At 32.5% G+C, this 120,513-nt stretch overlaps 10 protein-coding genes across 20 annotated transcripts; 4 read left to right on the forward strand and 6 right to left on the reverse strand.

Annotated features, from left to right (window-relative positions):
- Positions 1 to 10,855: 10,855 nt before the first annotated feature.
- On the reverse strand, positions 10,856 to 13,733 carry LOC118063018 ((-)-germacrene D synthase-like). The gene is made up of 7 exons (XM_035076933.2): positions 13,528 to 13,733; positions 13,002 to 13,287; positions 12,540 to 12,912; positions 12,215 to 12,433; positions 11,958 to 12,096; positions 11,616 to 11,864; positions 10,856 to 11,524 (listed from the first exon to the last, which is right to left on the reverse strand). The coding sequence occupies exons 1-7, from the start codon at positions 13,651 to 13,653 to the stop codon at positions 11,231 to 11,233; spliced, it is 1,686 nt and encodes a 561-aa protein (XP_034932824.1). The 5' UTR covers positions 13,654 to 13,733; the 3' UTR covers positions 10,856 to 11,230.
- Positions 13,734 to 24,064: 10,331 nt separating this feature from the next.
- LOC118062980 (scarecrow-like protein 21) lies at positions 24,065 to 32,802 on the reverse strand. Its single transcript, XM_073404174.1, has 3 exons — positions 32,566 to 32,802; positions 31,031 to 31,691; positions 24,065 to 25,521 (listed from the first exon to the last, which is right to left on the reverse strand). The coding sequence occupies exons 2-3, from the start codon at positions 31,545 to 31,547 to the stop codon at positions 24,263 to 24,265; spliced, it is 1,776 nt and encodes a 591-aa protein (XP_073260275.1). The 5' UTR covers positions 31,548 to 31,691; positions 32,566 to 32,802; the 3' UTR covers positions 24,065 to 24,262.
- A 17,393-nt stretch (positions 32,803 to 50,195) lies between these two features.
- Positions 50,196 to 55,204, forward strand: LOC118063013 (calcium/calmodulin-regulated receptor-like kinase 1). 4 transcript variants are annotated; one of them, XM_035076926.2, is made up of 8 exons: positions 50,196 to 50,355; positions 51,371 to 51,737; positions 52,205 to 52,358; positions 53,003 to 53,129; positions 53,449 to 53,534; positions 53,660 to 53,731; positions 53,894 to 54,097; positions 54,547 to 55,204. In XM_035076926.2, the coding sequence occupies exons 2-8, from the start codon at positions 51,424 to 51,426 to the stop codon at positions 54,883 to 54,885; spliced, it is 1,296 nt and encodes a 431-aa protein (XP_034932817.1). In that variant the 5' UTR covers positions 50,196 to 50,355; positions 51,371 to 51,423; the 3' UTR covers positions 54,886 to 55,204. The 4 variants fall into 4 exon arrangements, with proteins under 4 accessions (XP_034932817.1, XP_034932818.1, XP_034932819.1 ...); XM_035076927.2 differs by having other exon boundaries at positions 50,342 to 50,479; XM_035076928.2 differs by lacking the exon at positions 50,196 to 50,355 and adding an exon at positions 50,535 to 50,716.
- Positions 55,205 to 57,332: 2,128 nt separating this feature from the next.
- Positions 57,333 to 60,239, forward strand: LOC118063012 (large ribosomal subunit protein uL24c). Its single transcript, XM_035076925.2, has 4 exons — positions 57,333 to 57,525; positions 58,443 to 58,481; positions 59,290 to 59,520; positions 59,850 to 60,239. Exons 1-4 carry the CDS (start codon positions 57,418 to 57,420, stop codon positions 60,054 to 60,056), a joined length of 585 nt encoding a protein of 194 aa, XP_034932816.1. The 5' UTR covers positions 57,333 to 57,417; the 3' UTR covers positions 60,057 to 60,239.
- A 1,239-nt stretch (positions 60,240 to 61,478) lies between these two features.
- LOC118063011 (putative anthocyanidin reductase) lies at positions 61,479 to 72,164 on the forward strand. Of its 3 annotated transcripts, XM_073405761.1 has the most exons (7): positions 61,479 to 61,691; positions 65,352 to 65,558; positions 65,671 to 65,888; positions 65,978 to 66,137; positions 66,430 to 66,640; positions 66,726 to 66,933; positions 72,003 to 72,164. In XM_073405761.1, exons 1-6 carry the CDS (start codon positions 61,556 to 61,558, stop codon positions 66,889 to 66,891), a joined length of 1,098 nt encoding a protein of 365 aa, XP_073261862.1. In that variant the 5' UTR covers positions 61,479 to 61,555; the 3' UTR covers positions 66,892 to 66,933; positions 72,003 to 72,164. The 3 variants fall into 3 exon arrangements, with proteins under 3 accessions (XP_073261862.1, XP_073261860.1, XP_034932814.1); XM_073405759.1 differs by lacking the exon at positions 72,003 to 72,164 and having other exon boundaries at positions 66,726 to 67,047; XM_035076923.2 differs by lacking the exon at positions 72,003 to 72,164 and having other exon boundaries at positions 61,482 to 61,691; positions 65,391 to 65,558; positions 66,726 to 67,047.
- Positions 65,727 to 76,938, reverse strand: LOC118063010 (uncharacterized). Of its 5 annotated transcripts, none has more exons than XM_035076920.2 (4): positions 75,788 to 76,938; positions 74,629 to 75,173; positions 73,416 to 73,477; positions 65,727 to 65,863 (listed from the first exon to the last, which is right to left on the reverse strand). In XM_035076920.2, exons 1-3 carry the CDS (start codon positions 76,476 to 76,478, stop codon positions 73,436 to 73,438), a joined length of 1,278 nt encoding a protein of 425 aa, XP_034932811.1. In that variant the 5' UTR covers positions 76,479 to 76,938; the 3' UTR covers positions 65,727 to 65,863; positions 73,416 to 73,435. The 5 variants fall into 5 exon arrangements, with proteins under 5 accessions (XP_034932811.1, XP_034932806.1, XP_034932812.1 ...); XM_035076915.2 differs by having other exon boundaries at positions 74,560 to 75,173; XM_035076921.2 differs by lacking the exon at positions 65,727 to 65,863 and adding an exon at positions 69,735 to 69,905.
- An 11,373-nt stretch (positions 76,939 to 88,311) lies between these two features.
- On the forward strand, positions 88,312 to 89,542 carry LOC118063009 (histone H2A.6). The gene is made up of 2 exons (XM_035076914.2): positions 88,312 to 88,600; positions 89,091 to 89,542. Exons 1-2 carry the CDS (start codon positions 88,412 to 88,414, stop codon positions 89,304 to 89,306), a joined length of 405 nt encoding a protein of 134 aa, XP_034932805.1. The 5' UTR covers positions 88,312 to 88,411; the 3' UTR covers positions 89,307 to 89,542.
- Positions 89,543 to 96,638: 7,096 nt separating this feature from the next.
- On the reverse strand, positions 96,639 to 101,509 carry LOC118063008 (uncharacterized protein At4g38062). The gene is made up of 2 exons (XM_035076913.2): positions 101,362 to 101,509; positions 96,639 to 100,438 (listed from the first exon to the last, which is right to left on the reverse strand). Exon 2 carries the CDS (start codon positions 100,404 to 100,406, stop codon positions 96,846 to 96,848), a length of 3,561 nt encoding a protein of 1,186 aa, XP_034932804.1. The 5' UTR covers positions 100,407 to 100,438; positions 101,362 to 101,509; the 3' UTR covers positions 96,639 to 96,845.
- A 3,923-nt stretch (positions 101,510 to 105,432) lies between these two features.
- Positions 105,433 to 111,669, reverse strand: LOC118063006 (uncharacterized). Of its 2 annotated transcripts, none has more exons than XM_035076911.2 (11): positions 111,473 to 111,669; positions 111,155 to 111,239; positions 110,655 to 111,042; positions 110,420 to 110,568; positions 109,502 to 109,705; positions 109,246 to 109,413; positions 108,706 to 109,107; positions 107,978 to 108,048; positions 107,327 to 107,687; positions 106,735 to 106,947; positions 105,433 to 106,200 (listed from the first exon to the last, which is right to left on the reverse strand). In XM_035076911.2, exons 2-11 carry the CDS (start codon positions 111,197 to 111,199, stop codon positions 105,874 to 105,876), a joined length of 2,328 nt encoding a protein of 775 aa, XP_034932802.1. In that variant the 5' UTR covers positions 111,200 to 111,239; positions 111,473 to 111,669; the 3' UTR covers positions 105,433 to 105,873. The 2 variants fall into 2 exon arrangements, with proteins under 2 accessions (XP_034932802.1, XP_034932801.1); XM_035076910.2 differs by having other exon boundaries at positions 109,219 to 109,413.
- A 381-nt stretch (positions 111,670 to 112,050) lies between these two features.
- LOC118063005 (formin-like protein 5) lies at positions 112,051 to 118,794 on the reverse strand. The gene is made up of 7 exons (XM_035076909.2): positions 117,985 to 118,794; positions 115,884 to 116,568; positions 115,086 to 115,797; positions 114,794 to 114,993; positions 114,245 to 114,480; positions 112,715 to 113,591; positions 112,051 to 112,554 (listed from the first exon to the last, which is right to left on the reverse strand). Exons 1-6 carry the CDS (start codon positions 118,159 to 118,161, stop codon positions 112,725 to 112,727), a joined length of 2,877 nt encoding a protein of 958 aa, XP_034932800.1. The 5' UTR covers positions 118,162 to 118,794; the 3' UTR covers positions 112,051 to 112,554; positions 112,715 to 112,724.
- Between the last annotated feature and the right edge of the window lie 1,719 nt (positions 118,795 to 120,513).

A 120,513-nucleotide genomic window follows, 5' to 3' on the forward strand; every position in this document is an offset into this window, starting at 1 on the left:
GCTGCCAAGAGCCCTGCCTATTGTCACCGAAGGAGGAGTTTTGGAAGCTGCGGTGATCATGTCTGGAGCCAGCAAATTAGTTGCCTCTACTGTTGGACTGGTTGGGACGCCAGCCACTGTTGAAGCGGCCCCTACTACGGCCAGAATTGCCAAAAGTCTGGCGTTGTGCAACAAGAGCAGAAGATGGAATGCTAGTTGTGGGCAGCAAAGGAGCATATATGGCAGCAGAAGATTTGTGAAGAAATTGGAGATGGCTGTGAAGATCTACATATGATAAAGGTTTAGCCTTGGTAATAAGATTGGTAACTAAGTCTTTAAACTCTCCCCGAAGACCACGAAACACATATAAATTGAAATCTTCAAGTGAAACTGGTCGACCAGCAGCGGCCAATTCATCAAATAAGGCCTTCGTTTTTTGCATAAATTGAGTTACTGATTCATCACCTTGTCGAAGATCCTGAAGAGAGCCGTGAAGTTGCATAATATGAGAGTTGGAGGTGGAAGCGAGAGCTCGCTCAAGAGTGCCCCAAGCTGAACAAGAACTTTGACAGCCAACAACAAGATGCAAAACTTCCATAGATAGGGAGGAAAAAAGAGCACTTAGAATGAGTTGGTCTTGTTGTTTCCAGGTTTGAAAAGTGGATTTACCTGAAGAAAGATACCATCATGGGCAAGAACATGTGTTTATGGACATGTGTTGGAGCCATCAACAAAACCAAAAACTCCTTGGCCTAGGAGATAAGGCAGCATTTGCATACGCCAATATAAATAATTGGTGTTTGTTAATTTGAGGGAGATGACTTGATGAGTGTGAGAAAGGGAGATAATGCTTGCGGCAGTAGAGGCAACAAACGTGGGTTGCAAGAGGAGGCGTTCACCAGCCATGGCAGAGGAGAATCCAGGCGGTGACACAGTAGAGGAAAGCAGAGGAGGCGCTGCAAGAGAAGAGGGTTGCACTGTCGGAGAAGAAGAAAGCTAGACTGCTGGTGCTGCAGAATTTGAAGATGTATGTGGCGGCTGTTCCATTGAAAAAGGGAGGTTGGGAGGCTGTGAGAAAAGTAGGTTTAATTTATTTTAGGGTTTTGTGGCTCTGATACCAAGTTGAGAATAATGGAATGTGTTAGGTTGTGCCTTAGCCAACCTTCCTATTTATATAGAGGCAGCAGAACACTGCAGTAATTGTAATGATTACATCCTATATTAGAATCCTATTCTAATAGATACATGAGTAACTGTAATGATTACAACATCCTATATTAGAATCCTACTCTATAATAAAGACTCGGGTCACAAGACCTTGATAACTCCACAAAAAAAAAAATTAAAACAAATTATGAAACTCAATTCTTAATTAACATAATATTGAAAGATGAAATTAAAAGAAATTCAATTAAAAAAAATAAACATAAAAAACAACCAAAATCAACTTTATTTACCCGGCCAAACTCGCAACACAAGTCATGAAATCGGGATAATCTTATAAAAGTAAATTAAAATAAATTATGAAATTCAATCTCCATTCAATTCAATGTTGAAAAATAATATTGAAGAAAAACATTAATTAAAAAAATACCTAAAACAACCCAAAGTTAATCCAGGTTAACCCCCTACACTTACCCCATAAAAAATAAAATAAAATAAATTATGAAATTCAATTTCATCAAACTTAATATTAAAAAATAAAATAAATAAAATATTGTTCAGTAAACAGTGATTTGTGAAGCAGAAAACAATGAATTCAACTCTTTTTCTTTTAGTTTTTGTTAATAATAATAATAATAATAATAATAATAATAATAATAATTTGAAACTGTTAATAAAAGAGATCTTACGAAACTGAAATTGCAGATGACAGTAATGATCGTAGGAAGGATCTATGTAGTACTGCTCTTCGTTTTCGAAGTTTTTTAAGCTATTGTTTTGATGATCATGCTCATAATAATATGTCATCTGCAATATTCTTTCTTTAGTCCTTTTTTTCTTGATATTTTTTATTGTGGCCCTCCTACTCTTTTCCTGGCCCCCTTTGTTCAGTGAAGGATTTTAAAATTTCCTTTAGTCCAACTTCCATCCAATTTACCCTTTTTTTTTATTTTAGTTTAACATGGATGTTTGGGTCAGCTTGCGCGCACTTCGACTAATCACACGGGTCCTGAAGTTAACGACCATGTAAACCTCCAGTGACCATCATATAAGCAACCACAGGGCTCAAACCTGAGACCATGAAAGGAGCAAATCTCTTAGTCCCAAACTCTTAACATTATCTAGATGGTTAATTTACACTGATTCTTGAATCTTGATAGCATAACACAAAGGGTAAATACCTATCTGGCTATCTGCCATCTCAGTCTATATATCATCAAAGTGATCACATTAATCGCAAGTGTTTGAGTGTGTAGTACTTTTGTGTTTTTCTTTTACATTTCAAGTGTTTTCTTAAAAAAGCTTTGTATTGTGTTAGATTTATATTGAGTTTAGTGTTGTCCAGGGACATGAAGTCTGGAGTAATAAGCTCTCATTTATATTTTGTTTAAATATCTTAAAAAATATCTAAATTTTAATATATTTTATATAAATATCTTATTAATATTCTATATATTTATAGGATATTTATAAAAAATATATACATGGCGTTCCATAAAAATAATGAGAATGCTAGAGAAAAAGAATCGGGTTAACCAGACCAGACGAAGACCGGATTATCTAATGCTAGTGGGCCGGCTAGAGCTGGGGACTTAGGTATCCAATATGACTAAGTAGAGCCTATCCAGAACTTGAACTCGACCCATAATTAATATTACTGCTTAGTTTTGTCATGGATCTATCAGATTTCAATATTTTAACGGGATTGTATCAGAAGGAACTGAAAGGCATCACAAAAAACAAAAGAAATTCACAAATCCTATACGATGAGAGATTATTAAATGAATCTAATTTATTGGTCTCGTCCAAACTAATCATATTATAAGGGTTCATTATAGTGATCCAATGTACCAATCAATCACACAATAACATTCCGGTGCATGAATCTAGTTTCTATAATGATCCACCAGAAGGGAAATAGTAAAAAATAGAGCCATGCATGAGGAAAAATAAAGACTCAACATGTTGGCCCAGATGAAGAACTTGAGCTTCTCACCAATGTATCTGACAGGTTTTCAATACGCACTCGGCTCAAACATGAAGATAGCTTCTAGGTCAGAGACTAGCAATGTTCAAATCAATTATTGTTAACAGTAAATTACACGATCATGTGGCTTGTAAACTATCAGAAAATGGCTGACATGACAGGTCCATCGAGAAAGGGATTTAGTCTGTCGCACCCGACATCGCGGCGGCTCTAAAAATATTATTATCTTGGAAAGAACGGATTTCTGGCATCCTGTTCTTTGATGGGGGATATTATTGTTTAAGGAGTCGCCACCTAGTTTATGGTAACTAGGAACCCTAACTGGTCAACAAAGATTCTATGGTTCGGGACTGGTTACGTAAAAAAGAAGATATTATCACGCCTTAAACGTCCTGCCTAAGGCAAGATGCATTGCTTGTTTCGTCTTAAATTGCTAAATATTTATTAGTTTACGCTATGATGATTTGCTTATAATATTCGTGACTCTGGCGCCAGTGAATATTTAACTACGGGTACTTCCAATTCTGGCATTGGTAAATATCACGTAGCTATAAAAAAAAATTAATTCATATTTTTATATTCCTGACTCTGGCATCAATGAATAAACAAATAAAAATAAATTTAAATTCATATTTTTACCTCGGCCATTTGGTTGCAGTATACTTTAAGATGAGCTATAGGGCATTGAGTTCCCGTATATTTGACAAATTTTGGCACTCTAAACTTTTTGAGAATGACAATGTTGGGCACCAAACATATCTCAGCAGCCTTTATAGGATCACATAGGCGAATTCCCTCCAATGCTCTCAACCTTTGCTCTAGGGCAACTAATTTGTTCATACCATCTTCTTTTACCCTCTTGCCCTTTTGAGATTCCTTCTCTGTAGAATCAATGGTAAACGACATTCTCATGGGGTATGCTGGTTGAAAACACATGGCTTGTTGAAAATTAGATGACAGCCCATTTGTTGCTTTTCCGGATTTATCTCTCAAGGCCTGCTCAAGTAGACTAGTAAACCTTGCGACTTCTTCCTTAAGATTGTCCACCTCTTTTTGATGTTGGGCTTCCAACTGGGCTCTTTCTTCGTTTCCATTTGTCTTTTTCCCGAATGAGTGTTATAGATGGGTTTCAATGGGGAACCTATATTCCAACCTGTTAAATGTAAATCATGCAATTTATGCAAAAATGATGAAGCAATTAAAAAAATGCGTATGAAATGCGGACTTTCCCTACACGGGGTGACAACCTAATATGAAGATCATTATTATTAAGTGCATCAAAGGGTTGGTCATTATCTAGTTTCAAAGGGTCTCTCGCATGCTCAGTGAACGTCCATGAAAGGTCGATATGAGGCTTACAAGTAGTGTGAAGATAGAGGCCCTGAGTAATATCAGTTTGGCATATCAACCATTTCCAAGTAAACAATCAAGCGAGAGTTTGATGGTTTCACGAGTCTTACCCAGGCTAAAGCCATTGGGGTACCGTTACTCCTCCACTTATCCTAGGTTGTAAAGTGCATGCTTTTAACGTGATGCATAACAATATAAACAAAGATGCATGCTAAAGCAATAAATACAGGAAAAATAAACAAATAAACACAAAAAAAAATAGCAATTAACAAACAAAAGGCAAAGCTTAGTCCATTAGTCCCCAGTGGAGTCGTCATTATGTCGCACCCGACATCGCGGCGGCCCTAAAAATATTATTATCTTGGAAACAACGGATTTCTGGCATCCTGTTCTTTGATGGGGGATATTATTGTTTAAGGAGTCATCACCTAGTATTATGGTAACTAGGAACCCTAACTGGTCAACAAAGATTCTATGGTTCGGGACTGGTTACGTAAAAAGGAAGATATTATCACGCCTTAAACGTCCTGCCTAAGGCAGACTGCATTGCTTGTTTCGTCTTAAATTGCTAAATATTTATTAGTTTACGCTATGATGATTTGCTTATAATATTCGTGACTCTGGCGCCAGTGAATATTTAACTACGGGTACTTCCAATTCTGGCATTGGTAAATATCATGTAGCTATAAAAAAAAAAATTAAATTCATATTTTTATATTCCTGACTCTGGCATCAGTGAATAAACAAATAAAATAAATTCATTTTTATGCATGCACAATCTTTTTTATTTTTCTAACTAAATAAAATAAAATACAACGAATAAAAATAATATAAATTTAAACCGGTATTTTTATTTCTGGCTCTAGCGTCAGTGAATAAACCAATAAATTTACATTATTTTTATTCGTGCATACACATTTTTCATTTTTTTTTTATTTGTTTTTACCTTTTTTATTTTTTTATTTTGGGCTAGGCTGGGTCAAGCCCAGCCCACCAAGCCAGTGACCGGCTGGGCTCTGTTGCAGGCATGCGTGACTTACTCACGCATGCTTGCAACAGTAAGAAGGTAATTATATTACCTGCACAGTTACAAAATTCTATATTTGCAAAGCAGGGAGAAGGAAGAACTTACCCGGTAGCTAAAGGAGAAGGAGTGCGGTTGCTGATTGACTAGCCTCTTCTTGCTTTCCCTTCGTCTAGCCTTTTCTTTCTTGTTCTCTAGCTTTCTTTTGATTTTGCTGCTGGTGTGGTTCGTTTTTCAGTTCTCCTTGATTCCCTGTCTCCCTCTTGATTTTCTATTCCTCTGTGCTTGCTGGGAGACAGACGAAGATGATGATATATGAAGATTTGGTGGCTGACAAAAACTTCCCCTCCACCTCTGTTTCTTGGCCTGTTCCCCCTCTCTGTTTTCGTCTTACACTCGTCGTTCCCCTGCTCGTTCGTGCTCTCTGGTTTTCTCATTCAAAATCCCCTGCGTCTTATGCCTCCTTCCTTCTCCTCTTTTTTTCGTCTGTCTTCACCCCCTGCCGTGCATGGCTTTTTTTTTCTCCCCAGTTCCTTGGTTCTCTCCTCTCTTTCCATGAGGTCGCCTTTGCTCAGCTTTATAGAGCCAGCGGCAGCCTCAGTGGTGGTAACGGCTGGCCCCTCCCCTAAATGCCCCGTAACCGACGCCTTCAATGAAGAAAACGTCCGCGTTGGCTGCCAACGGACGAAACGTCTCTGCCTTTAATGGCAGAGCCGTTGCAGAGTATTAGAGACGGTGAACAGTTGTTGCCAAACGACGCCGTTTCCTGGTTCCAAGGGCTATGAGTTTGGTCCATGTAACTCTTATAATTTTACAATTAAATCCCTGGTTAAAATGTAATTGGATCCTTGCATTTCTGCGCCATTTTCAAGCTGGTCCTTGGATTTTAATTTTTGCAATTTAGACCCAATTAAACCCCAAACTTTGCTATTTTTTTAATTAAGTCCCTGATTGGATTAATTAAATTAATTTCAAGCTTAATTAAGTCCAAAAACTTATCAACTCTCCAATTAAACCCTTGATTGGATTAATTAAATTAAATTTCAAGCTTAATTAAGTCTCAAAACTTATCAATTCTCTAATTAAGCCCTTAATTGGATTAATTAGATTAATTTCAAATTTTAATTAAACCCCAAAACTTCCAATCATGTTGCCCTTAACACAAATTTTAATTCATTCTTCATTTATTTTATTCTACTTGTTTTTTTCATCATTATTATTTATTTTTTATCATCATTTTTTATCCTTTTTAGTAAATAAAATAATAATAATAATTAAAATAAAAATGGTCAAAAATTGGGTTATGACATAGTCGACCAAAATTGAAAGTAATAGGTTAGATGCACTAAGCCCAATCCCTTGTGATCATGAGATGTATTTCTTCTTGGTTGTTTTCGCATCAAGAAGATATAATGATAACAAGTGGAAATTAGATAGTAACAGTTGGAAATTGGACAATAACAATAGACTTTCACATGAATATTGTAAATAAGAATATAAAAGAATTGAGTCATACGAACGCTTACACATTGAGATACTAACTCTGAAAATATACATGAGATATGTATGTATGTTATTATGAGGAAATGAACATGCATAAAAAGTAACATATGAGTAATGGATGAATATGAATTCTCTATAATATCGGCTTGAAGGAATCATAACCAAAAAACTTCCTTGTGATTCAGGAGGAGTAACCAAGATTGGATCTTCTATTAGGGGAGGTCGCGAGACAGACGAAGTAGGTGCGTGATTTTCCTTCTATTTGAACTTATATACTTTAAAAAAAATTTGGTGTATGCAATTACAGTAAATGTCGTGTTCAATGTAAATAAAATCTAGTGTAAAAACAAGATTAGCTTCGGCTAATGGCATCCATGATAGGATTGCCAAGATGTGAATTACAAGATTAGCTTCAACTAATGGCATTCGTGATAGGATTGTCGGGAAACAAATTACGAGATTAGACTTTGCAAGGTCACCCAGTGTATGCAAGTAAATAAGATTATTCAACTAAGAATATATAAATGAGTGTTAATTGGGTTTAAAAGATTTACAAGCAAAATATAAGTTCTTTGTTAGAATTCTCATGGATTCGATAGAAAGTTAATACTCCATTCGTATTCATTACATGAGCATACATATATTCTTTATCAACATAATGGTATGTTTATTTATGTAACAGGTCCATCAAACATCCAAGAAGATCATTAGTTTAGGACTCTACTTTATGAAGCTTATGTAAATATTTAACTTAAACAAAAGGGAATCAACGTGTTATGTAGTATACTTTTGTGTAAACCTTGATGTATTTATAAAAGTTCAGCTTAGCATTTAGTATTTTAGTTATCTTGTAATTAACCATTTTGAATCTTTTAGGGACACTTATTATCTTGTAAATATTTTCTTTGCATGTTAGTATTCCTTTTCTTTTAAATGTTATGATATGATGTTTGGACTATGTTCATATTGATCTTACTCGTAAGATATATATATTGTGTGGGATTATGAGGTTTGATATAATGTCTGGAATTATAGGACCTTGTGATGGTGGGTTGATTGAGTAAACTGATAGTAGTCGATAACTTGGGATGTCCTAAATGTAAACGAAACTCTGCCGAATTTTTGAAAAAAAAAATTTACCCTCAAGTAAAGAGGATATGTTGGAATTTTTTTAACATTGATCGAGTCGTACAGTCGGACTGTTATAATGAAACCCAATTCATAATCAATTAAACGTTGAAGGATGAAATTGAAAAAATAATTTTGATTATACAAAAGGGTTTACAACAAAAAAATAGAAATTAAAAGATTGAGGGTCAAAATTAAAATACAAATAAATTTGACCTTTGATTGAAGAGTAAAATTGAAAAGAAAATTAATTTAACAAAAATGACCCAAAAAAATTAAAAGAATGAGGATCAAAATTGAAAAAAGATTTAAATAATTTTATGATTGAAGATTGAAATTGAAAAAAAAATCATTTCAATAAAAGGCCTAAAAAAAAAAAGAATTAAATAAGAATTAAATTAAAAAAATAACATATATTAAATTAGAATTGAAAAATAAAATTAAGAAATAAATAAAACTTCTATAAAAATACTCATGGATGTACCATAATGAAGGTATGAACTAGGGGGTGCAGGCTAGAATCTAGAGATATGGTCGAGGATTCCCCAAAAAGAAAAGTTCACATAAGACTTAGACACCGAGTACAACATTATTTTCGAATCATGTTTCGTATTCGAAGGCAGCAAGTGACCTTGTTGAATAGGATACAAGTTGCTCGCATTGCCGCTGGTTATTTATAAAAACACAAGTTGTTTTTAATTATAAGATAATTAAAAGAGAAAAAGTGATTTTTAAACATGTAACTAAGAGCCCGTAGTATTAAAATATATATAATTTATTTTTCATGCAACATATAAATAATATGCAAAAACTATTTTCTTAAATTATCTAGAATTTCATATAAGAATCAAATGGTAAATTATAAAGATACATCAATCTAATATAGATATTATTTGAGTATCATTTTATTAGTAGTATGATAAACCAAAAACAAATGAAAGCCCAATTTTTAAGTGAAAAGTGAAGTCCAACAACTATTAGCAAGTAAAGAGTAACAGATATTTGTCAACTTGTTGATATTGCAAGGACCAAAATAACTTAGTTAAGTGTCTGTAAAAATATTTTATGTATCCATCTATGTGTCTGGACCTAGTATATAAAATGAGTATTGTACATACCTGACACACTCGTTTTAGAATATAAATTTTTCTTCTAAGAGAAAGCAACCTAAGAGCACTTAAAACTTTTAAGCTTTTTTAGGCAAGCATTGACCAAATAGTTTCCTCCACCAGATTCTGCACTCGTCTTAGAAGGTAAATTTCTCTTCTAAGAAAAAGCAATCTAAGAGCACTTAAAGCCTTTAAACTTTATTAGGCAAGCATTGAACAAATAGTTTTCTCCGCCAAATTTTGTGTGTGCACGCACACACACACATATATAACAAAAAAACTCCTAGATGTAAATTGAAAACCTTATGCACACATCTAATTAAACAACCCAATAATCATTATGTAAAGTAGTGAAAAAAAATTCATCAACAAAAAACCAAGCAAAAAAATGAAGATCAAGATATCTCATATCACAATACGAGTAATTTACATTGTCATGTTTAATAAATTTCTCTATTAAAATAAATTTATAATATAAAAACACATAAAATTTATAACTAAAAACCGACACACACATAAAATTTATTGAACTTATATATATATATATATATATATATATATATATATATAAAAGCAATGCAAGGGTGCAAATAACACAAAATTTATTGAACAATAATTAAAAAAAAAAAATCAAGATTGCACATATAAAAAATCTTATAAAAAAATTAATCTATATAAAATTAAGAAAAAACCACAAATGAATCATACTTACCTCTCTAAAAACTAAACACACTCAATATCATTTAAAAATAATCACAATCTAAATAAAAAAATATTATTTGGAAAAAATATATAAAAATAATGCATTATTTTTTAAAAAAATAAAAAAATATATATATATAAAGAACCAGGTCAGGCACATGTGGACCTGATAAACCTGGCCCAGCACTTGACCAAATGAAGCAACGGCTCGTGCTCGGGTCTGCAACGCTAGGCCCAACTGTAAGCCTTTTTTTAAGAGTTGTAGTCCACCCTAAATACTTCAAAAAAAAATGACGCATCGTCTACTTCAACCCAGAATCCGGTTATTATGATGGCCAAAAAAACATGGTCAATTGTTTTTTGACTCAAAAATCCTATTTCAATCTATTTTTGACCAAAAACACCTAGAAAATGCTCTAAAGACCTTGTTAAACCAATCCATAGCCACCAAAAAGCCAAAAAAAACACTTAAAAACCTGAAATACACCCGAAACAAAATTCTTTCCGAGTTTAGATATGTTATTTTAAGTGTTTTCAAAGTAAAAAAAAAAAAATCTAAATGTAACCCTCATCGTCACATGGAACCTTTTGACACAAAAATCATCCATTTTGATGGATGGAATCTGGCGACTCCCTCTCTCTCCTCCCAATAGAAAAGGACTGAAAACAAGAAAAAGAAAAATGAAGTTAGGTATCAAAATCTATTATCTTGAAATTCAAGGGACTGGTTGTCTTATACCTAAAAAATATGGGGAATTAAAATGAATGTTTCAACAAAATTTTTAACCCATCCTCTATTTTACCAGAGATTTTCACTGTAGTTCCTTAACTTTCAATTCAATCATTCTCCCTTGAAAAATATGTAATTGAGGCTAATTTGAGCTCCAAAATACCAAATCACACAAAATAAAAGTTCAAGGACAAAGTAAAAAATTTCAAAAAAATACAAGGCTCAGAAAAAGAGAGTACAACATAATCTTAGAGGCTGTAGCCTTCTAGCTTCATATATGATGGACCACATCTCATCATTTTCTGCAGACTTCGATTTTTCAGTAGACTTATTAAATGCTTTCTACATTCATGGGATTCCAAAAACTAGAGAGTACTCTTCGTCAATGAATCGCACAGAGCATTATTGGACCCCATGAATTAGCATCACACGATAAAACAGAGAAAAATTTTACTGGACCGCTTGAATCAGCCTCACAGTATTTATTGGTGGTAGAGGATTTTAATCCTATTAGTTCAGCAACATGAAAGGTTTGAGTCTTAATTACTAGCTGATCACATCGTCACAGGATCAATGAGTAGAGCAGAAACAAGATCTTTGAGCGCAGTTCCAGCATTTGTATAGCCATCTTCATCTTTGTACACAACATCAATCACCCGAGCAAGGTTGAGCATCCTTGTCAGAAGAGGCATGGGGACTGCGGTTGGGTGGAGAAACTCTTCATTGACATCCTTCCAAGCATCTGTAACTTGTTTTCGAAATTCATGGACAGTTTCTTGTTCTGTGGTGCCATGCTGTTTCATGTAACATTCAATGCTCGAGGCAACATGCCCTCTCTTTTGTTCGAACTACAGAGGTACGCACGGAGAAAAATTAGCAATAAAATGACAGAAAATGTGTTGAAATTAATTACTCTAGGAGTATAGATACAATCACTACCTTGTGGGACACGATGTCATCCATGAGTCTGCAAATTGTTTCTGAGGCTTTAAGAATCTTAGGTCCCCTAAATAACCAATCGAAGGAGTCCTTGGTTACAACATGTCCCATTCCAACAAAGGATGTAGCTGCTAGCATTGCATAGGCCGAAGTGACCAGTGCAACAGCCATGTATTCCTCCATTGTTGGTGTGTGTTTTTGGTGGAACCATTTAGATTCAAGGTAGTATGCTCGAACTTGATTCTTCATCTGAAAAATCATCAAACGTGTCAACCACTATATTTTAGCTGCATATCCTCAAGAGAACCGATCTTTTATTTTCAATCAGCCTGTGACACTTACTGCTTCTTTTGCATAGTAGACACGGTATGATCTTTCTTCACTGACCATATTTTCCTCAATTTCTGTGTAGACATCTAGAAGTGCCTTGTAGGTCACTTTCATGTACTCTGGCAGCTGATCTACGGCAGTAATTTCCCACCTGTAAATAATTAAGATTGAAAGATTGGATAAAGAAAAAAAAAATTACGGACGGAAAGATAGTTTTAGAAATTTGATACATAATGATGGTAATATTTTAGAATGTGAAGGGACCCGACCTCTCAATTGCATCAGTAAAGAGCTCGAGTTCTTCCGGTGTACCATAGACATCGTAGATGTCATCGATGACGGAAGTCATGGCAATAACTTTGGTCAGCATCCTTCGAGCCAACAAATACTCTGGCTCAAAGTACACTCCTAATATCCAAAAGTAGCACTCTATAACCCTGTCTCTTGCAAACGGCAGCTTCTTAGCAAAATCTAACTCTTTCCACCACCTAATTAATCAGCATTAATAAAAGAAAACTCTCAGTTGAATTTCAATATAACAAAAGCTAAAACACAGTGTTGTATCTTGGAATAATCTTAATTGCTTCAGCTTACTTTGCAATTTCACTTAGTTCCTTCTGGTGTTGCTTTTGCAAAATGTTGAAGTCTAATTTAGCGAAGTTCAGTAAAACTTCACTACATGAAGGATCTTCTTGGTAGATAGAGAAATAATGCCTTGCCTCTAGCCTTGGTATGCCCTTGCGAATAGGCTGCTTTAAAGCATGATTTATTTTTGCTCTCAGCGGAGAGCTTGAATGGGTGGCCAAGAACTCTAGGTGGGAAGTAGTGAACGCAAGTGCTTCTTCCAACATCTCATCTCCATGCACCCGGAGATGTGTAGCTTCATAGAAGCTTAAAATTCCTCGAGTGTCATTGGCAAGGGAATCATTGAAGGTCCCTTGGCTGTTCTTGAACTTGCCGAACACATCTGCATTGGGACAGAAAACATTACTTGAATGTAGAGACTAATTTTGTGAAGATCATATGAGAAACAAGCAAGAGAAGAAAAGTCCATACCACATGAGATTTTATAGCCTTGTTGTCTAAGCAGTCGAAATTTGAGAGAAATGGCGTATAGGTCATTATGATGATGATCATCATCATCTCCATTATCGAAGTCGCAATGGGACCTGTACATTTCTCTTAGTATTTCATCAATCTCAATCTCAAAATGGTAAGAGATGCCTAAGCGTTGGATCGCATCAATGAAGTCCAGTGTTTGTGAAGGCCTATTGATATTGGCCATCAGCTCCCTTTTCACTTCTTCCTTCAGTTTTTTATGCTCGGCTTTGTCACTCGTTTCCTAATATCAGCAAAAGGAATAACTTTTCTTGAAGGATTTTTATGTAAAAAACTTAAGCTACAAAACAGAAATTCGTGTTTGATTAGATGGGACGGTGATTTCAGTTGTCACAATCAGTTAGTGCAATGGCCATGAATGACGACCACATGGGAAAAATAATTGAGGCCTTCTCACTTAAAAATGTTAGAAAGGACAATATCCGCACGCAATCAAGCACACGAGTAAGATAATTATTCTTACCATGGAATCGGTTGCGTACGAGAGAAAATGGTCACCCCAAATGCTAGGAGAAAAACTTGCAGAACGGCGACTAGCATTGGGCTCTGCAGTGGCAGTAGAGAAAATTGCAGAACCTTCAACAGACATTTTCCTAGTATGGTTTGGGAATTAGTGGGTTTATGAGGTTCGATCGTTTGTGTTTTGAAGGGTATACTGTGATTCGAGAGCTCTTCTGCTCGACTATTTATAGGATAAGGCACCTTATAAGCTTTACACAGTGCAATTATTCAAAAGGGACGAGACACATACTGAAACACACATGTTGAATTGAAATAAACTCGTGTAACAAGTGTTGGATTGGGGAATTGAGTCAATTTTCCTCATAAACTACATTTTTTCTTGTTAAATAGCCCAATATATTTGACTTATCATTATGCAAACAGAGATAGAGATAACACACTTATTTGTGAAAAAACAAAAAAAACGAAAGAAACTCTATAAACATGTTCTTTTAAGGAAGAATTGACAAGAATAAATCATGTGACATGAGAAAAACATTATTGCAAGAAAGCAAATCATGAATAAAATATAAAAAGAGATCGCAGCTCGCATAAGACTGCATTTTTGTCACTAAGCTACAGTGGAATAGTCATAACAAAAAGACGACATCTTAAGCAATTGCTCATTCAAGTATTCATTTTGTGGTAAAGGATTTCAATCCTCCTAGTTCAGCAACATATGGAAGATTTAAGTCTTAATTATTTTAGGTTTAATATTCCTAGTTTTAAGTTGGGTAGTGAGACTATTCATTGTCACTATTTTGGGTTTAATATTCCTTTTAACTATAAATTTAAACATACCGGTTCAGATAAAGATTTAATATGTAGGCATTATAGGTATATTTTATTTGTAAAATACAAACATTTGAGTTTCCTAGCTATCATAAACCTAAGTGGTGGCTCTATTTTTATCTTTACTTTTAATCCACCAAAATATCCCCTACGAAACGTATTCGCAACACGTTCCATATCAATATCCTTTACTTGTGAAAGACTCAATCTCTAGTCAACACCAAATTCTAGATATGGTGGCTCATCATAATAATCAAGATATATATATATATATATATAAAAGGTCTTGTAAATACCCATATTACCTAGAAAAATGATAATATAAGTATTGTTATTCATTTTATTTACTATGGTGTAAGGACAATATTTCTTATGGTATAGTTTAATGGACAACCCTATTAGAACTCTCTTTTTGCATAGAAACACATCACCCTATCTCCTTCCTTGAATACTTTAGAAAGGTGGTGTCTATTTGTAACCTCTTAATATTAGGTGTTAGTTTTTAGCAACTTCTATCTAACATCTTCTAGTGTATACGTAAATTCTACTTGTGCATGTGCAGAATCCCACTACTTTGGCTTGTCATTGTATATGCTTTGAATCAAGTTGCCTAATATAGAATTCAATGACTTTGTTTTCTATTTATGTATAGATGTGTTATGCTATTGAATTGTAAAGATGAATAACAGATCCTCCATAATGTTTGCAAGAAATTGCTAAGAAACTTGTTGTCCTGATTAAAAGTGATATATAGTCCATTCAAATGAACCACTTCTTAAAAGAAAGTTTGAGCAATTATAAAAGTATCATTAATCTTAATCTTCTTGCAAGAGATAAAATGTGCCATCTTTGAAAACTTGTCAATTACAATAAATATAGAATCCATGATGAGGAGTGGAGGCCATCTAGGGTACTATTAGGGCTTAAAAGGCAGCACAAGAAACCCAATCACATAAGCTAGATTGTTTGAAGCAAACAATGGTAAAAATATCAAATAGCCTGGAACATTTAGTTCACGTAATGGGAGACTCAAATAGGAATCATAATAAGGAGAGGGGTGTGCTTAAAAGACTTACCTCGAGATGAACTAACCATAAATCCATTCCTGCAAACAAATATAGGCATCATGTTTATATAGACAATGGTGTTTATGATAAGCAAAGCACTAAAGACTTAACTTTCTGACAACAATTTTTTATATGTATTCCTGAATTAAGTTAGATTCCTTTATTTGATTAGATTTTTTTAAAGAAAAGATTTATTAACTGATTGTAGAATTGGAAGCTTATTTTTATTTGAATATGGTTCCTTTTATAAAAAAAAAAAATCTTATATACGAACCTTTTTTATGATGATATAAGCATCTCTAAATGCAAAAGCCATTTAGAAGAATTAAATTGTTGATATGGCTTTTTGAATAGTGTAAATATGACTTTTTTTTCTTATATGTACTTTAATGAATATTTGAAAAAAAGATGAGCAATTACAAAAGCAATTCATCTTCTTGTAAGGAATAAAATGTATCATCTTAGAGAACCTATCAACTATAATAAATATAGAGTCCACTCTCATTTATGCATGAGATAAATCAAAGATAAAATTCATAAACAAGTCCTTCCATATATTTTCATGAATAGACAGAGGCATATATAAACTTGTATATTTTGCTCCAATTTTATCTTGGATTGTTGGCTTAAGACCCCCTCAAAAATCTTGCCACTTGTTAGTTTTTCATTTCCTGAAGTTGGTTACTTTCTGCAAGCCTTTGAAACTTAATGTACTTGTTGATGGATTTATTTCCTTATGAATAGTCTTGATACTCTTTAAACAAGTATTGCTTATAATTAGGAGGAAGGAACCTTTCATGCATCATCTTCATCTATTTATGTATGTCTATGATGTAATATGTTATCTCTTATTTTTTGAATTGTGTTTCTATTTAACTCTTCCATCAAGATGAAGCTCTATACATGTCTATGTCTAGTTTCATTATCTTTTATTTTGTGATACCTAAATGTTCCTTAACTCTTTCACATTTAAAGTCATTCTACTTTTAATTTTATTTCTCCTTAACAAAATGAGAAGCAATTAGCCACCATTTTAGTCATAAAAGAATCAATTCGAAGAGAAAAGAAGTTTATTGATCAAAAGTTTTAAAAAACAAATACTACTTCAATCCATAATGAATTGTATTGTAATAGAAAAAATATTAAATTGGCTACAATGATTATCTCATGCCTTTTAATTTCTTTCAATAGGGGAAGAAAAAAACAATCCAAACATCAGTCTAATCCTTGAAAAAACAGGGGAGGGTAGTAGCACCTTTAGGTTTTGAATAACATTACATTTTAGTCCATACACTTTTAAAATGTATGATTTTATTTTTAATGTAAAACAAATTTAATTAATTAAGTGACTTCTTATAAAAGAAAAATTAATTAATTAAGTGATTTCTTATAAAAGAAAAATTATTTATTGGTCCTTGGTTTTTAAGAATGAAATTTATGTGTGTTTATAAGGTAAAATCATTTAAATTATTGGACAAATCAATATATGTTTTTATATGATTAAGCACTTATAGTAATAGAAAAATCAATGGGATCGTAAAAAATAAGTTTTTTTAAATAAAATAATTTTTTATTAAAATATTTAACGCATATGAAAAATATTTATTGTAACTGAAAAAAACCATTTCTTTTGTTAAAATTATATGCGCATGTGGTTTAATTACAATAAAATTGATCAACATGTAGATAAATTGTAGCTATATATGAGCCATATATAAAAAATATCATATTATTAACCTTACCTTCCCAAAGATTTTGATTAGTGTCACGGGGGTGCGAGCCGACGCGACGTCTTCTAGCGATGGCGGAGGCTCCTATCGTGCCTCCTATGTGAGGTGTTGTGTGTTATGAAGGGGTTTTGGATTTAATCATAAAATTATGATTAATGTTTAGGAGTTGCCACCTAGTATTATGATCACTAGGAACCTATGGTATGCGAAAGTCTGAGTAAGGGACTAGTTGTGCAAGGGGAAGACGCATCACCCCCAGTGCACCATACCTAAGGTAAGTTGCATTGTTGTTTGATTGTTTTTTTCTAAGTCAGGTTTCTATTCATTGGTCTTTTCTAAGGTTCAAGGCAAATTTCTCTTCATGAGAGAGTTTTTACCTTATCAGGTTAAATCATAACCGTTCTAAAGTCTAAATTTTAGCACCATATTTTTACACCTTGTATCTTTAATACCTGAGAGTGTACTTTATAGTATAATTTTACATCCTACAAACATTAAAGTCTACATCTAGATCCTAAAAAAAAAGATTGGAAAAAGATTTTTGACAAGTTGGCCAAACCCTGATGGATGATCATAAACTGATTATGATATCCATCTTTGGATTTTTTAAAACATGAAAAAAAATGTAATTTTTGTTTTTTTATGAAAAATATGCTCGGAAATATTTTAGGATTTGACCGTATACATGAAAATAATTTTTTTTAAGGGAAAATTAATTTAAACGTGTTTGATATCTTTTTGAAAATGTTTTGAATTTTTTTTTGATATATTTCGGAGAAAACCGAGTATTTTAATATCGGATTTGTATTTTATAGTGTAAATATACAACTCGATATTAAGCAAAATAGATAGAAAAATACTTGAGAAAACCATAATTTTTTTAAAATGATTTTTGAAATTGTTTGGATTTTTTTTGTTTTTTTTTTTCAAAAAACAAAATGGGGGTCGGGCCGGGCCAGACCCAGCCACTTGGGCTGGGCCATAACTGGCCCGGCCCAAACCAGGGGCTAATTAATTAGTTGTTGCATGCAACAGCCACAACGAGGAAGAAAGTGGAAAAACAGGGAGGAGGAAGTTGCCTGGCGTGGGGGTCTCGGACACAATGAGGTGGTTCGGCCGATGGCTCGGGAGGTGCCGGCTGAGGTGATGGTGGCCGGAGTCGGCTGTGGGAGGAAGAAGAAAAAAGTTGCAGAAGAGAGAAATGTTAGAATGAGAAGAGGAAGAGAGTCGCGGTGGCTGCTTAGTGGCCGGTTGGCTTCCTATGATGGAGCTGGTGTTCGTGATGGTGTATAGGCTGGGTTGGTTGGTATTCTCGCCGGAGAAGGCAGCTGTGGAAGAGGTGGAGAGAGCTGCAAAAGGCTTACGAGGAAAGAAGGAAAATAGAAACAGGGGGAAGGCTGGTTTCTTGCAATTTTTGGACTCGATTTTCTCTTCTCTTAGGCCATGAAATCCACCTCTATTTATAGGCGGTGGAAAAGGAAAATCTTTTCTACACTAGGAAAAAAAATTTAACCCTTGATTCAGTTGGGAAGGATCCCAACCGTTAGCTCAAAGTACTGTCAAATCTGTAGAAAAAGGTTGCCTGAGTTGGTTTGTTTAGACCGGCACCGATGGGTTGTCATTCAGACTGAAATATTCAATGGTGTTGTAGAGGAACAGCAGGGGATCACTTTCGTGCAAGCTTTGTCAAATTGGTGGATGTTAGGTGCATAAATGCACATGCAAAGTGGGTAACCGGACCAGCTTTACCCGGGTAAAAGAAGAAGACAATAAACAGTGATCAGACGACACGTCGTCCAGTTCTTTTTTTTTTTAACTCAAAACAACGCCGTTTTGGGTTTGAATTAGGGATTTGACTTGATTTTCAATTTAGTCCTCTAGCTTTCAAATTCTTTCAATTGAACCCCTAATTGACCCTAAACTTTTGATTTATTACAATTAGGCCCCTGTGCAACTTCAACTTCAGCCCCGTATTTACGCGTCTTTTGCAATATGATCTTTGGTCTAGGATTTAGGTAATTTAACCCCTAATTGACCATTAAACTTTCAATTTCTTCAATTTGTCCATCGGTTTATGTCAATTAAGCCCTTAACTTTTGGTGTTTTTTGCAGAATGGTCCTTAGCCGCAAATTTTTTCAATTTAGCCCTTAATTGACCCCAAAACTTCAATGTTCTTGCAATTTAGCCCCAAATTTCAATCAATTAACTTGGTAAAAATTAAATTTAGTCTCTTAAAATTCTAATATTCTCAATTAAGCTCAAATTAGTCTCCCAAACTTAAGTTTTCATCAATTAAGCCTCAAATAAAATTAATTTGACCCATTTAAAGTATAATTAAGTCCTTGCACTCAATTAAATCTTTCAATTGGACCCAAATTAATTCTGAAATGTAATTAAAATTCAATTTGGCCCATGATTAAATCAAATTGGCCAATTAAAATTTTAATTATGTTATTGGACTTAATTTTTATGCAAATTCGTCCAATAATCATTTAATTTGACCTTGAATTTCCATTTTTTCTCTCTATTTTTGGACATAATGGGATATAATTAGGCTTTGAATTTCCTTTAAAAATTACAGCTTGATTTTTTTCTATTTTTATAGCTCTCCTTGATCTGCTTTCTCCACATTGCTAGCCTTTATTTTATTTTTTGATATTTATTTAGCAAACAAAAAATTGATTTTTAGGGAATAACTCAAAATTGCGTTATGACAATCAGTATCCCTCAATGTCATTCTACTTCATGATTTTATAGCTTTAGCAAATTAATAAGAAGATATAAACCAAGATCATTTGTTCAAGCTATTGTTTTGATGATCATGCTCATATGTCATCTGCAATGTTCTTTCTTTAGTCCTTTTTTTCTTGATATTTTTTATTGTGTGGCCCTCCAACTTTTTTCCTGGCCCCTTTGTTCAGTAAAAGATTTTAAAATTTCCTTCCCATTCAATTTACGTTGATTCTTGAATCTAGATAACGTGACAAAAAGGGTAGACGCGTGTCTGCCATATATCAATCTATATGTCAAGAATTAACAGTAAATTGGATGAAAATTTAATGTATTGGTCACATTAAAAAAAAAAAAATATATATATATATATAGTTCTTGAATAGGTAACACTAGTTACATGACCCGCGCGATGCCGCGGGTCAATTTTGTTTTGCATAAAAAATATCAAAAAAAAATCTAATATATAAAACTGTTAGGTCTTTTTGCAAACCTATACCCAAGAATCTTGGGTTTGGCTGCAACGTCTGACCCAAGAGTAATATTTATAATATTAATAATAACATTAAACTTGCATGACCCAAGTTTAAGTGGGTCTGGCTGCAATACCAGACCCAATAGTCTTGGATGTGGATCTGGCTGCAAGGTCATGTAATTAAAGTATGATAATTAAATAGATTAATTAAAAAGAAAAAAACAAAGAAAAAAAAAACAACATGAAGAAAAAAACTAATGAAGAAAAAGAAAAAAAAATATGAATTAACTATGTTAACCTTTCAAACCAGGTTTACTCGTCAAACCTTGGATTCGTGACGTGAAAGTTTGATAACTAAATAGAAAAAAAAAAAAAAAAAAAAAAAAAAAAAAAAAAAAAACTTGACGGGTTATCATATAATTAACTGGGCTAACCGTCAAACCCGAGATCCATGTCATGAAAGTTTGATAACTAAATAGAAAAAAAAAATAAACATTAACAAACTAAATTAAAAGAAAAAAAATTAAAAAGGAAAAAAAAACAAACAAACAAAAAAGCATAAGCATTTTCATTGTGGACTGCACTGTGCAGTCCACAGTCAAAGGCATAAAAACAGCAAAAAAAAAAACTAAAGGCATCAGTTGATAACTAAATAGAAAAAAATTTAATATTGATGAACTAAATTAAATAAAAAAATATTAAATAAAAAGAAAAAAAAACTAATGAAGAAAAAGAAAAACAATCTAAATTAACTGGGTTAACCCGTCAAACCTGAGATCCGTGTTATGAAAGTTTGATAACTAAATAGAAAAAAAAAATTAATATCAACAAACTAAATAAAAAAAATAATTAAAAAAAAAGGCATCAGCCTTTTCACCATGGACTGCACTGTGGAGTCCACAGTGAAAGGCATAAAAAAAAAACCAAAAAAAAAAAAAAGTATCAGCCTTTTCACTGTGTACTGCATACAATATTAAAAAATGAAATCGGAAGAACAAAACTAATGAGGAAAAAGGAAAAAAATCTGAATCAACTGGATTAACCCGTCAAATCAGGTTAACCCGTCAACCTGGGATTCGGGTTATGAAAGTGTGATAACTAAATAGAAAAAGATTTAATATTAATGAAATAAATAAATAAAAGATTAATTAAAAAGGAAAAAGCAAAGAGAAAAAAAACCTACAAGAAGAAAAAAACTAATGAAGAAAAAGAAAAAAAAATCTGAATCAACTGGGTTAACCCGTCAAACATAGGATTCGTGTCATGCAAGTTTGATAATTAAACAGAAAAAATTTAATATTAAGAAACTAAATTTAAAAAATAATTAATTAAAAAAGAAAAAGAAAAGAAAAAGACAAAAAAAACTAAAGGCATAGGTTTTTTAATTGTGGACTGCAGTGTGCAGTCCACAGTAAAAGGCTTAAAAAGGAAAAGAGAGAGAGAGAAAACAAAGACACACGCCACGGGTTAATTTTTTTTTCTTGCATAAAAAAATAAAAAAGGTTAGATCTAAGAGTATTAGATCTTTCTGAAAAGATATGCCTAAAAGCCTTTGGTCTAGTTGTAACGCTTGACCCAAGAGTAATATTAATAATAATATTAAACTTACATGACTCAAGTTTAAGTGAGTCTGGCTGCAACACCGAACCCAAGAGCCTTGGATGTGGGTCTGACTGCAAGGTCGTATCATAAAAGTATGATAATTAAATAGATTAATTAAAAAGAAAAAAAAACTAACATGAAGGAAAAAAAACTAATGAAGAAAAAGAAAAAAAAATCTAAATTAATTGGGTTAACCCTTCAAATCAGGTAAACCCATCAAACCTGAGATTCGCGTCATGAAAGTTTAATAACTAAATAGAAAAAAAATTGACGGGTTAACCTAGAATTAATCGGGTTAACTCGTCAAGCCCGGGATACGTGTCATGAAAGTCTGATAATTAAATAGAAAGAAATTTAACATTAACAAAATAAACTAAATGAAAAAAATAATTAAAAAGAAAAAAAAAACAAAAAAAAATATTTCGGGTTAACTCATGAAATCAGGTTAGCCCGTCAAACCCGAGATCTGTGTCATGAAAGTCTGATAACTAAATAAAAAAATTAACATTAACAAAGTAAATTAAACAAAAAAAAATTCATTAAAAGAAAAAACATAGAGAAAAAAAAAAGCAAAAAAAAAAACCATAAAAGCATAAAAAACATAAAAAATAAAAAATAAAAAAAAATCAGCATTTCACTGTGGACTGCACAATAAAACATTGAACAGTTTTAATATATGTTATAATGTCTATATATCACATTAAGAAAATATAAAAAGTAAAAGGGATGAAATAAATAATTAATCCTTTTTTTTTTCTTTTTTCTTGATCCATGTACATTACTTGAATTTTCATAAATGTGATCACTCGGGAGTGGTAACTTTTGTTTTATATATATATATATTTTAAAAATATTTTTTTGTATAAAAAAAACATTGTACTATGTTAGACTTATATTGAGTTTGGTATTCTACAGACATGCAATCTACAGAGAGAAGAGTTCTTCTGTATGCTTTGTTTATATAGATTTGTTTAAAAGAAATATCTTAAAAATATTTAAATTTTAATATATATATATATATATATATATATATATATATATATATATATATATAGAGAGAGAGAGAGAGAGAGAGAGAGAGAGAGAGAGAGAGAGAGATTTATAGAAATTTGGATGTTGTATAAAACACCATAAAAATAATGAAAATATCAAAGAAAGAGGATGGAGTTCACCAATGAAGGCCGGGTTGTCAAATGTTGGTGGGCCCGGCTAGATTGGACACGGGTATCTAATATGGACCAAGTAGAGCCTATCCAGAACCCGAACTCTATCCAAAATTAATATTACTGCTTGGGTTTGTCATGAATCTATAGATTTCAATATTTTACCGGGACTGTATCAGAAGGAACTGAACGGCATCACAGAAAACAAAAAAAAATTAACAAATCCTATCCGATGAGAGATTATTAAATGAATCTAACTTATCGGCCTTGTTCGAACTAATCATATTATAAGGGTTCATTATAGTGATCCAATGTACCAATCAATCATACAAAAACATTCCGGTGCATGAATCTAGTCTCTATGATAATCCACCAGAAGGGACATAGTAAAAAATAGAACCATGCATGAGGAAAAACAAAGACTCAACATGTTGGCCCAGATGAAGAACTTGAGCTTCTCACCAATGTATCTGACAGGTTTGCAATACGCACTCGACTCAAACATGAAGATAGCTTCTAGGTCAGAGACCAGCTATGTTCAAATCAATTATTGTTAACAGTAAATTACATGATCATGTGGCTTGTAAACTGGCAGAAAATGGCTGACATGACAGGTCCATCGAGAAAGGGATTTAGTCGACCAAAATTGAAAGTAATAGGTTAGATGCACTAAGCCCAATCCCTTGTGATCATGAGATGTATTTCTTCTTGGTTGTTTTCGCATCATGAAGATATAATGATAACAAGTTGCCAGATATAAAACTGAGATTGACCAGCCTGTATGCAAACAAAATCACCAGATTCATGTCCATTTCACCTCGGATTTGTAAAGTATTGCCTGAGACTGAGAGCTCTAAGATGCATGAATCACAGTTGTTAACAAAAAGAGGGAAACAGGCCCCATCCTCAACAAGAACATTGGGTATAGTGTCAGCTCTATATAGGAAGAGATTGTTATTAAATTTTGAAGTATGCAATAGAATTACATTGACTATGACATACAAATATTACAAAACCTTTCTGCTGATGACCTTACAGTTTAAACACTCTCCTAGAAAGGGGCACGCACCATTCCCACCTATGAAAAGTACATGTAATACAACTATATAGTACATCCAACCTTTATCTCCTCCTATATTAATGCCAGGCAGAAGCAGAGATCAAATTCCTATCTTTCCATCCCAACAGCATAGCTCCATCCTTTTCCACCAATGTATAGTGCTCTGAGTAAGTCCTCAGCAAGGTCTTTATCACAGAGTTCACATATGTGCTCAAAGGGTATTGCTGGAAACCTGCCATCATGAATCTAGACTTCCACTTGCGAAAGAGCTCATGGCGCTCCACCCTCTCCTTCCCCTCACAAGCAATGACATTTACCATATCCCTGGCTAGACAATGCTGCTCCACACTAATACGCTCCTTTCGATCCCTTGCCAGCGTCACATCAATGGATTCAAACATTGCCAAGTAATAGTTTAGAGTTTCTACAAACCGAGTGACGAAAGGGGTTGTGTTTGTATTTGATTCTTGCTCCACCAAAGTGACTACCTTGGGATTGAATGATTTGATCATACGAAGCAGCCCATCTCTTGGGTTGTTCACATCAACACTTTCATCAGGGGTGTGGTGGAGCTGCAAGGGAAAGTTTACAGCTAGAGCCTCTCCAGGCCTAACGTCAAGCATTTCCTTTGTCACGTCTGGAGCAAAAAATGGTACCCCATGAAACTCTACAGGGATATTAAATTTCTCAGAAATTGCACTCAACCGTCTCGCAACTGCCTCTAATCCATCCCCACGGGCATATTTAGAAACAGGATCATCAATACCTGTAATACGCACATGTGGAGCACCACTTGGTCTGGCTGCAAGAGCTTGAAGGAGAGTCATCCACTGTGTTCCCTGAGCAATTTGGAAGTCTATTATATGGATGCGGTCCTCATTTTTGCATGCTTCAGCAATGGCTCCATTGGCTGCCATGTAACCAAACTTCAGGTATGGACAGATTTCGTACAAGATGTGCATGTAAGACAGCAAGTCCTTGCCTTCAGGCTCCCTGCACTTAAGGGTACGATAAATATTAGCGCCTGATGACTCCTTCCTTGCTACCAATCCCTCTATCAAGTATGCACCAAGACGCTGGATTGGTTCTCCACTGATTGACACCACACTTCTGGCCTTCTCAGTCAACTTATCAAAAGCACTCACGTTGTTTTCGGCAAGAGCTTTAGCGCATGTAATCAACAGCTGCTTCAGATCCCCAGGTGGAATGCCATGCAAAGGTGCTTCTTCCATTGACTTTTGGCGTTTCTCGACATGAGCAGCTTCACCCAACTGCCTCTGCTTTGAAACAAAAGATGTCTGATTCTGAATAACATGAGTGTTGGGATATTTCCGAACTCAAACACACATCATTTACGTGGTTCGGCAACTTGCCTACTCCACGGAGCTACTGGTTTGTATTAATGAAGCTTACAAACAATACAAACAAGAAAAACAAGGAGGAGGAGAAAATCTTCTCAACTCAACTCAACTCTCCCTAGCTCTCTCTGTGTTTCTCTCTGTGTTTCTCTCTATAATTCTTGTGTTCAACAGGCTCAAATTAGTAGCCATTAGCAGCCTCTTCTTATAGCTAAAGTGGGAGACAATTCTCTCCACTTTAGTCAATTATAGGCAACTACTTTTGCCCCACCATTTGCAGCCATCTTTGACGCCATCATTGCAGCCATCTTTGGCGCCATTAGCAAGCCATGTGTCCATACACAACAATCTCCCACTTGGACACAAATGGCTTGATATCCATCTTTTAGTCTTGGAGGCCAACTGAAGTTTTACACAACTTCAGTTTATCAAGTGTAACTCCTTTGGTTAGCATGTCAGCTGGATTCTTGCTTCCACAGACCTTTTCTAGCATTAGTTGCTCGTCGTCCAGCAGTTGTCGGATGAAGTGATATTTGATCTGAATATGCTTCGTCCTGGAGTGAAATGCTGGATTCTTGGCAAGGAAGATTGCACTCTGACTGTCGCTATACAAAGTACCTTTTCCATTCAACTTGCCCAATTCTTTCAAGAAACTCTGCAACCATACTATCTCTTTTGCAGATTCTGAGACTGCAACATATTCAGCTTCTGTTGTTGAAAGAGCGACGATCTTTTGCAAGGTAGAACTCCAGGAAACAGCAGTGCCTCCTAGAGTGAATACATATCCTGTAGTGCTCTTTCTGCTATCAATATCTCCTGCTAGATCAGCATCTACAAAACCTTCAAGTTTCAAACCACCAGCTGTGAAACTGAGACAAGTTTCCGATGAACCTTTTAAGTACCTCATGATCCATTTCACTGCCTCCCAATGCTGCTTTCCAGGATTGCTCATATATCGGCTTACAACTCCCACTGCATGGGCAATGTCTGGTCTGGTACAGACCATAGCATACATCAAAGAGCCGATAGCTGAGGCGTATGGAATCTTATCCATGTATCCACTTTCTAGCTCAGTTTTTGGTGACTGATCTTTGCTGAGCTTGAAATGATTCCCAAGTGGTGTACTTACTGGTTTAGCATTATCCATACTAAACCTGCTGAGAACCTTCTTGACATACTCTGTTTGTGAGAGCTTTAGTATGCCTTTGTCTTTATCTCTGATGATTCTCATGCCAAGTATTTGTTTAGCAGCTCCCAGATCCTTCATTTCAAACTGTTTCGACAACTGCTGCTTCAGCTTATCAATCTCCTCAATGCTGGATCCTGCAATCAACATATCATCTACATATAATAGTAGAATGATGTAGGAGTTGTCAAAATGTTTGACATAGCAACAATGATCAGCTTGGCATCTTGTATACCCGGAACTGCACATGAAGTTGTCAAACTTCTTGTACCACTGTCTTGGAGCTTGCTTCAAACCGTATAGGCTTTTCTGTAGCTTGCAGACTTGATTCTCCTTTCCTTGCATTGCAAACCCCTCTGGCTGTTGCATGTAAATATCTTCCTCCAAGTCACCATGAAGGAATGCTGTTTTTTACATCTAACTGTTCCAGATGTAAATTTTCTGCAGCTACTATCCCCAGAACAACTCTGATTGTTGTGAGCTTCACAACTGGAGAAAAAATCTCAGAGTAGTCAATGCCTTTCTTCTGTTGAAACCCTTTGACAACAAGTCTTGCCTTGAACCGTTTGCTTCCATCATGCTCAGTCTTCACTCTATAGACCCACTTATTTTGCAAGGCCTTCTTTCCTTCAGGTAATGTTGTTAGCTCCCAAGTCTTGTTCTTCAGCAACGAACTCATCTCCTCCTTCATGGCTAACTCCCACTTGCTTGAGTTTCCATCTTCTAAGGATTCTTCATAAGATAACGGTTCACCACCATCTGTCAGCAAAATATAATTCAGTAAAAGTGTGAACCGTTGCGGGGGCTTTATCGTCCTTGAAGACCTGCGAACAGCTGGTTCAAGTTGCTCAGCATCTTCTTGTGTGGAAGTGGGCACAGATGTGCTTGAATCTTCTTGTAAAGACTCTTGATTGTTGTTCTCCTTAGTAACATCGGGAAGTCCTTCTAATCTTATGAATTCAGATCTTAGTGGACTTGTATCTGAATCAGCCATCTCTGTTTCTTCACTTGATCTGTCTTTGTACATAACTTTCTCATTGAAGATCACATTCCTGCTTCTAATAATCTTTCTGTTCTGATCATCCCAGAACCGAAATCCAAATTCTTCATCTCCATAGCCAATGAAGAAACATTTCTTGGATTTGGCATCTAACTTGTTGCGAGCATCAGAATCTATGTGAACATAGGAAACACACCCAAAGACCTTCAAATGAGAGAGTTGTACCTCTTTTCCTCTCCATACTTCCTCGGGCAGTCTGAATTCCAAAGGAACTGATGGTCCACGGTTGATCAAGTAAACTGCGGTATGAACTGCATCAGCCCAGAATGTTTGAGGTAACCCAGAATGCAACCTCATGCTTCTAGCTCGTTCATTGATGGTCCTGTTCATCCGTTCAGCAACGCCATTCTGTTGCGGTGTGCCTGGAACAGTCTTTTCCATTCTGATACCATTGACAACACAATACTCCTTGAAACCTCCATCAATGTATTCTCCTCCATTATCAGATCTCAAGCATTTCAACTTTAGACCTGATTCAGTCTCAACCATAACCTTCCATTTCTTGAATGTTTCAAACACATCAGATTTATTTTTCAGAAAGTAAACCCATACCTTCCTGCTGAAATCATCAATAAAAGTCACATAATATCGAGAACCTCCAAGAGATGCTACTGGAGACGGTCCCTATAAATCTGTGTGTACCAGTTCTAGCTTTCTTGGTCGTAAAGTTCTGCCAACCTTCAAGAAACTGACCTTCTTCTGTTTTCCAAGAACACAGCTTTCACAAATGTCTAGATCGACATTTTTTAACTCTGGCAGCTTTCCATTCGACTGAAGTATCTTCATCCCCTTTTGACTCATATGGCCAAGTCTACAATGCCATAGCTGTGTTTGATTTTCTGCTTCAGTTGAGGCAATGATGTCTGCATATCTTGTGGTCATATATAGGGTGCCGGTTTTCTTTCCACGAGCTAAAACCATTGCTCCCTTTGATACTTTCCACATTCCTCCAGCAAAAAGTATTGAATGACCACTATCATCAAGTTGTCCAACAGAGATCAACTTTTTCTTCAATTCAGGAACATGCCTTACATTCTGCAAGGTCCATATAGATCCATTCATAGTCTTGATTTGCACATCTCCTATACCCACAATCTTCAGTGGTGTTCCATCGGCCAGGTAGACTACACCATGATCTCCTCCAACATAATTTTGCAGCATTTCATTGTGTGGCGTACAGTGGAATGAAGCACCAGAATCAAGAATCCACTCATCAATTTGACTTTGCACAGCAAGAATTAAAGCATCTTGCACCTCATCTGTGGTAGCGTTTGCAGAGTCAGCTTCAGGTTTCTTCGGTTTTGTGCAATTCCTACTGAAATGACCAGGTTTGCCACAATTCCAACATTCAACCTGCTTTCTGGATCCAAACTTGCTCTTACTTCTGTATCTGGATTTTGATCTGCCTCTGGATGAGCCTCTATCGTGTCTCCTCCCTCGAGTGTTGATGTTGAGAGCTGATCCTGAGCTTGAACTTTCACCCGAGTCTTTCCTTCGCACTTCTTCAGCCAAAATCAAGTCTCGAATGTCATCATACTTCAGTTTGGATTTTCCAGCTGAATTGCTCACGGCTGTCCTCATGCCCTCCCAACTGCTTGGAAGTGAAGCTAGCAAGATGAGTGCACGAATCTCATCATCAAACTCAATTTCAACAGATGACAATTGATTTGTGATGGTATTAAAGTTGTTGAGGTGTTGTGTCACAGAAGTGTTTTCAACCATCTTCAAGTTGAACAACTTTTTCATCAGGTGCACTTTATTATTTGCTGATGGCTTCTCATACATCCCAGATAAGGCTTCCATCAATTTTGCAGTGGATTTTTCTTTCGTAACATTGTGAGCAACTCTTCTTGATAACGATAGCCGGATAATGCCCAGAACTTGTCTATCAAGAAGTTGCCATTCTTCTGCTTCCATCTTTTCTGGTTTGCTTCCCAATAAGGGAAGATGAAGTTTCTTCCCATATAAATAATCCTCAATTTGCATTTTCCAGTATCCAAAATCTGTTCCGTCAAATTTTTCAATTCCAGCAGCCTTTATTTCATCTGCCATTTTTACAAATTCTTCGATTCGAATTTCCCAAATCTGACCTTACCGATGTGTCCGGAACGGCCAAAAACCTTGGAAATGACACTGAGATCACCCCAATCGGACTTCGGATGGCTCAGATTTTAGCAATCAAAGTTTTGGATTAACGGACGGTTCAGATGCAGCCGCGTGTCAGCCAGAGTACCGCCTGCGTCACACCAGATAAAAACTCAGATGGATTCTGATGAAGACACGTGTCAGCAGATTACAGTATGCGTCGCACCGGATCAAAACTCAGTAACGGTGCCGATTAAGCCACGTGTCCGTAGATTAGGGCCTGAGGAGCACTGGATCAGAACTCAGTAGCGGTCCTGATTAAGCCACGTGTCAACAGATTAGGGCCTGAGGAGCACTGGATCAAAACTCTTCAACGGTGATGATGTATCCACGTGTCAGACGATTAGCGTCTGAGATGCACCGGATCAAAACCCAGATGGATGACGTGGCAGGTGACGTGGCAGGTGACGTGGTCGCTGACCGGCTGACTTTGCTGACGTGGCGGGTCAGACCCGATCCGTTTTGCAGAGAAACGGGTGAAGAAGGAGCGTGTCGCGCGTGAGGCGCGTTGATGCGCGTGGACAGTCTGTGCGGTTGCGCGTGTGGACGCGTGTGGGCATGTACGACGTCGGTTCTTCGCCGGAGTTTCACCAGTGGATTCTTCCGGTTGTCCTCTACACGGTGGTATGTTCAAAAACACGTTTTGAGAACTTTGATTTTTGAGTTTGGATCAAACACCCTCTTTTTCAAGAACAAGCTCTGATACCAGTTGTTGGGATATTTCCGAACTCAAACACACATCATTTACGTGGTTCGGCAACTTGCCTACTCCACGGAGCTACTGGTTTGTATTAATGAAGCTTACAAACAATACAAACAAGAAAAACAAGGAGGAGGAGAAAATCTTCTCAACTCAACTCAACTCTCCCTAGCTCTCTCTGTGTTTCTCTCTGTGTTTCTCTCTATAATTCTTGTGTTCAACAGGCTCAAATTAGTAGCCATTAGCAGCCTCTTCTTATAGCTAAAGTGGGAGACAATTCTCTCCACTTTAGTCAATTATAGGCAACTACTTTTGCCCCACCATTTGCAGCCATCTTTGACGCCATCATTGCAGCCATCTTTGGCGCCATTAGCAAGCCATGTGTCCATACACAACAATGAGAACCCTGGCGCCAGGCCGTATGTTTCTGATCTGATGTCTGTGGCCTGCTACTTTCCCCCAGAGAAGCATTTGACGTGTTCAGATCTTCATCATCATCTGGCCCCATAAGAGCAGTCTCCAATTCCTGCAACGCGTGTTTCATGTTCTGGCTAGAACTTGCATCTTCCAACGACGAAGTGCCACCAGAAAAGAGCTGTAGACTTTCTAGTCTACAGTCCACAGAAGGGCTTGGCCTATTAAAATAACTGTTGGATTCAAGTGAAGAGTTACGAGAAGGACTAACACCTGAGAGATTATCTGTGGAACTGTAGCACTCCTGACTGTCACTTAATGTAGCAGTGTATGTATCACAATCAAATTGAGTATAGAAGGGTGAGCTGGGTGAATTTCCTCTATCAAATTTCAATGAGCCAAACAACCTATTAGGTATAGAAGGAACAGACGGATAAGAAGATGAGTAGGGTAGGCCCGCACCAGTGACACCGTATCCAAAATACTGTTGCGATTCCATACCTACACGTTTAGCATCAGTTGTTCTACTAGCAAGACAGAAAGTGATTGGCTAGGCTCTGTTGTAAACAATTAAAGGCAGCTTTACAACCCTCTTCCTAGAACCCAAACTTGTTTATCTTAGGTAAAACAAATATGTATCAGCCTGGCAAAAACAAAAGGAACAAAAAATGAACATCCAAGTCAGTCTTATTTCAGTTACAAGACAACTCCATGTTAATCAAAACTATAAATTAAGGTACAAGAAAACATCAGAGAGAGATCATGACAAAAATCTTCAAGGAAAATCCAGACACTATCAATATTGAAGCAAAAGGCAATAAAACAAAAGGATTTCATTATCAACATCCATAATCTAACTCAGGCATTTCTATCGACGTCCAGTCCCTTATTTCCTAGATGTAGATAGAAGACATTCAAACTTTCTTGCTGAACTCTGTACTCTTGCAGAATCAATCAGTAACCAAATACAGGGTTGTCACCAATTTCTTTGCCATCGTCAAGACCATATTGGAAAGTGAAATACTTTTCAAATTACCAAAGACTTAATAAATCCACAAAAACTACAATATATTAAATTTTCAGTTACCAAATACGCACCAGGAACTATAAATTTGCTTCTAAAATCTGCTTTGTATCAACTCAATCAATCTAAATCTAAACATGTAATAAAAACAAGGAACTAATTCAACAAAAAAGTAAGAAATCTTCTCTAAGAAAGGCAAGAGAAACTATAATTTGCTTTAAAAAAAAAAAAAAAAAAACAAAGAACTTAACAGGAAATTAACCTCTGTGACTCCTTATTGGACCAAAAAAAAAATAGAAAAGAGCATCAAGTATAATTAACAAATTATTTAAACAATCGTAGATCATTCAAAGAAACAGAGTCCAAGCTATAAGCAACTATAGAATAAACAACACTACAAGGCTTCAAAGAAAACCCTTCACTTATCACACAAAAACGAAACAGAAAAGACATAAAACAGAATCAAATATTAAAAAAAGAGAGGTTAACTTACCGGGAAAACAAAACCAAAAATCTTCGAAGTTCCAATCTTGAAAAACCAGTATAATACTCGAAAACAAAACTGTATCGAAGAAATGAAACAATGAAGAAACTAACTTTCTGGGAAAGAAAAGAATCAAAGAATTTGTGTTTGATTTTTTTCTGATTTTCTATTTGACTTTGTTTTCTTTGATGGGTTTTCAAGTTTGGTTTGGTTTTTTACAGGAGTACCAAAGAACAAGAAGCCAATCTTCAGTACTATATATAGAGGGGAGGAGGAGGGGGAGGAAACGGGGTTTTATACGGAATTTAACGGCGCCGAGTGGTGCTAAGTCCGCTGATAGGTTTACAATTTGAAGGTGGGGTCGTTGATTGACGGAGTGAGAGATTGTTAACGGTTAATCTCGCCGACCATTCGTTACACTTACGTCGAACATTCTTTGTTTTTTATTACATGACCTCTGCATTCTTGACTGCGCTGACCCAACCACGCGATGACTGAAAACGTGGGAATCATTGTTCTAGCCCAGCCAACAAGTCATTTGACACATATTTGATATTTTTATAAAAATATTTTTTAATTAATATTTTTTTATGATAATGATATAAAAAACATTCAAATGATATTTTTAGATATTTTTTATATCATTATCATAAAAAAATTAAAAATAATTAATTTAATATTTATTTAGGCAAAATATAATTTATAAAACACTATAAAAACAAAGATTCAATTGTATTATAGGATAGGATAATTAATCTTGGGTTTGTTTGAAAGTGTAGTTATAATTACTTTTCAAAATGTTTTTCATACTGAAATGCATTAAAATAATATATTTTTATTTTTAAAAAAATTATTTTTAAAATCAATATATTAAAACAATTCAAAATATATAAAAAAATTAATTTTTTTAAAAACATGGGTTTAACAACGTTTCAAAACACTATCAACAATAGCTAATGTTACTTCTTGCCAAGCCTTGAAGTATTTTCTTAACTTGTCTATAAGTTTATTTAAAGGGTATTATTTAATTAATTATATGTAGAAAAGATTTGGAGTTTGATAATTTAGTTCATATACATGATATATAGCACGCATAATTAAGATTTAATTAGGGTTCAATAATTATGTCTGCCTTTTCATTTGAATGTAAAAATGCATGTGCTGTTTTTGTAATCAAACAATTAATTATGCGTTATTTCTGAGTCATTAACATCATTGGTATGAAGTACTTACCAGCGTTCCTAATTTGGTGTACATTATGAAAATGGATTAAGTCCCACGTTAGTTAATTTATCCTCAGTAATTAAGGAGAAATACATATACTAAGACTATATATTTAGCCCCTAATTATTCAGTTTCTTTGTATTATCTGTGAATAGCTTTTGAGATTATTGCCTATTAAACGACAATTTTATGAGTTTAATTGAAAGTTTTTATTGATTTTTTATGGATTAAAATGTCAATACTAATTACTCGTCAACTATTGCAATGAGAAAATTGAATAATAAATAATTTTTTAATACAATTAGTTAAAGGATAAATTACAAGTTATTTCTTTGATATAAAATGATGATTTGATTCATACTTTGTATATTTTAAATTTGTTAGCTATAGATAGGTTAGAAGTAAATAATAGTTACAAGTTAAATAATTTTTTAATACAATTAGTTAAAGGATAAATTACAAGTTATTTCTTAGATATAAAATGATGATTTGATTCATACGTCGTATATTTTAAATTTGTTAGCTATAGATAGGTTAGAAGTAATTAATAGTGGGATTAAAAAATTTAGAGATAATGTACCTTTTTGGATAGGTTCAAAGAAAAAAAAAAGGAAATGTTTGAGAAAACTAACTTTTTATTAAATTTTATCTTCATAAAGTATACAAAAGTGAGAGCATGTGAAGGACTTTAAATTTATCTATGTCTAATCAATTAAATGTTGCCTCTATTAGCTCATTGGCTGAACTTGTTAGCTATGTGATATAAGAACAAAAACTTTATATCTTATGGTCAGTGTTTTTAAATTTGACTCGGTGATTGATCCAGTCTAAGATCAAAGTCATGGGTTTTTACCAGATTATCGGGTTTTAATCGGGTCAGCCTGATCAACTCTATTTTTTTATAAATTAAAATAACATTGTTTTGATAAATAAAAAATAAAAAAAAATAATCAATGAGTTTCAACCAGATTTTTTATCGGGTCAACCAGGTTTTTAACTATTCTTATTTTTTTATATAAATATAGTCTGATTTTAATTCTAGATCGACCCGTCTAACTAGACTGAGTTTTAAAATAATGCTTATAACTGAATTGGATCATTATTTTAATAGGAAGGTTTTGCAAATAAAGAATTACTTTGATATCTTGTCATGGTGGAAGGTTGAAGCCAGCAAATATCCAATCTTTCAATTCATTACTAGAGATTTATTGGCTGTACTTGAATCTACTATTGTTATAGGGTCTCTTTTTAGCACTAGAAGTAGAATGGTGAGTCTGGATTATAGGAGACTCCATTCAAAAAACATAGAAGCATTGATGAGTGTTCAAAATTAGTTGTGGATAGCTGAAAATAAAGACAACATAATAAATATTTATGTTTTTCTTTGTTTATACATATTTTAACAATTTATTGAATCAAGATCTTGACTTTTATTGTATATGTATTGTTTTTAGATGGGATGATATTAAATTCGGATAATTACTACATCACCATGTTAGGAAGTATGAAACTTATATAATAAAAAAGAATAAAAAAAACATATGAGTCATTTTTATGACTTTAGGGAAGAAAAATTGTGCACCATTTGTCTTTGACTTGCTTGCTATGCATATTCAAGAAAAAGAGAGTTGGCGTTGACAATCATGATCGTTGAATCTCAAAATTAGATAATAAATAGGCTAGTTAGACACATTATTTCAAGTCGTGTTCATGTGAGGCGATGATTTTAAGAGAGAAATGAATGATGAGGATGTAAAATTTACTAAAAGACGAGTGTGTTTGGTATGAGTTTAAGAAAATAATTAGTAGTAACAAGTGGTATTAAAATAAAATAAGAACTTTAATTAATATTATAAAAATATAAATAATGTGAATTTGTGGGTCTCGGCTCAAAAGTTACGTGTAAGAAGAAAACAAGATATAATTTCCAACATAATGATTCAATTTTTAAATTAAATAATGTTGAATTATAGAATATGAATTTACTCAATTACTAAGTAGTAGTCTCCACTAGTTTACATATTAAAAAATCAAATCAATGGAAAATGCTGATAAAATACTATTTACTATAATAGTGTATTATCTATTTTTTTTAACTTGTTTTTATTTAATATTTTAATTTTATTTTTCAATGTTATGTTTATTAGACTGAATGAAAACTTAGGTTAATCCAAGTATATTGTGTTTTTTTTTTAAATCAGTTTTTTTTTTAATCTTTCAATACTAGATTGATTGAGAATTAAGTTATATAATTTTTTTTTAAAAAAAAAATTGAGTTATCTTGATCTCATGAATCAAGTCGTGAGTTTAATAGTTAACTCAAGTTGACTCAAGTTATTATTTTTTGTAATTGATTTTTTTTTCAATTCTATAATTCAACATTAAGTTTATTAGAAATTAAACTTTATAATTTATTTTGATTTTTTTAGGGGTTGTCATGATCTTATAAATCAGTATACGAATAGATAAGTTAGATCTGGTTAACTAAAATCGACATAATATATTATTATTTCAGTGTTTATAAAAATATCTCACCTTAACTATTTATTTTAAATTAAGCTATATTTTTATTATTTATCTAGATTATTTTTGAAATGTCAAAAACATTAAGTTATATTATATTAATTATTATATAATTTTTTTCTACTAAAAAAATTTAATAACGTATAGATTTCTTTTACGTAAAAAAAGAGTTTAATACAACCGGCACTGCGGGCTAATCTTCGAGTACAAAACTACAAGTGTTTTGGTTGACTCTTCTCGAGTAGAATTCACGCGAAGAAGATACGAGAGTGGGTCTTACGTCAAACACGGGAAGAAAGACCGGTGGGGCCCAAACGTGTTCCGACGACGACGTGACAAGTGCGTGACCATTTATATTATATATTAGCTAGCCGTGTTAATTCAGCCAGCGAAAAATGTTTCGACAGGCCACGTCATCAGTGACACTGAAGAAGATCCCACGCTGTAATAACCATTCTATCTCTTTGACTGATTTGACCTCCTTGACACGCGTTCACAGTACCCGTACAAGACCAGCTAGCAAAAGTGAAAATGGGTTCAAATCCCAGAAAACAAAAGGTACATAATTGTTTTTTAAAAAAAGAAGGAAAAGACATCACCCATGTCTCAAGAGATTAATCAACATAAGATAATGTATTTTTAATGTATAGTTTGCTGGGAGATTTCATGGTAGCTGGGATATTTATAATATAAAAGAGATATATTTTTTTTAATTAGAGAAAAATATTGATTCTATTTAATAATTTTATATTGAAAATACTACAACTTAAGCATTATAAAATTTTTATAATAGTCATGTTTACAAAATTCAATTAGAACCATCCAAACTCTTTCAGATGAACATCCTATTTTTTTCAGCTTGATTTTTTTTTAAAAAAAAAACCTCTAAATTTGTCAGTCAAGATTTCCATGTCAATCATGTATCATTTCTAATTTAACAAAAACACAGGGAACGTGTAAGGAAAAAAAACAACGCTAATGTTTTTCATTATTAGACATTCATATCGAGTCCGTTTGTCTACGCGGCTGCGGCTGTGTTTTATTTAAAACGCAATTCGTAGCCGTTTGGTAATTAAGAAAAGTGATTTACTGTGCATAGGACCCACATGAATTTTGCGTTTGAAACGCTGAAACGAAAAAGCAACGAAAACATGCTTTTCGTTCTCTGCGGCTAATAAAAAATAAGGAACAGTGCAATTAACTTGCACTGTCCGCAGGTTTTTTTTTTTAATGTGTTCATTGTATTATATTTTTAAAAAAAAAAAAAAATAGTTTGCAGAATTAAATTCGTTCGCGACGTGAACAATATTTTTTTTCTCGAAATTTTTTCTTGAAAAACTAGTATAGAGTGAATTAAATTCACTCGCACAGTAATATCAATTTTGTAGTTTTTATCGAATAAATTTTGTACGTAATGAAATTATAAATAGTTTAATATAATAATAAAAATATTTTATATAAAGTATTATTTTTTTCATGATATAATAGGAGTAATTAATTTTACAATATTTAAATTTAAAACCATCAATATTAATATATATTTTTTAAAATTATTTTATAACCTCAATTTGAAAAGCATTTTAAACCAAACACATTAAACTACTTTTTCTTCAACCTCAATTCCAACTACAGTTTTAACCAAACACTCATTTTTCAAATCAACCTGAACTAAAAGTACTTTTTTCAAACCACAACCACAACAGCTACCGCAATACCAAACACACTCATCATGTGTGATTGACAAGAGCAATGAGACGTAATTTTTTTATTTTTCTTGAAAGACGGTGATTGTAGTTATTTTTTAAAATGTTTTTTATTTAAAAATATATTAAAATGATATATTTTTTAAATTTTTTAAAAATTATTTTTAATTTCAGCGCTTCAAAATGATTTGAAAAATTAAAAAAAATATTAACTTGAAAAAAAATTAAATAATTCAAATTATTTTTAAATATTTTTAAAATATAAAAACAAACAATGTGTAAATAAATTTAAAAAAATAAAAAAAGATTTCCATAAACGGCGTTTCCTTATCTGAATTGATTTATATAAAACTCATTAGATAAAAAATGCAATTTTTTTCTCTATTTAATAATTTTTTAATTAATATGAATACTTAAGTCAACTTATATATATCTTAATTAATTTTATAAATTTTAAAATTAACACTTATAATAATTTTAAAATTTATAAAACTCAAGTTTAGTAACTTTTAAAAAGCAATCCTAAATAATATCAACAGTTGAGTTACATCTATAATTAATTAGGCGACAAGTATTTGATGAATGTAATGCATTCTGCTTTTGGCATTATCGAGAGGATAAGGCCAAGAACAGAGTGTGGGCTTAGGAGGATGCATCTGAAAGTAAATGGAATCCAATTCCTTTTCGAGAAGCATTCGCGTCTGCCCATATAAAAATGACCTGTCTGTCTCCCTGGCTTTATGGTAGCCCACAGTATATATATATATATATATATATTTGATCGAATATATCTAATTGAATAAGATAAGTATCCAAATTGATACATGGTGAAAATCTTATTTCTCGTGCTATCCAAGCAGTCTCAAGACAAATTCTCGTTAATTTTAGCCCAAAAAGTCAACCAAAATCCAGTCTCAGCTCTCAATCGTGAGTGAATTAAGCTGCCCAATCGACTTTCATATGGATGACCCTCAATTTGCTTACTTGGAAATACACTTTCAAGTTCTTACGCATGTATATACATATTGTGAGAATGATATGCTAATATTGCCTTAATGCTAAACTGATCTTATCAATAAATATATCAAGTGAAATAATTCTTTTTATTAATATAAATATTCGAATTATCTTGCATGCAATTCAATTATTATATACCAGTCAAACAATATATCTCTTTCATGATCATAAAACAAAACATGATACTCATCTTTTCCTACATTGCTACCACCCATGAAGACGATGGCAACAATTTCAGAAATGATCTGGAATCTCTGGATACATGCCAAATACAATAGCTCAAATAATAAGTCAATGGTTGTACATGGCCAAAAACAAGTTTCATTGAAGTGTTTTAACGATGCTATCATATAATATTTTATAGGGTTTTTTGAACTGCAAGGAATAAGCTGATTTTTAAGGATGAGAAACCATTAGAATGCATAATTTCAACTCATTCTTCACTGTTTGGCACTTTGGTTATAGACCTGGAAGAATAACTTTACATACATCCGGAATGATTTAATTAGAAATCTTGAATGTATTTTATTATAGTCTAATAAGTGAAGTGTTCTTGCTTATATAAGCTTGTTCATACTCCTCTTCTTTGTATCTCCATTATTATTCTTGAATTCCAACTTACCATCATAGAGTGTTTATAAACTGGTTCGATGGTCAACCTGGCCTAAGGTTCAGGTCATCGGTTTTGATTAGGTCACCCAAGTCAACTCTATTTTTTTCATAAATCAAAAGGTGTCATTTTAGTAAAAAAAACAAGATAGTCAACGGGTTGCTACCAGGTTTTTAATCGGGTCAATCAATTTTTTGACTACCTCTATTTTTTCTTAAACCCGACTCGGTTCTAGTACTGGGCCAGCCGGGTTTCAAAACTATGACATCATCTTCATGGTAAACTAGTTCAATCAATAAATATATCAATTATTATAATATATACACACATATTGTGAGAAATGATAAGTTAATTTTTTTTATCAAGATTTTTATAAATAAAAATTATCTTAAATAAAATGAGTTTGGCTAACATGTCAGATCTAAATAACTTGAATTTGACAATCAATTACACTTAAGATAATAATGTTAATTTTATGAATATATTATACTCAAATAATAAGTTAACTTTTTTATCTTTTAAAATAAAAATATATAGAGATTAGAGCTTTTTAAAGTTATTTACTACTCAAAATCATTTAATATATTTTTTATAAATATATGAACTTTATCACCATAAAATCTTTAAATACCTAACTAAAACTGTTTTTACAACAATCAACTTCTACTGCCGCCAAAAAGAGTAACATGAATTAAAAAAGAAGAAACCCAATTCTGAGCTTGAGTGCATAAAGACTTCCAATGAACTGCGATAGATTACCGACGAAGTAATACTGTAAAAGGTCGAGAATTGCGTCATCCATGACATTGACAAAGCTCCAAGAGAGACCAGCTGTAAATGGCTGTACGTGTGAAATAGACCATATGCAAATAAATAAATTTTAAAAATCGGTACACAATTCACGTGATGACATGTGTCATCACTACCAAACACATGGCTAACATATTCCAGGAACCAGTCCTCAAGTAGCATGAGGTAGTTGTTAAGGATTTAAGATTTATATAATAGCTATTGAGTTTGAGTTAGGAACGTTATTTTTTGTAAAATTTTAGGATATTCGAGATTTTATTTATTTATCTGGATTCATAAAATATGTTTTTTTAAGGAGTAGGGTTTTTCAAATAAAAAAAAAAAAAATTATGAGAACCGTCAACATCAACACCTTCACTCCATCGGAGATAGATTGTGAGGCAATTGCGATCCCAAGTGTAACTATTGAGTCGGCAGAAAGAGCTTGAAATCCCCATCGAATGCTACAACAAAAACCAGTAAAAGAGCACATTGAAAATCTCCAAAGGTCGCATCCATCAATGTCTTCTAATCGTCACATGAGAAATGCAGTGGTCGGAGAAACAGAGGGGGAAATAAATGCGTTCCCATTTTCCACTTTTGTCTTGCTGTGTTCTTTTCTGAAAAGAAAAACAGTCTTCTTGTTTAGATTTACAGTTCATTGTAATTTTTATGTTTAGATAAAATATTTAATTCTATTTTTGAGATATTAATAGAATTGAATTAGTAATATATAATGCTATTTTGCTCTTGATTCATAAATCATTTCTTTGTGTTATAATAAAATATTTCTTAGTTCTAATAATTCATGAAAACCATGATTATTAATTCTAATAATTCAGAATATATCACTATATAAAATAATTTTTTTGACAGTTATATAAATAAATTTATGGGTAACCTAGTGAGGAAATCTCATATAGCTAGCCTAATTGTTAAAATCAAATAAGAAAATCTTTAAATATTTTGATAAATGAAGGGTATCTCATCTTTCAAATAAAATGGAAGTGATGGTTAGATTTTATTCTAAAAAGACCAAATCAACTCACACGGTTGCAAGGATTAAAAAATTAATTTTCCTTCAAGGCAGATGCAAGGATGACCACCTTACTTGAAAGTTTTTTTTATTCTATTATTATTATTATTATTATTATTATTAAAATACAAACTTTAAATTTAATTTAAATGATAAAATTAATAATTATAAAAAATACTAAAGTACTCTCAAACAGTTATATTAAATAATGAACTGAGTCTATGACCACGATGAATCACCCATCAATTTTAGTATACTTGTTATGTTGTTAAAATTATTTTTAAAATATTTTTTTAATAATAATCCTAAAATGAATTATTGTAGAAAATTAAATGGTCTCTTCTTGTATTTGCTTTTATACAATTTTTTAAAAAACATAAATTTCATTTAAAATTTAAATTTATATCCTCAAAATATTCTAGATATAAAAATTGATTTAACTATAAATTTTGTGAACACCGAATAAGACATCCACACATGAGCAAAAAGCATGCATTCATGTGAAGCCATTACTCCAACTAATGAGATCCACGGGTTCTCGAAGTGACACGTGACCTTCCTTTGACCAGCCAATGGTAGATACTAGATACTCCTTCGTTGACTCCACCGGTTAATTATGGATTAATTCAAGGGAATATGTGTGTGTGTGTATATATATATGCGCGCGCGCGTGAAACTTATGTTACATTATGTCCAATTAAAAAAAAAATCAACGAAGTGTTAATTTTCTATTTATTTATGTAATTTTACTTGTATTTTGTAAAAGACTTAAATTCTCTAATATTTTGGCTTTATCAGAAAAATCATGTCGCATGATAAAACAAAATAAATATTTTTTTTTATTTGACTTTATGAAAAAAAATCATATCCATGATAAAAACAATAAATTAAAAAAAAAATGGAATTTTGTTGGGACATGAGATAGTCGTAGCCTGGTCACTTAACATAGTATTTTGTTTTGAAATCGAAAAAAATAAAGGCGATATGTGCAACAATTGTAAACTTTTATATAGTCTTATTGCAAAATTAAGTATGCTGGTGTCCATGCATTTTTTTAGTTTTTTATTTTTATAATATTGTAAAATGACTGAATTATATTTAAAAAAAAAAACTATTAAATTGGTGTTCATGGGTTAACTGACACACGCATCATGCTCATCAATATATGAATCATTTTCATGCTATCCAGACAGCATGTGCAACATTGTTTAGCAGTCGAATCTAGAATTCTACAGTGGAGTTAGAATCATCTTTGAATCCCCTCTATTCTTGGACAACGAATCTTTGGTTTGGCATTAATAATCTTTTTTTTTTTTTTATCTATTTTTTTTTATTTTTCCTCTTTAATTTCCATGCTCAACCCTTTAAATTTTCAAAACAACCCTAAAATTATTTTTCTTTTAGATTTGATCTTTATTTATTTTATTTCAAATAATTTATCAAATTGAATTGTTTTTATTGCATCCCCCTTTAATTTTTTAATATGTTATATTTAGTTCTTATTCTTTTGATTGTTATTTATTTTATTTGAGATAATTTTTTAAATTGATTTTTTTTATGATTTCATCCTCCATTTTTTTTCCTATTAAATTTGATCCATATATATTTTTTAATTTTGTAAGTCTTTTTAAATTATTTTTTAAAATTTCATCTTTCAATATTAAAGTAATTAAGGATTGAGTTTCTTAATTTGAATTTGAAAGATTAACCTAGGTTTAAGAGATTCACTCTACTTTACTTGTTTTTTTTTTTTTGTAAGCTCATGTTTTTTAATTTTAAATTTTACCATTTATTTAATTGGAGATTGAGTTCCATTATTTTTTTTTATAGGATTTTTTGAAGATTTTAAAAGTGACCCGGGGTATCCAAAATCTTTTTACTTGTTGTTTTTTTTTATATTAAATTTATCTTTTTTAAAAATATATTATTTTTAATTAGACTAAATTAATTAACTAAATGTAAACATAAAATAATCATTTCATGATATTTTTTAAGTTGGAGTTCACTATCCACGAAAAAAGTAGACACGATTCTCCCTAGATAGTAACCAGGGGCCCAGGGCTGGGGTGGTTTGTCCCAAGGTTATAGTCCTGTGGTCGACCTTGGGTCCACTCGTGTTGAGAAAAGAAAAGCGCCCGTTATTATTAACCTTAGCCCATAATTCATTTTATTTTGGTAGTTTTAAAGCTCAATCAGGAGGCCCAACCTAATTCTCATAGCCCATAAGATAACGGGCCGGTGGTTTTCACTTGTTTAGAGGCTTCGTAGTTGTGGTTTCCATCGGCTTGTAGTAATTGTTATCTTCATTTTTTCTAGTGTTGCAGTCAAGGAGAATGATAGAGAAGGTTATAACGGTCATTCTAAACTTTTCAACAATTAGAAGAGATCTGGGACTGCACGCTCACGTAAAAAAAAAACATGTTAAAGATTCTTAGGTTGAACCTATTTAATTGATGGTTCAACCAATAAAACCAACCTCGGAATTTATTTCTTGGTTTTTATGTTTAAAAATTATTTTATTTTTATTTCATCAAATTAAATTTTTTATATATATTTTTAAATTATTTTGATATATTAATATCAAAAATAGTTTTTTTAAAAAATATCATTCTAATATATTTTTAAATAATTTTTTTTTTTTAAAAAAAAACAACTATAAATATCTTCTAAACACATCAATAACTGTAATTCACCCAAAGCATATATAAGCAACCATAAAAATAAACAATTTTTTTTATATATAAAAAAGAACCCATCAACAAGAACAACTTGATGCCCAAATCAATAATTATCACGTCCTACGGAGATTAAAAAAAAAAACGAGGAGAACAAGTGCACGTGCATGACGTGCTTCCTTCTCGCATATCACATGCCCCTGAGGACCCTGGGGGAAGGCAAGGGAGAATGGTTGCTTAGAACATGGGAGAGCATAAATAATAAGGTGGTAATAATATCTTTGCCTCCAAGTTAACGTGAGCACAATCAATTCTATAAGGATAATCTGCATGATCTCACGTGGAAGAGGAAACTAGCTAGAGGTCCTTTAATGGCGATCCACTCTCATCATCTTTCCCTAAAACTCCATGCCCTTCTAATTTAAAGGAATTCACATGCTTGGCATTTGGCTAAGCAAATAAATGTATATCATGGGTAATTGCCTCCATTCCTCAGCTCTCAATCCTTTGCAAATTTGATATTTCCGGTTATTGAAATTTTTTTTATTATTATTAACGTGGGTGTCCGGATTAGCTTATATATATCTCAACTAATTTTATAAATTTTAAAGTTAACGACCATGTAAACCTCTAATAGCCATCACATTAATAACCATAACACTCAAATCTAAAATCATAAGAAAAATAAACTATTTAATTCCAAACTTTTACCACGTAAGCCTTCATTTTCGATTGATTCATGAATTGAAGCTTTTTTAAATCTCCTCGTAGTATTAATTACCGTACTGTTTCTAGAGTTGAGATTTCAGTGAGTTTATGCCAACTAGAACAAGCTTATAATTAAATGATAAACAACCATTTAAAAAAACCTAATTACATTTTAATATATTTGATGTTTTAAAAGATGACGAAATACCGTTGATGTAATAATGTATTCTGCTCTTGTTTTATGTGTCGGTTGGGTTTTGTCTTATGAATGATTTTTTCCCAGGAGAAATGGGATTTTAGCATTTTATATAGCTATTCCATTGGAGTGCATAGAACAGGAATACACAAGCCAAAAATAATATATTTTCAATTTAACTTCTACTTTATAATTTGCAATAAATATACCTTAATGAATAAAGCATGATTATTTGCTAATCCCCAATCTAATCCTTGAAAATAATGAATATTCACTTACATACTTGGTACAACTTGTCCTATATGATAGAAAAACTGTATTTATTTATTTTTTAAATTAATATAGATATTCAGGTCAACATATATATATTTTAATTAATTTTATAAATTCTACAATTAATAATTATAAATTTTTTTAGCAATTTTAAAAATTTATAAAACTTAAACTAGGAAACAAACTTAAAACTAATACAGATAAAGTTAAACCTAAATTAATTCTCTCTCTATTCTCTCTCTTATAATTAAGTGAGCATTAATGACATTAATTTTGAAGTTGTTTGATACCACAGCAAATTAATTAATCACTACCACTGACAATGAGATGACAATAATTAGGAACTTTCTTGTGTGTAATTAAAGAATATAATTCTGCCTGCTATGTGTAGAATTCAAAGCTTTGGCGTGGTTAACAATCAAGAACTTTATTTATTTTCAAAAGTTTCAACTCGTTTTCCCCTTTTTTGTTTTATTGATTTTTCTTTCTTTTTAACACCAAAAGGCAAAACAATTTCATCGAGCATCGAGCCAAAGGGCGCCAGTAGTTTATCAAGAATGAAGAACGTAGGAAGACCGATCCAAAGTAATGTTCTAAAGTAAAAAATAAAAATAAAAATCATGTTTAAGATTACTGTAACCAAAGAATAAGTGCTTGCTACAGCAACCAGGGCCATGATAAATAAATAAATAAATAATAATTCCCTTCTGTGACTTTCCAGTTGTTACCCTCCATTCTTTAACATTCACTTAAGTCCCCTTTTTGAGCTCATTTGACCGTTTTATTATTAATAATAATAATGAATGAATCTTGATGGGGAAAAAAATTGAATCTGATCTTGCTCTTGTCTAATGGAGCTGGCAATGGTGATCCATTATATTTGCTCGATTTCATTAAAGATCATAAATTATATTTGTAGTTGTTTTTTTTATTTTTAAATATATTAAAATAATATGTTTTTAATTTATTTTTTTATATCAACACATACTTAAAATCACGATAAAAAAATTAATAAACTAAAATGATATAAAAACACGTAAAAAAATAAATTTAAATAAAATAAATTTAAAATTTACCGAAACTCCGACTCCCAAGTTCTTGAAGACACTATTTTTTTTTACACTAATTATTTTTATGTTTCAAAAGTAATTTTTTTTACTTCAAATTAATAATTTTTTTGATGTTTTTAAATTATTTTGATGTACTAATATTAAAAATAATTTTAAAAAAATAAAAAATATATTATTTTAATATTTTTTAAAATAAAAAACACTTTAAAAAAAAAACCACAACCACACACTCAAACAACCATTAAATACTGTTTCGTGTTCTGTTTTCATAATTGGGGCCTGCTTTATTTGAGTCATTCTTTGGAAAAATACGTGTCCTCGTCAAACACGTTAACCTAGTAATTGTATTTTACATGTGAAATTAAACCCACGATGTAAAAAATCCGTTGAATTAGGAAGAAAACTAAATATATATTTTTTTTGACAGAAATATAAGTAATATATTTGTCAGCTCGTACGTAAGAATCCGACGTTGCCATGGAGAATTGAGAAATTATGTTACATTAATTTTATACGAAGAAAAGAAAAAATATTGATGTAACTTGTGGAGCTGCTAGTTATGCCACCCCCTTTTTCTTCATAATGTTAATGCCATTTAATGTATATATTGGTAAGAATACTTATTGCTTATATTAAAAAAATATGTCTTTTTAATTAAAGTCATTCAAGACGTCCATTATTGAGGCGTCTGCAGAATTCACTGCATCATGACGTTGGTCAATCACTTTAATGAATGTTACCATTTACATTATAGTATAATGTGAAGATATCTATCTTGATGTGAAATATCTATATATATTTCCTGTTTGTAAATGTAGTTAGTATTGTGTTTTTTGATGTAAAATATATTAAAATAATTTATTTTATTTTTTAAAATTTATTTTTAATATTAGCATGTCAAAACAATCCAGAAATACAAGTTTTCTGAGCAAACAACACAATACAATAAATCTTGAATATAATTTACTTAAATCCCCGTACCAACACAACAAATAAGTCCTCATGAGCATAATTTTGAAACTTGGCTTGATGGTCGACTCAGCCCGAGACCTAGGTTATGGATTTTTCCTGAGTCTCCTATAATTTTTTATAAATCAAAATAACGTTGTTTTAATAAAAAAAAAAATTAAAAAATAATCAACAAATTATAATAGGGTTTTTGATCGGGTTTTACCGGGTCAATCGACCGGGTCGCACTGAGTTATGACTCTCTTATTTTTTTTATTAAATCCAGCCCGATTTCAGTTTCAAATCAACCATGTCTTGAGTTGGGTCGAGCCGGTTAAAAACATCAGTTTCATTATGTGTCAAATCCTAATTATTAGGATAAAATAGGTTTTGACTTGAGAAGGGATACATAAATGAGGTGTTGAATTGCTTATATATACTTTTAGCTAGGTTTCATCTAAAATATAATTATTATATACTTTTAGTTAGGTTTCATCTAAAATATAATTATTATTATCATGAATTGAAAGGGGAAGACAACTTCTCGATAGAATATCTTGAGCACAACGACAAGGAGCTAGTACTAGAGTCACTTTCATCAAAGCTCGTATATATGCATGTATTTGTGTGTGAGGGTTGATCTTTTCTTCTCACCTTGAATTTAATTGCTTGTTGAATTATGATTTTAACTTTTCTTCCATTAATATATATTAGGTGTGGTGGGTTGACAGTTCCTTGCTACCAAATATATATCCTTTTTCTTCTTGCAGCAACTATATATTATCAACTGCAAGCAACTGTGCAAACCCTAGTTTCTTACCAAAACTTGTGTGGTTTACCAATAGCAAGCAACCATGCAACTTTTCTTAGGGTATTTCTTGTATCATGTACCAAGAAACTCAACGTAATCTATCCAATTTATTATTTCATTTTCGTTTAAATATCCAAAATTAATTTTAAATTTGTTTGGCAGTGTAATTGCGGTTGCTTTTGAAATAACTTTTTATGCTAAAATGTATACCAATGATATTTTTTTTATTATTTTAAAATTATTTTTGACATTAGCACATCAAAATAATTTGAAAACACTAAAAATATTACTTTAAAGTTAATAAAAAAATTAAAAAAAATTTAAATTTTATCAAAAATATTTTTGAAATATAAAAATAAAAAGACCAATACCGTTTAGTTATTATCTTTAAATTAAAAAATAACAAAGATAATACTAAAAACATGTTCTTTATCGTTCATGTTTTGATAAGATATAAATTTATTTTAGATTATCATGTTCATTTTCATCAATCCGATTAAATACATTTAAGATTTATTTTTTATATTCTAAACATTAGTCAAATATAATTTTTTTATTATTATTATTACAAGATACTCCTTTTACATAATGGTTTCGTCATCGATCATGTAATTTGTACTTGTTTATCATGGGTCAACAAATAATACTCTAGTGCGTGTCGTTTCTTGGACAATTAGCAATATTAATCTCCAAATGGGAGGATGATGACACACTAATTTCAAATTGCAAAGCCTCTGATACTTGTCGTTTTAAAGTCTTGAGAACACAGCTGTCATAATCAATGAACCCTATAGGGCCTACGTGTCCAGACCCTCATGTTAATAAATCATGACGCAACAATCCACCCCGACAAAATTAGAAGCATAAATTCCTTACTGGACATTTTCGTAAGGATGCGAAATCCAAGGACACTTTTGGGTGGCCTGCCATTTAAGGTTGGGTTTGGCACAACCACCTTTTATTTTTATTTTTAAATTTTTTTAAAAATATTTTTAATTAAAAAGATATTATTAAATTATTATTTTTATGTGTTTTTAATGGTTTTAATGTGTTGATATCAAAGATAAAAAAATTTTAAAAAATTATTTTAATATATTTTTAAGTGAAAAGTTATTTTAAAAAATAATTTTAAGTGAGTATAATTTTTAAGAATAATTTTGAATTTTATTTTTTTTCATTGCCAATTTTGAGTGAGTATAATTTCTAACATTATACCGCAATTAATTTTTATATTTGAACTACACCTCCACATTTTTTTTTTTCTTTCTTTAAGTTTTCACATTTAAGTGTTTATTTAATATTGAGGTGTAGCTTTTTTTTAATATTTTTTTATTTAAAAATATATTAAAATAAGATTTTTTTTTATATTTTTTTTATTTTAAATATTTGCACATTAAAATGATAAAAAATACTAAAAAACAATATATCAATTTAATTTTTTTTCAAGATAAGTTTATTTTTTAAAAATATCTAAAAACAGAAGTTACCATATTTCTAAACAAGGCCTAAAAGTATTATTGAATAAAGTTTTTATGTGCGGAGATAAAGTTATTTGTTTGTTAGATTATTCTTTTTTTATTTTTACAAACCACCCATGTCTAGAGCATTTATTCAAAATAATTTCTGTTTTATAGCCTCCAACTAGATAGGAATAAAATTTAAATAATTGAATATTAAAATTGTATTTATCTTCCAAAAAAAAAAAAAAAACGAATATATTTTCATTCTAGAGGACACATATCCCTTCTAAAATTCTTACCAAATACAAAAAAAGTTAAAATATGAAAAGACAAAACAGGCTATAATACACTAAGGATGAGGTTAATGAGAATTTAACTTACACAATCTTATCCAAGGTTTGCGAGGGTAGTTTGGTCAGAAGAAGCACATCAACTATTAAAAAAAAAAAACAAATTATTTTCCTGCACTCGAATCCCAAAGGCGCGTTTCTGGGAGACTTTCCTGGGGCATGCCCCAACACCTAGAGAAAGGTGGGCGTAGTGCAAAACGGCAACGCACGCAATTGCTATGTATTTTAAAATTAAAATACCCAAAAAATAACAAAAGAGAAAAACTCCGTCTTTACTCTCTCCCTCTCTCTCCCTCTCTCACACACGCAGTACAATATCAAACAGTGCTTAGACATTTCTCTGTACCGTGTTTCTACTGGAAGCAGATCGTATCTGCCGGCCTGCTGCTCTTTTTCCTTGCATTCTGTAGATTCCCTTCTCTCTCTCTCTCTCTCTCTCTCAATATCATTACAACCTCATTTTTCTCTTTTCACGCAAAAAAAAAAAAACTCTCCAATGGTTTCCTTTTCTCTGCCAAAGAAACAAACAGGTGTTAAACATTTTGAACAAGTCAAAAAATGTTAGGAAAACTTGTTGGCTTTCTATTAAGAATGTGTCTTTTTTTCATTTCTGATCTGGGATTTTGAGTTTTTCTTTCTTTTCAACCAAACAGATTGTAAATGTGTTATGTGTATCCGTTTTTAATGTAGTTGGATTAATATATGACTAGAAAGTTTGTGTAATCAAAAAAAGATATTGAATAGCTTAAAGATGCTGTCTTTTTTGAGTAAGTCTTTGGTGGTAATACAATACAGATTAGACTGAGTTCATTTTTTACGTTTACAAGCATGACTCAAGTTTTTTTTTTTTTTTGTTCTTTTTCTTATTAATGATTCTCGTTACCAAAATCCCATCTCAATTATCTGATTTAAGACCAGAATTTAATGTGTGCTTATTAGCGTTTCTTACTTCTCTTTTTCTTCGAATTCTACCTTTGAATGTTCCTTTTTTGAACTTCTTTTATAAAGTCAGAATGGTGGGTTCTTCTTCTTCTTCTTCTTCTTTTTTTGTTTTTTTTTTTCTCGGCTTTACTTTTTTAGTGAATGATTCTGTGTTAATGAAGGTTAATTAAGGATAAAACTGTGTTACAATGTAGACTTTTCTGTCTGAATGCAAATTTGTTGTTTACTTTGTCCGTTTTAACAGTTCAATACTAATCTGCAGATTGACTTTTATTGCCCTTTAAATAGAATTTTAAATTTGACCATATTGATGATTTTCTAGTATATGAATTTTATGGCCAGATTTATGTCATATTCAAGAATTTGTTAACTACCGATGTATCTATTGAATTTGTGTGTATATTGCTTTGTTTGACTTCTAGTTATAAGATGCAAAGTGGCTTGGTTTTGACATTGACCAAGATTTTCTATTGTTGCAGTTGTATCAATGGATTGGAGGATTCAATAGCGAATAGTGAAATAGAACACAAAAATGAAGGGGGAATCGTCAGGATTGATTATTGGGATTTCGATAGGGGTGGTGATTGGAGTGCTTTTGGCCATTCTTGCTCTGTTTTGTTTTAGGTACCATAGAAAGCTATCGCAGATTGGGAATAGCAGTTCAAGGAGGGCAGCGACTATCCCTATCCGGGCTAATGGTGCAGATGCATGCACTATTATGTCTGACTCGACCATTGGTCCGGATTCACCTTCGAAAGCAGGAAGAAATGGTGTGTCCTTGTGGCTTGAAGGATTTAAGAGGAGTAGCGTGGGTTCAGTTTCTGGGATACCTGTGTATTCTTACAAGTATGTTTTTCACTAATCTATTTCAGTAATGACTTTATCTGTTGATTTTGAATGAAATTGCTTTTTTCTTTATCTGTTGATTTTGAATGAAATTGCTTTTTTCTTTTCATAGGAGTGATGACGCTGATTGCAACTAACTGGCCTGCTTGTAATTATTTTGATTTTAGAGTTTATTATCTGTATCTTGACTTCAGCACATGTAGAAGGTCATTTGATGCATGGAACAATTGATGATGGTGAATGGATAACTGTGCTTTCAAATTTAGAATCTTCAAAATGATCTTCGTTGAAGTTGAACTATTACTGCAAATAGCTGATTTTTGGTGTCTAAGCTAGAAGGAAAAACTGCTAGAGCTTTTTAATTTCAGAATGGGTTTAACACCAGATGATTAATCTCTCTTAGTTTATAATTCTTCTATTTCATTAGTTTCGTGTTTAAAATTTTGTTCCTCGTGTTCTTTTTGAAGGGATCTACAAAAGGCAACCTATAATTTTACAACACTAATTGGACAAGGAGCATTTGGTCCTGTTTATAAAGCTCAAATGACAACTGGTGAGACTGTTGCTGTTAAAGTTCTTGCAACTGATTCAAAGCAAGGGGAGAAGGAATTTCAGACGGAGGTATTGTTGGTTACAATTTCACATTCATACTTGTATTGGTTGTTTACTATAACTACAAGTTGCAAGTGGCATGTGTCTTATACATTGATGCATATGTTTATTATATTAATCCTCACTTAAGATTTGAAAACTGGCACAAACATGTCTTGAACAGAACTGGATCTGGCTTCTGAATCAGTGTCTTTAACTGGTTGTTTAAGGTCTGACTACATTTATTTTCCCATTTGTTTTACTTGTAATGGTATGCCAGTCAACAGATGAGGAAGTTATCAATAAAGTTTTGTAACAAGCGGAAAGAGAAGTTAATAAGATGAACATTAAGGAAAGAGCTGCATGCACAACTGGTGAAAATAAGCTACTCTGCTTTGCACATGAATTGTGGACAGAAGTTTTGGAGTTTGATGAATTCAATACATTGAGCCAATTATATGAATTATGTTCAGTTTAGGAAAAAAGATGTACCCAGATCATAATTAAGAAATTCTTTGCTCTGCTGAACAATTATTCCTGTTCTGTCCCTGGTGCGCAAATGTGCAATGTGTTACTGTTTCATGCAATTAATTCTCTTGTGTTGTAACTGTTGTTTTTGCATTCCATATTGTTCATTGCTTTTAACGTTTTAAATTTGTTTTAAATATATTCAGGTTATGCTATTGGGAAGGCTGCATCACAGAAACCTTGTGAATTTGGTTGGATATTGTGCAGAAAAGGGCCAGCATATGCTTATATATGTCTATATGAGTAAAGGCAGTTTGGCTTCTCATTTATACCGTAAGTTGGCTTCCCTTTTGTGTATGGAAGAATACACACGTACACACTTTCTGGTAACTGTAGTTTGATAGGCAGCTTGTGTGTCAGATTGCAAGTAAATAGTTTCTCTTTGACTGGCCCTCGATTCTCACAGGAATCAGAGTTTGCCTCACTTGTAAACCTCTTGCGTGAAAAAAGCTAGAAATTGAAAATTGTGTCGCTGGGAAAGTTTTAGGTTGTGGCTTTTTTGTAGCTGTCTGTTAATAATGAGCAAGAACCACCATTGATAGATTTTATAATGGAGATTGTGAAAAATAACATGGATTTCTTCTTCATGCAGGAGAAGACATCAAACATTTGAGCTGGGATTTGAGGGTACATATTGCTTTAGATGTAGCAAGGGGCTTGGAGTATCTTCATGATGGGGTAAACTTCCTTTTTTATGTGAGCTAATGTGAGTGCACATGTGCATGCATGTCCTCCATAGTAATCAAACTCCTTTATTATTTTATCCTTAAGAAATTTACTATTTTTTATTTATTATGCTGCAGGCAGTTCCACCTGTAATTCACCGGGACATTAAATCTTCCAACATTCTGTTGGATCACTGCATGAAAGCCAGGGTATATCTATTGTGTATTATAAGAACTTTGATTCATGAGAAGTTACAGTAAATTTTCATTTGATGTCTTCCTTTCATTTACGAAAAAATTAGCTTTTCTTCTTTCAATAAGTGTTAGTTTCTCATGTTAATTTCATACTCCTGTTCATGCTGGTTCAATTAGGTAGCTGATTTTGGGCTTTCAAGAGAAGAGATGGTTGACAGACATGCAGCTAATATAAGAGGAACTTTTGGGTATCTCGATCCTGAATATGTATCTTCAGGAACCTTCACAAAAAAAAGTGATGTCTACAGCTATGGAGTGTTGCTTTTTGAACTTATAGCTGGCAGAAATCCTCAACAAGGTCTTATGGAATATGTTGAACTTGTAAGTCTCTACAACTCTTTCTCAACAGGATGGTTAACTTCAAATGGAACAAACAAATTGTTTGTGAAAATTCAAATGGTTTTTCCATATAATATATCTAGTCTGACATTCATCACTGGATATTGCTGATGTATGCACAAACTATGCCCTCGTGACGGAGACTAAGAATACTTCAATAAAGGCAATGATTGATCAAGTGGATGTTCTACATCATGAACAGTTTTCAATTATCCTCGTATAACCCCCATCAGTGCATTTCAGAACAACTGAAAAGTGTCAACGAATTAAAATGGATGTTCTAAGCTATTCTAAAAATCGGGTCTGCATTGTTGTGGTATGTTCTTGATTGAAAAGAGAGATTATATTAGCTTCTGTTGGTCTAGTGGATATCTGTACGAGTCATTTTTTTTATTCTTAGTTTGAAATTGTTTTTCCAATACGATGAACAGGCAGCAATGAATACTGAGGGGAAAGTTGGGTGGGAGGAAATAGTGGATTCACGTCTGGATGGGAAATATGAAGTTCAAGAACTTAACGAGGTGGCAGCTCTAGCATACAAATGCGTCAACCGTGCCCCGAGAAAACGGCCTTCAATGCGAGACATTGTGCAAGTTCTTTCCAGGATCCTCAAATTGAGGCACAATAAGAAGCATCACAAGAAATCCCTTTCTGCTGCCACAGCAGATGAAGTTTCCATCGATATGGATCAACAAGAAATCAGAACTCCCGTCTCTGATCGCCACCGGAGAGAGGAGTCGGTTGACAGTGCTGACACTTGTGAAGTATAGATGACTGTTTACAAAATCAGTTCATTTGGGACAGTCCTTGGTTTTGGTTCGTGGTTTATACATGCAGTTCAAAAGTAGCTAGGCAAGCAGATTTGTTGCAGTTCTGTTTCGTTTTTTTTTATTTTTATTTTTTGCCTGAGTGGGTTCGAAGTGCAGAGGATCAGTTCAGTTTGTTTATAGTTTTTTTTTTGTTCTTGTTTGTAACATAACTAGGTCCTTTTCTTTCACTTTCACTTTGGTAAAATGACATATCCCTGATTTTGTACATGAATGCTTTGAATCATGAAGGAAAATGGAAGGAAAATTACACATTTTTTTACCTTTTTCCTGCAACTGTATTTTCACTATCTCCCTTCAAATTGTCAATGTCATGTTATGAAATGCACTTAGTGTTACCATATATAATCTTAGGAATTTTTACAATTTAGGACTTTGTCAAATTAGCTATTAAGATTATCTTACCATGTATAAATAAATGCTGAATTGTAGGAATTAATTAGACTTCTTGTATAGCAAAACCTTCTATGTACAGGGCAACAAAGGGAGGAATAAATACACAGCAAAAGAGAGACAGACGACTGATAGCTTTTTTATAAACAGTATATAAAAACTCTCTTGGTATTCTCAATTTCTAGGTATATTAACACTTAGATCATACTCAGCAATAGTAAATTATCCTTAAACAATATACAAAAACACAAAATCCATACAAATATTTAATTGGAAAAAATAACTCTTAAAATGGAAAAAATAAATTTTAAAAGGGATATTTTTTAAAACAAAGTTTTTAAATCTAACTCATTACTCGGCCTAGGATTCAAGTCACAAATTAGATGGGTTAACTTGAATTAGCCTAATCAATCCAAAATGGTATTCTTTTAATATATATTTTTTAAATGTTAAAATAACATTGTTTTGAAAAAAATCCAATCAGGTTTTACTAGATCAACTAGGTTATGAATTAACTCGTCAATTAAACAAAATTAGCTACTATATAACTTTTTTTCAAATCCATCTCGACTAGTGGATCGGGTTTCGTAACACTACTATATAGATGGTCTGCGCTGCGTTGTGTGAGTTAAATTTTTTTTTAAAGTAAAAAAAATAAGTCTAAGTAAAGACAATTCAAGTAAATTCAAATTAACTTTACTAACACGTGACATGAAATATGAAATCAAAATAACTTTAAAAAAAAAAATTGCAAAGCTCAAGGTCTATTAACCGAATGCCAAAGAATGAAAAAAAAAAAATTAAAAAAAATATAACATTAAAGAAGAAAGCTTGAGTCAACTCACTACTTAACTAACCCATGACTTATGAAGATTGAGATTGAGATAAAAAAAAAAAAAAAAAAGAATTTCAAAAGATCCAATAAAAAAAAAAACCAAAGTTAAATAAAAAAAAACATAAAAAAATTGAGCTCATCCGAGTTAAATTTAATTACATGCTCTCAAAATAACCTAATAGAAAAAAAAAAAAAAAAAACAAAGATTAAGGACCAATAATTTAATGCTAAATAATAAAATTAAAAAAAATCAATTTCATAAAAAAAAAAAAAAACACGAGTCAATTTCATCAATTTGTGTGTTGCATGTGTTAATAATTTTTTTTTAATATTTAATTCTTTAAAAATACAAAATAAAACCTTACTAAATCCAATATAAAAGGACTAAAATTCCTTTCGAAACTAACCTTGGATTTTTTTTTTAATTCAAGAATAATTCTATAATTTAAAGATAAAGAAGCCTTTATGTGTATGTTTTTTTTTTCAAGAGTATGATTGTAACTTTAATGTGTTAAAAAAGGTTTATAACCAAAGCTTAACTTTTTTTTTAAAAGATAAAATAGTCATTTTTATTATAATAAAAAAAAAGGTTTCATGACCAATTTATCCCTAATTAATTTTACAATGACCAATGAATGTTATTTAAGAAATGATTTTACCTCAATTATAAATGTCAATAAGTAACCTATTTGTTTTATATTTTAAAAGCACTTTTAAAAAAAATTTAAATTTTATTTTATTATTTTATTTATTTTAAATTAATATTTTTAATGTTTTCAAATCATTTTAATATGCTGATATCAAAAATAATTTTTAAAAATTAAAAAAATATTATTTTAAATATATTTTTAAATAAAAAACATTTTAAAAAATAACCACAAACAAACTCTCAAATACCCTAAATTTTTGTTCAAAGATGTAAGTATTATTTTAATGTTTTATGGCTCTAGCTATAGCTACAGTGTTTTATAGATGACTTTTATTTTATTTTATTTAAAAGTTCAAACCAAACAGAAATAGGAAACTATATATATATATATATATATATATATATATATAAGCAAGTTTACTTTATAGGCCCAAGAAAGCCATAATTTCATTACGAGAACTTAAAACGTCGTCGTTCATTAGACAGGCATCACCTGCACAAAAAACACACACTCTCTTTCATTATCCATTCATTATCAAAAACTCAAAAGGCCATAGTGTGACAAAGAAGTAGCAGAAGAAGAAGAAGCAGAGAAGAAATGGCAGCGATGGCTGCACTTCAAAGCTCAATGGCCACTCTTTCACTTTCCTCCTCCAACTCTTTCTTTGGCCAACGCCTATCACTTCCTTCTCTCTCCCTTCCACAAGTACGCTTTTATCTTCTATATATATCATGCTCTTGAATTTCATAATTTCTTGGTTATTTATATTTTATGCATGAAATCTTAAAGAGATTTTCTTTAGCGCAGAATTTGCTTCTTTGTTTGCTATACTAAAATGGGTTTTGCTTAAAATGGAGTTTAATTGCTCGTTTAGTAGTTGGTTAAGAACTTCATAGCCAAAACCTATCAATTTGTTGTGATTTTTGTCTGAAACTACATTTTTTATTTTATTTTGGAATGTTGATGGTAATTTCCACATGAATTTGGCAAAAGTGAAAAAAAATTGAAGTTATGATTACTGTTTTTGTTTCTCGGTATTGAAATGTTTGGGCTCTTTGTTGATATATAATTATTACTGTATTAGCACAAATTCATGTTCTTTTCCTGTATTAGCAACACTAGGATGTGAGATATTTATAGAAGAAGATGGTGGCCAGTGAAATTTTTGAACTTTTGGTAGCTTGACAATAGGTGCTGGTAAGATTATGAATATTAGCTTTTTGTGTTTTGTGTTTGTCTGTTGATAAGCTGTGTCCTGTTTATATGATTGCAATCTTACAATTAATTTCTACTTCGCTAGAGTGATGATTTCCAATGTTTTACATGTCTGGGGAATAAATGAGGTTGGCAGTCAAGTAAATTTGTAAACTTGGTCTCTGTCACAGCTTCGTTCAATGCATTACATTTATTTGTTTGTATTTGTATAATTAACTCTGCGAGTTCATTTTTTCATACAATAAGATAGCTTCAATGTTGTTTTGTGATGTGCTAACTGCTAGAAATTAGTATTCCTTTCATGTCATCAAACTTGTAGATTGCTGTTTTATTTACTGTAATATACCAAATTTCGATGATACCTGCCACAGTCACTTGATAGATCGTTCTGCTTGGTTTACATTCAGGTCAAGTCACCAGAGAAGCCATGTCTCATTGTTATGAAGGTAAGCGTCGCAAGCCCTCTCATCTTACTTTCCCCTTTCATTCCACTCTCTTTTCACTTACAGTTTGCTTGGGAAAAAATTGTCATAGGAGGGGAGGGGAGGGGATGGAAAAAGTTTTGCCTTGCCTTGGACAAGTAAGAAAGGGACTGGAGGAGAAATAAATTTTCTTCGTTTAGATAGATGAATGAAATTTAATAAATAATAAATATCATTAATACCCTTTTAATTGGAGGTAGAGGATGAAGTGATAAATAAGATTGGAAAGGTTTATTTGTTAAAAGAAATAAGTTTAAAAACCAACCTCCATTCCCCTTCCCCTCCATCAAATTTTGTTCTTCCCAAACAAGATTAAGATGCCATTAACCTCCCTCCCCTCCCTCCATTCACCTCTTTCCCAAACAAACTGTAATGAAATGAGCAAATTTGAAGTATGCATTACAAGAAAAAGAAAATATAAAATCCAGCAAAGAGATATTTGTATGCATACCGTGTGTAACTAATTTAGATAAAATACATTTTTCAGAGTTTACTTGTGTAAACAGCGTGTGTTTCATTGATTTGTCTGCCATTGGCGCTGCCATAGATGGTTATGCTATTGTACTAGGCTAAAGCAAGAGAAAAGCCTTTGACTGTTTTATTGCCTTATACCCAAATTAGTTGCTGCCTCCATGAATTTTGAGCAGTAACTCCACTAATGAGCTCACTGTGGGCAACATAAAGGCTCATGTGTTAACTGTCTTCCCATGAGGATTCTGTATTGTGTTCATGGCAGAAACCAATTTTTGATACGTGCTCTTCCCTCTTACAGCTCAAGCGTTGGGAGCGGAAGGAATGTAAGGAAAACAGCCTTCCTGTTTTACACAAAATGCATGTTAAGGTAGGAGATACAATTCAAGTGATTGCCGGAGATGACAAGGGAAAAATTGGGGAGATTACTAAGATTTTTAGGCACAACAGCACTGTGGTAGTCAAAGAAATAAACCTGAAGACAAAGCATGTGAAGAGCAGAGAAGAGGGTGAACCTGGCCAGATTATAAAGGTTATTTTCAACCCAATTTTTGTTTCATGCATTCATCCATTTTTATTCTAGCAAGTATTTTTACTCCAAGTTATTCTATCATTAGAAGCATGCAACTGACAGAATTACTTGCAGAGAATATCATGTTAGATATCTGCTCGACAAATATTCTTTCAGTAATTGCTTGCCATTACTCATTTCAGATTTGTCTAGTGTGGATAGGTTTGCAGAAAATTCAAGAAATTTCTGCCTTGCTAACTAATGCCTTGTTATCTTTACATTTTAGACTTTATACATGAATATTGTTGTTGCATGCTTTCTTTAATCACAAATGGACTTTTATGTTCCAGATTGAAGCACCTATTCACAGTTCAAATGTTATGCTTTATTCTAAAGAAAAGAACATTGCAAGCCGGGTGGGTCATAAAGTTCTTGATGATGGGAAGAAAGTTCGGTACCTCATAAAAACTGGGGAAATAATTGATAATGCGGAGAACTGGAAGAAAGTGAAAGAAGAGAGTAAGAAAACCGAAGTAGCTGCTACTACTACTTCATAGTTCATAGTAACACAACATATTACTTGGCAATTGATGCCATTTCTGAAACTCTAGATGTATTTCTGCCCTTGTTTTTTTCTTCACTGGTCCAATTATTTTGCCCTGTTCCTTTCTTGATTTCTATATTGCCGACTTTTGTTGTACCATTGGCTGTGTGGAAATGGATGTCAATTCTAGCCTGAACTTGCAAGTATTCTGTATTCTATCTTATTCAGTTCATGGATATAGAGCGTCTGCAACAACATTAATTTCCACTCACTAAAACTCAGTGTAGAGGACGGAATTTACAATTGGCCACACCATATTATGTTCACAGTTCATTCTGATGAATAGGAATGCATCTTCAGGTGCTGATGAAGCTTGTTTTCCCAAGAGTATTTTGCAGATCTTGTTTACTTTCTGTTGTACATAATTTCTAATAATAAGAAATTCTCATATTACTTGTTCAACTTTCTGAGTGTTTTGGAGTTGATACATTTCAGTTTTGGAGGCTCAAGTTATATGTGGCCGAGTCAGACTCTGTGGTCTTATATAAAATTACTTTGTCTTCATCCTTATCCCTGTTTGTCCTTTGAAAATTCAGCGGCAAAGTTCAAACAAGAGCTAGCAAATGAAAGCAGCCCTGGGAAAAGACCTTGGATTATTGACTAGAATTTACAGCCGCCAAAATCCCCAACGTATTTGAAAGTATGATTGCTTGCACAAGTTTATATGATTGATCCTTCGAATCAAAGAGATGTTCCAGACTTGTCAACTGCAGCCATGAAAGCCTTTGATTGAAGGATGATAACTTACCACTTGAACTTGGAGACTTCATTCCCAATCCTGAAATGAAATCTTTGCATTATATTTACCGATACTGAATTATTCAGGTTTAGTAGCTGTTAATTTTTATGTTTTTTAAAAAATAAAAAATATTTATAAAACAAACGCATTCTATATTATCACATTCTATATTATTAAACTAAATATATTTAGGGTGTATTTTAGATTGTGTAGCGACGATGATTTAAAATATTTTTTGTTTAGAAACATATTATAATAAAAATTATTTTATTTAAAAAAAATTATTTTTAACATTAAAATAATGAAAAAATATATAAAAATTTTATTTTAAATAAAAAAATTAAAAATTTTTAAAAATATAATTTAAACACACTAGTTACAATTGAAATGTACGATAGGCAGCATGTGAATCGTAAAAGAGAATCCAAGAATACTTGGCAATCGTTGCATCACACAGACAGCACATTCATTTCCTATCCATGACAAAATAAAAAAATAATAATTTATTTTTTGTTTGGATTCAAGAGTTTACTATGAAAAAAAAGGTGGGATTCCCAAGATAAATGAATAAATAAATAAAGTTGTTTTAATTAAATAATACAAATTGAAGAACTGTACAGTTGTTTTATTGTCTCATTGATATAATAGGACATTACACGCGCCATTCAAAGCAGCCCAGCAAGAGAGGCTAGCCAAGAGTGGAGTCGAGGAAAATGGAGGAAGAGAAGAACACAGAGGGAGCTCTTCCTACATACTGTGTTACAGGTGCCAATGGCTACATAGGGTCTTGGCTGGTGAAGCTTCTTCTTCAGAGAGGCTACATGGTTCATGCCACCCTACGTGATCTCGGTCTGTTTCGTGAACTCCTCCTCCTTTACTTCTTTTATGCTCATGCTGTATATGATCTTCATCATTTATTTGGTTTTTTCCGTTATAGATTGGATCAAATTTTTTTATACAACTTCAAAAATGGAAAGAAAAAAATTTATTATTATGCAGGAAAGGAAAAAAAACAGTGAATCCATAACAATGGAAACAGCAAAACACCTAGGCAAATTAGTTCTTTAGATTTAGACTAGATTGATGTTGGTTTAAATTATATGAGGTTTGTCTTAATATGACACAATTAAATGAACGAGTCCAAAAACAGCCCTAACAATTAATAACAATATTGTTTGATTAGTATAAAATTCAAGATAATATTTTAAAAAAAACATATTAAGATAACAACATATTAAATTGATTCAATTCAACCTGTCAAATTCATAACATGGATAATGAAAATGAAACCATGATAACCTCATAAAAAGATAGCAAATTAAAACAAATTATAAAACTCAATTACAATGTTAAATGATGAAATTGAAAAAAAAAATCAATAAAAAAGATAAAAAAATCAATCAATATTTAACTTGTCAAATCTACAATCTAAGTCGTGAGATTAGGATGATTTAATGAAAAGTAAATTAAAAGATAACTATATCTCTATTATCCAATACTTATAACGATGATCTCTCTAAAAATATTTTTTTCATTAAATTAAAAATGTAATGTCTATTAGTTAGATATGATTAATTAATTAGAAATTGTATATAATGGCACTTTTATAGAATTGTAATTTACAAAATAAAAATATACATGTTTCTAATATTTTTCCACCTTAAAATATAATTGTTAGTGGGATGTGATCCGATAAAAAAGAATTTTCTCGGTGAAGAAAAAGAAAATACTATATATTACATGGTTTGAGATGCCTATCTTCACAAGAATATAGAGTAAATTTCATTGATAATGGAACATTGATTTATTATGCTTATTTTAAAATGAGCCTTTAACAATGTAGATGAGATGAAGGAGGTGGTTGGGTGTGTAATGAAATAATAATAAATGATAAAATTAAAAAATAATCAATTAAAATGATAAAATATCTGAAACAAATTCCATCAATCTTTGTTAATTGCAGTAGTGAGTTGCGCTTTATTATGCATAAAAAACAATCTAAAAAGAATTGATATCAAGTTGAACATTTCTGCAAAAATCACAAATTTATGTAATTACAAGCTAATACAATCTAGCTTTGAAATAAAGCCTCTTCTTTAGCAAAATTCATGCTTGCTTATAAGTAAAGTCAAAACAACAAGTTTCATTTAAAAAATAAATAAAACAACATCGTTTTGGAGTTAATCTAGGCTCACCTGACAAATCCAAATTCTAATAACAATGAATAAAAAGGAGGTAACAATAATTTACCATGCAGATAGAGGATCCATAGTCATTACTAGCTACCTATCTCATGTTCCACTATAGATTGGATTAATGTTTTACACAACTCCAAAAAAAATGTGCATGCATTACTAGTGCTTGCTACAACATTAAAAGAAATTAAGGTTGTGTAACAAATAAATGCATGCATTTTATAAAAATAATAATAATAAAAAAACCAAGAAACATGTGTAAAGAATTATAATTTTGCAAAGCGATGTTTCTTATCTATTTAAGACTCTACTTGATTTCAATGACACATTCTTTTGATGTAATATTGAACTTGCAATATATTTGACTAGCCCCGGTCAATTCAGATTACTTTAATATTCACGACTCGTGTCATGGGCATGTCAGAATACAATAATTATGTTGGATAGCTATTTCTTTTTTTTCCTTATTCCTTCTCGTTTCTTTTTTTATATATATATTCCTTCTCTCTTATTATGAGACTTTCATTGAACTCGAGTTTGATAAATCTGAGGCTAAATTGAAAATTTATTAAAAAAATAAGGATTAAATTTAAAGAAAAAAGCTTGGTCTCGAATACAATCAAAATCAAGACTCAAGTAAAAAATTAATATAGAATCAATGACTAAATTAAAAAAAAAAAAAAAAAAGTTGATAAGGGCATGGTGCATGCACCACATGTGTCAGCGCATCAGAGCTGGGCATTGTGGCAGGGCGTGCAAGCTCCTCCAACTTCATAATACCGCCTTCCTTAATGTTATTGGAATCATCATGGTCTAGGCTTTCTCAAAGATGGTGCGTGTAAACAACACATCCCTTTGTGTCAATAATTTGTCAAAAGAAAAATCCAAAATAGTTTTTGCAAAATAAACATCAATTCAAAGTCATGATGTTTATTATATATAAACATCAATCTATAATCAAGATGTTTTTGATATATAAAAACCTCGATAATAAACACTAAAACAAATTATAAAGTCTATTCTTAAAAAAAAAATGTAAAAGGACAAATAGAAAGAAAAAACTTATTATTACACAGGTAAAAAAATTGAATCCATTACAATGGAAACAATATAACACCTAGGCAAATTAGTTCTTTAGATTTAGACTAGATTGTTGGTGATCAGATCAAATTTTCTTAATATAAAAAAAAATATATTCATGTGTTTCTAATATTTTTTCTAGTTGAAAAAAATCAAATTATATAGGGTTTAACCTAATATGACAGGATTGACTTAACGAGTCTAAAAACAACCGAGACAACCAATAAAAATATTGTTTGATTAGTAAAAATATTCAAGACGACATATTTTAAAGAAGTATTGAGATGACAACACATTAGTTCGACTCGAGTCGACCTGTCAAATTCACAACATGGATCATAAAAGCATGATAACCCCATAAAAATCAAATCAAAATAAATTATAAAACTCAATGAAGAATTTAAAAAAAAAAACAAATAAAAAAAAAGACAAAATGATCTAAGTTAATCAATGTTAACTTGTCAAATCCACAACTTATGTCATAAGACAAAGATGACCTAATAAAAAAAATTTTGAAACAAACTATAAAATTCAATTTACAATCAATTCAATGTTGAAAGATGAGATTGAAAAAAAAATCAATTAAAAATGATAAAAAAAAAATCTGAATCAATCCAGTTTATTCACCAAACCCATAATTTAGGACCTGAGACTAGGATAACCTCATAGTAAGCAAACTAAAAAAACAATTCAGGTTACTCTGTCAAACTTATGACTCAAATTATGAAACTTAAATAACCTTATAAAAAATAAATTATGAAATACAATTCTCAATTAACATATTATTGAAGAATAAAATTGAAAGAAATATAAATCTAAAAAAAAAACACAATAAAACAATTTGAGTCAATTCAAGTTAACCCACAAAATTCATAATCTAAGTCATGAAACTGGAACAACTTAATATAAAGTAAATCAAAATAAATCATGAAAATTAATTCCTAATCAACAAGTGATGAAATTAAAAAAATACCAATTAAAAAAAATAAATCAACCAGTTTAACCCGTAACATGGATCATAAAACTTGATAAAACTCAATCTTTAATAAATTAAATTTATTAAATATTTTTAAATAAATAAAAAACCACCTGTGCAAAGTAAAAACACCACCTTTTATGAGTGTCTCCCACAAAATGCACATTGCATAATTAAGAAAAAAATAAAATCAGATTTCGTGCACCCTGAATTCATCGATTCAAGTTCACGAACATGTTTATTATGCTATTTTACCAGCATCTAATTGGGGGGGGGAAATGGCACCTAAATTTTCAGCTAAGTCGTTGGATCTTTTATCATCGGGGAGGGGTGCTGACCGGTTGAGATTATTCAAAGCTGACCTGCGAGAAGAAGGCAGCTTTGACGAGGCAGTCAGGGGCTGTGATGGTGTATTTCATGTTGCAGCTTCAATGGAATTCCATGTTGCTGGAGACGAAGACAATGGTAATTCCCTCTTTAACTGGAACTGAAGCATATAGAGTTCTTTAATCAGTGTGATTACGTACATGAAAGGGTAGGCTTACTCTTTGTTTCTTCATTCTTCGCAAACTTGAAGAAAACTATGTTCAGCGTAATATCATCGACCCTGCGATTGAAGGAACGCTGAACCTTCTCACATCTTGCTCCCAATCCAATACTGTGAAAAGAGTTGTCTTCACATCCTCCATTAGTACTCTTACTGCTAAAGACACAGCTGGTAAATGGAGACAAGTAGTTGATGAAACTTGCCAGACTCCCATTGATCATGTCTGGAACACAAAACCACCTGGATGGGTAAAGCTTCTAGCTACTTGTTTTCTAAACAACACCAAGAAAAAAGTTGATTCACTTTCCTAGATTGAGAGATATTTTGGTTTTCACAGATTTATGTACTCTCCAAGCGTCTTACGGAGGAAGCAGCATTCAAATATGCAAAGGATAATGGTATCGATCTCATTTCAGTAATAACCACTACTGTTGCTGGTGCGTTCCTAACTTCAAGTGTTCCATCAAGCATTCAAGTACTCCTATCTCCAATAACAGGTAATTAGCTAGCAAAATTCACTTATTGATACCTGGGAATTCAATTCTACCATGCAAGGTCGTAGCCAATCTTACTCGATGCATACAGTAAATAAACGTAGTCTGCATACATCATTCAACAATTCAAAAATTATTTCAGAGAACTTCTTATCAATGACTTCACCAATTCCATGACAATCTTAACACTCGGATCTTCATAGTATTTCAGGCCAAATAATCATTCAAGTAGGTGCCATCCACTTGTAAAACAAATAATCTTCATAGTAACGTATAATTTTTGCTACTTCTACAGGTGACACCAAGTTCTTTTCAATACTATCAGCTGTTAATGCTAGAATGGGTTCAATTGCGTTGGTTCACATTGACGATATATGCGATGCACATATATTTCTAATGGAGCAGACCAGAGCAGAAGGTCGATACATATGCTGTGCCCACAGTTGTGTATTGTCTCAATTGATTAATCATCTAGTAGAAGAGTATCCATGCTCAAACGTCCAGAGGTAAGTTTTTTCTTAGGATGTGTAAAGTTGGATAACAATTCATATAGGATTTTTGCTACTTGAAACATTTTCTTTACATCTTCAGGTTAGCAGAGGAAAAACAAGGTTCAATTTCTCCAGAGATTTCTTCAAAGAAGCTCAGAGACATGGGGTTTAAGTACAAGCATAGCATTAAAGACATGATAAGCGAAACTATCACCTGTTGCCTGGATCAAGGCTTTCTACCGCATGTTAAAAGCAAATGTCATTGATATTGCTTATCACATTTACCATCTCCACAAGACTAATCTCTGGTATAATTCTCACTGAAAATTAAGTGTTGATATTCGTAGCCTATGACTATAGTATTGTAGTTTGTGTAATTTTTAACGCAACCTCTAATCCTATTTGTTTTTGTGTTTCAAAAATATTTTTGAAATTTTTTATATTTTTTGTTTTATATATATATATTGTTTTTAGATCATTTTAAAACGTTGATATAAAAATAATTTTTTAAAAAATAAAAAATATATTATTTTAATATATTCCTGAGTAAAAAACAACCACATGGCTTTGTAACAGTTCTTCGAGACAGGTAGAATTGTCAAACAGAAATAAATGAAGAATGACCACAACTATTGGTCGTTAGATATGTCAATATATTCTCCTTTATTTCATTTCTTTAATAGCTGTCAGTCTTTCCTTTATAGCTGTCAGTATATTCTCTTTTTTTTTTATTCTATTTCTTTCATAGCTGTCACTATATTCATCTTTCTTTGTTTAATTTATGTTATAGTTGTATATCCCTTGATTCTCTCTAAAGATCTCAATTATTGTCTAGGCCTGGTATTAAAAGGATCTTATTATGTTTATTAGATCCTAGAATTAAGTTATTAAAGAAAAGGAGAATATACTGACAGCTATAAAGAAAAGACTGACAGCTATTAAAGAAATGAAATTAAGAAAAGAAGAATATACTGACAGCTATAAAGGAAAGACTGACAGCTACAAGAAAATGTTCAGATCTTTCCAGAGACATGATTTAACTAGAAACAAGAACCAAAAGATCAAGTCCAAGAAAAACAGAATAGAAGAACCAGACAAGGAACTAGACACAAGATGAATTGATTTCAGAATTTACACAAGATGAATTGATTTTAGAGTTTTAGCTTTGATACCATGACAAAATAATACAAGAGAAATTCTGAAATGTTTTTCTGTTTTTTTCACTAAGTGAGTTACAATATATATATATATACATCAAGAAGTATCAAATCCCTTAATTCTAGGATCTAATAAACATAATCAGATCCTTTTAATACTAGGCCTAGACAATAATTAAGATCTATAGAGAGAATCAAGGGATATACAACTATAACAGAAATTAAACAAAGAAAGAAGAATATAGTGATAGCTATGAAAGAAATAGAATAAGAAAAGGAGAATATACTGACAGCTATAAAGGAAAGACTAACAGCTATTAAAGAAATGAAATTAAAAAAAAAAGAATATACTAACAGCTATAAAGGAAAGACTGACATCTATTAAAGAAATGAAATAAAGGAGAATATATTGACATCCCCCCTCAAATTGATGCGGGTAGATCGAACAACATCAATTTGCGACTGAGAAACTTATGTTGTTGGCGTGTCAAGGCTTTGGTAAAGGCATCAGCTATTTGAAGAGCAGTATTGACATGAGGAAGAGTGAAAACACCTCGAGTAAAGGCCTCCCTAATATAATAACAGTCCACCTCTATGTGCTTGGTGCGTTCATGGTAGACCGGATTCGTAACTATTTGAATAGCACTAGTATTATCACCATGAAGTGGAGTAAGAGCAGTTGGGGGAAACCCAAGTTCAGAAATAAGACCACGTAACCACACAATTTCAGAACAAGTGGCAGACATGGCGCGATACTCAGCCTTTGTAGAAGATTTAAAGACACAATCCTGCTTCTTACACTTCCAAAAGATCAAAGCATCTCCAAGAAAAATGCACCAGCCTGTAATAGACTTTCTAGTATCCGGGCAGCCAGCCCAATCCACATCACTATAGGAAGTCAAGGTAAGAGTAGAATGTTTAGGAAAAAACAACCCACGAGTAGAGGACCCAATTAAGTATCTAATAAGACGACGAACTGCAGCAAAATGAAGATGTCGAGGTGCCTGTATAAATTTGCTAACTATATGGATAGCATAGGAGATATCAGGCCTTGTAATGGTTAGGTAGATAAGACTACCAACAAGTTGCCTATATAAAAAAGGATCAGGCAAAAGCTCGTCTTCATCTTTTTGGTATTTCACATTCATCTCCATTGGTGTATCAACAACAGTAGCATCCTTTAAACCAGCTAGCTCAATGAGATCCTGAATATATTTATGTTGATTTAAGAACAAACCATGATCTTTAGAGTGAACTTCCAGCCCCAAAAAATATGTGAGATGTCCAAGATCTTTCATTTGAAATTTACTATGCAACATATGTTGAAGCTTGGTGATCAACCCAATGTCATTACCAGTGAGGATAATATCATCAACATAAACTAAGAGAAATACCATATCAGTGGTGGTCTTGTAAAAGAAAAGTGATGAATCATATTGACTTTGTGTGAAGGAGAAGGTGAGAAGAGTATTGCGAAACTTCTCAAACCAAGCTCTAGGTGCCTGTTTCAACCCATACAAAGAGCGTCTGGGTTTGCAAACTGCATTAGAAGCCTTTGTGGACATACCAGGTGGAAGTGTCATATAAATCTCTTCCTTAAGAATCCCCATGCAAGAAGACATTGGTTACATCCATCTGATATAAAGGCCAAGCTTTAGAGGCTGCGATAGCAAGAAGTGTTCTCACCGTAGTCATCTTAGCAACGGGTGCGAATGTTTCTTCATAGTCGAAGCCATATTGTTGTTTATTGCCAAGAGCAACCAATCGAGCTTTATATCTATCCAAAGATCCATCAGACTTGAGTTTCACAGTATAAACCCACTTGCTACCAATGGGCTTGACATGTGAAGGATAAGAAATAATATCCCAAGTATGATTGGTCGTAAGTGCGTGAAGTTCTGCCTCCATTGTTTGTTTCCAGCACTCATGTGTACTAGCCTGTTTATAACAAGTGGGAATGGAAATAGAAGATAAAGTAGTAGACATAGCCACAAGAGTTGAAAAACCATACCTTTTAGGAGGTTTGTGAGGTCTAGGGCTTCTACGAAGAGGAGGGGGATCATAGGAAATGGGCAGAACATGATCAGATGCTGCAGGAAGATGTGAAGGAACCTCAATGAGACCTGGAGAAGGAGTAAAAGCAAGAGTGTGTCGATGATAAACATAACCAGGTTTAAACCTTTGTACTGGTGTTGGCGATTTAGAAAAAGATGGTAAAACAGATAGAGAAGGAAGTACTGAAAGCTGTTGGGTGCAAAAAAAAGGCTGATTTTAAAAAAATATGACATTCCTAGAGACACGAGTTCAACGTGCATGTGGATCATAACAAAGAAATCCTTTTTGGGTGACAACATAGCCTAAGAAAGCACACTTGACAGATTGGGCAATAAGTTTATTTCTCTCATGTGCAAGAACTTCACACACTTACGGCCAATCATACTTGGGACATTATTTCTTGTCCTTCACATGTCAAGCTCATTGGTAGCAAGTGGGTTTATACTGTGAAACTCAAGTCTGATGGATCTTTGGATAGATATAAAGCTCGATTGGTTGCTCTTGGCAATAAACAACAATATGGCTTCGACTATGAAGAAACATTCGCACCCGTTGCTAAGATGACTACGGTGAGAACACTTCTTGCTATCGCAGCCTCTAAAGCTTGGCCTTTATATCAGATGGATATAACCAATGCCTTCTTGCATGGGGATTCTTAAGGAAGAGATTTATATGACACTTTCACCTGGTATGTCCACAAAGGCTTCTAATGTAGTTTGCAAACCCAGACGCTCTTTGTATGGGTTGAAACAGGCACCTAGAGCCTGGTTTGAGAAGTTTCGCAATACTCTTCTCACCTCCTTCACACAAAGTCAATATGATTCATCACTTTTCTTTTACAAGACCACCACTGATATGGTATTTCTCTTAGTTTATGTTGATGATATTATCCTCACTGGTAATGACATTGGGTTGATCACCAAGCTTCAACATATGTTGCATAGTAAATTTCAAATGAAAGATCTTGGACATCTCACATATTTTTTGGGGCTGGAAGTTCACTCTAGAGATCATGGTTTGTTCGTAAATCAACATAAATATATTCAGGATCTCATTGAGCTAGCTGGTTTAAAGGATGCTACTGCTGTTGATACACCAATGAAGGTGAATGTGAAATACCAAAAAGATGAAGGCGAGCTTTTGCCTGATCCTTTTTTATATAGGCAACTTGTTGGTAGTCTTATCTACCTAACCATTACAAGGCCTGATATCTCCTATGTTGTCCATATAGTGATGCGGATTGGGCTGGCTGCTCGGATACTAGAAAGTCTATTACAGGCTAGTGCATTTTTCTTAGAGATGCTTTGATCTCTTGGAAGTGTAAGAAGCAAGATTGTGTCTCTAAATCTTCTACAGAGGCTGAGTATCGCGCCATGTCTGCCACTTGTTCTGAAATTGTGTGGTTACGTGGTCTTATTTCTGAACTTGGGTTTCCCCCAACTGCTCCTACTCCACTTCATGGTGATAATACTAGTGCTATTCAAATAGCTGCGAATCCGGTCTACCATGAACGCACCAAGCACATAGAGGTGGACTGTCATTATATTAGGGAGGCCTTTACTCGAGGTGTTATCACTCTTCCTCATGTCAATACTGCTCTTTAAATAGCTTATGCCTTTACCTAAGCCTTGACACGCCAACGACATAAGTTTCTCAGTTGCAAATTGATGTTGTTCGATCTACCCGCATCAATTTGAAGGGGGATATCAATATATTCTCTTTTATTTCATTTCTTTAATAGCTGTAAGTCTTTCCTTTATAGCTGTCAGTATATTCTCTTTTTTTTAATTTCATTTTTTTAATAGCTGTCAGTCTTTCCTTTATAGCTGTCAATATATTCTCCTTTTCTTATTCTATTTCTTTCATAACTGTCACTATATTCTTCTTTCTTTGTTTAATTTCTGTTATAGTTGTATATCCCTTGATTCTCTCTAAAAATCTTAATTATTGTCTAGGCCTAGTATTAAAAGGATCTGATTATGTTTATTAGATCCTAGAATTAAGGGATTTGATACTTCTTGATGCATATATATATTGTAACTCACTTAGTGAAAAATACAGAAAAACATTTCAGAATTTCTCTTGTATTATCTTGTCAAGATATTGTTTTCCAAAGCCCTACATTGCTAATTCTGAAAATTCATTGCTATTATAAATGCTGACAGGACGTGAATCCGATTGCCGAAAGAAGCCCTACATAAACTGTTCTAAAGGCACAGATTGCGGGCACCTTAACACCATATCAGCTGGCAGAACAAAACTCTAGTTTGTAATCAAACCAGAGATGCTCCGCAATTGAATGGTAATAAAATGCATGTTATAAAGCAGCCAAGTGAACATTTATTCCGGATCAATGAGCATACACTGATTTAATGCAGTTCAACAACTATAAAATGTTGCAAGAACTACGAGAATATCATAGGAAATAACAAACAGCCAACGTCATGAAAGATAATGGCAACATGGATTAAATCAAAGGGATACAGATCCGTTTAAAACCAGCTTTCTCAACATAACAGCTTTCACTTTCATTGCCTTGCTGTTTGCTACGTCGATCTTGTTACTATGCATTAATCAGCAGGAGTGTGGGACCATGTTTCAGTTGTATCCTATCCATTATAGCCACATTGACCCATGAAAAGCTCAATGAGTTTGCAGAGTTGTTTTGGTCCAATGTTTGGACCATTAAAGCCTGGTATGATTCTTTAGGGGAAGGACATGCATCCTTGTCTACCAAGTGTGCACATGCTAGGGCATGGCCATTTAAATACTTGACAGCAGGAAGCAGAAGATGAGAGGATAAGAGGGACAAAAAAAATATACACAGATATGAACACAGAAGGAATCTGTGTTCAGAAAGACACTTCTATTATTCCATCAGAATCCTTCTTTCAACTTATTCTGGGCTGTCTTTTCATTTTGATTCTTTGTTGTTACAGTGCTATCATACCCTTTATTATTTCTGGATGAGTCTACAAGTGAAACCACTGGTTTGAATGAATGATGAAAAAAAGCCACTAAATTCAAATAAAATGGTTCAAATTGGCATTGGTATTTTGCCGATGCTGCCATTGTTTTCTACAAGAGAATGACCTAATCTGAGGGTGAGTTTAGAATGTCGGCATGGTAAAATGCCCGATGTTAGTACAACTATTAGATTTTAACATAAGAATTAAAAAAAAATCTGCTATAATCAAATCACCAGGTCGATATCGACGTAGTAGCAAGCAACCTCTAATCTGAACATAGCTCAGCAGGTGGAATCCCACCATACGAGGAGTCCAAATCACAGGGGCCACATCAACTGCATTAAATATCTTTAATTTGTGTTCATCTGATCTCAAACTACCCCCCCCCCCCCGCAAATATTTAAGACTGAAAACTGAATCCCATTCATTTTTCTGGAATCATAATTTCAAAGAAGTGCGGCATCGGTTGGGGTACATTTATGAGGTGCATGTGCCAGCATTTATAGCTTAACAGATGTTGCAGCAAGGAAATGCAATGAGTATACCTTATAAATGCAACTGGAAAGTTACCATTTTTAAAATAAGAGAGAAATGGGGCCCTAACCTCACCTTGAACATTAGCTGCTTTTTCACCATGAGGATCTACGAGAAACTCCAGAAGAAAGAGTAACCTGATCAAAGAATTTACAGCACAAATTCAAATTGGGATGTGAATATAAGAGACAAAATAAATCTAGCTGTACAGTAATCATTCTAGATTTTTGTCTGCTGGTTTTGCCAACAAGGACCACATGCAGTTTTTGTACCGAGTAATGCTAGTGGACAACAAAATTTATCATTCTTGTAAGAAAGCACATCTTCACATCACATTTTCTATCCATAAGCTCACTAATTTCTGCTGAGGAAAGATGGGTCCGTGATCCTCCCTGTGAATATATAAAATGGACTCTGAGCATGATTTATTTGATTATTCTTTTACTTTGTTTTCAAGTGAGGCATCGCTTAATAAAACAACATAAACAGCTGGATTTATTTTGTCTAGAGATTTTGATGCGTGTGTGCAAGACTTTGAAGTTTTCAAATATTAATGCGCTAGCATATAAATCAAGGAAAAGTCTGCAACTTCAAGTACATTTCAAATTTACCTGCAAGCTCATAAATTATGTGTAACCTTTTCAGTTGGGGCTACCTGATGTTACAATACAGGATTCAAATGTTCATTGTTTAATTATCAGACAGAATTTTTCCTAAATTCCTGAATTACTTGAAACTTGAAAGTATTCGATCTTAAATTCACCTTCAATGTTAGGATGTGTTTTCAAAGTAACTTGGGTCCTCATTTATACTACTTTATTTCTTAATAAATGTGTCCCAAATCTTGAATCTGTCACTACCTACTAACCAGCAAGTAACTAGAATAAAAACTTTGTTAAATGTTAAAACTCCAATCATGGACAAGGTTGCATAAACATTTTCGTTCATTTTTTCATCAAAACACAAAAACCTAAATGAAGAAGAAGAAATACAGTAGCATGAGATATGCAAATGTGTTGAGGGGCAGATACAACTAAACTAAGAATCACAAAATTTGATATACTGACAAGGGACAGTAACCTTGAAAGAAGAATCATAATTCTTCAGACATAAGATTCAAGAAAAACTCCTCTAAACAAAGGTGTAAAAGGGATTCACATATCTTCATAATATAATGGAAGCATTATCCTCTTTCTTTTCTTCAGGATTTGCAGATTACCACAAAGCAAGGAAGCAGAGCTCTAGGATTGAGCAGATAAAGCTCCTCAATATTTGAATAGAGACCAACCTTCCCTGCCAAAGAATCAAATCCCGTTTGGCTAGATATTTCTTGTATATCCTCCAAAGGCCTATGGACCCTACCAGCAATCACTCTGCATACTATCAAAGCTTTCCTTATACATGGATCATCTTCAAATATTTCAATACACTCAAAAGCTCGTCCACTGGTTGAAGTTGTGAACACACCTACTCCACCTTTAAGCTCCTTCTTGGCTGAAAACCCATTTCGAATAATTCGACAAACACAGCATTTCTCAGACACACATAGACTTGAGGAACCATTTACGCCAAGAGAACATGCAACAGTCGTGCCATAAAACCTCAAAAGCTCATTCCCATCAGCTATGCACCGAGGATGCTTCTTTGGGAGCTTGCTGGCCTTAATTTTCACCATCTCTCTGTATTCTTCAAATCGTGCTAGAGTTTTTTGAATGCTGTGAACCTTCAGCACTCTTTCAATTCGACCACAATGGTTTTCACTCTTTAACCAGCTCGTTCGACATATGATTTCAACTATTTTTCGTGATGAGTCACCTTCCACAAGTTCGGTGACTGTCAAAAGGAGAAATATAATGAGCTGCTGATAAGGAAAGCTGCTCTGAAATCTCAAGAACAGCAAACCACTTAAAATTAATTGACTTGGAATTGTAGAGACCAACATCAAAATGAAATACCAGTTTAAATTGTTTCGTGTACAAGTATATAAAGCTAAAAGTGATCAAAACCAACCAATTACTACGCCTCTCTTCAGGTTCACTAAAATTTGGAGGTTTCAGAAGAGGATCTAGCAGGATAAAAGAAATGGCTTGTTGCGGAGTATCTAATAAATTATAAAATTTAGATTTTGAAATCGAAAGAACAATTTGATTCCGGTTAAGAATCTGTTTCAAATTAACAGCAAAGTAAACGGAAAACTCAATTCAATTGCCGCAAAGCCTGCAGCGTAATCATGTCTTGAAAAAACCTTGACAGGGAGAAGGTTCTCACTCAATCTGAGGTCAGAATAAAATGTGTCGCTGCTACTGTGAGGATATGAGAACAATGAAGGGACAAAAGCAAACCTCAAAGATTTTTTTTTAACTAAAAAATACTCAAAAAGGGATTGAGAAATTATATGGAAGATGTATAGATTAATTAACAAATAATTTCAATTTGGAGTTTCTTACCAGCATGCTTGGAGAGATGATGATTTTCAGCAGCTTCCCATTTGTTAAACTGCTCTCCACATTTATGGCAGGTGAGTGTAGAAAAACCATTAAACTTTGTCTCAAGAGAGACCCTACTGCTTGAATGTCCACCAGCACCAAATATACCAGAACCTCCAAATCCAGGCACTTCTCTGTCTGATAAAAGAAAATGAGACTTTCTTGGAGGAGTAGCTGTGTTCCTAATTGAAGGGTTGAAATAGTGCATTGTAGGATGTCCTCCAGGTCCTGGGGTTCCTTGCCGTAAAGTACCAACAAAAGTTGATCCAACAACGCCGTTACTACCACCACTAACACCATTATGGCTGTTACCATGACTAATAACACCACTATCAACCCCTTCTTGGAACCCGCCAAAACCTGTGATTTTGAGCTCACACCTTGAGTTACTTAAAATAACTTCATGGGTTAATGGGTTAAGAAAGTCACTGCTTCCAATGGATCTTGGACTACAACTTGGTGGCTTCTCCATGTGCCTTTTGCTTCCATGTATGACATCTTTGAGATTTGCTATGGACCTTGAACACCCAGACCTTCCTGCTTTTCTCGTCAAGATTGTACTCATATGCTTTGTCGATTTTGGGTCATGAACCTCTGATGGCTCTGATTTGCAATGTAGAGATCTCTTCAAAGAGAACCAAACTGTTGGCATGCTTCTACCTTCTACTGTCCTTCACTCCTTTCTTTTGCTTCTTGGGCTTCAAAAACACAACTTTCCAAAGTAAAACTCCTCTACATGCATCATTTCTAAAAAGCACATCATCACTTTGCATTTCCCATTTTTTTTTCTTTTTCCACCATGAAAGCTAGCTGAAAAGAAGTATCTGAATATACATACCATTAGTCACTATATAGCTTACTTTTGCTACAGAACTTTCTTTCCCTGCAATTACCTTTCTACCAATCAAGCATGCTTAAGAACTAACAAGAATCAAGAACCAAAATTTCTCATGAAGCATCCAAAAAAATCTGAACTTTTTCCTAGAGTGCAGGCTCGTTGGGAACAATCACCAGTTGAAGCAAAAATTTGGCGCTTTTACTAAAATGGGTGTCCATACTGATGAGGAAGAGAAAGACAAATCGACAACCAAAAAGGCAAAAGAAAACCCATTTTAAAAGACAAAAAAGGGAATAGTAACTCATTTTAGATTGTAGATGTTTTTTTTTTAATAATTTTTATTAAAAAAATATTGAATTAATATTTTTTTAATTATTTCAATGAATCAGTGTTAAGAATTAAAAAATATTTTTTAAAACTAAAAATACTTTTCTGAAAAATCAGTAACCAAAACAAATTACTTGTACACAAGAAATGGAGAATCTTTGGTCCGTGGGCAACACGACAACCCCACGTGAAAAGAGCATGGTCTGTGGTGTCTTGTGTAATAAACGACAGTTACAGCTGACATTCTTTGAAATGACTTTTTTTTTCCTTCTAACTATAATATGCTTTCGCCTGAATTGCTATTGCCACACAACATCACAGTTATCGGACCGACAAGACCCAAGTCATAAATATTTTAAAATGTATTTGTTTTGAAAAAATATGGATTTAATATAATTATAATATTATGATATTAAAATTAAATAATATTTTAATATATTTTTAAATAAAAATTATTTTTAAAAAACACATTACATCATAATATTAAATACACATTAAGTGAATGTTTAGAAATATAGTAAATAAAGGGTATTTCACTTAATAATATAATAAATTAATATTAATTATTTTAATATATTTTTAAATAAAAAAAATATTATATTTCACTGTACTTGACATACAATAATTAAAGCAACCAAATCAGTCAAAACCTAATCCAATCAGTTGAATTCAACGAGCCCAGCTAAGGACAAACCCAGCCCAGCTAAGGACATGGATTGGTACACAGTGTTATAAAATTTTAGCCACTTAATGATTAAAAGATTTTTCGTATTAAGATAGTTTCTGTTTTTTTAGAATAAAAAATAAATAAATAATTGTTAGTTAAAAAGCTTTTTATATTTTTATACTAAATCCTACATCAAATTTAAAAAAAAACTTTAGTTTTGTAAAAACTAAAATAATTTATTTTTTTATTTATTTTTCATGTAAAGATTCATCTCATAATAATTTTAATCAAATACATATATTTTTAAAAATTTATTATTGTTAAATCATAACTAAAATTATTCTATCTCTTCTTATTTGCATGACATGGAGGGATATGAAATAATTAAAAAAAAAAAAAACAACGCTACCGTTATTCATCTGGACAAAAACCCATCACTTTTTTTTGGTGAATTTGTTTTGCATTTGTTTGGCACATGTTTTTGCATTTGTGGTTCAAAAAATATAACAAGTATTTGATAACTGTAAAAATTATATTTTATATTGTAGGGTTTATTAAAAAATTGAGTTTGACGTATGCAGTTTTCATGAAGTAATTTTTACATGTTTTTTTAATCGAGTTTTTGTAAAACATTGTTTGTTTTTGCTTATCAAAAAAGCTTTTGAAAAAAATTTAATAATTTTTTTATTTTTTTTCTTTACTTCAAAATAATTTTTTGTGTTTTAGATCATTTTAATGCATTGATATCATAATTAATTTTTTTAAAATAAAAATATATTATTTTAATACATTTTCAAGAAAAAAGCAATTTCAAAAGTAACCCCGGGTAACCACACAACTACTAAATATTTTTATACATGTTTTTTTGTTGCATATAAACCTCAACCATAAATTTTACCAAACATATATCTAAATCAAACTAACCACACGTCTAACCATATTTTTTTAAAAAACTTACTTATTCAAATCACAACTACAAAAGCTACCTAAAAACCAAACGCAATCTTGTATATCCACGGAACATGGGACTTTATAGCCTTTTAAACTGCATTTTGTATGCGAACTAAATATATTGGTATATTTTTATATAAAAAAAAATTTAAAAATATAAATTAAAAATTTTATGCTAACAAGATTAAGATATTTTAAATTAAAAAATAAAATATGTATTTGATTGTATTTATTGAACATATTTATTTAAATGAATAAAGGATAAATTCATACCCTAAAAACTCATGACTCAAAAACTAAACATAAATGAAATTAATTGAATAAATCCACACCGTAAGAAATATCATGCAAACCTGAACGTATCAGTAATATAATTTAAAAATAAATATTTTTTATTTTTAAAAAATAAACTTCATTTGTATAAAAAAAATTATAGATGAATTGGAATAATACCTTAAAAATAAAATAGAAATAGAACAATTAAAAAAACTTATATTCAAAAATGGAAAAATCATGACTAAGCCTACTAGATCGGGATAAACACATAGAAAAAACTTGAAGATAATCACAGAATTAATATTAAAAAAAATAATGCAGGATAATAAGGTCGTACAAAGCCGAATTTCCAATAAATTTAAATGTCAAACTAGGAAAAAACTATTACATAAAAGGAAAAACAATGAGGGTGAGAAAAAAAAATTAATTAAAGGGACAAAAATTTTCAATTTAAGGGTTTAATTCAATTGAAAAACAACTTTAATAAAAGAAAAAAATAAAAAATAAGGGTCAAACTAAAAAAAAATAAAACAATAAAAAATTTGATTGAATGATGAAATTGAAATAAAAAATAAACTTTAATAAAAGTGCTAATGATAAAAATAAAATTTTTAAAAAATAATGATCAAAACAAAAAAATCAAACATATGAGAAAGTGCAATTGAAAGACTAAATTAAAAAAAATAAAAACTTTATAAATGAAAAGGGAACGAAATAACAAATCAATAGAATGAGGACTAGAATTAAAAAGTAAAAAACAAATAGAACAATGATGTACATTACATATCATGAGAGAGAAAAGAAGAGGGGAATCAAATGACCATCGAAGTCCAACCACCATAATCTATCACACGTTGCTCTAAATAGAAAAGGACACGACGACACATCTAGGAAGACGGTGAAAGTCCAATTACATATATCGAATGGCATTACACATGCCATCTAAAAAGTACATGTGCCCTTCACGATTTGGGGACGTGTTAAGCATGCTCCAATACCTTTAAGTATTAAATTTTTTAAAAAAAAACCATGAAAAATATTAAAATTTTCTCTACGACTACGTCAATAACATAAAATATTTATATGAAAGAACAAAAATTCAAAAAAAAATTGATTTTTTTTTATTTGAGATTAATTTTTTAAATATTTTTAAGTTCTTGTAATCTATTATAAAAAAAATAAAAATTATTTTTTTATATATTTTTAAATAAAAAATAATTTAAAAGCAACAGCTTATAATCAAATGTAGTATTTAGGGCATCTGTTTGGGATGCTTTTTTGTTGATTATTTTGCGGTGGGTGCGATGGCACGCAAGTAGAGAAGTACAGAGCCAGGATCTTTTGCTGATAATTAAAAGGATGAAATGATTAAAATCAACGAGTAATAAATTTTCATGATTAAAGTTGATTTTGACGTTTGATGGGTGTATTCTTGGGGCAGATGAGTTGTGGCCATTGTCGTTTATGGAAACCTTTCAAATCTTTTCACTTTTATTGGATGCCTCTGCCTCTCCTCTCTCTCTCCACTTCATGGCCACTTTCCTCTGCAAGAAATTGTTATTTTCGATACCATCTTATTCTAAGAATTTAAATTATTAGATATAATTTACACTAGACCTGGCCCCGCCATACATCACGGGTCCATACTTTATACCATGAGTCTATGAGCTTGTTTTAAATAAATAAATAAACAAATCAACTATTTGGGCCATAGCTCTACAAATTGGCCAGAAATAATAATAAAAAAAAAAAAACATAGAATAAATCCAAAGACAAAACAATTTGAGGGGTATCCTTAAAAATTTAGATAGTCGGGTGTAAAAACCAAGGAAAAAAAATTGTGATGTCAAATCAAAGATTAGTGCATTATGGATTTCACCCTTCCCTTTTAGAATATTTTATTATTTTTTAATATATTTTCTTATATAAAATATTTTTAGATTTAAAATTTATACAATTTCATATTATTTTATACTATTAATTTTATTTATGAAGTTGTAAAAAGTTAAATCTAATCAGTTTCATTCTCTAATACATTAAAATTAATATATTAAAGTTTAAGAGAATAAAAGTGATGAGATTTAAATTTATGATTGTTTAGTCAAAAATATTATATCAAATAATTATTTAAATCAAAAAATTTAAATTGGTAATTGAAACTCAAATATAGAATTTATATTATTTTTGTAATAATCATGACCATAGTATTGGAGTGACATTTTACTCGTAATGTTTGTTTAAGTATGATCTTAATTTGTTTGATTTATATGATGACTACAAATGATATTGTATACAATTTGTACTAAAATATTACCAAAAGAGTTCATATTATTTTGTGCTATTAGTTTTTAATCATGAATTTATATAAATTCAAATATCATCACTCTTATTTTCAAATATATTGTAGTTTACAAGAATAAAAGTGGCGAGATTCAAATTTATAATTGCTTGATCTTAGAATTCTAGTATTATGTAAAATAATTATTTAAATCTAAAAATTTAAATTATTAAATGAAGCTATAATATATAATTTATATTAATTTTTTTAATAATTATGATTATAGCATTGGAGTGACATTTCAATCATGATGCTTAAGTAAAATATGTTTGATTTACATAATGACTACAAATGATATTGAATAGATTTTGTACTTAAAAATTATCTATCTTCAATTTAAGTGAAACTAGTATATATGTTACGAGACAAAGATCCATCTATATTGATCTCCATTATCATCCCTTAAAAGACTTTTAGAATTGAGTATATGAATCTCAAAAAGTCAGTATGTTGTTAAAGATATATATTTTCTTCTCTTTTTTTTTTTTTAGTTTGAACTTTAAAACTAGCATCCTAAAAGTTTTATTAATTTTTATGAATATACCATGATAATATAAGAGGTATACCTTTAAGAGCAATTCGGAGAAAACTTAGTTTTTGTTAAGGGTGTTTAAAAAAACTAACTCATTTATAATATTTGACTTGACCCGACTCGTAAAATTTAGATAATATGAATGTTATAGATGATAGTAAGACAACAAAAGAAAATAAATGAATATCATAAATCTAGTTGTGGGTCAAGATTTTTTTAAACTTAGTCAGCTTAATCTAATCCATATATCTTATACAACCCACTTGGTATAAATATTCTCTTTCTTTCTCTATCATTATTTTTCTCTTTTTCATTGTTCTCTCATCTCCCTCTCAACCCCTATATCCTATACCTAAGCGGCAACCTTCTTCGACCATTTTTTTAACAAACTAAAGCCATTAATCCCTTTATCTCGTCATTAGAATGTTTGTTTTTACTGGTTTGATATGTTTTTTAAAGTATTTTTTTTATCTAAAAATATATTAAAGTAATTTTTTAAATATGTTTTTATGGTTTTAATGAGTCGATATTAAAAATAAAAAAAATATATAAAAAAATTATTATTTAAATGTATTTTTAATTAAAAAAAAATACTTTATACCACATTATCAAATACACCCTTATACTAAAAGAAAAATATAACATCAAGCTATCCATAAAAGATGAAGAGATCCTAATTTATACACCGGACATTATAAGAGCTCAAATCATCCTTGAAACCAATGTCAAACAATGGTAAATTTGTGACATTGTCATTGCTTTTTTTTTTTTTAACATGTTTTTTTATTGTTTCAGGGACATACTTTGCTTACATTATCCACACAGGAAATTAGTTGTACACCAAGGTTGAATGAGAGTTTTGAAGTGCAGTAATTTCTACATTTGAATGTGTTTTAAATTTACATTTCATTTGAAAATGCTTCAAAATGTTTTTTTTTTAGATTTTTTTTATATTAACATATCAAAATCATAAAATAATATCAAATTGATACTTTTTTAGTGTTTTATGATGATTATGATGAGCTGTTTAAAAGTAATTTTAAAAATATTTTGATATATTTTCAAGTGAAAAACACTTTTCAAAAGTACATTGCACTACATTATCAAATATATACTTTGAATCATACTTAATCTCGATGTTAAGCAAATGATCTTTATATTATTGCCTAAACTTAGTTGAGATTAAGGTGAAATTTTATCTTGCACTCCATGGTAAAGTATTTTTCATTTATTCATCAATATATCATTCTATCAATCAACAACTCCTCACTAATTTGTTTCTCCATCCTTCTTTTGATCTAGTGGTTAAAACAATAATAGTTAATGCTCTTGTTTAAGGATGTCAATAGAGGTTTCTAGAGAGGAGGATGCATCATCCACCTTTTTCTAACTCCACAAAAATGTTTTATTCTCTATATCCACCTCTATTTTAACAAAATGCAATTGTTGATTTTTTTTATAACCAATGTCTATATTCACATAGTTTTTTTTTCATGATCAATTTAGTAAAGTATATGGTTCGTAAACAAATAAAATATGGATTTAAAAAATGAAGTAAATTAAAATTTAAACAAAAGCTATACAAATCATTTAAGATACACACACACACACACACAGGTCAAGGTCGAAGAACACCCTACTTACTTCTATATCTATATAAGTTGGATATTTATATGTTTTAACTCTCTTATTATAGAGATAAAAATCCCTTCCTACCCTTGTCCATTATGAAACTCCATAAAAGCAAGTACAATTATAATATCTCTTCTTGTATCCCAATTATGGAGTAGTTAACAATGCTTAATTTCCATAATTTATTATTGATGTTAATATTACTTAAGATAACATGAATAACTACTATTACTATACTAAGACATTAGTAATTTCTTTTATTGTTTTAGTTTTGGTTAATGTTTAAATTGATCCTAAATTATATTTAGTATGAAAAAATGATTATTATGATAATAATTATGATATGCAAAAGCACAATTATTATAAAATAAATGATAAAATATTGGTTTATCACCCAGGTTAGAGAATAAGTTAAGATTTCAATTTTATCTATGCTAGAAAGGGGTGGTCATTTCAATTGTTCTTATCGACAAAGTTTTTCTGGTATGCCTTGTTAAAGATGATTTATTTTTGTAAAATAATCTTATTATATTATCAAATTTGGTGAATTGACGTAGGTTCAAAAAGATTTGAAGTAATAGCACAGTTTGTCCAACGCTTCATAAGCGTGACTTTTACTAAATGTCATTATTTCTAAACGCAACATGGTCAAACTCTATTTTTCTACATATACTAGTTGATCGGTTGGATCTAGTTGTATTAATCGTTGATTGTTTCACATAAAAACTATAATTTTATGAATTTTTCTTCAAAATATGTTTTATAAGTCAAAATATACATTCTTTTCCAACTTGTTGACTAAAAAATAAAATCCGATCAAAATCTAAAAAAATTATTGTTCGCACAGTAGCAAATGATTTTGAGCAATTATGTGTGAATCTATCATAACTAAATAAGGATCTACCTTAACCAGATTACATTGATGGCCTAACATATGCATTTATGAACTAATGGGAAATGTCTAGGCTCAAGAGGAGGTTTGGTCATGCCAAACCATAATAACAATCTAAAAGGGTTATAACTTTTGATATGATAGTTGGATTGCACTCAGATTTTTACAGTATTTTCTTGAAGTCGTTTTCCTTGTAGTAGAATAATGTTGCTATGTGGATCATTAGATCTTTAAATATAAAAATATCACCAAGACCCCTTAGTTTTGACAGTTTTGAGATTTTCTTTGTTATTTTCAAAATTAGTGTACCGGTTAAGCAAAAAATGACACTTTTTGACCATGTCACCCAAGGTTGTTAAAATCGCGTTTTGACTCGTAATATCGTATGATTTTACGAGTCAAAACGATTTACGAGTCAAAACATGCATTACGGGTTGAATTGCTTGAAAAAATAAAAAATCAGGTGAAATCGCAGAAATCGGATGAAATCGCAAAAATCGGATGAAATCGTGCAAATTCACGATTTCAACAAAATGAGGCGCTGAAACAAAATTTTCCCCCTTATGTCCAGCTGTCAGACGCCTATTGGATTTTTCTTCAGTCTTCAGGCGAGAATCACGTGCGGAAGTCTGCAGCCATTGATTTTCACTTCTCCTGTCCTACCCTCTTCTCTGTCTCTACCCAAGATTTAATGCAAAAAAAATCTATTTAAAATAGTAACAATGTCCTACCTGAGAGAGAGAGAGAGAGAGAGAGCTCCGTTTCGAAAATAATTCTCTTTTGTCTTGGGGGTCCTGCCATCTTGATCTTAAATCCACTCTTAACTTGCCTTGCTATTTCCTCCTCTAATGCTCTTAAGCTACTCAAAATCCTCTAATGCTTTTAAATAGATTTTTTCTATATTATATTTTTTTTATTAAAAAAATAAAAAGATGATATTTATATTTTATAAAATAAATTATATATATATATATATATATATATTTATACAAGAGCATGAATTTTTATTTGAAGTATAATTTTTTTTTAATGTATTTTAAAATTCCTTACGATTTTATGATTTTACGATCCATTTTTACGATCCGAGTTTGTGAATGGCTTTCCATGTCGTGTTAAAATCACGATTTTAACAACCTTGATGTCACCCTTCAGAAGTGCGAAATGTCGCTATTCCTAAGCACTTGTTGCACTTCTGAATAACTACATTTAGTAAAAATCGTGCTTCTAAAGCGTCACATGGTCAAAGTGTGTTATTTCACCAAATTTTTTTGAAGCTATGTTAATTCACTAATTTTTTTTATTTACTAAGTTAATTACACAATTTATCTTGTTTAAGAAAAAGTAGAAATAATTGCCAAATTAGAGTACAAAAGTACCCTTGCATACATTAGACGATTCTTATCTCTATTATATTATGATGGACCTTTTTCAATGATCACTTTCAAAATACACCACATTTATTACATAGGACCACATTAGTGCCCATCATCGTTTGGACATTTGCAAGCCTTTATACTAAAAGGAAATAAGGTGATCCAACTGTTTGCTCTAAAAAATTTGTTTGTGGATAATGGGTTGTATAAAAGCAACATAAAAGAATCCATTCTTAATCAAATTCATGGCGAGCAAAGAACTAAGTTTTAAGAAAGAACAATCTCATATCGAGTGTATTAAATAAACGAGTTTGCCTACATGCATAAGAGGTTTTATTTACAATTTGGTTCTTAAACTTTATTTCTCTTCAATTGTAACAAATTTGAAACAAAAAAGACTGAAGTTTGTTGATGTTCATAAATTTAAAAGTAGGCAAGATTAGGTATTACATTAGTAGTGTGCATTTTTAATGAAAGTAGATAGTATATATATAGTCTTAATTGCTTCACCATTGGCCCATTAGCTCAACATGGCAAATCAAAGAAGTCCACATTATCATGAATATCAATTAACAAGTATGGTTTAGGGATGTTCATGCATCCTTAATAATAGATCAAAGGAAATCAATAATGGAACTCTTTACTCCGAAACATTTAAGATATTTGAGAAAAGAAAAGCTCATTATTAGCTTTGAATACCAATCTCCATACAACTGTTCAAAGTGGTTTTTGAAAGGCATTTTCGATTATTAACACCATTTAAAAAAATTATTGCCCAAATAACACATGTATAATTTTTTTAGCAACATAAAATAGTTTCATGCGTGTCATGATTGAGAAAAGAAACATTTAATGTTGTCACAAATGAAAAAAGGCAACATTTTAACGAAATCACTAATGAACTGACACCAATTATAATGAAAGTTCCGATTATGACATCGCTAATAACATTAGAAAAACACTGGCGATAAAAATTCAATGACATGAAAGAAGGTCACCAATGATGACTGAAGTGGGCCACATTCTCTATCTAAAGACAGATGAGCAATTAAATGAGAAGAGAGAAGGTGGAGAACAATTAAAGAAAAAGTTAGACTTTGAAAGCACATTAAATCTTTTATTATGATATCATTAGTACCATTGTAAAGATATTGACGAGAAAAAATACATCAATATTAAAGTAGGTCACCAACGGTGACCGGAGTAAGTCATACTCTCATGTAAAGGCAAATGAGTAATTATAATGAGAAGATAGAAGAGAAACGAAGAAAAAAGAAGAAGAAGAAGAAAGAGATACTAGAGACATACTGAAGCTCCCACCATGACACTACCAATACCATAAAAAATTTCTCAGCAAGATAAATTCAACAACACTAAAGAAGGTCATGGATGGTGACCAGAGTGAGCCATATGCATCGTTTAAAGGCAATTGAGCCTAAGTGACCCGGTGTGACCTAGGTCCAATTTGATCAAAACTCAATCATTAACATGTCAACTTTTTTTTTTTAATAGTTTATTTTGTTCAAAACAACATTGTTTTGATTCTTTATTTTTTAAAAAATCTTACTTGGATTAACCAAGTCAACACATAACTCGGTGTAATTCTCTCGACCGATAACAAAATTCAAACCTCTTTAGATATAATATTGTACTCTCAAACTAAAAAAAAAACTTAAGGGTCATACACACCTGCTTCATTGTTCATATGAATAGTGAAACAAGTTCATCTTCTTATTTGTTTCCTTTTATTTTTTTTTCTCATAATTTCAACCGCAATCTTTTTTAATTGTAGTCCAAGTTATTTTTTAGCCAATTAAGTTAACTAGGTCACGTAAAGACAAATCTCACATATTTAAATTTAAACCTCAGCTAAGCAAGGAGTCAACTTAAGCGGTTTTGTTTTTTTCAATTCATTCTCGAACTTTTTTTAACGATCGTTTAAGTTGTTTTTAGATTGACAAGTCAATTGAGTCATGTTAGGGAAAATCCCACATGTTTAATTTTAGTTTGAGTTAGACAAATAGTCGTGTCAAGGTTTTTTTTTTAAATTTTTATTATTTTCTTCTTAATTTCTTCGTCATCATTTTTTAATAATTATCCAAATTGTCTTTGAATTAATTAAGTTGAATGAATTAGATAAAGAGTCATATTGAGAGAGATTTCAAACTAATCTTTTAAGTTGAATTTAATAACAATGTAAAATAATTCTCTATTATCTAAATATATTTTTTGTTACTTTTAATTTGTTTTTGATCCTACAGTGGTATGTAGACAATTCCATCAAGCGTTTGCATGCAGCCCAAATGACCCAATTTATGTACCCCAAAACAAAATTACAGCCTTAAAGTAGGACGGAAGGCCATATTCTCTCAGGCCCTGCCCAGAAAAACGCAAGCTGCCAGTTTTCTTTCTCTGTGAACGTGTCGTTCTTCTATTGGACCCATATTCCCAAAGCCCTCCAAAATTCAAAATAAATTTCAGTCAATTCACCAATCCCTACGAAAATTTCCCAAAAACAAAACCAAGCGGTTAAGAGAATCTCCACTGTCATTTCACTTCCAATCCAACGGCCAGAGATCTCAATCCGCGTACTCCACTATCATTGGCCCACCCCATTTTCCCTTCTCCTATATAAACCCCAGACACCCGTTTCATGCTTCACAATTATTCTCCCTCCTCGCGTTTGCGCTCTCGAAAAAGAAAGGGCGCATCTCTCTCCACGGTTTGTTTCGAATTTTTTGTCCGACAAGAATCAATCAATGGCTGGTAGAGGCAAAACTCTAGGATCTGGAGCCTCAAAGAAGGCTACTTCAAGGAGTAGCAAGGCTGGTTTGCAATTTCCAGTGGGTCGTATTGCTAGGTTCTTGAAGGCCGGCAAGTATGCTGAGCGTGTCGGTGCCGGCGCTCCTGTTTACCTTGCTGCTGTTCTTGAATATCTTGCTGCCGAGGTAATAACGCCTCTATTTCTTTCTTCAATTTTGTGTGTTAGAAGTGTTTTGGCGATGATTGTGTGATTCCAGCTCGTGAATCTAGGGTTCTTTAATTTGGGTGATTTTTCTTGGAATTAACTTGTTGTCTATGGGAATTATGGTGTTAATTGTGTTTTTGAAGGGGTGGCAACGGTCACACATGTGACTTTGTTTGGTGGGCTGATCTCGATTTTTCAGAATCCAGGGTTTGAACTTGTTCCCGAGTCTAATTTGGGATTTCAAGCTTTAATTAAATATTTTTCTAATTTGTAAAATTTAGTTCATGTTTGAGTACTGGAACTTGATTTCGTGTTGATTTTTCCATGAATTTGGGGTTCAAAATTTTATGAATCTAAACTTCCTGTTTCGAATCCAAAATTAGGGCATGATTAATTAATATTTTTTTATTTTTTATTTATAAATTGGTTTTGTGTTTGATGGGTTTTTTCTATGTTGTCTGTGCTCTCAGGTTCTTGAATTGGCTGGAAATGCAGCAAGAGACAACAAGAAGACCCGTATTGTGCCACGCCACATCCAGCTAGCAGTTAGGAATGATGAGGAGCTTAGCAAGCTTCTTGGTGATGTTACAATAGCTAATGGAGGTGTCATGCCTAACATCCACAACCTTCTTCTCCCAAAGAAGGCTGGTGGCTCCTCTAAGGCCCCTGCTGATGATGACAGTTAGATTTGAAGGAAGATATTTAAAGCAATATATTTCTGTTACTGTGATTTCACTATGATATCAAGTCTTAGTTTAATTATTTTTTCTTCAGTTTTTAGGATTTGGAGGTCTGCGTTCAGCCAAGGGTAGTTTTAGTAGTTAGTGATGTGAATATAAATTGATCATTGTGCTCCTGTAACGTTGAATTTTTTTTTCTTCTCCGTAATGATAATTATTGCACGATTTGAATTTCATCCAAAGATTAAGTTGCAAACCTTCTTCCCTGCTTGGCTATTATTGATTGCTTCTTCATAGTTTATTGTTTTGATAGTAGTTGAATGGGATGCGTGGAAGTGGGCAATGGTGTTTTGATTGATATTTGGGAGGCAGAAATAGAAGAGGACTCTAATTGTTTAGATTCATATCATTTTCTTCTATTTTAACATCTTTTAAACTTGTACACCTTGTACCTGATGATTTTGAGCAGAATGTGGAGGGTTGGAAGGGCAGAGGGGTGATTTGGATATTAGGAATGGACTGCGTTTATGTTTCTGGAAATAGGTCTGCCATGATTAGAATTATTTGTGGTCAACTGAGGAATACACAAGCCGTTGTAAGCTTGTTCACTTGTTGAGTTGCTTTCTCTGTAAAGTCGATTGTTTCTTATGATGAAAGGGTATTATTCTTCCTTGCTTGTTTTAATCTGATATATTTCTGTATCAATGGCGATGAGCTAATAGTGATGGCATTTTTGGTAGCAATTTTTCCTTCTTAGACTAGATTAGAAGCATACATGGCAAGCTTGGTGATTTTATCATTGTTATTAATCTTCACCAAAGTCGACAAAGATTAAAAAATTAAGGTTTCTTAAACTTCAATTTTGCCTTTTGTTTTTTTTTATTTTTTAAGGGTTTTTTGATAACAACATGACTAATTCGAGAAAGAAGAGGGAATTTCAATAGCACGAGAAGAGAAATCGATTAGAAACACTTGATTTTGATCTAGGCTCATATCGTGTCATCAGAAGAAAGAGATTATAACTTGAAGAGAATTTTTAATTTGTTTTTTGTTTAAGTTTCTAATATATTATAACTTGAAGAGGGTGGCTTAGTTTTTTCGTCCAATTTAAAAATTTATGAATCTTTATATTATATATGAATATGAATCTTTATATTTTTATATTATATATTCAAAAAAATTTAAAAATTTATGCATCTAATATATTATATATGAGGGTGGCTTAGTGTTAAGTTTCAATTTCAATTTGAAATCTTAAATCTTCTTCAAGAATTAAAGAATCTTTAAGGAAAAAAATCCAAGAAATTGATTTCTAACAAAGATTGACTATTAAGAAGAAACTAAATCTTAAACTTGCTTAAGACACAATAGTATAATTTATCATTCTATAGTTGGATTTTATCATTGCAACACATTCATTGTGCAAAATGAGTAAAAAGGTAACTTTTTTTTTGTCCACACATCAATTGTGTACAAAGTTTAGGTGAGAATTGCATTTTATAATTTAAAATTTTTCAGGCTTCATAATTGTATTAACATGATAGAAAATATGATTAAAACCACTCAAGACGGTGACTTTTTTTAACCTTATAATTACAGAACCACCCAAACTATTCACAATAGTATTATATATCACCATATTTGAAATAAGCCATGTTCCACAAGGGACATCATAACCTTCTTTACCTTTTTAACTTTCCTTTCTTTATATATTCCAATCAACAAAACACTAGCTGTGTAGTTATAAATCTTGACTCCTTTCCTAATAGCCTCTTGATACAGTTTCATAGTAATATATGCTTTATAATTGAACTTTAAAAAATACGTTGTAATTAAACTCATTAGGCATAAAACCATTAACTTCCATCTCTTTCAACATCCTTCTTATCGTGTCCTTTCGTCGTGCTTTACCAAGATAATTAAGCAATGAGTTGAAAGTAATAATACTTGACTTTACCTTGTTTTCTTTGTCTTTTATCTCACATCAAAAGCATTATCCACTTCCAAAACCCAAAACTATAAATTTCCAAACAAAGTAGGTTAGTGTAAATTGGACCAAGCTATAAATAAGATGCTAAGGATAATTTTTTTTCTTTTCTTTTATTGATGTATCGAGAGAGAGAGAAATAATGTTAATTAGAAGGTGGAAAAATGACTTCTACTCCAGAGAATAACCTTCCTTAGCATGACATATAGGTTTTTTTAGTGGTTTGCAATACTATAAAAAAAAAAACTAATAAATAGCAATGAAAAGGCTAATGGATAATATTCCATTGCTAATTTACAATGGAAATAACAACAAAGAATTTCCATCGAGAGTTTTTGATGGAATAACAACAAAATATGTTCCATTGATACTTTTCTATGAATTATCAATGGAGTATAAAAAATAAAAAAATCATTAAAAATGCCATCGACAATTTTGTTGGAAAGTTAACACGTCATTATTTATTGATGTAATTGTCGATGGAATTATTTCATTGAAAGATGTAAATAAGTTATAACCAATAGCCCTCCCATTCATTTTCTTCTTCCTCTTGTAAAAATAAATAAATACCAGTAGCCTTTCATTTTCTCATAAATCTAGCCACCCTAACCCACCAGCGACAATATAAATCTACCAGTAATATGTATATTCATTGATTTTTTTTGAAGTCTCAATATACAAAATAACCAAACTCACCTTTATTTATATCTCATTTATGTTTTAGGTCAATTTATTGAATTGTTTTGTAGTATTTTTAGTTTACTTGTATATTTAAGTGTTTTTCAACTTTTTTACAAAGAAATTTATTGTATTATTGTATGATTTATATATTAAGGTTTGTTTGAGATTTAGGGGAAATTAAATGTTTTTGTTTTCATTTGATGAAATCGAGTTTGATTTTGTAACTTATGTGTGTTATAATTGAAGAAATGATAAGTTATTTTAATGGGTACCAATCATATTTTATCAATTTTATTGTTAAGTTCCACCATAAAGATATTTTAATGATATATCTATTTAAAAAAAGGTTTGTTGAGAAATACTTATATTAGGTTACACATGGAGAAATATATGGGTTTGCAAATGATAATAGTAATTCTTATAGGAGTACGATGATGAATGCAATAAGAATGAATCAGGATTATTCAAGTGAAGTCTCATGTAACATCCCTTTAAATAAAGAACTATATATAAATGTAACTAGGTTTTTTAAACTTTTGAAAGATTTTGATGAACCATTATAGGATGAGTACATAACTCATAACAAATTATTGGTTATTGCACGAGTATTTACCATCAAGTCAGGTTATGGATTGAGAGAGGTTGATTATGATATCATTATTGAATGTGTTAAAAGCATGTTACTTAAAGACATGATGAAACCTTTCAACTAGGATACCAAAAAATTAAAATGTTTTTAAACTTTTGCATGTTGTATTACAATGAATATATAGATTTTACCTTGTACAAAACTTGTCAGCACACTCTGTATAAACCTAATAGTGGTAGAAGAAAAAAACTTGTCTCATATAAAAACTAAGATACTTTCCAATCACTTATATATTGTAAAAGTTATCTATATCTCTAAATATTGTTGAGCTCATGACATAATATCATTTACATGATACGATGAATGGAGTCATGATGCACCATTCCAATAATGAAGCTTAGAATCATGATTCACCTTTCTAATGTTGAAGTTTGAAAACAGTTTAATAGGTTGCATCCTTAGTTTTCAATGAAACCACGAAACGTACATTTTGACTTGTGTACATATTAATTTAATCCATTTGCATCTTTTATTTCACCATATTCTTGTTGATCGATCATAATAACATTTTATAACTTGACTTTAATGATGTGTATGAAGCCAAAACTTGTTCTTGTATGTGGTCATACTTGGTCCTTACAATCTAGGTAGGAATATATGTGGTTGTTTTTAACCGTTAATTAATAAGTTGAATAAGTTATGGTTAATCGAGGATTTGACATATGATGTCTTAAGAAAAATAAAATTTTTAGATGAAGACAATATTGATATGAATTATAAATTATTTTTCTACGTATGAGATGGTTTCATATTGGAGCTTACATGAAAAATTAGTTTGTCCACACTGTATAAAAAATAATAAGGTCTTTACCTTAATGAATGGTGGTAAAGTTTATTTATTATCACTAGAGGTTCTTTCCAAGTCATCATCGATACATAAACAACATAAAGGACTTTTTGAAATGTATAGCTGAATGGGATGCTGAATAGTTGATACTATTGGGTGAAAAATTGTATGATGTAGTTTCACAAAATAAAAGCCTTGTATTTGGTTTTTATTTTGGTAAATAGAAGTTTCATTTTTTTTTTATGTGAACTATAATTGGGTAAAGTAGAGTATATTTTGGAATCTTCTTATTGAAAGACTAATGTTATTTGTATAATTTGGATGTCATGTATATTGAAAAGAATATGCTTGACAATATTTTTAATACAATCATGAATATGAAAAGGGAAAACAAATAACAATATGAATGTTATAATGGATCAAGCTTTGAAATATGGAATTTCTTAATGATGGATTATGTTTTGCAAAGCCAAAAGCCATATTCACTTTAGATAAAAATACATAGTTTCTTCTTTATAAATGATGATTTAAAAGTCTGCGATTTGCTTATGAATATGCTTAAGGAATTATTTAGATTAGTGAATTTAGAAAAATACAAATTGTATGAAATAAAGAGTCATGATTGTCATATATTTATACAAACATTCATTCAACTTGCCTATAAGGATTCATTGCTATAAAAAATATGAGATGCATGCACTGACAGAGATTAGTTAGTTTTTTAGAGATATTTGTTTGAGTAATTCACACACCTAACTATTTTCTCTTATATTCTTATATAGACTCAATTCAATAATTTTTTTAGGCAACACCATCAATTATTGTTATTCCAAAATCCAAATGCTACCAAAGCTCAAATTTTCTAATTACAAGATGAAAAATTTGCCATATAGTTTAAAACATATATAAGTATTTAATAATTCATAACTCCTAAGAAAAGATTTACTTATGTTTTTTTCTTTGACTGTTAATGATTATTAACTTTAACCAAGCTTTCAACATAAGAGACAATGCTGATAAATTGAAATTTCAATCATTAGGTCCTAAAAAAAAGGTTCATTATTATAATGAGCATTTCATCATTAAACATGTTTTTTATACTGAAGAGTATGATGAGGGTAGAAAGACATAAAATAGTGGAGTTTGTGTAAATGGTTCAATTTTCATTGAGTTTAAAGTTGATTATTATACAAAGTTATAAAAGGTTATTGGATTGTGATATCATAGTTTGCAAGATACATTGGTTTTATTCAAATATTATTAATATGATACTGATAGAGAAATTAAAATAGATACATACCATGGTATGGTTGAAATACATAAAAGAGATAGATTTCGTAACATCAATAATATTTTTGTTTTTGCCAAATAATGCCAACAATTGTATTATAAATACACTCATTTTAGAAAAGATCATAATAGAGTTGATTGACTATATGTTGTGAAAACTAAACCTAAATTGTGTCCAAGTTATAGTTATTGAAGATGGTAATGATGAAGTAAATGAGGGAGATGATATATTTCAAATGGATGTGCTAGTCCATATCGACTTACTCCATCTTTTGAGCTAGAAAATTTAAAATTTTATGTCATTGAAAATATTTATGATTTTACCAGTAAATCTTTCGGTGATGTAAATTACTGATAGAATGAAATTTACACGTCGATAGAATATTTTATCAGTATTTTTCAATTTTCTTGTAGTGCAAGCATAATGAAATTTTAATGCAAAATTTGTAAGACATACATGAGTATGCTTAGCAATCACATGACTCTACCTATAGTTGCAAAGTCATCATGTTCCTGGTGCTCTTAAAAAATATATTTATATAAATCACACATGCATCAAATAACTTATTAAAAAAAACCTAGTGAAAACAAAGAAAAAAAATGAGCAAAAAAGATAAAGAAAGATAAGGAATCCCTTTCGAGGCCTTTAAACAAACATTTAAAGTGTAAGAAAGGAAACAAAACATTGGAAGCTTGCTAAAAGCTTAAACCATCACAATAAAACCCTTCAAATTGATATCACAAAATGCTTAGAACACGCAAGAAATGAAAATATTCTAAGGAAGTTTTTTTCACAATCCAAACAAAAAATACATCATGAACAGATAAGAAAGGGAAAATGACGAGGGAGGAGTGTAGAAGAAAAAAACAAGGGAAATGAAGAGGAGAAAGGGAAAATGAGAGAAATAGAAAAAAGAAGAAAATGACTAGGGAGGAGTGTAGAAAAAAAAAAAGAAATGAAAATATTGGTTTGGTGGTGATATGAAGAAGAGAAAGAATAGTAAAGAAGAAAAAACTCATTGTAACATCCAAGAATTCTCTTATCTAACACATAGAAAAGTTGAAGTTAAAGAAAAATAAGTGTAAAAAAAACAACACAACAACTATGCAACATGTATATAAAAAAAGACCATGTTGAAACAAACTATTACAACACCATTTTTAGGTGAACAATGAATGTCTATTATGTTTTAGATTATTTGTCAATGTTAATTTTACAAAATTAAAAACCATATTTAAAATTACAAGCACCTAAAAATGCTAACAAATGACCATATGAAAAATATAGTTGGACTTAATTTTATAAATCAGTGTTGTGAAACCCAACTTGGCCAAGTAGATCGACTCAATGATCTATTAACTTGGATCCTGGATCAAACCGTGTCCTTTTAAATTATTTATATAGTTAATCTGGTCAAATTTAGATGACTTTGTAGGTCAATCCGTGACATGATCTGATTAAAACTTTGGTGAGATTTTGCTAATTTGTTTTTTAAAATAACACTGTTTTAAGTGTTTTATTTTTTTCTAAAACATTACTATTTTAAACAAAAATATTATATAAAAAAAATAATACTTGAGTCAATTGACCAACCCTGGTCAAATCTCTTAACTATTCCTTGTATGAGCATTCAAAGAACAAGCGCACAAAAACCATTAACATTAGAGAGATGTTAAAATGGGGAGACCTTCATGCAAGTGCTCACACAAATGTAGTACCGTGTGAATGCACGACGGAAGCAGCAGCTTTCACAGCAGACAGTTCAAGGGATTGGCGTGGCGCCGGAAAAGAAATGCTTCTAAAAGCATTTCTTTTGTATAACACGCATAAAGTAAAACATGAGAAGACACAGGTTCCGTAGAAAAATGTTAAATCAATCTGAATTTGTGGCAAATTCTCTTAGCACAACAAATTGCTTAAACGTGCATCATATACATAACAGGTTCCGTAGAAAAATGTTAAATCAATCTGAATTTGTGGCAAATTCTCTTAGCACAACAAATTGCTTAAACGTGCATCATATACATAACAATCACCATCCACTCTTAAGATTTGCATGGTAACTAAAAATTAGCAAGACATGTTAATGGAAGAATCACCCTAACATATAGGCAAGCTATAAATAGTAACAGCTGCTTTCCCATTTCTAGCTAGTTGAGCTCTCTAAATGGTGATCTATCCTCAAGAACAGACCGAAGTCTCTTTGTTGTAGGTGAAGGACAAGTATTGGCATTCTCTTTCACAGCCTTGAAAAGCTCACTATCACACTTCAAGATGGGACCGGATCCACTATTGTCAAATGACTGCATCATGCTCTCCAAGGTTCCCATCAATTGCATGTCTTCATCGGAGAACTGGTTAATTCTCTCAACAAGTTCCGTGAGCAAGCCAAACAAGTTGTCCCTTTCTGATGACAACTTCATGACATTTCCAACTAAACTTCTGTTCCCATCTTTAAGCTCATCAACTGAGGCTTCTGATGTTCTCAGCTTTGTCTCCATTAGACTCTTCAATTTCTTCATTTCCAACTGTTTTGCTTCTAGTGCAGCTTCAATTTCTAGTGCCTTCTTTTTCGAACCCAAGAGTGATTTTTGCTGTAATTCCAGTTCCCTTCGTGTAGAAAAGATGTCATCCTCCAGCTCTATTATCATCATCTTCTTCTCTTCAATTTCCAGTTGGTCCAGAATCGCAGCTGAAGCAATCTTTTCCCAAGCCTCGTGGAGCAAATGAATCCCAGCCTGCTTCTCAGCAAGCTCCAGAGAGAAAGAGGTCAGCGAGCCATTAAATTTTTGTTCCATCGACTTCACATGCTGCAAGAGGTCATCTATTCTTTGATCTTTCTCCTCCACAAGTTGGATAATATGTTCTTTTTCGTGGTCAAATTTTCTTTCTGCCTCTATTTGTGTCATCATTGCACCTTCAAGTTCTCTTCTCAATGATTCTTGCTCCAGCCACCCAACCTCTTTCTGCAGATCATCTAACAATTTGTCCTTCTCTTTCATGGTTTGTAGAAAACCTTCTCTCTCTGACTCAAAGGACATTACTGTCTCCATTGCAGAAGTGGCAGCTGACTCTCTTGTTTTAAGTTCTTTCTCAAAGAATTCAATCTGCTGCTGCAGGTTATCTATTTTATCGTCCCTTGCTTGTAACATTTGGGCGAGACCATCTTTCTCCTGCTTAATAGTATGCTCAACTTCTGCTTGTGAAAGAAGAGAATCTTCTATGTCTTTGCGCAACAACTGGCTTTCTTCAATATCATCTTTTAATCGATGAGCAATCGATTTCCATATCCACAATTCAAATTCCACAGCATGTCCTTCACAAATTTTAGCTGCAAAATCAGATTTCAGTCTGTGTAACTCATCACTTACTTCTCGAAGTTTCTCTTTCAAGTCGTTTTCCTTCTGGAAAGCTTGTTTTTCCAAGCTATGTTGGCACCTGGATGCCTTCTCAAGCATTTCCTTGTATTTCTTGAGTTCTTTTTGCATCAGGAGATGCTGCTCTTCAATAAGATCTAGAGACTGAACTCTTCTAGCCAAAGATGCCGCGTTCTTGTTTTCTTCAGCCAATTCAGCCTTCGCAGTGTCCAATTCATCACAAACTTCTCTTAGTTTCTCCTTTAAGTCAGTTTCCACATCCAAAGCTTTCATTTCTATGAGAAGCTGCTTCCTAGACGATTCTTCGACCATTTCCTTATACCTCTCAAGCTCTTTCTGCATCAGGAGTTGTTGCTCTTCAACAAGATCGAAGTGCTCAGCCCTCTTAGATAAACATTCCACCTTCTCACGATGTTCCACCAATTCTGAACTGGCCATGTCGAATTTATTGCAAACTTCTCTAAATTTCTTTTTGAGCTCGTTTTCAATCTGTAAAGCTTGCTCTTCTAGGCAACTTTGACGACTAGATGACTCCTCAAGCACTTCCTTGCACTTCTCCAACTCTTTCTGCATCAAGAGCCACTTCTCTTCTATAAAATCCAAGGACTTGGCTCTCCTTGACAAAGATACTACCTTCTGATGTTCTTTCGCTAATTCTGAGTTCGCCACATCCAAGGCATGACAAACTGCCTTAAGTTTATCTTTCAAGTCATTTTCTGTCTGCAAGGCTTGCTTCTTGAAGCAAAGTTGACACCTTGATGATTCCTCAAGCAATTCTTTGTATCTCTCAAGCTCTTTCTGCATCAATAATCTCTGCTCTTCAACAAGATCCAGGTACTCAACTCTCTTCGATAAAGATGCAACCTTTTGACGTTCCTCCTCACAATCTGTCATTGCTTTAGCCAGAGCAGTGTTCTTTGTCTCCAGCTGCCTCATCAAGAGAGAGACATCTTCGCCTCTTTCTTTGTCATGAAGCCTCACCTCAGTCTCATCATTCCCAATGTTCAGTTGAGCCTCAGTTATTCCTGATTTCAATACCAGTAGCATTGTCGAAGCCTCCTCATTCTGCAACTCCAACTGCATTATCACAGAGTGGCAATTTTCCAATTCCATGTCAAGCTCTTTTGCTACTGTTTCTTTGCTCTCTAGTGCAGACCTGTAATTATCCAGCTCTCCAGTCAATTTCTCCAGTTGAGAGCTCCATTCAGCTTCTTTAGCTTTAAGATTTGCAGAGCAATTTCGGTGCATCTGCTCCAAACTCTTGAGCTTGTTTTGCATTTTTGCCAAAGAAGAATTTCCCACTTCCCGAATCCCGGCCTCCTGAAGCTCTTTGAGTGACACCAGCAACTCCTGATTGTCTTGCTCTAGTTTTCCTGCTTTGTACTCAATTTCTTTGTAAAATGTCTCCTTGGTAGCCAAAGAATGTCTCAGAGCTGCAATTTCAATGTCCCTTTGAGTGGCCAAGCATTCTAGTTGTGACTTTGCATCCTGACACTCGGTGAAAACATTCTCAAAGCGTGCTTTAAATTCAGAAACCTCGACTTCAAGATACTTTCTCCTGCTTTCTTCATGAGCTAAAGCTTCATTGCACATCCTGAACTGTTTTTCAAGATCTTCTGACATTCTAGTCTGAGAATCTAAGCGTGTCTGTAGTGAGCAAATTTCATCAATCAATGTGGACCTCTCCATCTCCCACTCTTTCTTGCTTTCCCTGAACTGATATCGGAGCTTTTCATGTGCTTCTTCTAGATGGTTGAACTGCTCTTTCTTCCATTTTAGCTGATTTTCAACCTTCCTGCTCTCCTCCTCCAACTTGAGTAGCATAGAATCCCTTTCCCTCATCTCTATGGATGCTTTGGCATTTTTCTCTGCTTCCAAGCATTTCTTCTGTGAAGCAGATAGAAGCCCCTTATAACGTTCAATCTCTACCATAAACACATGAATCTTTTGCTCTTGATCTGTGCTCTTCTCATTTGACTCATCTAGTGCCAACACTAGCCCCCTTTTCTCCTCCTCCCATTTTTTATACTTTTCACCGCAATCAACTTTAAGCTTATCATTTGCAGTGCTTAAACGTCTGATGATGGATTCTTTTTCTTTCAAACTGCATTGCAAATCTTCACACATTCGCTTCACAGTGGAGATTTCCTCTTCCTTAGCATTTAATTCTTGGGCCTGTCTCTCAACTTTCGAACATGCTTCTTGGGTTCGGATAAGCTGTTCACCATGAGCTTTCTTCAAGTTGTCAGAAAATTCTGCTTTGCATCTTAAATCTGCTTTGAGCTTCTCAATCTCAGCTTTTGCTTCATCTAACTTTTCACAGATCCTGTCCATTTCTTCGCAAATTTAAAAGAAACAAGACACACCTGTTCACAAGCAAAAACCTTCTTCAGATAACAAATTGAAGTTGATTTAGGCGCAATTATGCCAGTAGAGAACAGAGTACCACAGATAAATATATAGTGAAGATCACATTGCTGATATATCTAGAGGTTCAAATCCAACAAAAAAAATTAAATTAATTACTTTTTGACAGGATAATAACTCCTATGATGCTATTGTTTTTCCAAGAGGGTATTGCATCTCATCTTCCAGGTCTAATTAAGAACATGTGAACAGTATAAAACACCACTATTAACAAGTTATTAAAACCATAAAGACCACAAACCCTATTTCTTCCCCCCTTTTGTATGCAATGACCCAAAATTTGTAATTTCATTGTTTATAAAGAACTTAATTGCCAACGAGCAATGCCAATCTTTTTTTTTCTTGATTATAAGAAATCAAACAAAACCCAAAATAATCAAAGATATAGATACCATTTTTCATAACTTTTCCACGGTTGTTTCTCCCAAGATAAATCAAAGACTAAACATTATTATTTAAATCTAAAAAATCACAGACCCCATTTCTTTTCACTTTGGTATTCAATAATCGACCAAAATTTGTATCTTATTGTCAAAATCATGGAAAACCCGGAAAAAAAACCTTTAGATCGAATTTTCAACGAATTTATCTCAAGATTACACAATGGCTTTCTTAAATTTCTACTCTCGTAAGAACCCAGCATAAAAACAATAAAAGAAAAGTCCCTGACAAAATTAAGAGAGACCCAGAAAGAAAGAAAAAAAAGGGATAACTTAAAATGCGTTGTAACAACCAAAAAACCATAAAAACATGTGCAAACCAAAGACTTCTCAGATCAAGAAACTTCATGACTTAATGATTCTTTTAACACTGGAAATAGCAAAAATAAGAGAAAGCCAGAAAAGAAACGAGAGAAACATACCTGGTTGTTATTATTATGGGTTTCTTCCCATAGATTTGTCCATGTAAGAGAGTTTCTTGTGATTTTCTTGGGTTGTGAAGAGAGGGATCAGATAAAATGAAAACAACTAGAGAAAGTGCAAGAAATAGCCGTTGAGAGGGAAGAGCGGGGATTCTGTTTGAAATAGAATAAAACGGCGTCATGGTTTTCTATTTAACGGCGTGTCGAGCTTCTTTGAAAATTGGGCTGAGGTTGGACTGGGCTTTTTATTTGTTTCGAGTGTGTGATTGATAATATATGGCTATGCTTCTGCAATAATATTTTTTAATTAAAAAATATTTTAAATTGATATTTATTTTATATTAATATATTAAAATTAAAAAAATATTTAAAAATATTAATTTAATATTTTTAAATAAAAAATAGTTTGAAAAACAATTTAAAATATAGATTAAACTGTAAAAACAAAAACTTTCCTAGGTGCTGTATGGAAACTATTTTTTAATTGAAAAATATTTTAAATTGATATATTTTTTATGGAAAAAATTTAAAATATTTTTTTAAAATATAGATTAAACTTTAACAACAAAAACTTGTGTGATTGATATATTTTAAATATTTCTCCTGGCATGCAGAATCTCCCAAATTGCCACTCTGCCATTTACCAGAAAGTGCACACTTGGCAGCGAGTCTTCTTCCTGCAGCGGTGGCTTGAGGAGGTTGATTGGGGGTGGGAGAAGTTCTGATCAGATCCGAAGCCATGAGTATTGAAGCTTTTGCATTCAGAACTGTGGAAACCATGGCTTCTTGCGCTGAGGTATGCGTCTGGGGATATACTAGATGCACTCTAACCCATCATCCCCTAGGAATGATTTTTGTTAACTAATACTCTAATCCAAGTGGGAAAATATTTTACCTTGCTTTATATGTTTTTTTTTTTAGTTTTTTTTATTAAAATTATTTTTATTAATATTAAACTGGTTGAAAATTTAATTTTATAGTTTTTTTTTTGAAACATTATCGATTGTTACAGTGTTTTCTCCATATAGTTTTTGTTTTTACTACATTATTTTTTAATATTTTTTTCCCTAAAATTATCTTTTTAATTTTTTTTTAATATTAATCTGGTTAAAAATTTAGTTTTGTAATTTTTTTCTTGAAAACATTCTGAATTGTTACAGTGTATCCCACATAGTTTTTATGTTTTTTTTTAATTATTTTTTTCAAAATTATCTTTATTGATTTTTTTTAATATTAAGTTGGTTGAGAATTACAACTATAACTTTCCTCATAAAATATTATAGATTGTTATAGTGTTTTTTCATATAGGTTTTTTTTCCTTTTTTTTCCTTTTGTTTTTTTTTTATGATTTTTGTTTTTTTTTATGATTTTTTTAAATTGTTTTTGTTGTTTTTATTTTTTTAAAAATTGAGTTGATTGAGAATTTAGCTTTTTATTTTTTTTTAATATTAAAAAAAAACTGATGGCAATTAAAAAATATTCATAAAAATTATAATGACTTGAATTAAGGAGAAAAAATTGTATCTTTTTTTAATTAAAAACCCTTTTTTCTATTAGTGTATTACCTTTTCTGTTTGGTCAAAAATATGTTTTTTTAGATGAACTATTTTTTTTAAATAAAAACTTACCATGATTATGAAAGCAAGTTTAAATAAACAAAAAAATGAATCAATCATTTCAATATATTTGTATGAATAAATTTAAAAATAATATCATTATGAAAAGCTCTAATGTTCTTGAAAATTAACAAAGCTTGTCCTAATAAGAAGAAAGCTCTAAAGTTTTTTCAACATACTCTATAAAAAAAAAGCTTGAGCCAAAAGGCCTATGCCTTGTAGATAATTTCTCACAAGATAGAAAAGGAACAACCTTTTGTTAATTCAAAACACAAATATTTGTTTCAAATATAAGTTAAAAAAACTTTATTTATACTAGCAATAGGTCTAACTTAAAAACAAATCCAATAAGTAGTTATAGAGTTAGTAGGGATTTCTAAAACTAAATGGAAAAAATAAAATTATTAAGTGTAATATTTGATTTGCTAAACTAAATAAAAAAAAACAAAAATAACTAAGAAAAAAATAATTTCTCTTAAAATATCTTTTTGCATCAATCTTCCTGTATTGGAAAGAACTCGTTCTGATTATCCACTAAACAATGAGATAAATGTTGAAGATAGAAAAGTTAAAGTCTTCAAATCATAATTCTTGAATGATTTGCGTTATTATCTTGATGATCATTAAAGCTACGAGATTAAGATATCTATGTTCTTTTCTTAACGATAACGAACAAAGAATGTACCACCATTAAAAGTTGTGTTATCCGACTCATATAAAAAAGACCAAGAATCAATTTCATAACACTCTTGATTAACATTATCAGTTGTCAATAACTTGTTCGCCATTAGTCTTTTTTCTTGCTATTTCATTCTCCATACTCTCTTCTTTTTTTTTTTCCTTCACCTTAAAACTAGGATAAAAATAATAAATATTTACCCTTAGTTTAGCATCAACAAATGCCTAACATGATAAGAACAAAGCAAAGACAAGAAAGATATAATTTGGATGAAAGGACTTGAGGCAAAAAAAACCTTAGAAATTGTAGATAATGTCTCACAAGAGAAAAAATAACAATCTTTATTAATTTATCAAAATATCAATATGTGTTTAAATAGAAGCTAAATAATCTTATTTATACTAGTTATAGATCTACCTTAAAGTGAAAAAAAATCTCAACAAGTAATTAATATAGAGATTCATAAACTAAATAGGAAAAATAAGATTATTAAGCACAATATTTGATTTTCTAAGCTAAATAAGAAAATAAATAACCAGGAAACAAATAATTTTTCCATAAAAATCATCCTACATAAAAACTATGTCATAACTGGATAATTCTTATAAATATTATTTTAATAAATTTATTTAAAGATAATTTTATTCTTTAAAAAAAAAAAAAAAAGCTTGTGATCATATAACAAAACGTGCCTCACCATTAAGGATAGGCCTATGCTTCTAACTTTTTTTTTTAAAAAAATTAGCATACCACATGCTTGTACATTTAATTTTTTATATATATAAAAAGAACAATGTGTTATTTGCTTGAGTAGATGATGCCATCTTCTCAATGTAGATTTTTACCACATTTGGTGGCTAGAAATTAAGGTTTTAGGTCTAAAAATCCATTTTAAATACTTGTTTTCACTTCTAAACACCTAAAAAGCATCATACAAACTTTATAATTTATTTTCAACCATTAAATACTTTTTAATTGATCTAAAAACTTAAAATTAAATTGAATAAAAAATTTGACAATGTTTTAATCTTTTTTTTTTACATGATAAAAAATACAAATCATTTATGGAATTTCTCTCTACAAGACAAATTAATTGCCGCCAAGATCAAGTTTTTTCATGGTTGGAATGTATTAGACTGATCTCTTTATCTCATTTTTTATTTTTAAGATACTTTATCTACTCTCTCAACATTTAAGGATTAAAGTGTAAAAAATGAATTTTAGAACACAAGCAAAAAATAACACATAATTTAAAACTTTCATAAACCAAACTGAATTTTTCCTTGCCTTTTGACTATTCAACTCTATTTTTATTTATTTTTTATTCTTATTTCTTTTAATTTTAATTATAACTTAAAATTTTATCATGCAATATCGATATATGATTTAATGTAGTTATTTTCTTTTGACACTTTGCATGTATGAAAGCATGCAAACTAAAAAAAAAATCAACAATTAAAATTATACTAATATAACTTGAAATAATACAATTTTAAAAAAACGATAGTCAAAATGAAAGGGAAAAAAAAAAAAAAACTGTAAACTGGGAACAGTTCACAGAGATTATAGGAAAGGAGCTACAGTGATTGTAAAGTGAATCTCCCAGGTGAATTTAATTGGATTTGACATGATCACCAAATTAAGCGACTTTTTTCTCTCCTCCTCCCTTGAATCAAATCCAAAGATCTTGATTTTTTTTTTTTAATTATTATAAAAAATGCTCGAGTTGCTCAACATGAAAAAATAACGTGGTTTTCTTGAATTGAAAATACAAAAGAACATAATTAGAACGGATTCAATTGATTTGCAGCTAGTCGAAGTTGATTTGCAGCTACAAAAGCTTCAAGATTTACATGAAAAAATAAAATTTGAAGTATTGCACTATGACTTGAAGCTATCTCCACTAAAACCATCCACTGCAAAACCAATAAAAAGCTGTTTGCCAGAAAATTAACTTCGACTAGAACCTTGTCAAAGGCATTTTTAAATCCAGCCAGAAGTTCTGAGAATGAGCACTAGTGCTGTCATCAGCTGCTGGCAGGGCGGGCGCTCGTCTTGCCCTGAATTTTAGCTTCAAGGATTGGCTGTCAAATCTGATGGACTATCCAAATGATTGTTTCTACTGAGCAGTCTTTGCAAACATGCAGAGCTCCCAGCTACTGAATATTGAAGTTCAGAAGAGTGAGGCCAGCAAAAAACTGTTTGCCGGAAAATTATTCAGAGTTGTTTCGTCCAGTCAAACGGTTCCCAATCTTGAGCAAATTTTGCAACGGCCAGTTTTTGCGCCTCCACTGATTCATGCCTCCGGCGCCGGTACATGTCCTCCTCAGGTAAACGCAACATTCCCCTTAAAACATTCAAGCCAAGGCTGCTTTTAAAGTTCTTCTCGTCATCAATAACATGGACGAACCCCCTACTTAGACCAAACTCAACATGGAAATAAGGAAAGTCCTTGGGGATTGAACCACGAAGTCCTTTCTCACTTGTATCAATGAGCTTCTTTGCATTGTGTTGACTCCACTCATCTTCAGCTTCATCGATTGCCTGGAAAGGAAGTATTTATTACGAAAGGATGGATGAGCATGTAAATGTGTGTGCAAGTCATATATTTGTCCATATATATAAGCGAAATCTACATATGTGAATGGCTGGTGTTGACATTGTGCCCAAAAAGAACACTACTAGGTTGATTATTAGAAGCATACACAAAATCTTTCATGGACATAAAATGATCTTCACTATGGTTTCTCTTTGCTGTTCCAAAGTCGACATTTTGACTCAATTTACATTGAACAATTGGATAAATATTAAAGAACCAAATTGTTGCAGTACACTGGCAACCCTTTCATGTTAACTTTATGTTCCGTTCCTCTCTGTGCTTGATGACATCTCGTAGTTTAAACAAAGGTCAGGGAAAAAATGATGACATTTTTTGAAGTGCACACAATCAACAGTTACTAACAGACCAGCTCTTCTCCCAAAAACATAGTCTAGCAAAATCTAGAAGACTAAGTGAACACTAAAAAAGGAAGCAACAATTATTTCACCAAAACAGAAAATTAATAAAAGAAAGCTAACCTTCTTAAAATATAGAGGGGCTTGTTTAGCAATTTCTCGAGGCAAAGGAATGCACTCGATCAAACAATGGCGCCTTTGTTGTGACAAGTTGATCACTGTTTCAAGAAACACTAAATCCTTCTCTTGCTTGGAGAACATCATTATAAGGCATTTCTTGAAATTGCGAATTTCTTCCCACACATTATTGTCAACATTCCTTGTGGCTGAGTCATGCTACAAAGAAAAAACCCAGCCTCAATAAGAATAAATCTTCAAGTGAAAGAATAAAAATAACAGAAAGTTAACCTATGTCTGTTCCTAGATAAAATCCAGTATCATCTACATTATGTTGCGAATGACTTTATTTTGCTTCCTAAATCATCAAAACAACTCTTATTTCCTGTTCTGGTAGAATCTTTCAGAAAGTGATAATTCAAACACTGACATATTTTGAAATTGCTTACTATAATTATGAGACAGATCAATTCTCCCAAATGCAGTCTTTTAGAACAAATCCAAGACAAATGACAAGTTGTGATTCAACTATAAGAAATACAAATCATGTAACTGGTAACCAAGCCTACTCTACTCTAAGCAACTAGACTAAGCTTACCTGCATTGGCAAGATGCAGCAATGGCCTGGCACAATGGGCTGCCACTGTGGCAACATCATATATGTGAAGTTTGCTATTGACACAACAAGATGTTTTGGCCGGTTTGGATTCTCAAAGCAAAAATTGCAGCGTTCTTGCTGAGTCAAGATACGCTTTCCAAGATCATTCTTGTTAGAGACCTTGTGATCACTGTCTCTACCCTTCCTACCAGACTTTCTCCTTGGGCCATCATCAAAATCATATTCATCGTCAGCCCGGCCAGATAAACTGTACTGTTTATTCTGCATTATTGTTTGGGCAAGATGCCTATCAGCATCTTCATCTTTCTTTCTCCTAGCAGAAACACCTTGAATAGCAGATCTAAAAAGAACAAAAAAGGAAATACTATTATAAAAGCAATTACCATAAATTGCAAAGTTTCAAGAATGAGAAAACAATGTAATGGCACATGGAGTAACTGACTCAGGTTGAGCAAACAAATATGTTCCACAAAGAAATGAAAAGGAGGAATCACCATGCCTTTGATACTCTAATATCATGTTTAGAACACTACCCTATCCAAAACTATAAGCATACTGTATATCAACAGAAACTAAAAAACAAAAAATGTGTACATATTTAAAAGAAAAAATCACAACATGCAAAATTACCTGTTTGTTATCTGAGGTCTGTTTGAATCCTCTCCAACACCCTGCTTCGCTCTGATGCTCTCAGCTTCTTGCTGATAAAACAAAGGAAAAGAAAACAGTTAATCACCAATAAAAATGGCCGTGCACTTACAATTTGACTTAACAAATACAAAGAATCAAAAAATATGATTGCTTTTCATTCAAGACCCAGAAAGTCACTCATAGAAAACTTCTAAGAACATATCTGGAAAGTCACAATGAACTTTAGAGACTGTTGTCACCAACATCGCTTTCATATTATGCTAAGCTTACAAAAGTGCAGGTTTTTATAAAAAATATCTTCACTCTTAAAAGCTTTTGATTGAACCAAGTCCTGTTGATGGTAAAGTGATGCTTTCACTCCTGCACTGATCTTGATCTTACCCTGAATTATTATTCCATTTCTAAGAAAATGACTAAAAGTTAGGACTCAGCTTAGGACTAAGAAATAATGATGTCATTGCAAAGCTCTTAATTACTATCCTAAAACATCGTATAATAATCCATTCATCCATGTATTCCAATGTTTTTAAGGCAACTTACTGAAAGCTTTTGTCTTGCATTGTTTTTCATTCTACGAGGAAATAGATAAAATTAACTAAAATTTCTCCCAGGAAGGACTAGAGAAATCTCATTCCTTTGGGAAGCTCAAGTCTTTATTAGAACCAAGGGTAAAACAGAAGTATGTAAAAGTGGAAACATTGTCTCACCATGAGTTTCTCCGCTTCTTCATGCTTTCCTTTCATGCGAAGCTGCAAAGCCTTGGCTGCCAATTGGTTTGCACTTAGTGCTTCCTTAACCAACAGACTGCCTTCACTGGGTTTGTTCATTTCGGGTGAAGCCACTTTTGACTCCAAATTCTCCTCTTGGTTTGAATAGGAACCAACAGAACTTCCAGCATCCTTATTCTGCTTACCAAGAATTTTGCTCATAAAACTTCCATCATCAGAAAACTTATTCAAGCTAGATGCTGCAGCGGAAACAAGGGCTGCATCCTTAGTAGACATATTTTGACTTTTTCGTTTTCCCCATGACAAAGTGTTGTGGACTTTTGGAGCTCGCATTTCAGGATGGCGGGCAGATACATCCTTCAAGTAGCCTCGATCAGCACTCTGATAATAACAATCATATTAATTACATGCAAGTGAAAAGTACTTTTTATTCAAGCAACATTAAAGCAAATTTTGACTGACGCCCTACAACTGCGTCATAAAAAAAATTACCAGTGGTTTCAGTGAGTTGCCGAGTACCTTTCCAATGTCTCTCCCACTTTGACCATCTGTCATAGCATCCTGTTCCTCGGTTAATCCTTTCTTTCTATTTTTTATTGCATGCAGATGAGCACGAGATGGGGCAGCCATTCGAGATGCTGCAGAGACAGTCAATTGACCAAGGGAATCCCATCTTTCTTCCACAATCTGCAAAATAAAATTGTATCAACTATCAAATGCAAATAATGGAGGCTTCAGTCATAATAGATTCATTCTGAAAATTAAGGAAACAAACCTCTTCAAGCTTTCTTCCTTCCCGAGCTGCTTGCTCTTGTGCACGCTTTAAGGCTTTTAACCTCCAGCTTGCACCTCCATCCCCAATAAGTGAAGACGAAGGAAGTTGATCTCCACCAACTTTTTTCTCAACTCCATCATCCGGATAACCACTTCCATTATCCTTGAAATATGGATTCAACTCCCGAGGGTTCACTCTCATTATCTAATGAACAAATTAAAAAATGAGTACTTCATCAACAGAGAAAAAGCATAGCACAACTGCTTCGCAGAAAAAGACATCTATTTACCCAGCAACTTAGAACATGAACAGATAAATGTGACATGTGGTACCCTGAATATTCAAAGCTCATGTAAGCAATAATTTTGAACAGGACATACATGCGCTCAACACCATTTTGAAAGAATAGATGTGACAAATATCACACTGAATATGCAAAGATCATGTAAGCATAACAATTTTGAGCAGTGAAATGATTCAAATGATACAAGAACTGATCAGTGAAAGCAGATAGAGGAAAACTAGTTTTAATTCATAAAAGTAAAACAAGGCTGACAAACAAATGCCCAGAGTGTACATGTTAGCAATATATCTTAATACACCAACTAGTTGTGCTAGCTCAATTATACTCATATAGCAAGTATCATCCTAACAATTCTATATAATCAAAGAAATGGACCAAGATTCAAGGAGAAAATGACAATTAATTACTATATTTTCTCCAATACAAGCAAGATACTTAGTTAAGGATGTTAGAATTTTGCAATACGAACTCCCATCATTGCACAGAATTTGCACCCCTACAACTTCAGAAAAAAGTGCCACAAAGAAAGACAGCTAGGACCACCAACCAAAAGAAAGCTAGGCAACTGATAAGTTGATCATAGAGTGACAGAAAGAAGAAAGAAACACCATTACCTCTTCAGCAGGGGGTTCCTCTAGGTCATGATCAACACTAACTGTTGGCCCTCTCTCAACATCTTTTGCAGGCCTAAGCATCCAATCCAAGCCCATTTCTTTCCTGGCAATGTCTATTTTATTTATAGAATGGGATTCTCTGCCATCATCTACAAAAAAATATTCAATAATTTATCGAATCATAACATCATCAAATTATCAAACATTCTAACATAAAATTACTTAGAGAGCATACCACTAAAGTCATCACCAATTTCACCCTGTTTTTCCTTGCTCTTCTTCCTACCACCTTTCGCACTTCCTCTTGGAGCCTCACCTTCTGAAGAAGACGATGAATATTCATCAGATGAAAAATGTTTCCTACTCTTTCTCTTTTTCTTTCTTCTCTTACTGTTACTCTTTCCATCTGAACCACTCTCACTATCACTTGATTCTTCTGACGAATGCTCATCCGACGAGTACCACTTCTTACTCTTCTTAGACCGTTTCTTAATTCTCTCAAGATCATCATCAGAATTGCTATCATGACGCGAAATCTTCTTCTTCTTCCTCCTATTCTTTTCCCTTCTACTACCAGATTCCTTCCTCTTCTCTACAAAATCATCCCTATTCTCACCTTTCCCCTAAAACCCATTATTCAAATAGTTAGAAAAATGAAAGGTAATTTAAAAAAAAAAAACTACTTTAAACACGAAAATTAAACCATGTTTCAGGGAAGAAAAAAAAATACCTTACCTTATCAACTTCATCTCGGGGAATAAACTTCACCCCAGAAAGCATTATCGATTAAACTTTACTTAATTGAATACAATAAAAATCCCTGCAGAGACAACAATAAAAAAAGACAGAAATATGTAAGGAACAAAACCAAACCCACTACCAAAGTTAAACTAACACAGCCCACATATCATAAAATTGAACTTAACATATGATTAGAGCTTAATTCATAACCTCACACAATTTTTTTTTCTCTCTGTCACCAATTTTATGATTAATACTAACAAATCGAAACCATTCAAAGAAAGAAGCAAAAAAAAAGATTGGAATACGTACCAGTAGATTGAGTATAAAGGCCGCTCTAACAATTTCTTTATCTTTTAATAATTTTCGTCTAGGACGAAGTTTGGAAACGGTAACGGGACGGGGAAAGTATAGAAAGAGGTGAGGGTTTAGCCCTTCCTGTTGAATATCGAAATCGGACGGATTTTTTTTTTTTTTTTTTTTTTGGAATTTTAAGTTTGCAAAACCTCTTGCTTAAGAAACTTTAGAAATGAGTAGCTTATGTTACGGTCCGAATGTGATTTCTATAGTGTTATAAATTAGTCCCTCTAGTCTTGAGGAATCTTAAGTCGGTCCTTTGACCAGAATTGACTGTTGATTTTTATTTGTTTTTTTCAAATTCCAGAACATCTTTTTATAAATTTAATGCACTTTTGGTCTTATTTGTAGTTTTGACTTACAAAAGAAGGATTATTTTAGAAGAGAAACAATAGATTCTCATAAAAAAAAAATCAATGAAAGGACCTGGTTGTAAACAGGTGTAAAAATAGGGATGAATTAATTATTTCCTGAAAAGGATAGGAAGCGAGTAACACTATGGTTGATTGGTAGGGTTCTATGGTTATTCAAGGTAATATGAAAAGATTATATGGTTAATAAATCTTGGGATTTTAGAAAATTACAAGAAAATCAACTAAAACACCAAGGTTTTGTTTTTCTTGAATTGAGATTTAATATAAACTATGTTATGTTATGTTACAGGCACAGAAATCTTCCAAATATCAGACTCGTCGGCTACTGTCGAGAGTGACGAGAGGAGCCTTCCTTAGCTAGCCATTCGGGAGCGATTGCCCTCGCAACTGTATTGTATTTCGAAACTATTGCTCCACTATTGAATTCGATCCCAAGTTAATACACGATGGGATGAATCCACCCATTGAGCTCCAACCTGAAATTGTTGGCTTAATTTACCAGCTGTTTTCAGCTCCATTAATCCATCTGCTTCAGTGCAATTTGACCTCGAAGAGAAGCGGGAGTGCTAGTTGGTTTTGGAGCCCTTTCCCACCATTCCCTCGAAATATATGGGTAATGATAGCCACTGGTGAAGATCGGAAATCTTCCATAATAGCAGCAACCTGGATAACACAAGTGAAGGACTTTCTTGATTTCAACATCAATCACAAGTTCACAGAATCACATTCTCTTCAACCATATATAAAAATATATAATGTTCGATTGTATGAAGTCTAAATGGAAAGAAACCACAAATTAATCGTTGATAGGGTCTTAGCTTACCTCTTTTCGATTAACCCTCGTCATCCGAGCTGGAACTGGAATCTTCTGTACGTCGCTCTGCAATTGCTGGAAATAGCCGCTGGCGAAGATCAGCCAACAGTTGCTGGCGCTGATTAGAGGGAGATGATACAGTAGATGCCTCTTTTTTCTGTGTTTTTGCTAACCTCATTTGTGCCTCTCTCACCTCTTTGCAGACCTTATCTAATATTATTAAAAAGTCTCGTACAATGACAAATAATCGTAAGCCCTCATCCTTCCCTGCATTCCCATGGAAATAATCACCAGTGCTCTTCACCAGAGCCATAATTCTCTTTTCTTCTTCCAGAAGTGACATGACATCATCCTCAGCATTCTGCACAAAACCTTTCAATGTTTGATGGAATCCACTATCTTCCTCTAAATTCTTCATGTCTTTATTCAGGAAATTTTGGGTTACTAACAATGACTGCCCAAGTTTAGCAGCAGATCTTGTTAAGTTGTCAGTATCCACAACCGCTGCTCTTTTGACATTTTCTAGTTCACTGCTCAAATGAGAAACAACCTGAAGACCAAGGCTGCGATAGTGCTCTTCTGTATCGGTGGAAATTTCCTCAAGGAGATCATCTGTTTTTATACTGACACTGGAAAGGCTCCGGCTCTCTCGTCCCGCACGAGCAGCTCTCACACCTTCAGAGCGAGCTATCTCCTGAACAACAAAGTGCAAGAGAGTAGTCTTCCCATCTACTCCTTTTACATCAGATAATTTCAAAAGCGTGTCAAGCTTGAATGCTTGTGCACCACCACGGAATGTTCCATCATTCATTCGGTTGCCTGTTTTGAGAACAGCTTCTAGAAGCTTGAGGAACAATCGACTGTTTCTGAGCTCCTCGCAAGCAACCTGCCATGTTAGATGGAGATAGCATTTGCATTAGATGTTAGCAAGTGCAGAAATTCAAGAAATTGCCAGAAATCAGAGACAGATCAGTGAGAAACTGACCACTTTGCACAGTAATATATTCAAATTTTATAAATGTGAGAATATTTACATGCAAACATGTGTCTTATATGCAAAAACATTCTAAATGTGAAATTCATCAAGTCACAGGATTCTACCAGTTCTACCTTTTCTACCATATCCTACCCATCCTCTTTTGTATGATAGGTGGCTAGTCTCTTTCATTCTATAAACTAGATGGGAAGCATGCACTTTCCAAGACACATAGGAAGGAGAATGATAGGAGGCACTGAACTGAAATCAGTATGTAACTTTTTTGCAAATAATGTTGTGTTGCGGTTCTTCACAAAAAAATTATTTTTCTTTCAATAATATTTTTAATGATTTTTTAAAATATGTCTCCATGATTTGGTATGCCTTCCCAAAATCAAGAAGCACCACAATGGTCTTCTTCCCCATACATTGAAAAGGTGCAACTACCAAGTTTATAGTTAGACTATGAGCATGGATACTTCCAACATATTGTTCAAGACAACCAGCTCCTAAAAGCAGGAATTAAACCAAGTGCTGAAGAAATACAATATACAGTTGCCTACCTCTAAGGTTTCAAAAGACTCTTTACTGGAGGTTATCTCTTCCTGTAGAGTGCACATGAAAAGCAGTGCTTCCAGTCGTTTAAAAGCAAATGGGATGTCAACCAATGCTTTTAGGAACCTCTCAGCAGGCCCAAGTTGGGAAAGTTCACCACTGTAGAGCCTAAGCTTCAGTTCTTCGTCTGCTGTGGGTGCCATCCTCAACAAATTTTGAACAAGCTCTACAGGAAGCTCATTTCCTGATTTAATTAACAGAGGTTAGAATATGCTGATGCATTAAAACCGAAAGACACTATCGCTAGTCAAATTCCACAACCAATGAGATGAGGTAATTGCAACCATCCACACAGCCACACCATCATGAAAATCAGCCATACTAGACAAATAAGGTGTGTGAAAGGATTTTCCCAGACTAGGAACGGGATAAACAAAATACAATGAAACATCCATCCCCACCCCCCTCAACCAAAAAAATTGAATTTGTTGGAAATGGTGCAGTTTAACCTATCCATGCATGTATCTCTACTGAAAGAAATTAAGAGAGTTGATCACCTTCACGAAGTGCATCACAGACTTCTTCTATTGTCACATTCAGTGCCCGCAAAAGAATTGATAAATTTTGTGCCTTTTTGGGATCAAGTATTTGAATAAAATGGGGTGTTGGATCTTGGGAAGAAGACTCTTTCTTGCGTTCATTTTTGTTTTTATCAGGTGCATATCCAAACAGCGTTTCTATCATCTCCTCATTGAACCTGTAAGATTGCATATTCAGCAGCAAAGGTTATTAGGGATTCATGAATGAAAAAATAGAAAAATGACAATAAAATTCAAAAGTGTAACTTACTGGAATGATCCCGATTTAATCTGATGCCAAACCAAGGAATGATCAGGGTTGGCTAGAACTTTGTCCCAGAAAAATGGCTTTAACTTGGCTTTAGGAGCATCAGCATCATCCTCCATACCAGCTCCTTCACTGGATGCAGTATTGGAAGGATGCTTTGATCCAAGAGGTGGTCGAGGAACTTTTGGACCTGAGGGCATTGGTGGTGGTGGTCGAGGAGCAGAACCTCCAATTGGAGGTGGTGGAGTGCGTGGACCAGGTTTCACTCCAGGAGCAATAGGTGGTGGAGGAGGTGGAACAGGGGGACGAGGGCCCGCACTACTGGATGATTTTGCAGGCGCAGGTGGTGCAGGAGGGGGAGGTGGGGGAGTAGGACCAGCCTTACTGGGAGGAGGCCTGCGACTAGCAGGCGGTTCAGGAGGAAGTGGTTCTGCCCTTCCAGGAGGAGGCTTCAAAAAAGGGTTGCTGCCTATCCTTCCTGGAGGAGGTGGTACAGGTGTGTTCATCTTGCTGTCACCAGAGGATTTGGCGGCAGCACTAACAGCTCCTAATGACATACTTTCATCTAGCGATACATTAAGAGCATCAGACTTATTAAAATGGCTCTCCAAAGATGATCCCATTTTCTCATGGCTTGATATATTACCAAAAGAATGATGACCAAGCTTCTCTTGTTCGATAGAATTTCCTAAGCCAAAAGTTTTATGTGTAGAACCTGGAAGATCAGATTTTGAAGAAATATCAGAACCGTATAAAAGAATTGTACGTTAAAAGAAAACATCTGACAGACTATTTACTGACCAACAGAATAGTCACTTAAGCTTAGGCTAAGAAGGGGCCTTTCATCATTTCGTCTAGCTCCAGGTCCTCTCCAGCAAACCTTAGTACAGAGCAAGAAGAACAATGCCGCAACAACAAATGTCACTCCAGCAGTCACGACTACTGCAATAACAACTGTTTTATGGTTACTTCCATTATCTGGCTCAATAGGACCAGAGGTTTGCCTAGAAGAAGAGTTTTCACTGGGAATGGGAGGAGGTGGCATTAGGTGAGGAAAAAATGGTTCTTGTGGTGAAGGGACAGAGTTTGGAGTAGAAGCTGGAGAAGGTGCCAGATCTGGGGCTGGTGAGGGACTACGAAATGGTGATCCAACAGTAGGCACTGGGGCTGGGGGCTCTGAGATGATCTGAAGCAAATTCCTTCTTGCAACAGCACGCCTTGTGTGATAATTATCTGCACCACCTTCATCTCCATAAACATGGAGCAGATGATTGTCCTTTCTTATACAATCTAAAAGAGTTTCCTTTAACTGGGGATGCAGGACTTTAATCAGTTTCTGAATGTTTTCTTTTGACACTGACCAACCCTTGGACCTTAGTTCACTGGCCCCATTAAATGTTTCCTCAGGGAAACAGAAGTTCAGATTTTCATCAGCTTCCTTCAGATGAATCAAATCTACCTTGCAAATGATGCAAAGTAGCTCTGTCTGCAATCCAAAACAATTTCAGTAAATTTTTGTCCAGCTGGGAATAAGCAGACATCTATAAATATGAACTAAGAACAAGCAGTAGACACATACACACACATGAAGAACGAGGAAGTTTAAGTAGGCAAAAAAAGCACAAACACATTAAGGCTGTGCCACATTTGCAGGGGGGAAGAGAGAGAAGATAAAATAATCAGTAAAAAGGAAGAGCTTGGAAGCGAATATCCCCGCTTAAACATACACATAAGCATATGCAACATGGATATGATCATGGATGCAATAGTGGACAAAACACTTCAGGTCAGAGGCTATTGTGGTATTATAATCCTCATCAATGATCATTGCTCATCTTCAGCAATGACTAGTTTTCGGATAAAAAAGAAATTATGATAAAAGAATTCCATAATTACAACTCTTCCACTCTGAATTGGCTCCCCAGTAACCAAAAAAAAGGAAAGAAAAATCCAAGACCCTAAACAGAGAAGAGAAGAAGAAATTATGATAAATGTGTGTCATCTCAAGTGTAGGGAACACAAAATTGTCATACACGTCTGGTAAGTACTATCAGATCCCTAATTTTATTAATTTAAGTTTAGACATATAACATAAGAAGTTAACGTCATGAAAGATAGAGCTATAATTTTCCTTTTTTGGATTTAAGGCCAAGGATTATGCTTGAGTAAGTTTTCACACTTGGAGACTAATTCATCTCCTTAATCTCATTAAGAGCAGATTATTTATAACAAAACTATGAAATTTATGAGAATTTTACTTCTCACATCCTGATATAAAATTTGTGGCTAATTACAGTGTACACTCTCTTAACCATCAAATCAACTATCTCAAGAAAAGTGTAGTGTTGATACTTCTTAGAAATATCCTCCTAAAATTTAATCCAGGTAGTGATGCGTGTCACATTTTAGCAGACCTACGAGTGTAATTATAAAAATTATCAAGTTCTATTGTGGTATTCTGATCCTTATCAATGATCAAGAACTGAGAGAGCAAATAATATTGTTGACATAACTCATGGGGGTGAGACAGTAGAATTAATCCAGAACTGAGAGTAAATAGTATTGCAATAGTGATTCCTGGGTGGCGCGACAAGGTTAAATCATAAATTACTAAGCATAACTCAGAGCCAAATAATTTTATCAGCCAATAGTCAATATTATTCAAACAATTTAGCACCAATTTGCATACATTTTGATGAATCTGGACCCATACAAGCCATATCTCTCATTTCTAGAAGTTAAGAAACATAAACAGCAGGTTAATATCCGTTTCCCAACTCACAATCTATCATCATGAAAAAGGGCATTTCAAGCACTGGAAATCAAATAACCTCAATTGTGATCACAAATTTATTAAACTGCAAGCTATTGAATTATAGAAGAGTGTGGTACAAAGTCCTACCGCGTCCTTGTCAACATACCCAGTTGCTGGATCAACTAATTGCCTCAGAAACACTTCCTCTGTCCTTCCCCTGTATTCCAAGCTCACCACCACAAATGCACATAGCAGAATCACCAAAAAACTGGAACAGCTTGACTTCATATGAACCATTGGTTGATGATTCATCCTTATAAGCATAAACTATCCTTCTCATTTCATCAATAGCTAAACCCCCTGTAGAAGAATCAAAACCCTTAGAGTACCCTCATAGTACAAAACCAACCCAAAAAGCTTCCAGCTTTTACCATTGGACTCATTCCCAATTCAAATTTTATGCCTCCAAAACAACCCGATCACCAAAATCTAGATACAAATTCTCAAAATCCCAGATAGAATTTTTGCCTGAAAATTCAAACTTGGAATCAAAACTCAATTCACCAAACAAAACCCAGAATTTATCTTCCTTAAACAGCCCAAAATATAGAATCAAATAACATAAATATCCAAAGTTTTGCACAAATGAGGCTTATTTAGGACCTGTAATAGACCTAGAAAATCCAAAATGTGAACAGGAAATTCTGAGTGAAAAACAAAAGGGTGTTAAATCAATGACATGATCCAATCAAAAGAAGCTCAAAAGGACGTTGGCTGTGACAATGCTGTTGGCCTGGGAAACGGTGGATTTTTCTTTTTCAATTTCTTCAACAAGGTTTCATTGAAAAGTTAGAGCTGACAAAGAATTTGAGAAAAATAGTAACTTTTCAAGGTTTTTTTTTATTATTACCGATGAAAACCTTAATTTTTTAAAAAAATTTGTTGATATTGTTAGACTGACTTCTTGAGATAGAAAGAGAGAAATCTACGAGGATAACCCAAATACTATTATTTTTTCTTTTTTCTTTTTATAAATTTTCTTTTTTATTTTTTAGAAAAAGAAATTGTGGGTTTTTTTAATTGACCTATTAAGATTTAGGTGAAGGTTTAGTCTTAAAAATTATTTATATTCAAGATAAGACCTAGAAAGGGACTAAAAAAATCTAGCTTGCAAATTATTTATTAATAATTTTTATTAAAACAATGTTATTTTATTTAAAAAATAATAATTAGAACTTATTTGAATTTAAACTAAGTTTAATTAAGTTAATTAAATTTTTCAATTGAGATAACAAAATTTTTTTTGTGTGTGTAAATGATCTTCGTAATTGTGTTTAGTAGCGTGTGCTTTTAGGATTTGGTAAAATTAGGAGAGCCTTGGACTGTGATGAACTAAAATGAGATAAAGTAATTGAACCATGGGGGTAACCATTTATGTGATTTGAGCTATACTTTTAGCCCATTTGGCATTGCTGCCAAACTGGTATTTTGTAAAAATTTAAAATTTTTTTTTTTGTTAAAATTGAGTGACGGTTGTACTTTCTAGATCGTTTTGATGTGCTGATGTCAAAAATGATTTTTAAAAAATGAAAAAACATCATTTGCATGCTTTTCGGCACGAAAAGCTATTTGAAAAGCAACCGCTACCACACTGCCAAACACGCTCTTTGATGACTTTCCTGTCAGTTTTATAAGAAATTTGCAGGAAAAAAAAAAAAAAAAAAAACCATTTGGCCAAGGATGAGACACCCTCCCCTGACAGTGCACATGATCTTTTCCTTAATCGGTCTTCAACTTCAGAGACAGTAACTTGATTCCCGATTAACGACTGTGTCAAATAGCTGCAATTTCTTCTGTGGGTGATCGATTGATCATGGTATCGTCATCTTATCCTATCCATAAGCAGATGTCTAAGAATGGCGATACAGGATTAGCCCTTACCTTTTGAGAAAACTTCATTTTTATTTTGTGTCAAGACTTTCTTGCCTGTGCCCCATTATTTCAAGTAGAAATTCAAGCATCCATGAGGCAGATACTGATGTTGCTTTTTGGAAAAGTAAAATCCATAGATGCTATTGCAGATGCATTGTAATGCATAAAGCCTCGAAACCAGTAGTCAATAAAATTATTGACTCTAAAAAAAGGAGAGATTAAAGATATGTATAGAGAGGAAGAATGTGCAGTATGACATTACATATAAATTTTCCTTTCACACAACTTTAGTCTTTAGATATGAAGTGTCCTCAGCATTTTCCACTCACAGGTTAGCAATTACATCAAAAAGCAAGCTTTAAGATGGTGGGTCATGCAAACTTTGCATATGATCACCGCAGGATTTCCATATAGATTCCATGTTAAAGTTACTAAAGTAATACGCGGGGACAGCATTATAGCTTCCCCCACCTCTCTATACATATGTTAAAGTTACTAAAGCAGTATTAACTAATACAAGGGGAATTACTGTAGCTTCCCACGCATTTCATTTATTTTTATTATTATTATTATTATTATTATTATAGTTTTTGTTTTTATTTTTATTTTTTTTTGTTTTTTTCAATGAATTTTTTTTGTTTGATTTAGTTTGTTAATGTTAAATTTTTTTATTTAGTTATTAGATTTTCATGATACGGATTCCGGGTTTGAAGGGTTAACTTGATTTGACAAGTTAACCTGGAT

This window comes from Populus alba, chromosome 1, assembly GCF_005239225.2.
Source record: "Populus alba chromosome 1, ASM523922v2, whole genome shotgun sequence".
In the NCBI taxonomy this organism is placed as follows: domain Eukaryota; kingdom Viridiplantae; phylum Streptophyta; class Magnoliopsida; order Malpighiales; family Salicaceae; genus Populus; species Populus alba.

Coding starts and splice junctions, on each gene's coding strand:
- LOC118063018 (XM_035076933.2), bottom strand. CDS start 13,653: ATGTCTGTTGAAGGTTCTGCAATTTTCTCTACTGCCACTGCAGAGCCC. Junction 12,097..12,214: donor TTTACTGATGCAATTGAGAG/GTCGGGTCCCTT, acceptor AATTATTTACAG/GTGGGAAATTACTGCCGTAG. Junction 11,525..11,615: donor ATGACATCGTGTCCCACAAG/GTAGTGATTGTA, acceptor GTACCTCTGTAG/TTCGAACAAAAGAGAGGGCA.
- LOC118062980 (XM_073404174.1), bottom strand. CDS start 31,547: ATGGAATCGCAACAGTATTTTGGATACGGTGTCACTGGTGCGGGCCTA. Junction 25,522..31,030: donor CTGGCGCCAGGGTTCTCATT/GTTGTGTATGGA, acceptor TGTGTGTTTGAG/TTCGGAAATATCCCAACACT.
- LOC118063013 (XM_035076926.2), top strand. CDS start 51,424: ATGAAGGGGGAATCGTCAGGATTGATTATTGGGATTTCGATAGGGGTG. Junction 53,535..53,659: donor TGGAGTATCTTCATGATGGG/GTAAACTTCCTT, acceptor ATTATGCTGCAG/GCAGTTCCACCTGTAATTCA. Junction 53,732..53,893: donor ATCACTGCATGAAAGCCAGG/GTATATCTATTG, acceptor TGGTTCAATTAG/GTAGCTGATTTTGGGCTTTC.
- LOC118063012 (XM_035076925.2), top strand. CDS start 57,418: ATGGCAGCGATGGCTGCACTTCAAAGCTCAATGGCCACTCTTTCACTT. Junction 57,526..58,442: donor CTTCTCTCTCCCTTCCACAA/GTACGCTTTTAT, acceptor GTTTACATTCAG/GTCAAGTCACCAGAGAAGCC. Junction 58,482..59,289: donor CATGTCTCATTGTTATGAAG/GTAAGCGTCGCA, acceptor TCCCTCTTACAG/CTCAAGCGTTGGGAGCGGAA.
- LOC118063011 (XM_073405761.1), top strand. CDS start 61,556: ATGGAGGAAGAGAAGAACACAGAGGGAGCTCTTCCTACATACTGTGTT. Junction 61,692..65,351: donor TGCCACCCTACGTGATCTCG/GTCTGTTTCGTG, acceptor CTATTTTACCAG/CATCTAATTGGGGGGGGGAA. Junction 66,641..66,725: donor CCATGCTCAAACGTCCAGAG/GTAAGTTTTTTC, acceptor TTACATCTTCAG/GTTAGCAGAGGAAAAACAAG.
- LOC118063010 (XM_035076915.2), bottom strand. CDS start 76,478: ATGCCAACAGTTTGGTTCTCTTTGAAGAGATCTCTACATTGCAAATCA. Junction 75,174..75,787: donor TCATCTCTCCAAGCATGCTG/GTAAGAAACTCC, acceptor TCCTTTTGACAG/TCACCGAACTTGTGGAAGGT. Junction 73,478..74,559: donor CTCTGCTTCCTTGCTTTGTG/GTAATCTGCAAA, acceptor TTCTTTGATCAG/GTTACTCTTTCTTCTGGAGT.
- LOC118063009 (XM_035076914.2), top strand. CDS start 88,412: ATGGCTGGTAGAGGCAAAACTCTAGGATCTGGAGCCTCAAAGAAGGCT. Junction 88,601..89,090: donor TTGAATATCTTGCTGCCGAG/GTAATAACGCCT, acceptor CTGTGCTCTCAG/GTTCTTGAATTGGCTGGAAA.
- LOC118063008 (XM_035076913.2), bottom strand. CDS start 100,406: ATGGACAGGATCTGTGAAAAGTTAGATGAAGCAAAAGCTGAGATTGAG.
- LOC118063006 (XM_035076910.2), bottom strand. CDS start 111,199: ATGCTTTCTGGGGTGAAGTTTATTCCCCGAGATGAAGTTGATAAG. Junction 110,569..110,654: donor AATTGGTGATGACTTTAGTG/GTATGCTCTCTA, acceptor ATTTTTTTGTAG/ATGATGGCAGAGAATCCCAT. Junction 109,706..110,419: donor AGGAACCCCCTGCTGAAGAG/GTAATGGTGTTT, acceptor TTTGTTCATTAG/ATAATGAGAGTGAACCCTCG.
- LOC118063005 (XM_035076909.2), bottom strand. CDS start 118,161: ATGCTTATAAGGATGAATCATCAACCAATGGTTCATATGAAGTCAAGC. Junction 116,569..117,984: donor GGTATGTTGACAAGGACGCG/GTAGGACTTTGT, acceptor TTTGGATTGCAG/ACAGAGCTACTTTGCATCAT. Junction 114,994..115,085: donor ATTAAATCGGGATCATTCCA/GTAAGTTACACT, acceptor GCAATCTTACAG/GTTCAATGAGGAGATGATAG.